The 107,549-nt window shown below is 34.6% G+C and overlaps 6 protein-coding genes and 1 long non-coding RNA gene across 16 annotated transcripts; 3 read left to right on the top strand and 4 right to left on the bottom strand.

Moving 5' to 3' along the window:
* Nucleotides 1-5,453: 5,453 nt before the first annotated feature.
* LOC110101954 (crooked neck-like protein 1) lies at nt 5,454-17,118 on the top strand. Of its 2 annotated transcripts, none has more exons than XM_020830065.2 (8): nt 5,454-6,819; nt 6,937-7,002; nt 7,294-7,438; nt 7,535-7,753; nt 11,683-11,905; nt 11,982-12,180; nt 12,311-12,435; nt 16,785-17,118. In XM_020830065.2, the coding sequence occupies exons 1-7, from the start codon at nt 5,657-5,659 to the stop codon at nt 12,426-12,428; spliced, it is 2,133 nt and encodes a 710-aa protein (XP_020685724.1). In that variant the 5' UTR covers nt 5,454-5,656; the 3' UTR covers nt 12,429-12,435; nt 16,785-17,118. The 2 variants fall into 2 exon arrangements, with proteins under 2 accessions (XP_020685724.1, XP_020685725.1); XM_020830066.2 differs by having other exon boundaries at nt 16,788-17,118.
* Nucleotides 17,119-19,138: 2,020 nt separating this feature from the next.
* On the bottom strand, nt 19,139-32,069 carry LOC110101956 (agmatine deiminase). Of its 5 annotated transcripts, none has more exons than XM_020830068.2 (10): nt 31,888-32,027; nt 29,362-29,475; nt 29,150-29,245; nt 28,981-29,048; nt 27,423-27,475; nt 27,270-27,348; nt 23,441-23,575; nt 22,777-23,012; nt 20,429-20,587; nt 19,139-19,503 (listed from the first exon to the last, which is right to left on the bottom strand). In XM_020830068.2, exons 3-10 carry the CDS (start codon nt 29,179-29,181, stop codon nt 19,402-19,404), a joined length of 864 nt encoding a protein of 287 aa, XP_020685727.1. In that variant the 5' UTR covers nt 29,182-29,245; nt 29,362-29,475; nt 31,888-32,027; the 3' UTR covers nt 19,139-19,401. The 5 variants fall into 5 exon arrangements, with proteins under 5 accessions (XP_020685727.1, XP_020685726.1, XP_028549185.1 ...); XM_020830067.2 differs by having other exon boundaries at nt 19,206-19,503; nt 28,981-29,065; nt 31,901-32,069; XM_028693352.1 differs by having other exon boundaries at nt 19,206-19,503; nt 28,981-29,065.
* A 21,243-nt stretch (nt 32,070-53,312) lies between these two features.
* On the top strand, nt 53,313-56,945 carry LOC110101959 (peroxidase 11). The gene is made up of 4 exons (XM_020830072.2): nt 53,313-53,718; nt 55,552-55,743; nt 56,023-56,188; nt 56,404-56,945. The coding sequence occupies exons 1-4, from the start codon at nt 53,476-53,478 to the stop codon at nt 56,814-56,816; spliced, it is 1,014 nt and encodes a 337-aa protein (XP_020685731.1). The 5' UTR covers nt 53,313-53,475; the 3' UTR covers nt 56,817-56,945.
* An 852-nt stretch (nt 56,946-57,797) lies between these two features.
* Nucleotides 57,798-60,888, bottom strand: LOC110101958 (H/ACA ribonucleoprotein complex subunit 2-like protein). Its single transcript, XM_020830071.2, has 4 exons — nt 60,671-60,888; nt 60,348-60,417; nt 58,495-58,600; nt 57,798-58,279 (listed from the first exon to the last, which is right to left on the bottom strand). The coding sequence occupies exons 1-4, from the start codon at nt 60,795-60,797 to the stop codon at nt 58,118-58,120; spliced, it is 465 nt and encodes a 154-aa protein (XP_020685730.1). The 5' UTR covers nt 60,798-60,888; the 3' UTR covers nt 57,798-58,117.
* Nucleotides 60,889-64,347: 3,459 nt separating this feature from the next.
* On the bottom strand, nt 64,348-67,577 carry LOC110101945. Of its 2 annotated transcripts, none has more exons than XR_003700202.1 (4): nt 67,026-67,577; nt 66,314-66,407; nt 65,343-65,578; nt 64,348-64,919 (listed from the first exon to the last, which is right to left on the bottom strand). It is a non-coding gene; the product is annotated as an uncharacterized LOC110101945 (long non-coding RNA). The 2 variants fall into 2 exon arrangements; XR_003700201.1 differs by having other exon boundaries at nt 66,314-66,411.
* A 1,392-nt stretch (nt 67,578-68,969) lies between these two features.
* Nucleotides 68,970-96,048, top strand: LOC110101953. Of its 3 annotated transcripts, none has more exons than XM_020830062.2 (10): nt 68,970-69,097; nt 71,986-72,114; nt 72,201-72,329; nt 72,413-72,544; nt 73,909-74,025; nt 74,119-74,265; nt 93,207-93,304; nt 93,502-93,712; nt 94,077-94,200; nt 95,766-96,048. In XM_020830062.2, the coding sequence occupies exons 1-9, from the start codon at nt 69,034-69,036 to the stop codon at nt 94,160-94,162; spliced, it is 1,113 nt and encodes a 370-aa protein (XP_020685721.1). In that variant the 5' UTR covers nt 68,970-69,033; the 3' UTR covers nt 94,163-94,200; nt 95,766-96,048. The 3 variants fall into 3 exon arrangements, with proteins under 3 accessions (XP_020685721.1, XP_020685722.1, XP_028549187.1); XM_020830063.2 differs by having other exon boundaries at nt 72,416-72,544; XM_028693354.1 differs by lacking the exon at nt 68,970-69,097 and adding an exon at nt 71,793-71,816.
* A 1,759-nt stretch (nt 96,049-97,807) lies between these two features.
* LOC110101957 (probable endo-1,3(4)-beta-glucanase ARB_01444) lies at nt 97,808-100,733 on the bottom strand. Of its 2 annotated transcripts, none has more exons than XM_028693355.1 (2): nt 100,457-100,733; nt 97,808-100,264 (listed from the first exon to the last, which is right to left on the bottom strand). In XM_028693355.1, the coding sequence occupies exons 1-2, from the start codon at nt 100,529-100,531 to the stop codon at nt 98,042-98,044; spliced, it is 2,298 nt and encodes a 765-aa protein (XP_028549188.1). In that variant the 5' UTR covers nt 100,532-100,733; the 3' UTR covers nt 97,808-98,041. The 2 variants fall into 2 exon arrangements, with proteins under 2 accessions (XP_028549188.1, XP_020685728.1); XM_020830069.2 differs by having other exon boundaries at nt 100,452-100,733.
* Nucleotides 100,734-107,549: the final 6,816 nt, after the last annotated feature.

Raw genomic sequence — 107,549 nt, forward strand, 5'->3', positions numbered from 1 at the left:
ATTTACTGTATTGTACGATTTCATCGATTTCATTGATTGATCGTTGAGCATTGAAACTATTGAGCATTGATATGGACATGGATGGATATAGATATTGTATAGATGCATTGATATGGACATGGATGGATATAGATATTGTATATATGCATTGATATGGACATGGATATTATAGATTTATTGATTGTATTGCATAGACTCATTGATACTATTTCTTCTGCACCATATTAGCCTGCTGCATTTGATTCATTGCTAGTATAGATTGAGCTTTATTGTACTGCTTTTCTAATCAATTTCATCGACTATTGATTTCCGTACTGCATTGACTACTGATTTGATTTCCGCTGCATAGACTCATTGACCATTGACTGTTATGGATTTGATTGACTGACATGCATATTGATAGCAGTACCGTGCTTTGATTTCAGTTGTAGGCTTTGGTGACCTGCTCGGCTATTTAAGCTCATTATATGTGGTTGACAATTTCAAGTCCGAGCAAGACAACTGGAATGGAGTTCGATCAGAATGTCAGACGAATCCTTTCACTATGGATGCCTGGGGCGTCACAGTTTCTATGGACACTCTCTCATTATGAACCCATTATACAAAGGAAAGCATCTATTCCAATTAGCTTAAGGAAATTGACTTGTCAGATGGATGGGATTGAGGCTTCGTTTGGGATGGCTTTTTTACTGCTTCTTAAAACGGAGTTCTATTACAAAAATTTAAATTTTTATACTAGAACTCCGTTTTAAGAAGCAATAAAAAATCCTTCATAAACGAAGCCTGAAGCTACTTGGGTATAATATATAGTGAGGGAATGGTGTGCTTAAGAAAATTATTCTTAACCAACTTGGATTAAGTGAGTCAATTAGGGTTGGTTTGGTTTAGGTTGTGTTAATAAGCTTCCTATGGATAAGATAAAGTCTAGGAAACCTAATGTAACCATTGGTAGTAGGTCCAATTAAGCTTCAAATTGGCTTTAGGCTCACCTAAACCAATTTGGGTCAAATTGAGTTTATTTGGGTTCAATGATAAGCTAGTTTGGCTAATATATTTGTTATTTTGGATCAATTAAAATGTCATAAACCCTTAGAGCTGAAATTTGACTGATCGTGCTCCTAATTATACTATTGGCACAATTTAGAATAGCTTAGGCTTTGGTTGGGTTCAATTGGAGATTGTATTGATCCAATGTGCCTTAGCTCATATTATATTGTTCTAAAGATCCTAAATATAATTTGGCTTAACTATTAATTGAATTATTTTTTCAATGAATACACTTATTGTAGAAGGTATAACTAATAAATGCAAGTGTACTTGAGAATTAAATGAAAATGTTTTGGTACGAACTTGGAACTACTATGACATACGTAAGGTTGTTGATCAAGATATTGATACCAAAACTCAAACATTAAGAGTCAAGCATCAAGACAAAATATGGATGATCTAAATAACAAGGAAATATAAGTCGAGTAAATAATTACACTTTTCATTTTTTTGTGAGTGCTCAATTTAATTTTCCAGTAAATAAACTTGTGAAAAATTAGCACACATGCATGCACACACACATAGACAAAAGTAAGCGACAAAAATAATCTCAAAAAATTAAAAATAAGCTTGTGCATCAATTGGTTATTTTCATATCTCTTCTACCTTATTCCTTTTATGTTTTATAGTTGAGTGCAAACGAATATTACTTAATTGAGTTTGTAAGAGATCGATGAGATCTTGAAGCCTTTGTATTGTAAGTGAGGACTTATTGGTGGCCTAAAGCAGTTGTCTTCTATGAAGTAGAAGAAGAGTGTGTAAGGTTCTCCATTATCAATCAAGGTTGGGTCTTCTCAACTCGGTTGTGGTCGAATAAGAGAGTAGTGAATCTTTGAGTTGGATGGTTGAAGGTGTGGATAGAAGTGATAGTGTCAAACCGCATAAAAATTAATTGGCACACCCTTTTTCTCGATCTTGCTTTGTATTTTAACATTAATATTTTTCCACTAGTGTATTTCTTACGCTATGGTTGAAAATGTCGATGATTATGACGCTATTACTTGATTATAGATCTCTATGTTTTATTTCACTCTTATTGTTTAACAAATGATCCATTCAACAACATTAATGGTTATCATATGTATTTTTATTTCTCTAATAAATTTTGCTTTTGAATTAAAAAATCATCTTGTTGATTTTTGTATTTTAGTATATTATTTTAAATAAAAAATATTTAAAAATTAGCAATACTAATTCACCCCTCCTAGGTGCTGTCATTCATTTTCGGTCGGTATCAAGATGATTTAGCACAATTAAATTTAAAACATTTAAATTATTTATTTATTGCCCTTAATTTTGAAGACTATATACGTGTATACACTTGCTAGATGAATAAGGAGATTTGAGATAAATTGTGCATTACGTATAAGACAACGAACAATTTGCTCATGCATGCTTATGAACTGTTTTTTATGCAACATAATGCATGAAAAAAAAAATTACTTAGTAGATTTATTAAAGTCATTATTACTTTATTGTGTGATTTGTTTAAATAGTATTCCAATACCGAGTTGGTGAAAAAGATTTGACTTAGAAGATCCTACTTCTATACTTTTCTACTCTGTTGGGCCTTTCTCTTTTCCTAAAATATTAAAAAAATTCATAGAATGAGCACCACTAGCTTGGTAGAATTCCTTCCAAAACCTATCACAAACATTAATATCCCATTAAAATATTATATAGAAGTTAAGTGATTGCAAAATTCATTTAATAGTGCATGAATTACCCATATTTCAATGTCACTTAATTTCACAGTTCGTGCTTATAACTTTAGTAATACTTTCATAGAGATATCAGAGACACCACAAAACACTTGTTGCTAGAGTCTTGATTGCACTTGCCTTTCACATTTTAGTAGGTTTCATATAGAAAATTAGAAACTACTAACATTCACTATAACATATTACATATACTTGATTCAATGAACTATTAACATATGTAATACAATAATTATAATGGATATGTACCAATGGCTGGTTATAACTTTACTTCCACTTATGTCTCGTTATCTCCCATAGCTAAATATAATAAGTGGGGCCAAAATAAGAACAAAATAGTGTCACATAATCTCCAACACTCACTTTCAACAAGTGGGGCCAGAATCACTTCCACATCCTCACTAAATATATGGGGTCATAAAATAATATACACGGCCCTCATAACATATCAATGAGTGCACTTCTCCACATATTATAACATCTCCATTGCTATACTATGAACAATATAATGCAAATATAATAGTAACTAAATTATAATTTTAACACAATGCTCAGATGATGCATGAATTACCAATAAACAATCACATCATATGTATAATATAATACCCACAAAACTTTACCTATTAAATTTCCATCTTTAGAGGAACATTCAAATTAATATTTTAAAACTTTTATATAACTATTGTAATTTTCAAAAAATCCTCAATCAAATCAAATACCCAAAAATTTGTATAGGAAAAACCAGTTGGAAAAAAATTGATTTTTTATAACCAAAATATTTAGAATAGAAAGTATGACAACATATTAAAAGTTATACGTTGAAAATACAGTAAATCCAAGAAAAATATATTTTTATCCACATCCTTTTTTAAATTAATGGAATTAAAATCAGATATATGAGTTCAGAGGTCTACCTCATACTCTATAAAATCCCTAATTAGCCTAACAGACGAAACCTAAGCTTTGGCTGCCAAAACCTCTCCCTTTCATTCTCTCTTTTTCTTCTCCTTTATTACCATCCTCTCATCTCTCGTAAATGGCTAGCACAAGGGGGAGATTAATAGTGATTTTAAGTATTTTATTATTTAAAAAATCACTAATTTATTCTAGCACCATAGTTCTAGTGCCACAGTGCTGAGCTGAATCTTTTGGATTCACCTATAATCTTTTAAAATATATAACACGACATCATGACAGCACTACCCAATACCGCAGTGCATGTTCAAAACTACTCTCTCACCAGAGAGCTCAACACCACAACCCTGTCATACAAGTGTTGTGGCGCTCCTAGAGGAAAAATTAAATGAATAAAAATTTGCTTCACAGTCCAACTCTTGGTTCACTTAAGGCCTTCGTAAACACTCTATGACATATACTTATCATGTGAATCAAAATTAGACAAGCATCAATGATAAAAATTAAAGATAGATATTTATTTATTTTCAAATCTCTTTAACACTAGTCATTAGTTTTAAATTATATGACCATATTCTCTATTACATCCCCAATCATGCATGAAACTCAAGTATCATAATAATTCCAAGCTAGCACCGATCAAATCATATTTAACAAGACAACTAGAATCGATTTGAAGGATTGAACAATAATTTGAACATATATTGAATAATCCTAAAGATTCTTCAAAGAAGTTCAAATACTCTATGTATAACATTATTAACCTTCACAGATAATAAATGGAGATATTTCGTCATCATGCAAAATTTTTGCACTATGTTGGAAACAAAGAATGAACTTGAGAGATGACGTTGTAGAGCTTATATAATGGAAAGTCGCATAATACTACTGAGCGAGTGTTCCATCTATTTGTTAAAAAATAGAATATATTAATCTAAATAAAATAATTGAACATATTTCTCATAGTAGATATGTTTTTTAAATATAAGATATTATAGAGCATATTAATTTTTTTTTAATATTGAGTGTAATTCCCCTTGTTTTTGTTATTTTCGCGCTGCACAGCCTAAAAAAATCTTTAGGGGCTATTTGACAAAAGTAGGACATAACTTTAGTAGGATTTAGTAAATCCTAAAGACAGTTTCGCAAAATAGTTGTTAAATCCTATTAAATCCTATGAAACAGTTTGGCAACGTAATTCAAGATTTGTGACGGTTGGTTCGTTTAAAAATTAAATTTAATGTGTTATGAATTTAATTACATATTTAATACAAGTTACTTATTAATTTTAATTTTAATTATAGTTAAAAATTATAATAATAAATAATTTAATTAGAAATTAACTAAATTGTTGAATAATTTAATTACTAATTATAGTATTATTTATTAAATTACTTGCTTAGGTGTTAATTTAATAAATATATAATATCTAATTATATTAATAATTATATGATTGATTAGTTATTTTTTTAATAATTAATTATTTAACTAAAACTTTACTAATTATTTCTTTAATAGACTAAATGTCCAAAAAAAAAAACTTAATAATTCTACTACTCAATAACTTTTTAATTATTATTTATATTATTAATTATGTATTTAATAATTTTTATTTTAAATTATATTAATTAAGCTAATTATATTAATTTTAATGACTATTTATATTATTAATTATATAATTAAGTTAAATTAGAAAATTAATTTATGCTCTAATTATACTATTAATTAATTAACTAATTTGCTTACGGCGTCTAGGGTTTGCTTTTTATCTTCTGTATTTAGTCGTTGCCGTTCGTCTTCGTTGCTCCGGAGGAGGTGTAGTGCTTGCACGAGTCGCTTCTTCGGCTCTTTCGTGGCAGTTCGACTTCGCTCCTCCGACGACGCTTCCTTCCTGTCGGATCGGAAGTTGGATCTATCTTCCTAGCCACCGCTCCATCTCCCATCCCCCGCGGGCTGCCTCCGGTGATTCTCCAACCATGGCTTCGTCTGCTAAAGACGCTGACCCCAACCTTGGCTTTCTGACGAAGCGTGACACCGAGGTGAAGCTGCCCCGCCCCACCCGCGTGAAGAACAAAACCCCCGCTCCAATTCAGATCACTGCCGAGCAAATCCTCCGAGAGGCCCGCGAGCGCCAGGAACCAGAGATCCGCCCGCCCAAGCAAAAGATTACTGATCCCACCGAACTCGGTGATTACCGCCTCCGTCGCCGGAAGGAATTTGAGGACAAAATCCGTCGTGCACGATGGAATACCCGCGTCTGGGTCAAATACGCCGAATGGGAGGAGAACCAGAAGGATTTCGCCCGCGCTCGCTCCGTTTGGGAGCGATCTCTTGAGGTCGACTACCGGGAGCGCACTATCTGGCTCAAGTATGCGGAGTTCGAGATGCGGAATCGCTTCGTCAACCACGCGCGCAATGTCTGGGATCGCGCCGTTTCCCTGCTTCCTCGAGTGGACCAGCTCTGGTACAAGTACATCCACATGGAGGAGATGCTCGGTAATGTTGCCGGCGCCCGCCAAGTGTTTGAGAGGTGGATGGACTGGCAGCCAGACCGGGAGGGATGGCTTTCTTACATCAAATTTGAGCTCAGGTATGGAGAGATAGATCGTGCTCGCCAGGTTTTTGAGAGATTTGTTATGTGCCATCCTCGTGCTACTGCATGGATTCGGTATGCTAAGTTCGAGATGAAGAACGGTGAAATTGCCCGAGCACGTGCTGTCTATGAGCGTGCAGTTGATCTGCTTTCAGGCGAGGAGGATGAGGCAGAGGAGCTTTTTGTGGCCTTCGCAGAGTTTGAGGAGAAGTGCAAGGAGATTGACAGGGCAAGGTGCATTTATAAGTTTGCACTGGATCATATTCCCAAGGGAAGGGCCGAGGAGCTGTATAAAAAGTATGTGGCGTTTGAGAAGCAGTATGGAGACCGGGAGGGGATAGAGGATGCCATTGTGGGTAAAAGAAGATTCCAGTATGAGGATGAGGTTAGGAAGAATCCATTGAACTACGATTCATGGTTTGATTATATTAGGTTGGAAGAGAATGTTGGCAATAAGGACATGATCAGGGAAGTTTATGAAAGGGCAATTTCTAATGTGCCTCCTGCTGAGGAGAAGAGATATTGGCAGCGTTATATCTATTTATGGTAAAAATCAAAACACGGCCCTTAGTTTAACTTTTGTTTCCTCAATCCCATCCCCCGCCGAAGGAAATAAACCGCAGCCATGCATTAAGACTTCGTTAATTTGTGTTTCACTTGTAGGATTAATTATGCTTTGTTTGAGGAACTTGGTGCTGAGGACATGGACAGGACTAGGGACGTTTACAGGTAGTGTATGTCATGTTCAATGTAAATTCTTTTGTTTATTTTCAATATGAGTTGAATTCATATCATGATGTTTTATTACCATCTAGCACCATCTGGCATGTGTATATTTGCTTTATGTTCTTTACAATAGCTGCATTTAGGCAGCTAAATGCAGCTATTGGGCAACATGTTGCATCTTTTTCATATCCTTAAAGCTTGTTATTTTTCTAAGTCATAAGAAATTAAATTTTGGTTGTTATTGGGCTTTTATGACCTAAAATAACTTATTTTTCCTTGAATTTGTTGATGCAGGGAATGCATTAAATTGATTCCCCACAAGAAGTTTTCATTTGCTAAAATTTGGCTTCTAGCGGGCCAATTTGAGATACGACAGAAAAGTCTCAAGGCTGCACGACAGATGTTGGGCAATGCTATTGGAATGGCTCCTAAGGATAAGGTTAAATTCTTATTCTTTAGCATTCCATGATGCACCTCTTGAAAGAATGTATGTTCATGTTATACTTAAGTGGTTGTTTAAAATTTACTATGGCAGATATTTAAGAAATACATAGAGATAGAGTTGCAACTTGGTAATATAGATCGTTGCAGAACACTCTATGAGAAATATCTTGAGTGGGCTCCTGCAAATTGTTATGCTTGGAGCAAATATGCTGAGCTAGAGAGGTCCTTAAGTGAAACAGAGCGTGCTCGTGGTATATTTGAACTAGCTATTGCCCAACCGACACTTGACATGCCTGAGTTGTTATGGAAGGTATTTTTTATACCACATGTTTTTTCTTCTTGTCTTTTATGCTGCTTGTATTTTATCCTTATAAAAAAGACTATCCTTTCATTTTGATTGTGGAAGATAGTTGTAACAAGTTATATGGGAATGCAAAATTTTTTTTTTTTTGTATTTTAGAACAAGATTGAGTATTTGAAATTTGAACATTGCGAAATAGCTATGTGAACCTTTTGAAATTCCTTTTTTTTCAGCAGTCCATGTAAAATAAGCGAAAATTAACAATGGATATCTCAGTCAGATGCAACTGAAATTGATAACAAAATATCAATATTTTGGATGCAAATTTTATATGATGAGAAGAAATCATTGTTTCCATAAATTTTAAGTTTTTTGACATGTCATATGTCATCCATCATAATACCTTTTTTGTCAGAGAAAGCTAGTATTAGAGCAATTTGTTTCCTTGTGAAAACTTGTGTTGATTTTTCATATTGTACTTTATTGGTCACCCTGTTGTTTAAATTTTTAAAAATGCCAAATGAATTAACTTTACTTCAATTCTACTTTGCTTTATAGCTAGCCCTCTCCATCCATCATCATAATGAACCCATGATTTATCTTGCATCATATTTGATATCTAAGCCAATTTTTTTCTTAGGAAACTTCTTGTGTAGTAGTTTTCTATATTGCATTTTCTGTGTCACCTTACAATTTGAATTTTTAAAAATACTAATAAATTTAATTTTGCTTGAAACTTTATGGATGTGATCTTAAGCATATGTGAAGTCACTTTAAATTATTTCAAGTTAATCAAAATTTGATGGATGCCCAAAACAGTTGTATACTTTTTCTAATTCTTGCATATTTTTGGCATTTTCTGGCGATATTGTTACTATCTACATCTAAATTTTATGTTTATGTAGTTGACTTTTATTAGCTTGATGTCCTGGACATATTTGCTTAGAATAAATTTTTAAATTCCTGTAGTTGATACAATATTTGCAAACACTAATCACTATCACAAATGCTACACCAAAAATTTTAATCTCCACTTATCTTTAAAGGCTACTCATAGTTGTTGCCCCCACCATGGCTAAGCGCATGATCACAGATGCGAGGAGATTCTCCTTTGTCTATAAGAACAATTATAGGATCTTACCCTCTTCCATTAACGAGACAGCTTATTAGCCCAAACTGAGTTTAGATGCTAAGCCTTCCAAAGGAGTGATATCCTTGTCACTATGAGAAACCTTCCCCAAAGGTTTTGACCAATTGTTTATTGCCTTAAGGCACTTGAGTGCATCAAGCTCAACTGTCATGTTATGACTAATTATGTAAGGGTTTTATTCATAAGAATTTGTTCCCTTGTGTTGTTCTGCTCTTCTTACTTCTAAGAAGCATGGAATCTGATGCATGTGCATTGAAATGTGTCATGAGATGTATTTTGGCTCTTCATTGGTGTTTCTTTAGTTGTCTTTTTTTTTTAGGATATGTTATTTTTTAGTAAGACTCATGTTGATAACATCGATCACTTAAGACAAGCTTTTGAGTTCTTTTTGCCATAAAAATTACATATCTTTGTAAAGGGGTGCACCATCATGACTTCTTCAATGGTCTTCTTAGTTTTTTTTTTTGGTTTCTAACACAAGCGTCTCAGCTAATCCTGAGGAGGTCTGCGCTATTAAGGATTGGCCTATGCTAGTTCTATTCATGATGCATTGATGTATTGACTTTATCCTTGTACTATGGGTAGGTAAGATTCGATATTTGAGTGGATTGCTTTTTAAAAATGACACAGTGCCTAATATAAAACATTTGATGAATTTCACATTCTATTCCTTAGTAAAGTTATGGGACTATACTGTCGGGCCAAGGCTATAACCTTTTAAGATGTTTTGTTCATGAACTATTTAAGGAAGATGGCACATAACTCATTTTCTCTATTGCTTATCACCATCAAACCAATGATTAAAAGAAAGTTGTCAATAGAAGCTCAAGTGATCTGTCTAGGTGTCAAGTGAGATACCACTTATTGGTTGGGATATGGTTTTGTGCTTTCACTGTGTTTGCATATAATAATTTTATAAACATTTAAACTCATATAAGACCTTTCCTCATCATTACTAGATATGAACCTATGAAGCTTATAGATTTAGTAGATTTACCCACATCATATAGGGTTAGTAAATTTGCATCATAATGTGTCCAAAACATGTATGATCTTCAAAAATAAAAAAATAAAAAATCAAGAAAAAATGGCAATAACTTATGGAAATTATAAATATAATGTTGATGATTCGCATGTGAAGCTTATTAAATTTGTTGTGGGAGATAAAACGTCTTAATTTGTATTCTATCAAACAATTTTCTTACAAGACATCCTAGGACTTAGGAAGTCATCTACATAAAATTCTTGACCGTATAAGATTGCATGATAATAAGTGTGATAACACTTACGACTTACATCTACCTTTAGATATTGCCATGTCACTAGTATTTAACATAGCCAACTTGACTTTATTTCGAGAGTCGATTAGTGACGCTTTACCTCTTTGCCCTTCAACTTTTTCTTCTCTTAAGATATTAGTGACTGCTGTTACATTTGTTCTTACACCGATATTGTTTTGACTTGCTATGCTCTCACATTCTAGATTAGATCCTTGATGATTTGATTATTTTCACTATTGGTGGTGGAATTGGATGCCCACCTACTCGGATGAAAATGTCTCTCAGCTCCCTAGGACTCTTGATTGACAATTAAGGTATTGCAATTTTTTGGTTCATGCTACTTGAAGAGTTTTAGGATCTTCATTTGTCGTAGTTGAACTCTTTGAAGCTAGGTCGTGTTGATGTAGAGCATTGTCGTTGTCATTACCATCACAAAGTTTAAATATTGTGCACCTAGGACATTCTAGTTACACGTTTTTATTCTACTTATGTTTTCATTTTGTTGGACCCTTGCATTTTTTGTCATTGTCATGATGTATTTTGAGCCTTGTGTGCTATCGAGCCATTTTAGTGTTTTGTGACTTGTATTGTGAGCCATACGATGTATTGTGTCGTGCATTTATATTATTGTTTTGACAAGTTTTTACTAATCCACTATGCTTTAGAATGATGATAGATGGTAGTTTTGTGTGAAACTTTTACCATCTTTTGGCCTTTTTAATGGCTTCATCACCATCATTGTGTCTTCTTTGTTACTTTTCTGTGACTTCATCTTCTCTGCTTTAAATGTGCTTGTTTTTTGTGTTAGTTAGCTATATATATGAGTCCCTTGTACCTCTGTAAGTAATGAATAAATAAATGATGACATGAAAGTTTTAGTTTTCTTACCTATTCTTGAGTTTGTGTGCTTTCTTTGTTGAAGTGAAGGACTTCCTAGCAAAGGTGGTGCTTATACTTGGTGAAGGTCTAACAAGGATTAGGAGATTGCTAGTAGACTAAGGATTGCTTGTTATAACAATCATACAGTTGTTTGAATATCATTCTTATTTTCATATTCTTTCTTCTCTTTATGTCGCCTCATTTATATTTCATCAATATTGCCCTCTCAGTGGTTGGCTTAGATTTAAATCCAAATCAATAAGCATTAATATCTCTATTTATAAGCAACTCTAATTTTCATTGTGATTTGCTTGGTGTAGTCTTCTAGATATGTATTGAATCTAACTTAAATTTTAAGTCTTCCGTTCTGTAATTCTGTTTCTTCCAATATTAGTTTTTTGCTTTTCCCCAATTGTTTATGCTTTAATTAAATTTTCTTATGAAGATCTAAAGTGAGCCCCCTTCATTATTATAATGTACTCATAATTTGTTTTGCATCAATATCGGATATATCCTGATCTTTATACCGGAATGCTAAATTTTGCTTCAAAACTTCAAAAGCATGTTTAAGCTTTAAGTAGGGGGATTTTCATTATATCACGGTGTTGCTAACTTGCCATACATCTCAGGCATACATAGACTTTGAAATATCAGAGAGTGAGTTTGAGAGGACGAGACAACTCTATGAAAGGCTTCTTGATAGAACAAAGCACTTGAAGGTATGGATAAGTTATGCCAAATTTGAGGCCTCTGCTGGCTTAGATGGTTCGGATAGAGATGGCAAGGAAGAACTTGAGAATGGTGATATATCATATCAGGAACAGCAAATAGAGCGGATTCAAAGATGCCGAAGTAAATTAAGAGCTTTTTGTTTTCCTTGTTAAAAAATTAGTGTTTTACCTTGGTCATAACATTTCCTTTTTGCCAGGTGTTTTTGAAAGGGCATTTGATTACTTCCGCACATCTGCACCTGAATTGAAGGAGGAAAGAGCGATGCTTTTGGAGGAATGGTTGAATACGGAAACTGGTTTTGCAGATCTTGGTGACGTATCTTTGGTTCAAAAGAAATTGCCCAGGAAAGTAAAGAGAAAGCGAGCCATTTCATTGGAAGATGGAGCTCCTGCTGGGTAGGTTTATTTGCCTTTTCTAAATAATTTGGTTTTTGATGGTTGATTGATTTGCTTAGCTTGGTATTTTTCTTTACAGAAAATGGGCTGCTTGATATTAGAAATTGCGCTAACATTATTATTTGTGCAGATATGAAGAATACATTGATTACATTTTCCCTGATGAGGTGGCGATGGCACCTAATCTTAAGATACTCGAAGCTGCCTACAAATGGAAGAAGCAGAAAACCGGATCAGATGAGGACTGACGTAATGGTATTCCCCTTTACCAAAGTATCAAATAGTGTTTTTAAACGTTATTCATCATCTAGAATGACATAAGCAGGGCTGATAATTATATCCAAAAATCGAAGCATGCTTGAATTTTAATCGACTTGAAATTGTAATTGATTTGCTACGATTCAAAGTTGCTTACTTGAAATTAGTTTGTTCAACTCAAAATTAATGCGATTAATACACAAGTGTGTCCTCCCACATATATTTATATGCATATGCATTTATTTTTATATAAATAAACACATTATATTTATACATATATAAATACACTTCAATATTGTATTACTTTAAAAAAAATAATAAAGAGAAGTATTTAATTAAGAAAATATTTTAAAAATTAATTGGCCACTTGAATTCAATATCTTCAATTTTGAGTCAAAGTCAACTGGCTCAAATTTGACTCAATTACCCATAAAAATTATTTACTTGAATAATTTGGGGTATTATACAACAACAACAACATCCTGCCTTTATCCTACTATGTGGGGTCGGCTGAATCAAGGTTTAAAATTGCGTAAATAAGCCTCGAGGTGTTTTTCGTCCGTGAGGCGAGGCGTAAGCCTCGAGGCGGTGTGAGATTAAGAGTCAAATTCTCATTAAATCTAATTGAAAAGGATTATTTTTAATACTCTCTAACCAAAATTTTTTAGGTTTACCATTACCTTTCTTAACATAGGTAAGAGCTAAAATCTTACTCTCCTAATTAGGTCATCGGAAGGCTTATGTTTTATGTGAACAAACCATCTAAGGCGACTCTCCATAATCATACTTTACATTGGAGGCGGAGCTACTCCAACTTTTTCATGTACATATTTGTTCCGCATTCTGTCTCTAAGAGTAAAGCCACTCATCCGCCTGAGTATACTCATCTCTGCAACTCTTAACTAATTTTATGCTTCTCTTTTAATGACTATTATTATGAGCCATAAAGCACTGCAGGTTTCACCAACATTTTATATAATTTTTCCTTAAGTTTGAGGGTGTGTTTCTATCACACAACAGACCCGATGCATTTCTACACTTCAACCATCCAACTTGATTTCTACTAATAATATCCCCATCTATTTCACCATCACTTTGAACAATAAACATAAATGTGTACTCTTTTTAATGACTTAATTGCCCAAAGTCATAATCCCTCTACTAGATTTATTACTACTGAAATTACACTCGATGTATTCGATTTTAGATCTACTCAAGTGAAAACTTTTAGACTTTAAGGTTGACCTCCAAAATTCAAGTTTTCTTTCAACTCCCTCTCTAGTCTTATCAACAAGAAGAATATCATGAGGAAAAATCATACATCAGGGTGCGTTCTCTTGCAAAATGTCTAGTAAGAACATGTATGACTAAAGCAAAAAGATATGGGTTTAAACCTGATCCCTGATGTAATTCAATTGAAGTAGGAAAATACTTGGTCAAACCACCTCGTGTTTGAACACAAGTAAGAACTCCTACATACATATCCTTAATGACTTGAATGTAAGCATTATTAACTACTTCCAAAACTCTTTTGAGCACTTCTCTTAAGACTTTATCATATGTTTCCTCTAGATTAGTAAATTTCATGTCTTCTCCCTATACTTCTCTATCAAATCTCTCAATAAATGTATAGCTTCCATAGTAGACCTATCCGGCATGAATTCAAATTGATTTTGAGAAATATTAGTATCACGTCATATCCTATGCTCAATTATTCTCTCCCATAGTTTTAATGTATGACACATTAATTTAATTTCTCTATAATTCACATACTCTTGTGTATTACCTTTATTCTTAAAATAGGAATCAACACACACATTATCCACTCATCTGACATCTTTTTATTCTTCAAAATAATATTAAAAAGTTTAGCAAGTTAAATAAATTCTTTAATCTCCTAAGCATTTTCATACATTTACTGGATTATCAATAGGTCCAACTGCTTTTCACACCTCATTTTCTTTTAAAATTCTCTAACTTCAATTTTACTAATATGATAATAAAAATAAAAATTTTTATTTTTATTTAGTGTGCTTAGGTCACTAAAGTCATATTCTCACAATTTTGAAAAGTTTATCAAAATATCTTATCCACCTATATTGAATATCCTCTTTTAATAAAAATGCTTTTTGATCTCCATCTATAATACATTTCATTTGAACTGTATCCTTATTTCTCCTATCTTTTTGCTTGACTAACTTATAGATACATCTTTCGCATTTCTTAATATCTAATATATTATATAAATTATTAAAAGCTAAAATTTTTGCATCATATATTGCTTTATACTCTGATAGAAAATATCCGCCAAACAGAGGAAAAATTGCTGAATTTCAGAGAAATTCAGCAAGCAACGTGCAGATTTTGAAAACCCGAAGAAAAATAATGAAGAAGAACACTTGAAATTCACTAATAGGAAGAAAAGAACAACCCGATATAATGAATCTTAAATTGAGAGGAAAATTCAGCTCTCCAAATCTCTAGCCAAAATTTAAAGCACAAAACCCAAGCCAAGATTTCAAATTCAGTTTTTAAATTCAAGATAACCCTAACCCTAGCAAGAAGAGAATAATTAAAGCAAATGGACAAATAGTTAATCCCTAAACAACCCCTAATTTGAATTTTCCCTCCAACTCAAAACTTAATTAGTGCGTGGGCCCCATCTCCAAATATAAAGTCATGGGTAATTACAAAATCAATTATATATATTCTTCCATTGAATTTCTATCCCCAACTCTATTCCCACCATGAATCCTCTCTTAATGCATTCTATTAGAAACATGTCTATTTAAGTCATCTTCTAGTAAATACTCTCTCTTTGTCATGCATACATTGTAATGGTTCATTCATTATTTTTTAAAACTATATTCTAATGCAAATTGAGGGGTAGAAGCACTGATCACATTTCTATGCCATCATTAATTTATTTAATAGCAATCACCCTATCATTAAACTTACCTCAATAATTTTATCTTTCAACTCTCTATCCATTATTATTCCAACCTTATTATTATTCATAACCATTCAAACATACAATAGCATTTAACATATCCAAGGTTTCTTTGTTTTTCACCTTTCACGTAAAACAACGGACTCCCAAGGACCCAGTTAGTAAAGTAGAGGTATTAGATTTGACTTATGTTAAGAATGTTAGATGTAGGCCTAAAAAGGCTTAGTTAGAAAAATATTAGAAATGACATTTCTTTATTAGATTTAAATGAGAATTTGACTCTTAATAGGACACAATGGAGAAAAAAGATTCATGTAGCCGACTCCACGTAGTGGGATAAAGGCTTGTTATTGGTGGTGTATCTTAAAACCAGTGTGTTGTTAAATTATTGTCTTCTCATTTAAAGTTCCTTAATTTCATGTGGTAAATCTAAACGTAGTTTTAGACCTACTTAATATTCTCTTTTCACCATATTGGACAATGTTTTATATGCCACTTGTAAGTGTTCTAGCCTACCATTTCTTAATTTTATCACAATCGGGCTTAAGTTGTGACAAGTTGCTTTTGTGGGTTGCCTATTTTTCATCATGGTCAGATTAAGTTCTGGCACATCAGTTGTGGTTGCCTTCCTAGCAAATCTTCAAATATGTTTTTACTCTTTAGGAGGAGATTTATTATTATTCTTTCAAGCAAGGTAATTTGAATACTTGAAACAAGTCAAATGGCTGTACATTGTTTTTTTTATTAGATCTTATTTGGTTTCCTTTCGTAATCTCATAAATATGCATTCTTTTAGTAAAATTTTAGGTATTTTCTCATTGCTTGGGGCACGCAATGAAAGAGTAATCAAATTGCTTGTTTCTTTATTATTGTTGGCAATCGTCCTTGCTTGTTCTGCAAGAAGTGTCTTGGTAACCTTCTTGTTTTAATTTGTTTAGGCTCTCATTTTTTAGATACAATAGTGAAGTAGTCTAGTTCTGAAGAAATTTTTAGTACAAAAATACAATTTTTTAGATACAATAGTGAAGTAGACAGTTCTGAAGAAATAATTTTTTTTTTCAGAGAAATAAAACCTTAGTGGCTTTGGAAGTTCTTTCCATGATGATCAGCTAACCCTTCCCATACTTGAACCTAAATTTGTTGTTCCTTTGTTATATACCATTCAACTGTGGTGCATTTGCATTTTTTTTTGTTAATTCAAACCTTATATTAAGGTTTCATTTGGGACGGCTTTCTTACAGCTTCTTAAAATAACTTTTTAATACAAAAGTAAAAAAATTTTAACTAAAAAATTGCTTTAAAAAACAGTAAGAAAGCCGTCCCAAACAAAGCCTAAATGACTTGTATATGCTATGTAGTTATTACAATTGATCTAATTAAATATGCTCTTTGCCAGCAGGTTTTTGGTTTTGGTCAGTGTGGAACTTGTGCCGAGCATATCAGTTGCCTTTGGCCAACCTTTTCTTTTGTATTTATAGTGTACATATAAAGCTTGTTGGTCCCGATTCTGATCAAAGTGATCAAGCAAATGTCACGAATTGCTCAATGGAGATTTCTATCATGCACAGTGTTATCCATTGATGATTGGAAAAACGGATTCTTCAAATGTAAGATGTGTACACTAAGGCGTTAATCAGTAATGAAGAATCACTATTTTTGTGATGGAACGCTATAGGGAAGAGCATATGAATCCATACTTCATTAGAAAATGAAAACCTTGGACATGGAAATCAGAATTTGTTAGCTATTGCTTCGGAACGGCGATTACTGTGAGAAATTATTCTGTGAGTTCGAATATAATTTTTCGTCCGAACTTCAATAAAGTATTGGCACGTATGGACCGACGACCCGATGATCTAGAGGTGAAGTTTTAACTCTGTTCGTAAAAATTTTAAAATCGCGGCAAACTAAAATTTTAACATAATTGCAAGAAAAATAATATAAATATTAAAAGTTCATGTGTCATATTTCATTGGAGTATGGAGGCAAACTAAAATTTTAACATAATTGTAAGAAAAATAATATAAATATTAAAATTCATGTGTCATACTTTCATTGGAGTCTGGACGTTATTACACGGAATAATTTTTCGATTATTTGATTTATGATTCTTGTTGTATGCGTATTAATGCGGTTCAAGGGGTTTGGAACTATGTTTCATTCTACTTCTACAAGGTCGAAACTATGAGAAGGGAAATAGAGGAAGGTGATGAAGTTAGCAAATAAATAAAGGTATCTTTATTTAATTTTAACATAATTGTAAGAAAAATAATATAAATATTAAAATTCATGTGTCATACTTTCATTGGAGTCTGGATGTTATTACACGTAATAATTTTTCCATTATTTGATTTATGATTCTTGTTGTATGCGTATTAATGCGGTTCAAGGGGTTTGGAACTATGTTTCATTCTACTTCTACAAGGTCTAAACGATGAGAAGAGAAATAGATGAAGGTGATGAAGTTAGCAAATAAAGAAAGGTATCTTTATGGCTCGACATAATTTAGTGGACATAATTGAAGAAATCCTACCTAAAGAAAAGCAAAGTGAAAAAAATAGAAAGAAATCTTTTTAACAAAAAGTTTTTACCTTATATTGTATTAGCTACGTGAATTTTATTTAAATCTAATAATTTTATTTGGAAAAATTTGTATCAAAATTATTTTGATTAAATTTTTTTATCAAAATGTGTCAAAATAATTTTGTATTTATTTAAAAGTGTAATATATAAATAATTGATTTTATATTAAATTTAAAGCAGAATAAAAAAAATTTAAGATCCTTTTTAATCATTAGAATATGTTTATGCAGTTTTTTTTTTCAATTTATTTGTAGTAGTCAAGGCAACATAATGGCCTAATTACGAAATATGGTTAATTGGTTAAAGGTGAAAATCTTCCCGTAAACCTGCGCTTGAAATGCTCAGACACTCCAATTAAAAGAACAAAAAAGAAAGAGGCCTCAAAGCGTCAGCTATGGATTTGTGGTATGGGTAGCCCATTAGGTCGGCTGGAGTTTACGGACCGTCAAGCGCACTTAACGAAGTCGGGTGTGACAGCATACGGTTCCTAGTCATAAAAAAAAAGAACAAAAAAGAAAACACATAGTGACAAAAGAAATCGACGGCTGTTTTTTTATTCCCTGTGCATACCAAGCACAATCTTCAAAAAGGACCTCGGAGCAAGTAATCTAAGAGTTCGTTTGTTTTTTTGGTGCTTTTGTAAAAGACAGTTTTAAAAAACATTAATTCAGAAAATGAAGTTTTCTAACGGAGAAGCATATATAAAAAGCTTTCTCAAAACAGCAGAAAAATGAAAAAAAGAAGTTATTAGGAACGTGATTTGAAGAACCAAACAACACAAAAAAAAAATTCCTCCGCTTCAAAAAATGGAAAAGGCAAAAAAATGCTAAAACAAACAAAGCCTAAGAAATGCTCAAATTCTTCTGGATTTTTTTACTGTTTTTTAATATAATTTTTTTTTTTAAATTGAAAGATGTTTTAGAAAATAGTGAAAAAATTATCCCAGACAAACCTTAATCTCATGATCCATTTTGGCAAATTTACCTACTCTCCAAACCAATCAGAGATCTTGCATGCAAATTTTATTCACCATTTATGAAAAACAATAACATCATTAAAAAAAGAGGACTCCTTTGCTTGCATTGTAAGCATGAAATAAACTTAAATTGCAAACCCACTCATAAAATTTTCAAAGTTTCTTGGCTCATTGCTTCTATGTAGATGAACTTTGGAGGAAATATAACTGTTGATCTTTCTCAAATTTCTATCTTAGGGTTACTGATCATGTGTAGAATTGATGTATCAAATAAAATTTAATTATTTTTGAAACTGATAAAATGAAAATGGAATCATTGATGCAGTACCAGATCACCTAAAAATACATAAGCCACATAATTATATATCAAATATCCCAAAATAAGAATTTGACTGATAGAATAATAATAATAATAATAATAATAATAATAAGTTATTAGGCAGCTTCAGGCATCCTAATTATTATTGATTTGTGGAATTGCTGGTTGGTGTTGAGTGATGCAGTGTATGTTTCCACCAGCAAGACAAATTTCCCTTGCACCTTGGATCATTACTACCTGATAAAAACATCAAGTGTACTCAACTTCACTTGAGAACAGGACTTGGGATGAAAATTAAATTTATGCTTGATTTGGGACGGCTTTCTTATTGCTTCTTAAAGTAGCTTTTAAATACAAAAATTTTAATTTTTTACTAAAAAGCTGTATTAAGTAGTAAGAAAGTCGTTCCAAATGAAGCCTTAATCTACAAATAAAATAGAAAACCAAATCATACATGGAGGGTTGTTTCATCTATTAGAAGGATGTAACATCAGCATGTAAAGCAATTTTTTTGTGTTTGAATTTAAGTTGTTTTTGTTCAAAGATCTTATGTCGAATAAATGTAATGAATACAAACCAGGCCATTTTGGAGGGTTACATCATCATCATCACCAACACCATTATTAGCCTAATCCCAATTAATTGGAGAGTTTGATTTTATGAATCCTCATTAGTCAATTATTTTCACTTGGTGTTGCATTAATCTTAAATTTTATTTTTTGCAAAATTTGTTACACAATTTTTGTCTATGTACCTTGGATTTATTCATGTTCTTTCCTGATCCTCCAACACTAACTATCTTATCTATTTATATTATACTATTATTTGTTATGCTCGAAGTCTATTTTTACTATCTTCAATAAAATCTACAATCATGTTCATCTATGATATAGTTATTTCTCAACCTATCCTTGTCAATTTTACCACAAATCAATCTTAATATTTTAATTGCTGTTATTCTCAGATTAATCATTAATAAATTTTTTATCACCCGAAACTTAGATCTATAGAACGTAACCCATTTGATTGCAATCGTATAAAGTATATATTAAAAACATCTACATATATTTGGGTTTAAATTTGACATCCACAAAACAACCTTCGCAAGCAAGAAGAGATAGGAAGAAGAAAAAAATGTGATGAAAACATGTAAGTGGCGCACCTTATGATCCGGAAATACCGACGAAAGTATGTGAAAAGCTTCTTTATCCCATTTCTCATCACCAAATGCTGGTGCAATTATTCCTCCATTTGCAATGTAGAAGTTGATATAAGAAGCAGCGAGCCTTGTACCTGCTAGTCTTGGTTTGGCATTTTCATCCTGAGAACAACAACAATAACAACAACAAACCTTTATCTAAAAAAAAAAAAAACAACAACAACCACAAACCTTTATCCCACTTCGTCCAGTGAACATCGAGGAAATATTAAGCATAATCATTATATATATATAAAAGAGAGCGATGCCTAAGGAATCACATATAAGTTTGAAAAGATCCAAAAAAATTATTAGTAACAGGGATGAAATAGCATGTAATGAATGTTGAGTTAAACGTGCATTTAAGAAGCCAACAAAATGTTGAGTTAAAAGACCATGGTTTAAAAGCATTTGTCACACCAACAATTTGTGAAAAAGATCAGTTGGATCATATTATAGTAGCAGATCATGTCAAGTGGGTGAGCAAGAGGACTTAAGGATCAATATATGATGAATATGAGGGATGACAAGGATGATGGTACAAGAGTCGCTCATCAGAAGTCTCCTCAAAATGCAAGAGAGGTTCGCAAGCTTGTATGTATGGATATTGAAATATTCACTTATGAAAATGCTATTCCATTTAAAATTGCAACCTCAACATGATCCCTTTTATAGATTCCCATGGTTGAGGACTATGTATGAGCTCAAGACTTGGATACTAAAGGAGAAATTGAAAAGCACTGATAAAGTTGTCAATGAGGAGATTAGAACTTAGAAACATAGTGGAGTTACTATCATTTATGATGTTTGATTTGATATTAAGAATATAAACTTGATTAATATTTTGATTAACAATTCTACAATATTTTTTTTTAAACCAGTTGAAGCAACAGATCAGGCAAAGGATTCAGAGCAGATTTTTGGGCTTCTTAGTGGAGTCATAGAGGAGATTGTGTAGAATTTAATGGTGCAAGTTGTCAATGACAATATCAGTGCTTATATAGTGGCAAGCAATAAATTAATGGAGGAAAAAAAGCATATAAAAGCACACGTACTATGTCCCTGGAGTGAGATTTTTTGAGAGTTATCATACAGGCATTTATGCATTATCATTTTATTTATATTGTCTATATTATTTCATATTGATGTGTAGCAATCATCTGACATGATGTTGACCTCTACAGCAAATCCAAAAAAAAAAAAATCAAATAAAAAATCTCTGCCAACTAGTCGAACTCAACCTTGCTCTTGCCGCAATCTTACCTGAATCCAACCTGTACCCAATGCCTCTTCCGACCCAATCCACCACCTCATCCAGCCGATTCCTACAGTGACCCATGACAAAAAGCCCATAGCCGAACCTACTCTTCCTCCTCAAGCCGCTCCCCATCCGAGAAAAACCCGACATTGCCTCCTTTCTCTCCCTTGTCCGACCACAGCTCCAGGCCGAACCCAATGAGAGCCGCATACCCTCCGACCTTTCTCTCAAGCCTTGATCACTGTCTGATAGCTCAAACTAGTTGTATCACGTTGCATTGGGAAGAGAACTGAAATAGTGGATTTGAGGTTGGAGTAAGAGGGAACCTGATGGCAGCAACTCTACTTTAAGAAGAGTGGGTTGAAATAGCAATGGAGGTCAATGAAGGGCATGAAAAGAGCAGATGTACGAGGAAGGTGATCAATGATAGAGTTAGCCTATGGAGATGGTGATGGTACTATTGGAGGAAGAATTTAATCAGAGACGAAACAAGTGAAAAGATGGTGGCAGTGGAAATGGAGGAAAATAACAGAATGATAGATGCAGAAGAAGTTGGAGGGGAGACGATGGTGGTGGCCCCTATGGAAGCTGGTGGGATTTTAGTGGCGGAAAAAGGGGAATATCATATGGAACTAGACGATTGTGCAGTGTAGCGCTGATGGAGATTGCAAGATCACAGCAATTGCTGAAGTAGGAACAGGAAATGATTGAGGCATTTACAAGGAATTCATCGGGATGGCAGAGAGTAGTGGAGTTGTTGAATGTAAATATGTAATGTGAAGAAGAGGAGAGTATTAAGTTAAGGACCTAAATATCTTTTTTTTTAACAAAAAGGACAGAATTGATATTTTTAGGAATAACATATTTTTTTAATATTAGCTACTTACAGACACAATTTAAATGTCTTTTGGAAATCAGCAAATTCCATATATCATCTTTAGAATGTGAAGGAAAAAGTTGCAACATAAAGAAATGTGCCAGAGCAAAATTCAAAACGACCTATTGATATTGAAGAAGTGTACCAGCATAGATTAATAAAAGCTATTGCACTAACCAAATTTCGAATGCCATTTGCTTCTTCTTCTGTCATATAAAGTGGGCCAGGTACATGAAGCTTAATTACATCTATTTTCCTATTATTGGCATCTTTAGTGTTTGAGAGAATTGACAAAGCCTCAATTGACCGTTCATATTGAGGATCCTTTTCATCATCTGTCCATGCTAAAAGCACCAAGCCTGGCTTAACAAAGCAACACATGTTGTCAATATGACCATTGGTGTCATCATCACCTACAAAAAAAGACAACTAGCTTGAAGAACAGAAGAAAATTGGCAATAGGAGGGAAAAATAAATAAAGGGGGATTTATAAAGCTGATCCCAAAATGTTGGGAAAAGGATAATGAAGATCACGACAAAGTGCGAAAAGCATGATGATAACCGAGAAGAAAAAAAAAATAGAAATCTATTAATATATAAGGCCTCATTCGATTAATTGTAAACAGAACATATTATCGAAAACGAAATCTTGTTTTTCTTCATTTTGAGTTTGAAAATGAAAATATCATTTGCGAGAGAGTTCTGAGAAGATTAATAGAGTTTGAGATCATTGTTGGTGTCCAACTATATCCCAAACAATTGATGGATTTAAAAAACTCAATTATTTTTTTCTAAAATGATTTCTAATTTCAAGCAAATAAATGAGCCCTAAGATACTTACAATAGAGTCCCCTAGGCAACCAAATGACCTTCTTGACACCAAGATACATCTTGAGTTCATTCTCAATTTCTTCCTTGGTCATTTTAGGATTCCTATTTGGGTTAAGTAAACATTCTTCAGTTGTAATGCAAGAACCTGAGAAAATAATCAAGACATCAGAAATATAAAAAACCAGCTCAAAATTTACGTATCTAATATGGATATTGTCTTTTGTAAACTGGCACTACTGAGACTTAATATTTTAGGGTTTAGGGAATGTGATTTTGGTAGTTGGGTATGCATGAATTGGCCAAAAATGGCATCCTGATCCTTAGAGACATTTTGGAAAGCACCTTGTGTGCATTTGTCTGCTTCCTCATCATCATTAATGATTATATCCATGAAATTTACCCACCTGCTTGTTGTCCTTCCATTAACATTCACATCCATCACAAAATTCTCTTCCAAACCAATACAATCATTCAAAGACATTTTTTTTCCGCCATGATATTCATTCAAATTTCAAAGACATATTAGTGTCCACACTCGGGACGTTCAACTTTGGTTCATGCACTTGCTTGTGGACTTCCCTAGTTAATTCTTGCACGAATTCATTAGCGTCCTCCAGCTCCTGGTCATAGCTAGCTGCATCACTCTCAGACATGTCCTCACTGTCATTGCTAGCAACGTTGCTAGCCATCATTTAATCACTTAAGCTGCTATGTTCAAGTTCCTATGCATTCCGATCACAAGCATTCAAATAGAAGTGTCCGTTTCGGGCTATGATTTTCACCCAGTTGTATATATGTCAGCCTCGTCTCGCAACATAACCGTCGACGCATGAAGAATGAAGGCTTGATCAACAATTCTTTGGGGTGATAAGTGGCCACCATTGTTCCTATTCATGGTAAGAGGATTTCATTTTGCTTGTTCTAAGCTCAATGACGAGGAGGGGGAGAGGTATTTGTCTACCAATGAGCTTACCCACTAAAGCTTTCTCCAACCTAGAGATGTTCTCATGGACAACTTCAAATTTGGGTTTCATAGAAATACCATCTTCTAAAATGATCTCATCAAGTGATACATATTGTAGCTTACTCTATGCATAAGGTCTACTAGGCAGGCCACTTTGTAGTTGAGAATAAGCTTGAGAATAATTGTGACAGTTTGGTGTGCATGAATTGGCCAAAAACTACATCTTGATCCTTAGAGGCATTTTGGAAAGCACCTTGTGTGCACTTGGTTGCTTCCTCATCATCATTATTGGCTATATCCATAGAATTTTCACACCTGCTTGCCCTCCTTCCATTAACATTCACATCCATCACAATTCTCTTCCAAACCAACACAATTGTTCAAAGACATATCAACGTCCACACTCGGGAAATTCAAGTTCGATTCACGCACCTGCTCATGGACTTCCATGGTCGATTCTTGCATGAATTGGTGAGCGTCCTCCAGTTGTTGGTTATCTCTAGCTGCATCACTCTCTAACATGTCATCTTTGTCTTTGCTAGCTGCATCGTTAGTCGATATTTCATCACTTGAGTTGTTATGTTTGAGTTCCTGTGCATTCTGATCACAGGCAATTCGAAAAGAAGTGTTTGATTCAGCTATGATTCATACCTAGCTATATCTTAGCAGCCTCATCTTGAGAAAGAGCTACTGATGCATGAAGAATGGAGGCTTGAACGACGTTTCTTTGGAGTGCTAAGCGGCCTCCATCATTCCTCTCCATGGGAAGAGGATTTTGTTTCTCTCGTTCTAAGCTCATTAAGGAGGGGGTGAGGTACTGTCAATGAGCTTACCCACTAAAGCTTTCTCCAACCTAGAGATGTTATCATAGAATGCTTTTAATTGGATTTCATAGAAATATCGTCTTCTGCAATGACCTCATCCTTGCTTATTTTCTCAAGTGATACACTTTGTAGCTTACTTCAAGCGAAAGGTTCACAAGACAGACCACTTTGCGGCTGAGAATGAGCTTGGGAATGCAATTGTGGCAGCCGGGTGTGCATGAATCGGGGAAAAAATGCATCTTGATCCTTAGATGCATTTTGGCAAGCACCTCATGGGATTTGGCTGCTTCCTCATCATCATTAATGGCTATATCAATGGAATTTACACATCTAATTGTTGTCCTTCCATCAACATTCACATCCATCATAAAATTCTCTACCAAACCAGCACTAACCTTCAAAGGCATATTAGCGCCCACACTTGAGTCCTTCAGGTTCGGTTCATGCACCTACTCGCGGACTTCCATGGCCGATTCCTGCACAAATTCGTGAGCGTCCTCTAGTTCATGATCGTTGCTAGCTGTATCACTCTCTAACATGTCCTCATTGTCTTCGCTAACAGCGTCGCTAGTGAACATTTCATCACTCAAGCTGCTATGTTTGAGTTCCTGTGCATTTCAATCGCAGGCCATTCGAACAGAAGTGTCTAATTCAAGTTGTGATTTGAGCCCAACTATATCTATGGCAATCTTTTCTTGTGACATAGCCGCCGACACATGAAGAATGGAGGCTTGATTGACATTTCTTTGGGGTGATAAGCGGCCACCATCGTTCCTCTTCATGGGAAGAGAATTTCATTTCTCTCGTTCAGCTTTGACAGAGTCAAACATACCTGCTATGCTGGTAGCAGGAGCATCACCCAATCTAGGAATGCAAGCTGCATTCAAAACATATCCATGTGATCCAAAGACAGGCCAAGAATCCTTTGATTTATCTCGTGAAGTTCCAGTCATCGCGGACGGAGCACGAATTAATCATCCTTGCTCATTGTGACTACAACCACTATCAAGCTCCTCAAGTACAGAGCAACCAACTTCGAGCACCTTCCAATAGTTACCAGAAGGTGTATTCCTTCTACCCTACCAATGGAGTAGGAAGGAGGTGACCTAGGGCCACCTCCCACAATTGGGAGTTCCTCACACTAGAAATCAAGAGAGAGAAGGAAGAAGAAATAAATGAGAGCTCCCCATTGCAGTTTGGTCCTCATAACAGTGAGTAGATGATGGTGATTGTCAAAAAATTAATACACGGCAATACCGAGTAGGAAGAGGAAGAAAATTGTTGTGGAAGTATTTGATGAGGATGATAGGTGCATTGATTTATCTTATGGACTAGGTGGAAGTAGATATGGTAGGGTAAAGAGATGAACAGTGATCACACTATGGAGAAGGGATTTATTAACAGTAATGGAATAGGCAAAGAACTATCACAATGGAAGCAATAAATACTATGGAACATGTTGACCCCATAAGCCAATGTGGCTCATATGGAAGTATTAGTGATTTGATGATAGCAAACTTTGCGTGGTGTTATCTAATGGGTTTTTCAAATGCTCTATAAGTTATTCAGTTACTAGCTAAATCATGATGACTGTTTTCAATAGGCCTGCTTGGATTTGGCATTTTAAAGATGAGCTCAAGTTGGTGAATCAAAATGTTTTGAGCCTTTGAAGTTTAAAGATAAGTTCAAGATGGTGAAAAATCCACAATCGCTTTTTCATCCACTCAATGGTTCTCAATAAGAGCATCAAAGAGCTGTGAATAGTCAAAAGTTGTCCAACAAGCGGAGGTAGATGTTATTGGCTTAACTTAGACATCCCTGATACAATTCCATGCCAAACAATGTTATAAATGTATTTATATGAATTTATATTAATAATTGGTCTATCTTAGATATTCTAAATGCATACAAAACAACAAAATCTTTTAAAAGGATACAAACATCACCAAATCCTTTAAAGATACACTTAAGATGATTAAAAAAAAGATAAGCAATAATAATTTGAAGTGTAGTTTAACAGGCATTAGGGTAGCAAGTATGAAAAAAAAAACCTTCTCCATCCACATGAATGCTTCCACCTTCAAGAATCATCTGATGTGAAAATCTGGGAAGCCTCTCCAAGGATAGAATCTATAAAAAAACTATAAAGCATATCATATTACAAGAATGCAGACTAGAAATAACTAAAACAGTGCTTTACTGACCTTGCGTGCAACAAGAATATCAAGACTCCAGTCACTATAACAACCATCAGATCCTATAAAACAAGAATGAGGTCAGTAAAACCTTCAAATAATTAGCACGCGTGCACTGAAAATTTTGAGTATAAAGGCTGCCTTGACAATCATCCTGTGGAGATTAGAATATGCGAGAAGGGAAATTAGACACCAGAAGAAAACCAGACACATAAAATAGCTCCGAAAACAAATGATACTTGAAACAGTAGCTTCTCCCGCATCAAAGGTTTACTAAGAACAAAAGTGAGACTGGTATTCCTTCAAACATGTAGTTAACTTCAATCTATCACTGAATTCTTAACTAACTCTTTAAAAGAATCAATCACAAATGATAAAATAATGCAAGAATTTTTTATCATCTTAGAGTAAAACATAAGAGTTCAAATAAGATATAAGAGAGGTACTAGTGGGTCAGAAAAGAAAGAAAAAAACAGCAATGAAATTGCAAACTATGACGTTACATCCCTTATCTTTTTCTTTTTCCCTTTATTTTAATGATACAATAGATTTTTAACATCCTTATTATGAAATTTGACGAGATTTCTCCAAGCTGCAACTTAGAAGCTCAACATGGTATCACAAACTTCCAGGCAACATGACCACTAAGCTTTAATATAGTGTCACATCCAAGGGTTTCCAATTTTAATCTCTTTGATACCAATAAATAAAAGGATAACTGCGGGACATATGTAGAACTCATGAATGATAATATTGGAACTGAGACCATAAGGATCAAGTTTATAAACAATCCTAAAAAGCAAATCCGCAGGAAGATTAATTATGTACTGCTAGTTATGAACTTGAGCTTGCTTTGAAAACCACAACCACCAGCATCCCCCTATGTAGTTAGTCACAAGAATTCCAGCACCATAGTTCCAAACCTGTGATAAGCATGTGAGCTTTCAACCCTTCAACAAACACTCTAAAAGTATTCTTCTGCTGAAACAACATAATAGAAGATCCAACTTAGATAATGAACACTGAATTTATATACACTTCAACTGCAAGAACGGGAATTTAGATCATCTGTCGATACATTATGTGACTAGAGAAGATGGCAAAGAAATGTGTGGAAGAGTATAGAGTGATCAACTAAATATAATAAAGTGGGAAATAAAATTGATTTATATGAAAGCCTAAAGGAGACATACATGCTTAAATCAAAGCATAAGAATAGGCTTTGTATGGTGTTATGAGGAAAGTTTTTAGCTGTAAGGATTTCAAGCATTCAGATTAGTTGAACCGAGAATAAGATTTACATCAAAACATAAGAAACAAAGTTTGTACCAAGAAAATTCAACGAGTTTAATATTCAATTGAGTTGTATTTACTAAGATACTTGCTGCCAGGGACATACATGGCATCCTTTCACACAATAAGATGCTCGCTCTATAGACACCATATGAAAAATCATTTAGAGCATCTGTATTTTCTTTCAAATGACATAATTCTTTTTCAGTCATATTATTCCATATTCATATAAGACATAAGATAAAACAAATTTTGTGCAATATTTAGTACATACCACCCCAGGAATTGAAGTTCCAATCTATGCCAGCAACTTGATATTTTGGGTGCCCTGACTGCGTGTGGCTGTCAGAAATAACAAACTATTCTACAGAATTGTCAAATTAAAATTCCTACAAAAGAAGTTTTGAACAAAGTTAGTAAACAAGAGGAATGAAGAATCTCACAGTTGGTCCAATATCTCGAAACCAGGCATCATTCATGCTCATTTCTACAACTCGAACATTAGGTTTGTCCTTGTGCAAATCAGCAGCCTTGGTGTACTGAATCATGAACAGGTGTGGAAGACAGTGAAAGGATTATAGAGGGTGGAACTGACAAGATACCCAATATTTAACCATGAAACAACTTTAATAACTAAAATGTGGAGTGCTCTAACCTGAGAAGCACTCACACACAGTGTAACAGGCTCAAACTCCGAAATTGTGCTTGCAACATTAGCATACAAACGTTGACCATAATAAGCATCCTCCCTCCAGTTATCTGGTCTTTCCTGAAATAGGATGAATACTAACCAATAAAATTTGAAGTTTTTCCATTCCATGTTACAAAATTTTGTTAAATAAATTACTTTAGAAGAGTAGAAAAAAGTAGTGCTTAAATAAGTTAAACAATATATTGTCTAACTTTGCATGCATGGCCTAGCAGTAATCTAATCTTCTCAGCTATCTCCTCCGTCTTCATCATCATTCAAGCTATCTTCTCCATCATTATATTTTCAGCCATCCATCTCATCCTCTTTTTAATTCATGCTCTTCTTCCTCAAGATTTACAACATGATAACTTGAATCTCTTGCAACTATACTTGATCTATCGTGTCTTCTAATGTATATCCATGTTTCTCCAATGACTATTGTTCCTCATATTTATTTCTAAGTATCATCATGAAAAATTAAACAATCTGAAATGAGCATTAGTAACTACCTTTCCACTCAAGTAAAACATAATTTCTTAATGCTTTGAAGAAGGGAGCTGGCACGATCATTACTGTAGCATGTTCATTCCCTCATCATTGTCTAGCGCTTTAACTTGAGGGTCATCTTATGAAAAAAAAAAATGTCGCATGCCCTCATTATTGGCATTCTATTTCATGTTTAAACAAAATATAGGAGGGAAATGAGAAATAAAAACCTTCATATATGAACGAAAAGTTTTGTTAATTCTTAGGCGAATCATCCAATTCCGCTTAAATCATAGAAGGAATACATCTTTCAAAAAACTGACATAATAAATCTTTGAGAAGGGTTAACACTATCACAATTTCTAATGATGTTCACTGCAGTTCAGCATACTTGTCCTTCCTCCACCCTTTTCCAATAACCCTTCTCCAAAAAACCGAAAGCAACTTGTACTACTCAAATATTTTTTATGTTTGGTAGTTCTTCCTCCCAAATTTCCTTATATTTCAATCATGCCCAAACTCTATAGAGTTAGACTTCATTTGGGACAGTTTTCTTACTGCTTCTTACAGCAGCTTCCTAATACAAATATTTTAATTTTTATACTAGAAAGCTACTTTAAAAAGTAGTAAGAAAACCATCCCAAACGAAACCTTAATCTCAAAAGCTTCAAGTATATAATACAACATACAGCTGCAATACAAACCTTCTACCCAGCAAAACTAGCAGAATGAAACTAAAAATTAAAGAATTGGGAAATTTTAAGAGATGTCGGCCCCCAATAATACTCCAGCGAAATTCAATTTCACAGGCTCATCATAACCGGAGGTAACTCCAAATATCATCCCAAGGGGAAAATAATATGAATTAAGAGCTTCCACATCCTAGATTCAATTTTTCATTCTTTGCTTTATACTTTCAAGGTAGGAGGCTTAAATTTGAAGATACACTGCTGAGGTAAACATCGGTGTTCCATTAACATCAGTACATCAGAGCCATTCCTAAGCACGGCTTACACTCTTATTAGGAGATAGAATTTGGTAAAAGAAAAAATTAAAATAAATAAATAAATACTTTCTTTTGACTGAGAATTTTAAAAGAAAAGAAATTCTTCTTCTATTTGGAGGATCCCAAAACGAGTAAAAAGTGGAATTCGCTTAAATAAAATTTTAACAATGACTAATCATTTCTTTTCCTCTCTTAATTCCTGATCAGAGTGTAAGAATATTCTCCAGACAACAGCTCCCTTCCCATCCATGACAAGCAAGAAAAATTAAAGAGCATCTTGTCAAATCCCTTACCTTGCAGTGAATAGAGTCGAACTAAAATAAGAAGCAAAACAATTATTAGATTGATCACTTCAGCCATTGAATCTAGATAACAAAACCGTAGGGGTTGTAACTACAGAAAATTCTCCCTCCCTTTTTCCGTAAAGCGTTAACAACGAATCTCACCCTAGCATAAGAAAAGGAAAAAAAAGAGTATTAAATTACTTCAGCTAGAACCACCCACTTCATCTCCAACCGAAAATGTCATTTTTCACTCCAAAATGCAGGGAAATCAAAAAATGCCGTGTTTCATCTCCAATCCAACGCCATTTTGCCATCGTTTTCGTTCGCGCCTTTCTTCCCAAGCTGTTCGGTAGAGAGAAAAAAATGCCGCAGATGAACAGTGCAACGCCAATATTGGCGTCGCACTGTTCATCCGCGATCAAATGGCGTCAAAAATGGAGATCGGTTGGAGCAAAGCAAGAACGGCAAACAAGTGTTTGCCGTTCAGGAAGCATCTCCAAGCTAGCCCGAATAAAACCTATTATTCCGGTTCAAATAGAGAACAGAAAAAAGCCCATGATGCTTAAAAAAGAGGCTGAAATCGTCAAAACAGGATCAGTTCGAATAAAGCAATGAACCAGAATCAGAATAGCATCAGAGAATTTCAAAGTACATCAAGTTGATAGAACAACTTTTTTGCTTTTACTTTGCTTTGAAAGATAGAACAAGGGATACTGGGAAAACTCACAGGCCAGCCGATCCAGCATTGCTGATGTGGTTCCCACTCCGCCGGCATACGATAGCCGAAGAAGGCTGGCTTCCCTTTGAAATCTAGCACCATCTCGACTCTGCCTTTCTCCGATGATTCAGATTTCTTTTTAAAGAACTTCCGTCGATACGAGTTCCATCAGAACTACATGCATATTTAGAATTTCACGGGAAATTGGGCGACTAGAAGAGTAAAAAAATAAAAAAAAAAAACATTGGCCCATCTTAGCCCCCCTTTACCGAGCTGCGTAGACGACTTCGCCGGAAGTCACAGCCTCGCTTCGTCGATGATCTTCGCCTGCCAGCGGCGCTTTACCTGCTTGCTAACTTCGCGATCAAAATATATATTTTTAAAAAATAATTCGAAATTTTATATTTTGCACAATTTTAATAAAATTTGTGGAGCTCCGTTGCATCCGGAATAAAGAAATGTCATATAATATATATTATATATATTTATATATATATATATATATATAGTTATATATTAATATATATATATATATATATATAACACAAATTTTAATCAAATATAAATATTAAGAAATATTAATTTTTTTCGAAATAAAATATACATTTGCATATGATTGAGACACTAAAATATCAAAGTCTAGGCGTTGGACATATAAATACATGAAAATTTTGGGGTATATATGTAAATTTTTCTTTATATTTTATTTAAAGAAATAAGAAATATACATGAAAGTTTATATTTGATCAAGTTATTCTTCCTATTATAGGAATATTACTCAAAATAATCGCTCAAAAGTTAAGTGGATTTTTGCATAATGAGTTGCACAATGTTCCTTTTTACCAAAACCTCCTTTCTCTAATAATCTCTAAGCATGTGCGTTTAATCTGAGATAAAGTTTTTATAATGATCAAAATTTTAATTAATTAATGAACTTCTAATTACCTTATTTAAAAATTGATTGTAAATCTTACATAGATGAAATTTTGGATGAGAGCACAGCAACGCTGGCCTCTATCTTGTGAGTTTTGGATTGAACGATGCAGCAGCCTTGGACTTTGGCATTGTAAGGCCGTCTTTTTTATTTTACAACAATCAAAGTTAGTGTTGTGGTGCTGAGGTTTGAAGCGCTGTGACATAAGGTCAATGTAAATGTTTTTTTTTAATAATATATAAATGCGCTATCTAAACGGCGGCCTTGCGATGACCCGGTTAGGAGAGTAGAGGTATTAGATTTGACTTATGTTAAGAAAGGCCAGGTAGGGGTAGACCTAAAAAGACTTGGTTAGAAAATATTAGGAATGACATTTCTTTATTATATTTAAACGAGAATTTGACTTTTAATAGGACACAATGGAGAAAAAGGATTCATGTAGCCGACCCCACGTAGTGGGATAAAGGCTTGATGTTATTGTTGTTGTATAAATGCGCTATCTCATTTTAATACCCAAACTCCATTCCCCTTAGAGACACATTTTGGGATTCATAGTTGGGGTAGAGAAGGAGAGAAGGGAGAGAGAGTTCATGTAACGGTAGAATTTTTGATTTTCATCCTTTTTAACGAAGTTATTATAATCGTGGTAGAAGATATTAACCTTACTTCTATTTTCAATAATTTTAATTTTTTATTTTTATCTCTCCAAAATTTAATAAAAATGCATTATCTCCTGATCTAGCAAACTTTTATCATATAGCTTTTAAAATGTTGTAAATATTTTTACTCTAAGTGTTTTGATATAATATTAAGATTTCAATGGGTAGTTTGCATATAGAACATTTTATTTTAAATGATCATAATAAAGAAATATAAGAAATGGTTTCTAATAATTACATATGTTTCATCTAATATGATATAACATGCATTTGTTGTAGTTCATCTAACATGGCTTATATTTTGACATGAGTATACATACTACATTTCACAATATTAAAATGATCCACATGTTAACATCACTGGATACACAAGATACATGATACATGTTATTATAAATGATAAATGCATGATAAGGCTTATGTAATACTTGCAAACCAGTACACTGTTATGATCCATTTCGGTCTGATTCGATTCGAGGTAATATGTTAAATTTATGCATTTAAACCCTTCAAATGTCTAGGAATATTCTATGTGCATGTGTTCAGAAGTGGGTTTCATGGTTCAGTATGCATTTTGGACAAATAAATTATACCGATAGATTTGCAGTTTATTGTTTCTTTAATCAAATATGTATAGCTAACATCATACTATCTCAAAAGCCATACTAATATTTCACAAACGATTCAATAATATAAACAAGATTTATTTTCATAATCAAACTTAGCATAAGGAATATAATATTCATCTCAAAAGATAAAGGGACATGCACTTATCTTTTTGAAAATGGAACCAACCATGGATTAAAACTAATTTTATCATAATTTTCTAAATAAATTGAACTATTTTATAAATATTTTTATATAATTTTAATGCCCCAAAAGAATTTATATAAATTTTATACTAACAGTTGATTATATTTATACTATATTACTTTTTTATTATAAATATATTATTCCATTTTTATTCATTTAAAAGCTTTTTTTCTCATTTCCTAATTTCCGCTAACATAAAATTGAAAATGAATTTGAGAAAAATTTTGAGACAGAAAATAAAAGTCTAGATTTGGAGAACGTGGATCGATTTTTTGCCAGTCATCCCTATTGTAAAATTTACTCTTCTCGCTATAAGGAGCATTTTTTTTTTAACCAATAACTTTCATTAATCAAAATAAAACGGTTACATCAACGTAAAAAGGAACAAATAAGCTAATAAAAATGAGAATCAAAGAAAGATCCAGGCACAAGAATGACTCAGTTAACTGCCGAGGCTTCCAGCGACCTTGAAGCCAAACACGGATCGTCCAATAAAAGGTTGCCACCAGTAAAACGACAGGGCCGCGAGCACCGACCACATCATTGCCCATAGCCAAGGTCTCTTAGAAGGAAAAAATCCTACTAAAGAAAATTGAAATGGAATAGCAAGTTCAGAAATTTCCAAATCTAAGATCTAAAGAGAAGGTAAACCACGGAAAGTAGAGTGTCGAAGATCCGGAAAAACCGGCTTAACGCCATCAAGAGCCTCACGAAAGGAACGAGCATGCGAAACCCCACCAAACAAACCAGGGTCCTTAAGCTTAGAAGGAGCCATGCCGGAACTCCCGGCGAAACCCTAGAAAAACACTCCAGAACAAAAACCGAGAGCAGGAAAATAAAAACACTTCCCTGAACCTCGGCGGACGCCGGCGAGAGCAGCCCCCCCCAACGGCCGGGGACACCGCGGAGCCAAAACCCCCAAAATCGCAAACCCTAGCAGAAAGCAAAAAGCGAGATAACAAAAAGCTCGCTATAAGGAGCATAATCCTACTTCTAATTTCATTAATAATTTGATATTTTTGGAATTTTTTCAATCAAATTTGTATTTTCGTTATTGAAAAATGATGATAATTTTTTATTTGTAAGACTTTCACCATGTTTTATATACTATAAATATTAAGAATATAAATATTTTGAATATTTATTTAAAAATATTTTACCATATGATTTTGAAAAAAATAGTAATTTTTTTTTTCAATTCATAATATTATTTTGATATCTAAAAATAGTGTTATAGTTCAATTAAAGCTTTAAAATATTATTATATAAGATCTATGATAATTTAGTTAATTTCTAAAAAGTAAAAATTTCTGCTGAGTAGAATTTTTTGTTGTCTATCGTTAGAATATTTTGACACTTTCTAAATTTAGTTCAATTATTCTTTATTTACTATAATGTATTGGAAATAAATATTTGCACATGATTGAGATAGCTGGTCGTTATTAATGTTATAATAATATGTGTATTAGAGAAAGACAAGTAAATACTAGTTGATCCATCGGTTGAAGATTGAGTAACATGTACAGGATGGTGGACCGATGAGCTTTTTTTAAAATATGATGGTTTAGTGTTATTTCTGATACAATGATTCAACAATTGGAAGTTATAATGAGTTATTATTATGCCAACGGGCAAATTGTGATGATTCTGTTTACTGAGCTAACATTTTACTGATACTAATATAATACTGAAAAAATATCAATTAAGACAGGACTTCTTACTTATTTAATATGATTACTGAAATTCATGTTATTGATTTATTATTATTGTATGACTTTAAGATTTATTGTGCGAATTTACTATTATTCTCACAGATTTTAGTGATATTAATATGAACACCATTATTGTTACCCATCGACCATATTACTGATACATTTAATGATGTTACTACTTGTATATTGTTACTACATCACCACTATTATTGATTCACTACATTGTTTACTAGTTAATTCATATTGAACATGTTATTATGATACTATAATGATACTAAAATCGAATGGTTGAGCAGTATGTGTTTACTCTTATACAATTATAATTCTGATAGTCTTTATGGATGCTTTGGTTTTACCACTTTACACAAATCTCAGCTGATGATAGTCCTTATACGATGACTCATTATAGATTTGACAACTGGATTGATTTATTGGCTTCTTTACTGTATTATATTATTGGCTTTCGTACTGCACTATTTTACTGCTTTATAGACTTTCCTTCTACTGTGTGTGAGTTTTATTTTTCTGCAGTGATTCAATAATTATATGAATGATAATGCTATGATTTGATCACTGACATGCATTCATATTACTCATTTACTATGCATATTGATTTAATGATCATTTGGATCGTAGTCAAGCAGCAGATCATATTTTGGGTATAATGGTCATAAGACCATAATTTGGTGACGGACGTAAGAGAATTGTGGTTGGGTAACGATTGTTAGGAGACCATAGTAGGTGGTTGGAGGATGGAGGTCCGACAATGATGTTTGAGCATTGGTTCATCGATAGAAGTTGGACAATGGTCTAATGGAGCATCGAGATTCTTCGAGCCTCTAAGCTCTATCAAAACTCAAAGTTCTCAATTCATGTAGAGAGTGTGTTTATAAATTTTTTAGAATAGCATGCGCCTCAAATATAGTCAAAATCATGAATGCTCAATCAAAGAATCCATATTGATTCTTTTAATCATATATCATTCTTTCATCAATTAAGTGCATTAATGATGTCAGAATTGAGCGATGTTAAGTTCGTTGGATTTGTGTTGTTAAAATGCTCGATCTGATTATAAACAAGTGAGATTAGAATTTGGAGTCGGATCGTGCCACTTTGGCATAAAAAAGTTTGTCACGTCAAGACTATAAACTTGTTGAAATCGAAGCTCGATAGATCATACATTTGATTTCAAAATATTTCAATGCAAATATTCATCAAAATCAATGCTCGATTATATCAATTTTGGATGACTTATGAATAAATAATATCAAATCTTATCGAGATTATCTTTTTTTAACAACATTTGAGTTAGCAAAAGCCAAATAAAATTGACCAATTTTTTAAATTTATTAAGATCTGAGTATTTACATCCAATAAATCTTCTTAAAAAAAAAAATCAAATTGATAACGAAGAACAACAATTTCGAATATGCTTTAACTAACGGTTCAAATTTGATGCCAAACGTGTTGAAACTGCACCTGATTCGAACCTGATTCACGTTTTCGAATTCAAACTGAACGATGCCTGCTCATTGCATTAGTAACCTGAGGAGAATATCATTATATAACAGATAACGCCGTCTCAAATCTAACGTTTATCTAGTCAAGTTGAGTAGGTAACACTGTCGATTCCCTTGACCGGATGAACGCTGATGAAGGCTTCGTTTTTTTTACTGCTTCTTAAAACGATTTTTTAGTACATAATTAAAATTTTTGTACAAAAAAGTCGTTTTAAGCAGTAGTCGAAAAGCCGTTCCAAATGAAATCGAATGCTTCGTTTGGGACTGTTTTTTTACTATTTTTTTAAATAATTTTTTTGAACAAAATAATATATATATATATATATATATAAGTCGTTTTAAGCAGTAGTAGAAAAGCCGTTCCAAACGAAATCGAATGCTTCGTTTGGGACTGTTTTTTTACTATTTTTTTAAATAATTTTTTTGAACTATATATATATATATATATATATATTGAAAAAATGTTTTAAAAAGCAATAAGAAAACCGTCCCAAATGAAGTCGAAATTGAACTCATCTTGAACAACTATCAATTAAAAGGTTTTAGGTACGAATCTTATGTATACCTTTCTCGGCCTTTTGGCTAAGATCAAGTGTAGGTTCGAATCTTATGTATGTGATGTTTGTATAAATTTACCCTAATTGATCTAAATATATAAAAAAGATGCTGATGAGAGACCATCTCATGCGAAATTCTATATTGAATTTATTGCCTGATTTGAACACCGATTTAAGCTAAGTTTTTTTTATACGTCATTTCATCTTGATATGTTGGTTGACAGCTTTGACTACCAATATAAAAGCCTTGAGTTTGAATCTTCCGTAAGTGTTGTGTGCGTGAGTTTATCTTAATTGGCTTAAACGTCCCTAAAAAAAAGACGGTTTTTTTAGCTGAGAGCTACGACGATTAATTAAGAGATCTTATATTTGAATCGTATGTATGTGATGTATGTACGAATTTGTCTTAATTGATCTAATGTCCAAAAAAAATGCTAATGAAATGATCTTGAGTTTGAATTCATGGCTTGATTTGAACACTGATGTAAGCAAAGGTTTTTTTTAGGCAGCTCATTTTGGTCTGTTGGTTGGGAGCTTTGACTATCAATCAAGAGATCTTGAATTTGAGACTTATATTTGTGTTGCGTGTATGAAATTGACTTAATTGACCTAAAATGTCTCTAAAAAATATTTTTTTTTATAATTATATTAAGCAAATTTATCTCAATTTTAGATAAGAACTGGTACGTCGAACGCGTTGCCTATTTACGTTTTTGTTTCACATTCGAGCACAACAATATTTTCAAATTATATTATACACAATTTTAATAAAATTTATCAATAACAAAACGGGAAATCCAAAATTCAAATGTTTCTATGTTGTCTAAGTATTATCATTAGTGAAACTTTTTTAGCACAATATTATAATGCATTTATAGATGAAATTTGATATGTGATCGAAAATCATCTTGATCGAACATAAATCTAGATGCATATTTGAATTAGAAGCTTCAAAATTAAAATCAGAACCATTGGAAGATTGTGAACTGAACGTCTTGATGAGACGAACTTAACAATACCCAAAGTGGTTCGAGACTCCATGGTCCCAAATTGAGTCTTTGAAATATAATTGAAAATTTCAGGGCATTAATTATGGTTTGTTGATCACTATTTCAAATCTCACATGATTAGTATAATCGAGCATCTCAAAGAGATGAATCCAATGAGCCATGGATCATTTATTCACAACATCATTAAGGCATTTAAATAATAAAAAAATAATCTATAATAGAGGGAACAAATATGAGCTGTCTCATGGAGTGTTCTAAATTTTTGGTATATTTATGTGGTATACCACCCCTCAATAATATATAAATACTCGTTCCACTCTCTACATAAAGGGGGAGCTCAAGCTTGAAGCTTGGTATGAGATTCAAGAGAGCTCCACTCAAGCACAACCATTGAGCCACTATCTGACCATCTCGTTGGACTGCTACCCATTAGCCATTGTCGAAACATCAACTACAATCATTGTAGGACTACCACTAGACTGTTGTTGTCAAAACACCGCCTAATTATTGCTATCTAAACAATGTTTCACTGCCAACATCAATTCATCACTCGACTATGGGTCTACAACATTATTATTCAACTACAAGTCTCTGGCCAACATTGCCCAACTACGCTCTTTCTGAACACCATTATCTGGCTAAGCTTTTCCAACCTATGTCACTTCATTGTGGTCATTTGACCATGTTGTCCAACTGGTCATTCTAACCACCTTCACACAACAACAATCTGTCTACCTCCATTGTCTAACTACTGTCCTTTAGCTAATGTCCACCATTGGCCAACTTTGGGTTTCTAACCACTATCATTAGATTATAGGCCTTTAACGACTATTACCCGACTACAATTTTCTCGCTCCTATGAAGCGAATACCGTCCTCAGACTATCGTCGCTAGGGTATGGGACTTCAACCACCATCTCTCGACTACACTCCTTTCAACTTCTGTTGCCAACTATAGTCCTCTAACACCATTGCTCAACTATGGTTTGTTGATCACTATCAATTATGGTCGCACACTAAGCTCCTTATAGCCACTATCACCTGAATATGCTCCTCAAACCCCCATTGCTCGATTACGACCTTCAATCACCATTGTTTGACTATGGGTCATCTACCTCCCTCGACTGGCTATGATTTTCTAACCACCATCACCCAAAACCATCATTGTCAAACTATACTCCTCCAATCTTCATCGTCCAACTACAGTCGTTCAACCTTCATCAACCAAGTACAATCCTCTAACCATTGTCACCCAACTACAATCTTCTAATTAAAATCCCATGGATATCCTAATGCCCACTAAATTCATCACTTATCATTCTCAAATAATGTCAACACATGTATTTTTATAAGATTGATGTATATCATCAGTATAGACTCTAACTCCCAACAACAACATTAGAATTTTTATTAAATTTCTTGATCTTCAGTCTACTTTTCTTAATGGAGTATGACCAAATAAATAAACAAATGATCTCTTAAAGATAGCTCTCATGCCATAGAGCTCTTCCAACTTTAACCATTTAATATGTTCTTCACATTGTATCATTGCCTTCCCCTAAGGAAATGAGTCATTTATAATTGATTTCAAATACTAGTTGAATATTTTTAATTGACCAAGTCCCCTTGAGTTTTTCTACCAACCATTGTTGCCAAGCCATCACCCGATTGTCTCTGTCTGACATGAGTCGCAGCAACAACTATGATCTCTCTGACCACCGTCGCCCGACTACAATCCCTCTGACATCTATCATTTGACTATTATCCCTTTGATTACTATTGTCGACTATGCCCCCTCCATCCTCAAGTCATCCAACTATTGTCCCTTTGATGAGCATCTCCTAACTACTGTCATACGACCACATCCACTCGATTATTATCCTTTCGACCTCCATCGCACTTTGACTATGATCCTTCTGATCTACATCGCCCAACTACAGTCCAACCAACTTGTGTCGCCCAACTATGATCCTACCGACCTCTTATGCCTAACTAGATCCCTCGGACCACAATCGCCAAGCCATTGTCCTTTTAACCTCCTTCATTGTTGATTACGATCCTTGAATCACCGTCATCCAACTATAATCCTCATACCCCCCATCACTCAACTATGGTCATTCCAAACTTTGTTACGTGTCTATTATGGTTCCACCGACCAATCGCACGACTACAATCCTTTAGACCATCATCACCTGACTACAATCCCTACGACCTCCATTGATTGCCTATTACGGTTCGTTCGATCTTTGTCTCTCTCCAACTATGGTCCCTTAAACTTTCATCACCCAACTATAGTACCTCCAACCTCAGTCACCGGACTACGATCCCTCCAACCACTATTCCCTAACTATGGCCCCTTGACCTCAGTCTCTCGATTATGGTTTCCCCAACCTCCATCGCATGACTACGGGTGTAAACTACAATCCTACAACCATAGTCGCTCAACGTTGTCCTTTTGACCTCAGTCGCCCAACCATGATCCTTCAAACTTCCATCTCCTATCAACTATGGTCCTTAGGCCACCATAGCTCGATTATGATCCTCAAACCACTGTCACCCGAATACACTCCTTCCAACTGTGCTGCATGTCATCTACGATCCCACCGAACACCATCGTACAACTATGGTCCCTCCGACTATCATCGCCCAACAACTGTCCCCCTGACCTTTGTCGCTCGCCATTTACAATCCCTACGACCTCCGTTACTCGACAACGATCCCTCTGACCTCCATTGCCTAATCATGGTCCATCTAACCTCAATCGCCCACCAACTACAGTCCATCTGACCACTTTTACCTGACTACGATCCTCCGACCATTGTCGCCCAGCTACAGTCCTGCAGACCAAACGAAGTGGTCAAAGAGTTTTTACGAATATCTCTCATTGCATTGAAATCTTCCAACATCAACCATGTAATGTGCTATATACGATATATATTTGCTATATTGTGCCAACATCTTCCTCAGGGGAAGGGCATCATTTGTAACCAACGATAAACTAGTGAAAATATTTCAACTCGGCGAGATCCAGTGATTTTTTTCTCTTTTTAGGATTTTCCTTGTAAAAATGTAAGCATCTCTTATGACTCTTGCATCCTTCGTTTTTATCTATGCGTGTACTAGATCTTCGTACAAAACTAAAATATTAAACTTGCTATCTCTCTACCGCCATGAATGTTCTGGCACGCAACAATGTTTAACAAATATTGTGATGCAAGTGACAATATCATTTCTTATATCCTATATGATGATAGCAAATGTCTTTTTAAAATTTTTTTCTAAAATTATACTAAGAATATAACTTCATTTTTTAATAAATGGTTTGATGAATAGTACCTAAACTAAAATGAGAATTTATAAAGATAAATATCATCAATGTTATAATACATTGAGAGCGTGTCTAAGTTCTAACACACTGCACATTTTAATATTGTAAATATCATACTTACTCCTAATCGTACTCAGGAATTTTCTCGAATAGCATAGAATAGAATGGAATGAGATCTTCAAAATTCAACAAAGTTGTTAATCATCAAGGTTATACTTTTAACGAAGCTTAAAATGGTTTAAAGTTGTTGCAATTAGGTGAAGAAAATAAAAAGCACTCTAATGAAAAAGCTCCTTTGTGATAAGCCTACGAAACTGTCAAAAGAATCCAGTTAAGCTACATTTTCTACTAGCATTGACATATGCACATAAAAATCATGTATATTTATTTGTCTTTGGGAGTCGCTACAAAAAAATTCATCTAATACAGGCGGAATTTCCACCGGTTACAAAACCGCCAGAAATTTCGGCCGTTAAACTTGCGGAGTGACCGCCGAAAATTCTGGGGGTTTTATAATTGTTGGTAATTCTGTCGGTATGTGATAAGTTCGACATCATTATTGGCAGAATGATTGTCGGCTTTAAGTGAATTTTTCTGGCAGCTAAAATCCGCCGGTATGAGACCTATTTTCCCTTACCCGCTCCTTCCTCATTTCAACGCATCTTCATTTCCTTCCGTCTCAGAGAACACCGATACTCCGTCTTGTCACCATAGCTCCAGTTGACCTTCCGTCATATCCGACACCGGCCTTAATCCTAATCCCCCCAGCCGCAGAAACATCGCCCATTTCCGTTAAAAAAATTCATCGATAATAGACGATTTTTCTGTATTGAGTTAATATCAACACAACCCTTATTTCTACTGTATACAGTTATGATGGGTTATGAAATATATTGAGATGGAAAAAAAAAAATAATTTCTAATCTACAGCATATATAGACATAAATACGCTGCATTTATGTCTATTCATCCAACTCCAAGCCGACTCTGTCAAAACATAATAATAATCTATATATCTCAGCCAAGCAAAATTCTAATCTACTTCATCTTCCACTAAATAAAAAATTAAAAAAGAAAAGGTCGGCAGATCTACTAAGTCAATTCCAGACCTCTCATTGCACAATAAGCTCTCACTTCTATGGCTATGTCAATCGCTTTAAAATAAACTAAAAATAGACCATCATTTTTCATATAAAAATGAGCATTAAATTTAACTTGACTTTGGATAGTGCTTACAAATACAAAAAAATCTAAAGCTATGTCCAAAGATCGACGTCCATGACCACTGCCAACAACTGCCTTGCCCAATTACCACTACATAACCACTATCGTCTGACCTTTGTTGTCCAGTTGACATGGCCCAACTCTCATCGCTCAACCCCTATCAGCCAACTGTCATGCTTAACCATGATATCTACTGTGGGCATTCAACCGTAGTTATCCTATTTTCATTACCCTCCACTACTCCAACAATCTCTAATATAAGCATAAGAGACAAAGATAGTGTTCTCAACTTTTTAATCTCGTCTTCTCCAACTAAGCAAAGAGCAAACTTCTGTAATAATAATTAAATTGTGAATTCTTTTAGCTGATGTACTATATCTTCGTATAAAGCTAAGACCTATCTACCGTCACAAATATTCTAACACGCAATAAGAGAACAAAGCAGAGAACATGCACCGACCAAGCTGAATTAGTCTACTCTATGAATTTATATAGATAGATAGATATTCATAAATTAAAAGATTGTATTCTCTAAAAAAAATAAACTTTATAAAAAGGCAATGCAAAGAAATTTTTCTTTAAAGATATATTGAAAAGCTATCTTTCAAAATTAAAATTCAATTACTAACTTTCATACGTTATGTGCGCAATACACACGACATCCATTATTTATTTATTTGTTAGGTATATCATGTAATACAAAAGAATCTGCATATTTTAATGATATAATTTACAGTGCACCATAACTTTAAGAGAATAAACTAATTGCCAAACTTCACCAATTTCCTACCTGTCAACATAAAACGGCTAAGTTAAAAACCTTCAATGCTTGATTGATCCTTGCTCTTGAGACCAGTCTACAGTGCAAAGTTTCCTAATAAAAATTAAAGCAAATGCTTTTGGTCATTGCTTTTTTGCCGCTTTCCTTGAATTTTTGTGATAGAAAGTTAGTTTTAAAAGCAGCAAGAAAACCGTCCCAAACAAAGCCTTAGCCGTTTATTATGAAGGCGCATAAGTGGTTGCAGTTGGGTGAAGGAAAAGAATTGTGATTAAAAAGCTCCTTCATGGTTAACCAATGAGAGTCAAAAGAATCCTTACAGCAACCTTTCCAAATGGGATGCATGAGCATTTGAGTTTTTGACAAAAAATTATTGGCCCGTCATGTTGTTTTTATATGGAAATTTGGCTTTATTTTGTTTATGATTTTGCTTGGGATGACTTTCTTACTGTTTTTTTAAAGAAGCTTTCTTTTACAAAAATTTATAGTTCTAAAAATTTTTATACTAGAAAGCTGCTTTAAAAAGCAACACGAAAGCCATCCCAAACCAAACCTATATCCTTGTAGTTAATCAAAATTTGCTTTCTAATAAAAAATATTTTGCTTTATAATAGATATAAGTAACTCTTAACTCAAAAGATATACAAGAACAGCATAAATGTTTGAATGATCTTATATTTTCTTATACTTGTTTTAAAAATATTCATTGCATGCAATTGTACGTTAGAATAGGAGAGATGATGAAAGAGAACCATAGGTTTAAAACAAGAACAACGAATTAACTTACATTCAAAGTTTCGGATCTTGATCAAATCTTAATAACAAATTAAAACTTAAACCTTAAAAAACATTAGGCATCATATTAATTGTTGCGGCCGTATATGAATCTCATTCTAACCATATTCAAGCATTCATTAAAACTTTGTAAACCTTAAACAAGATTCAAATATGGTTCCAATGTTGTTGGAACATAGTTTGAACACGGTTGAATTTATCATGCTCCAAAATCTAATGGAAAATTTGTACTTAACTTAGTTAACTCATTAGCAATATTTATATGTACCTGAGCCGCTAAAAATTCAAAACATAGAAATCATATACTGATAATATATATATATATATATATAATTTCATCCCAAATTATGATGTACAATTATCCAATATAATTAGAAAACATAAATGGATTACCAAAAGAACACCTATATTGCTCAAAATCCAAATTGAACTTCTACCTCGAACCTTTTTCCTATCCCTGAAAACACATAAATTCATAGAGTGACAAACTTGTTATTCAGTGGGGGTAAATTCTATTATAGAATGCAAAGTTCATATTTATCTTAATGTTAAAACACAAAATAATTTCATAATTTGAGTTAAGTAACATCTACATTATAAGGGAAACATTTGATAACTATAGAACATAAACATGAACTTGACTTATATTTATATAGTTTTAAGTTTATCAAAAAGGTAACATCTACATCACTTAGAATTTAAACATCAAATGTATTAACTTGGAACATGTCTTAAACTTGGACATTATTTGAATTTTAACATTTGCCTCGCAATAACTTGAACACTAACTTGAGCATGGCTTAAATGTTATTTGAACTTGAGAATTATCACAAAAAATGTTAACTTAGAACATGAATTGACTTGAAATATAATTATCAATTCACATTACTTAGTAAATCTGTAATGCAACATATGAAATATGACATGCACGTGCTCTGATGTCTGCTTATAATTTCACTTCCACTTATACATTCACTTGAGCTCACACTTGTATGATATAGGCGGAGGCATACCATATTTCTTTTATAACCCCACTTACACTTATAGCTCAACTTGAGCATCACATTTTTGTTCATGAGAGGCAGAGGAATACATAAACATGAACACGTAAGGGCCCTTAAATCATTACTTGTACTTAAACTTGATCATCTCCCATATTTCACATCTACCATATGAACATGAAAACTTCAACATTTTGACATGTTTACTTGGCATTTAGCATGAAACATGAATGCATGAAAGTAACATATATACGATTGTTCTAGTAGTACCTATAAGGTAAAACATATACACATTCAACTAAAGCATTTTAGAAAATCATTCATAGGGATCATTTATAACATCATTTTAGGTCTTTTATCATTCTATGACAGTTTTTTATTAAAACCAGTATAAGCAGTAAAATATATAAAAAGTCATACATTAAAAACCAATCAATGAAAATGTGAGTTTTACCAACCAAAATGCTTAGAATTACTCATTCTACAACATATCAAAAGTTATATTATGAAAATTTTCTCAAAATTCATAATATCTTTGAAAACCCAAAAATTACTAATGCAAATGTCAAAGTGAAGCCATCCCAAACTGAACAATTTCCTCAACAGGCCTAACATATGAATTTTGCACTGCGCCCTCCAAAACCTAGCTTCACTTATTTCTCCTCTTCTCACTTTCTCTCCTTCCTCTCTTTCTTCTCCAATAGATGAGGGTAAGGTATGGGTTTTAGAAAAATTTTTTAGATAGTTATATTTAAAAATAACATTTTTGATACAGTGCCACAATGCTCCTCTTCACAGAGTCGCATCACCCATCAAATGATTTAGATGCTTCTCTACATAGAGCACAGTGCCAAAGCACTCTAAAAAATATTACCCTAATACGGATATGGAAGCACCGCAGTGCTACTGTGCTCCCAATGAATTCTCCTCCCCAATAGAGAGGGAGGCGCCATTGCGCTCCCAAGCCGCAACTCTCCTAGGGTATTTTTCTCAACTTATAATTTTAACTTTTTTTATTTAAATCTAAACTCTTTTATACTTTAAATTATCATTAAATAACTTAAATTTCACAAAAAGTAATCATTTACACAAGCAAATATAAAATCTTATCGAGTTGGTTTGGATAAACTTATTCATGTAGCAGCAAAAATTACAAAAAAATATATTCTAACCAAACCACGCCATTTTAATCTATGCTTTCTATCTTTTATGGAATTAATTCATTTGAATTATTTTAATTTGTATGTAGATGTTCACTCAAATCATCTCTATAGAGAGGCATTATAGTACTAAGTTCACACATAGAGATGGGTATATGATAGATAAAGTTGCTAGACAATTTGATACCTTTGATCTCTTTAGAAGGGTTATTGAAATCTAGTCATAATGAAGAGGAGTATACAAGTTCATGATTATACAACTTTCAATATATGATGATAGATTCCGGCACTTTATAATTATATGTAAGAGTATTTTAATTAGTATGCGCAATGAGAAGAGACTGGCTTCATTAGTATAAAGTGTTTTGAACTCTCATTTAAAACAAAGGAGGGAAAATTCATTTCTACTATTTTATAGCTATTAAGATTGTTCTTTATTACGTCAAAGTTATAACTTATTGTGTTATAACTGTTGAGATTATAATATGGTCTAGTAAAGATATATTATATTATAACTATTGTGATTGCACTTAGGTGTGTTATAACCTATTGTTATAACTTGTATGAAATATGTTCGAATCTTTTTTAACAAGGTTCAAACAAAACTTGAATATGGATTTAAAAAAGGTCAAATATTATTCGATTAAGAGCCTCATACTTTAATCTTTTAAAGTTTTACAAATATAACAAATCTTCACAATGAAAATATTACTGCATAAAATAAATCTAAATAATATTTATAAATAGTTAAACACATCAATGAACACTCTAGCTACCATAACACATGAAATAGAAGCAAACAATAATATGTATAAATACTTAAATACATCATAACAATTGTTACTTGATAGATTGTTACAAATTGAAAGTCAATCATTTACACTAAATACAACAAATACAGCATTGTTAAAATTACGAGAAAGCAGTGGTTGGACATGGTGGAACATTTGTGTTATTATTTAATTCTATAAGTTTGAAAGTAATGATTGCCCCTTGTAATAGAAGCCTTAGGTATTATATGAAGGTGATGAAATGAGAATTTATGTTCAAAATAAACTATTTTCAATCATAGTTGGAAGTAGTTCCTTTGTAGTTTTAACATCTTGAACACATAAATATGCATGTATACATGGGTGGTTAAAGTTATAAGAGATTGATACAAAGGCAATGATAGAGATCCTTGAGGAGAAAAAAGAAGAAAAAATATTCATGTAGTAATTAATCAATGGGCATATGATCCATTAATTTTCTTTCTTCCTTAAGTATCTTTATTATTGCCTTAAGACTAGCCTTCTCTATTATCGACTCGATCATCTACGTGAGTATGTTTATGTATGCAGGAAGGTAACATGGCAAAGAAACTAGTTTGAATAATCGTCAAACAAAGTTTAAACCTTGTTCCAACAAGATTCAAATTGTCATATCCTAGAATCTAAATGGGAAGAATTTCTTTTTTTAATATAACAACAGCATAGCTATCTATTTTCTTTTATCAATAATAATATAAGAAAAAACAAATCTAGTAATCAAAACATCAATATGCATATGTCTTTATTGCTCCAAAAATCATATACAATACGTAAGAATCATATCAATATAACACATCATCTAGTCCTTAGTACCAAAAAAATAACTAAAATAAAAGAAGCAAAATATGATAAATTCTAATCAATCTTATACTCCTGATCTTCTGCCCTAATTTAAAATCATTTAAATCTCATATAATAATTAAGCTAGAAAGCCTAGTAGGTCACTAAATCCTACAACTAAACTCAAATTATAATAAAAAAATAATATGCATATTGTTAATCAATTCATAATAGTAGCAGACATACGATCATGAACCTGTGTAGAAATAGTAAACACATGCAGTAACAGTAAAATCTTAAAAATTGTATAACGGTATGTTAAAGAAGCTAGTAAAATAACACAATGCAAAAAATCAATAAACCAATACGGGAGTCAAATCAATGAAGCAACCGTCATAGTAGTACTTATTTAACCCAATAAGAAAATCATATAAAAATTGGTAAAACCAAAACCTCGATGAAGACCATTGAAACCATATCAATAAAATAAAATTATATAATATTACACACATGCTATCCAACCATTTTATATTAGTATCAGATCATTATTATAATCACATATTCAATATATTATATTATTGATAATAGTGAATCAGCAAATAGTAATAATATAATGAATCAATATATCAATATCAATGAATAAATAACAATATCATCGATGGCAGTAGCATTAGAGTAGTACAGTAATAGTAATAGTATATCCGTACATTAACTGTAAATCAGTGTAATAACGGTAAGATTGTACAATAACAATGAATCAGTAACATTCATTCAAGTAATCACATTAAATCAATAACATGCATTGTAGTAATCACATTAAACTGTCAATTAATGTATTATCGATGGCAGTAGCATTAGAGGAGTTCTTGCAAAGCAATGTTTTTCTAGTAGTCGGTAATTAGGAATCAGTAACTATTGGATTAGTAAATAAAGTCGTCACTCCTTGCCCATTGGCATAGTAATAACTCATTAAAACTCTCAATTAATGTATCATATGAATTAGTCGAGGATAACAACAAACTTTAAAATTTAAAGGAAAATTTGTCGGCCCACCATCTTGTACACGTTAGTCAGTCTTCAGCCAACATCAGTAGTTCACCCTCCTTTGCTTGTTTTCATGTATTATTATTATCATAGTATTATAACAGTAATAACGATTATATATTACTCAACCACATGATCATATTCATTCATAATGATTGTATTAACAATATGCCTATAATAAAATATCAAAATTCATATTCTTGTAAATCATTTAAAATATAAAAACTTTTATTTTACACAGTACAAATGTAAAATCATCCAATCAAAATGTCTATAATAATCAGTGTTATAACATATAAAAAGTTGTATGATTGAAGTTCATTAAATTTGAGGAAAATTTAATAAATTCAATTTCAAAGAAACCAAGTGGTCAAAATCAAAATCTTTGAAAATAAAAGTAGGGAATAAGCCACCTACTTAAATCTAAGCAATTCATAAAAGTAACAAAGCAAATTGGCAACCAAAATGCAACTTTCTCTTTCCTCTCTCCTCTTTTCCTCTCCCTTCTATATATATATATAACAATTTTTAGTGTGTAGCACTGTAGTGCACCACATAGTGGCGTAGCGTTGCGTGACTAATTTAGAATTACTTTAGAATAAAGGCTTTAATGCCAAAGTGGTGATTTCTGACACCGCTATGCTCATAACCAAGCACCGTAACACTAAAAGGAATAGTGTCACTGTGCTATAGTTCAAATAAAAATTTAGGTTTGCATTTTAAATTTATTTTATTCTATGATCACATTACATTCTTTAAAAATTGATTATTTTCTCTACTAATGTCGAGTCACTACTAGAAATCTCTGTCTTTATGGAACATTTCATATGAAGAATCTTGGAGTCCTCATATACTTCTTAGGTTTGGAAGTAAAGACAAATTCCTCTCATACATTTCTATAACAACATAAGTATACACATGATCCAATTACTTTAGCAGGTCTTCAAAATATTTCCCCTATGAATACTACATCAAAAATAAATACAAAGCATCATAGTGAGGAAGAAGGTGACTTCTCTTTGATCCCACCATCTATAAATAATTGGTCATTGTGAGGAAGGTGACTTCTTCTCTTTGATCCGACCATGCATATAAAGATAATTGTAAAGTAGTTTAACCAATTTGACCATTAATCGACTAGATATTACCTTTGAAATTCCAAAAGTAAGTCAATTTATGCAAATTCTTCATCACTTACATATGGTTGTCTTTCATCAAATCATTTGATATTTTATCAAGACATTAATTCATTGTTTATGGTTCTCATCTTCATTTGATACATAGTGATGTATATTGAGCTGAATATCTTGACACTCATCAATTATATATCTCATTGAAGAGTAAGAATCAAGCTTTTCTATCTAAATAAACTATGGAGGTTTGAATATAGTGCTATGTTTGTAACATAGTGATGTAAGAAATTTGTTAATTATAAAGCAAAATTTTAGTTAAACATTCATTATACTTTCGATTTTGTAACTCCTCTAGGATTTTAAAAGTATGGGTTAAATGATGGAATAAAACTCAAGTAGTTTGTGCACTACTTTCATCTCAGGCGTAATTTTGTCAAAAGCAACTTCGAGGCATATTTTCACAAAAAAAAAAAAAACCAAACAAACAATGTATATTGGTCTATTACTAAGCATTATGTGGCAAAGAAAGTAAAATTTTTCTTTTTATAAGATTATAAATCCAAGTCATATTTTAAAATTTATCATTCAATCATTTCCATGGCCATAAGATCAAATTTTCCCTTTTATAAGATAAAAAAATTAATTTATTTATTTATTTTAGAGATGTCGACTATATTCAAATATAATTATTAAAGATTAATAGTTAATTTGCTCAAATTCTCACATTAATTGTAGGTTTCATTTAGGACGGCTTTCTTACTGTTTCTTAAAGCAACTTTCTGCTTTATGAATCAGTAAAAAGTCGTCCCAAACGAAACATGAGCCTTTTGGGATCCAAAGCTCCACTCACTAGCTAGGCTAAAAGGCACTAATCACTATTTTTATTCTGGCACTAGTTTAAGCATTTTCAAACCCCATAATCTAGTCTTCCTCCCATGCACTGTACATGAAATTCTAACGCCCTAACAATAGGAATCCCCTCCTCAAGTGCAACATTTGTCACTAATGCAACCCACTAGCTCTTCCATTTGTGGCTTGGCACTTTCCAAAATTAAGCAAGACTCCTTACTCTCCACCAAAGGAGAAATTATTATGTGCGGTCACCGGATGCCGCCCGGAGGCGTATCTGGATGCGCCGAGTGCCATGGCGCATTTTGATTCACTTCCAGACGATCTAGTGACCGCACAGAATAGTTTCCTCCTCCAAAGAGCTTCATGCTTCTCAACCTCCACCTTTATTATATGCATTATTATGAGTCATGAAGATAATTCATTATTAATTGATATTTGTGTCATATATTTATCAATAATAGATATATAAAATACACATGAGAAATATTCATACATCATAACTCCAATCCCACCCACTAAAAACAATAATAATCTATCTATTTCAACCAAGCAAAATTCTAATCTAACCCATCTTCCACTCCAATAAAAGATAATTAGAATAACCAAATCAGCACAGCCATGACCGAACAACTCAAGTCAAACTCAATAGCTCTTATTCCACAATAAACTATAACACTTTGTATCACTATGCTAACCACTCAAGAGAACAAACCAACAGAAATGTAGAAAAGCAAACGCTAAAAGCTGCTGACAGCAATCCTGGAATCAATACCCATCTCATACAGCTATTACTTCGTTTGAGACGGCTTTCTTACTGCTTCTTAAAGCAGTTTTTTAATATAAAAATTATTTTTTTCTAATAGATTAGATTAGAGAGAGTCGCCTTAGATGGTTTGGTAACATAAAACGGCAGCCTTCCGATGACCCGGTTAGGAAAGTAGAGGTATTAGATTTGACTTATGTTAAGAAAGATAGAGGCAGACCTAAAAAGGCTTGGTTAGAAAATATTAGAAATTATCTTTCTCTATTAGATTTAAACAAGAATTTGACTTTTAATAGGACACAATGGAGAAAAGGATCCATGTAGCCGAGCCCATGTAGTGGGATAAAGGCTTTAAGAAGCAGTAAGAAAGCCGTCCCAAACGAAGTATATGTAAGAGAGCTCTACTCGTTCTTCCATGATTGGTGAGCTTAAAATACCAAATAGAAAAACAAGAAATAATATAAAAGAACTCAAAAAAAGTTAAATTCTAGAGAGTTAAAATCTGATGGCAATTAGCTTTGCTACTCCACACCAAACCCACCAACTTTAGTTGATCTCCACCTTGACTATCACATTCCCACTAATTTGAAGCACGAGCTCGTCTCTTCGCCATGACCATTTCCATCCTTGAACAAATATATAAAGTTGAGTAAGCTTTAACCTTCTTCTCCCACTCGAGAGTAGCTAAGAACTGTCAAGAAAAGAAGAGAAAAATGGAAGCTGCGAGTTTCTCGAAGTCAGTATTTCTCGACTTGGCTGTGATGATTTGTATTCTGGGAGCTCTGGGGAGATTGGTAATGGCGCAAGATCAATCGAAGCTGACGTTGAGCTACTATGATAAATCTTGCCCAGCTGCGCAGCAGATTGTGCGCAAGGAGATGGATTGTGCTGTGCGTCAGAATCCGCGCAATGCAGCTGCAATCCTTCGACTTCACTTCCATGACTGCTTTGTTCAGGTCAGTGGGACTGGTTTTTAATAACCGTAAAAACGCAGCAAAATAGTTTTCGTTTAGTTAGCTAACGTGAATTCGACATGTTTCTGGCTTCGTTTGGACAAATTTTTATTGTTTTAAAACAATTATTTAAGTATAATTTTTTTAACTAAAAAATGTTTCAGAAAATAGTCAAAAAAATTTATCCCGAATGAAATCTTAGGCTTCATTTTGGGACAAATTTTTTACTGCTTTCTAAAATAACTTTCTATTACAAAAATTTCTATTTAAAAAAAAAAATTATTTTAAAAAATAATAAGAAAACGATCATAAACAAAAACTTAATTAGTTAATTTATTTAACAAGCTTAACAATAATAAAACGTTAATCTATTCGACTTGATAGTAACTTCTAATATATATATATATATATATATATACTTACATGCTTATAGATTTTGAATATTTTTATTCATGTATTTATATTTATATGAATATATGAACACATATATTTGGTCGTATATATTCTATAATTTAGGTTTTATGTTCACGAGCAACTCATGTTTTACTTGTGGGTTCAATCCCAAACATATCTACACATATTATCACGAATGAATTAAAATATTCATGAAAGCTTTAAGTGAAAATTCACGAGAGATAAAAATACACCAATCAAAAGCCAATTATACTTAATAATACTCTTTAAAAATATAAATATCATTTTTTTTTTAAATATCACAAAAGAAACTTTATTTTTTCAAGGATTAAATCATAGAATATATTTCAATTCAAAGGTGGTCTACAATAAGAAGAGTCAGCATACTAAAACAAAGATCCAACACATGCTAGAAAATAGATAAACAAAAGGAAAAAAAATAAATTTATAGCACTATTAAGAGATGGAAACAACTCCAGGTATGCTCGCAAGATGAATAGGCTAAGTTTTGCGTGAAGAATCTCTGGTTATTTTTATATTTTAGGGGTGACAAAAATTGATCATATCCAAGCCCAACCAGAAAATTATGGATTCAAGTTGACCCATTAAACAAAATGGTTAAATTCGGATCTAACAATTGAACCCATTTAAAAAAGGGTTGGGTTCAATTCAACAACCTGACAATCCGAAATTAACTCGATCTTCACCCAAATTGTACGGATTTAGAGGGATTTTGCGGAAGAAGCGGGAGCACGGCGGGCGAAATCTGAAATTAGAGTGGGAGCTATGGTACGAGCGAGATTTTGTAATCCGAAATGGGAGCGGCATATCAGGACAAGGACGGGCGAAATTCAAAATGGGAGCAAGATGGTTGGGATTTTGTAACTTTTATTTTGTTTGGCAAAAGAGTGTACAGACTGGTGGAGATTTATGATTTGGCCAAAAAGCATGCGGAATACAAAAAAGACAACGCTGTTCGCTCGAGTCAACGCACAAAAGGATCCAAGAGCATATTTACTAGATTTGGCGAAATGGTTTTAGTTAAAAATTTTTTAAAAATAAACAAGTTGGTTAGTCATGTCAGGTCAATTCGGACCCGAACCTAGTTTGATTCTAGTGTATGCATGTGACCCTTTTAATATCTCTAATCAGGTCATGTGTGGGTTTAGTCAAATGATAACGGGTCATTTTCGAGTTGAACCCAAACCGGAGCCAAAAACACATTTTGACACCCCTACTATATTTATTTCCATGTATTTATATTTGTCAGGTAACTTCTCTATAGAAAGTCATAAATGCATTGTTTAAGATTTTGGAAGTGAACATGAACTGATGTACTTAAAGGCTCCACTTTTACATATCTTGAGTTCCCTTTTATACTTATCACAACAACCGCAATATAAAATGTTCAAATGATTACAGGGATGTGATGGATCTGTACTACTGGATGACACAGCGACACTGTTAGGAGAGAAGACCGCCTCTCAAAATGTGAACTCTCTGATCGGTTTCGATCTTGTAGATCGCATCAAGAACCAGCTCGAAGGAGAGTGTCCTGGAGTTGTATCATGTGCTGATTTGCTTGCTATAGCAGCAAGAGATGCAGTCCTTTTGGTAACAAACAAATTCAAAAAGATCTAAGATTTATAATAACAAAAAGCTCAAAAGACAACTTACTCATAGCTGAAAATCTAATACTCTAATATCGAGAACCATCCGGTTCCGTGCTCGGTACCGAGCGGTGCCGAGTGCTCGATACCGAGTGCGACATATTTTTTGAGGCAACGTGATGCATTTTTATTAGTGTCACAAAGAATCTGAACCCACAAGTAATAATTTTTCAATAGCGATAATGATATGATGGCTCACATTCAAACTGTGTGCACCGCACAGGTTGGGGGACCTTATTGGGATGTTCCGGTCGGACGGCAGGACGCAAAGACTGCAAGCCTGGAGCTAGCAAATACTGATATCCCCACCCCAAACCAGAACCTTGTCACCCTCATAGCCAAGTTCATTGGTAAAGGTCTGTCAACACAAGATCTGGTGGCTCTAATAGGTATACTTTAAGAGCTCATGAATCATTTATAATATAATTTTGAGTATACGATCAGCTTCTTTTGATCAATTAAAGTTTTATTTGTGATAGTTTTTTTATTGCTTCTTAGTACAAAAAATTAAAAATTTTGTACTAGAAAGCTGCTTTAAGAAGCAGTAAGAAAGTCTTCTCATACGAAACCTAAGTTATTAAACATCTCTACTATGATCTTGCAGGGTCGCACACCATTGGAATGGCAAGGTGTGTGAATTTCAGAGATAGGATCTACGGAGACTTTGTAGCTACATCACAATTTGACCTGGGCTCCAAAATCTATCTAAGTAAGCTGCAATCAATCTGCCCTGAGATTGGACATGACAGCAAGATCTCCCCAATGGACTATGTCAGTCCGAACGTTTTCGACAACATTTTCTACCAATCTTTACTAAAAGGCGAGGGGCTACTTAATTCAGACCAGGAAATGTACACGAGCCTTGTCGGGTTCGAGACCGCCGATCTCGTAAAGACCTACGCTGTGGACCCTATAATCTTCTTCAAGCACTTCTCTGATGCAATGGTGAAGATGGGAAACATTACCAATCCACTAGGAGGTGAAGTAAGAAAGAACTGCAGATTTGTCAACACATAAGGAGATTGGGAGGAAGACAATTGGGGCACTGAGTTGTTCATCTAGTAAATTGTATTCCAACATAATGTGACAATAAACATGTATTGGAGGTTTGTATGAGAACATAGAAATATCTTGACGGATATTCTTCTATTTATTGAATCAGATTTATATATCAAACGTCTAGCATTAGAAAATTATGTTTCCCATGAAAATGTTTAAGCTTTGCATTCAAGTGCAAAGTTTGGAGACTAGTAACAGATAATTTGCTACACCCTTTGAGAAGCAGGAATGAATGCAAGCTTAGGCATACAGCAGGCAGCCACACTTAATTAGTTGGTGAATATATTAATGTGTTCGGTATAAGTAATCTCCCTGGAAAAAGGGATTGATTACCTTGCCAAGTGATAGGAAATACTTGAGTTCGCAAGCAAACCTATCTCCAAATGGTGAAAAACAGCGAGAATAATGCAAAATCTGGGTGAAATCAGCCCCAAAACGATATATTGCTGTAGGAAAATCGAAGCCAAACAAAAATGAAAACAAGATACAAGAGATCCTCAATTCGAGCGGAGGATCGTCTCTCCCAAATCTCTAGGCAAGAGTCTAGAGCCCAAGTTGCCAAAAAAACCGTAATAGAGAACAAATCAAAACACAAACTCACCCTAAAACATCTCATGCTCTTTAATATATAAAATTTCTTAATCTAATTTCCCTCCCAAGCCCTAGCCGCCCCCTCCTTTGCAATTTGAATTCAATTTGGACTAGTGCGGCCCACTATTGTAGGCGGCAAGAAGGAAGGGAGGCGGACAAGTGCCACCACCTGTAGAGGGCCGGCTGGGCTGGCTCAGGGTGAACCGACCTAACACAAATCTTTCACCAACAGCTTATTCAGAGACAAAGTATCATCATAGCATCCTTAGACAGATTACCATGACTGCAAATTCCATATAAAATCAAAATAGAATATATACTAGAGAGAAAATTTTAGCCTACAGATCATACAGAAATTGCACTCATGTACCCATAGTACTAGTTGATCTATTTTTCCATTACAAAAAAAAAAAAAAAAGATGCATTATTAAATACGCACATTGTTAGTGGTCCTCAAAATTCATATAAAATTAACATCAATAAAAATTACAACTACGAAATACAAGCTTTCCTTCCATCGATTATGCCACTAAATTGCTAGTAGAGAAATAGCATCAACTCACTTTGACGCAGCCTGATCATATTCTACTCTCACCATTTCAGCTTCTCTGCATGCTACAACTAGGCACCGTAAGATAAGTTTGGCTCAACTCCATTCTGCTCAGAATTTAGTAAAGAGACGATGCCAATTGTTTCACCTCAGAAACAACCTGTTCATATTCAGTTCTAAGCTTCTCCTGCACCTCTTGGTCCAGCTCCCCCTTGACTGGCTTTGTCAGCACCAGTATGCAGCATGTTGGCCTCTTAGTTTCTCCGGCGGTGGCGAGATCCTAGGAAGATAAAATCAACGAAAAAGTATGCCAGAATGGATTATTTGGCAAGAAAACAAATGCAGCTTCAATAGAGGTGGATGAGAATATTTTATAGCTATCAATGGTGGAAAACATTTAAATCGGGAGAGTTTAATTAACACTTCAATGGACATCTTCATTTTTATTTTAAATTACTAAACATTAGAAGGACAATAGAAAGAGTTCCAACTGACCTCCTTTGAAGGCACATAAATATATGGAATATCGGCTTCCTCGCACAATATGGGGACATGTGTGATTACATCAATAGGTGAAATATTTCCAGCAATTACACACAACCTGCATCGTTAAGAAATACAATATATGACAATGTAACAAACAAGTATCATAAAATATAAAAATAGAAAAATATACACTAAGAACATATTTGTTAGTGTGTTTTTGCTTTTGTTTTCTTTCTTTTCTAAAAAATTTGCCCTCCATACCAATTAGCATGACAATTTTAAAATCAAACCAATCTAGGTGACCTAATACGAGACCTCAATAGGCTCACATATATGTTGTTGTATTGCTCATCCTCCCTATTCATCTGCAAGTTCTCCATTTGAGAGCCATCACCATCAACAACAAAAAAGGAGGGGAGGGGTTCAAAACAATGGAGGCTATTGTAGTCAAACAAATGGGCGGTAGCACGGAGAAGATCATTGGGGTTTGGTTGTCAAAGTGGTTAGGCTTGGAGGTTGGGGTAGAAAAAAGAGGAGTCGTGGGAGAAATAAATTGATAAAGTGGAAGCCTATGGAGAACAATCTGGTAGTGGTGAACTGGGAGGTGTGCGAGATATAGATCGTATTCAGGGTATCAGCTCGCCTTATGGGGCACACAGGGATAGTATAAGCTCTCCTTCACTATCACACTTGATCCAAAACTATTGTGATGTGATTGGAATCCGAAACCTTCTAAGTGGATTGTAGGGACTGCTTGGGTGAATATTTAAGGTATTTTAAAGGTAACTGAGAAAAAAAATGACCAAAACTAAGCCAAAAGAATCACTAGCTTAGCTAACAGCTTCAAGAGGGGGTTTTGAATTTTTTTAGGAATTTAAGGTTTTTTGAGGAAATACCGAAATATTGTAGGATAATACTAGCAAGATGAGAGAATATGTTACGAGAGATTGGGAGAGAGATAATCAAATAGAATAAAGATACCAATATATTCCACTAAGAAGAACCTGAAGAGAAAGATTAGGCCACCAAGCTCTAAAGCCTAGAGATTTTACTTCTAATTTTTGTCAAAATATTTAAAATATATCATTCATTTCCAACAATATTTAAAAAATTACATTAGATTCAACAATTAAAAATTGAAAAAGGAAGAGGAAAAAATCAAATTTAGGAAAGAAAATAAGGAAGTTGAGTGAAACTACTCCAATTACACTCTAAGATTCTATCCTCATATCAAGTGGTTAACCTTACTGCTTCCTAATCAATCCTAAGGCTAACTGAAATAAAGAAAATATAATTCCAAAATGTTTCATATTAAATTTAAAAAGAAATTACTACAATTTTAAATTTCAAGCTATATTTTTTTAAAGTTCAATATCAAGGCTCTTTATTGATACTTTCTTGATGATGATATCTTAGCCCTTGATCTCATGCTAAGAATTTGATATTGATCATATAGTGAGGCATTCCACTGTAGTTTGATGTTCTACATCAAAGTTTCATCAACCTAAAACTAGCCCAAATAATATAATTAAATCGCACAAGCCATCCAAAGAGTTTAGAGTACTCTACTAGGTGGATCCACTATTTAAAATGAGTGCTCAGCATAAGTGGCCGGTATGCCAACTATTATATTTTTATTTTCTAAATTCTTACTATTCGTATACTAAAACAAAATGTAGTTTAGAAATATCTTAGACTATTTAAAGCTTTGTCATGTTGTAAACTCTTCTTCATGATTCATGAATGAAAAATAGATTCTCTACACGTAAAAGCACTTATTCGTGGATTACCAAAGTTCTCGATAAAGTTACTGCTGTGAAGATTTACCAAATAATATAAATCAGAGGACATAAAATACCCACCCTTTATGACCACGGCGGATGCTTTTAACCACTTCCTTCACTCCTCTCCTCACGCATTTGGCTTTAGTAGCTGAGAATTAGAAGCTTCAAATTAAGTAAATTCATTCAAACCAAATCAGAAAGAGGTATGAAAGACAACATATGACGACTAAACCAGAACCTGACGCAAAGCAAGAAGACACAGAAAGAAGAAACATTCTACGTAAAAAACGGGCCTTTCGAATAACGCCCCAATATGAAAAGTCCATCCTCAAAATTTTAAAATAAACGATGGAAGCTCTGTAGAATTTTAGATTGAAGGGAACGGAAAAAACGTGAAATACCACTGCGTACAAGCTTGTGGGTTCGTTTACAGAGTTTCTTTCCAGCGATGGGTTTGGCTATCGGCGCGAGCAAGATCAGCTTCTTCTTCTCCTTTGTTGTCTTCTCCGTCTCGCTATCGCTGCCCATATCTTCCTTCGCTTTCGGAGGGTCGGCTAGGGTTTTAGGAGAGATGGCCTCCCAATAGGAAAAATTTTTAGAAGGGCGGATGAAATAATTAAAAGAAGGAACGAAGCAAATATATGAAAAATTATTTTACTCTTTAGGGTGAAATCGGGAGATGGAATTATTAAATGCCCGTTCAATAAAATTTTTTATTTCATGCTCATGGAATTTGACAGAAAAGTAGTAATTAGGCGTTAAATCAAAATTTTATCTAACTAAATTTATTTAAATAACTTATGTTATATATTTATATATACATAACTAACTTATCTTATTATAAAATATATGTAATATATATTTTACATATTATATTTTTAAATAAATAGAAAAGTATTAATTAAGGAAATTAGTAGATATTTATTCAAATATTATAATTAAATATTTAAATTTAGATGATTGTTGCGGACTCGATCATTGGCAACGATAGAGAGATAAAAAGTTTAACGTCTTAGCATTGTATGAAGATCCACCACATAGACATATGAGAGAGGTGCAAGTCATAAAAATACCAAGGTTTTTAATTTTTTATGTGGAAAACTCTATAAAGGGGAAAAGCCATTAGGCCTGGCCCAGCATAATGTTTCTACTAGTGTTTGTGGTTTATTACAAATGATGTTCTTTTTAAAGCTCAATATAGCAAATATACATCATATAAATTACATAACATGGTTGGAGTTGGAAGAACCATTGATAAGAAAGTTATTTTCAAGAGAAAGTTGGCATATTCATTTGGTCGGAGAGATCGTAGTCGGCAAACGATGGTAGTCGAAGAGATCGTAGTAAGCGGGCAACTGAGATCAAAGCGAATATAGTCAACGGGAAACAGAGGTTAGAGGGCTCGTAGTCGATGTGCGATAGTTGTGGAAGGAAATCTAGTCGACATGCGACGGTGGTCAAAGGGACCGTAGTCCGCGGGTGACGAAGGTTTAAGGGATAGTAGTCGGTGGACGACGATAGTCGAAGGGACTGTAGTTGGCACGTGACATATGTTGAAGGGATCATATTTGGTTGACGATGGTGATCAGAGGGACTGTAGTCGACATATGATAGAGGTCAAAGGAACTGTAGTCGGCGGGTGACAATAGTCGAACAAAGTCCCGGTGATGGCTAATTAGTTGTCGGACAAAGGACCGATGATGTTGGTCAGGCATAGTTCCAGAAGCGACGCCATGGTGGCTAGGGTTCAGTTGTAGTGGTGTCGGGGTGGAGCTCGATGATACTTCAAACATCATAGCTCTCTAGGGTCAAAGCCTCTAAAAGTCTAAGCCTTCTCGAAAAGTTTCAGCCCCCTCCTCATGTGGGAAGAGGATAATCTATTTATAAAATTTGAAAGTGACATATCTTGTAAATATAGAGAAGATCCAGGATAAATTTGGAGTGCTTTATAGCCTAATGAGATGAACATGTGAAAAATGAGAGTATCACCTTGATGTACTTAGGTTGTTGGGGCACATGGCACTATTATGCCCGACAACATTACAACATTACAAATTTATTTATTTGTTAAGTATTATTATTTAAATCAGGGAATAATTGTTATGCATTTATTACATCTCTCAATATAATGATTTATTTAAACTCTATTTAACCAATTTTAAATATTTAGTAAAATATTGATAAAAAAATATTTAAAATTTTAGATTTGGTTGTATGGCCTGCTGAGCTGTTGTAGCTCACTATGATTTTTTTCTAGTTTCAGGATCCGAGAAGGGTAAGGAGAATATGGACTAGAAATTTAGGATCAGATTTGAGGTTATATGTATTTTGCTATTTTTATTTTTATACAATCATGACTTGATAAATTTTCAGCTCTATAGCTATTGCCTTTAGCATGTACGTAGTGTACGTTCGATTGATGCACTTGAAACTCGCTTCCGAAATTAGGAAATTTTCGAAATTAGGAAATTTTCGATACAGATTCAGAGCCCGATCAGCGGTTATGTCAGATCATAAAGTCCTCGCAAAATGAATATTGGTCTATTTTTTCTTGTTCCTTTTCATCGTAATCAAAGATGTTTTTTTTTTCTTCAATTTGATACGTCTGCAACAGTTACAATAGTCTTGTTGACGACTTTCACTTCCTAAATAGAAAGGCATTAGGTATTGCCTTTAGCATGTACTGTATTGTACATTTTTTTTTTTTGATGAAATGAAAGAAACCTTATGGATGAGTTATTTTCAGTATTTGGATATTTTAGTAGCTCTATAATCAATAATTTATTTCGATGAATATTAGTAGAAAATCTGAAATAATTTCAGAACTAGATATTTAGATTTGTTTGTCAGAACTTAGCACGATAGGATTTCTCATGGTTGGGTTGGGGTGTGATAGCAATAACAAAGTAAAGCATTTGAAGCTCACTTGACCATATATTTCTTGTGTATTTGAAACCCGCTAAAATATAGTGAGTTCCAAATACATTGCTTTTCTCTTGCATGAAATGTAATGGAATACCAACTGTATGGCTCCTGCAACTTTCGAAGGCGCCCTTTCTTCTTCCTTCCTTCGCTCTTGCATCCCACCTTGGGGTGTTAATTTCGGGTCACGGGTTGGGTTCGAGTCGAACCCAAAACTGATTTGGCACTATCCGGGTCAAACTGAATCCGGCTCGTAACGACATTCGACTTCACTCATTGGACGACGTTCGCTTCTAGTCAGATTGGAAGTCACAACCTTCTAATCAGAAGCAACAACGGGAGTTCGCTCGCTGGCTGGCTCCCTGCTTCTTCATTGTTATTCGATTTCGCTCCTTGGATGACGTTCCTTCTGATCTGATTGGAAGTTACAGCCTTTTGATTGAAAGCAATGACGAGAGTTCGCTTGCTGTGAAGCTCCTTCATTGCCGTTCGACTTCGCTCCTTGGATGACGTTCCCTCCCGATCGGATTAGAAGTTACAATATTTTGATAGGAAACAACAACAGAAGTTCACTCATTGTTAAGCTAACTTTCTCCCTTTCGTGCGCTTCTTCAGGTCAAAACTAGGTCATTGTCAGGTTTCCGGGTCAATCCGAACTCAACCCGAAATTTGAAACATGTCGAAAATTAGGACCTAAACCCTAACCATTTTGAGTTCGGGTTGACCCGAACCTAAAATTTTGTGTCGGGTTCAAGTCGGATTTTTGTGTCGTGTCAATTTTTGACACCTCTAATCCCGCCTGTGACCTTTAAATATATTATGGAATAATTAAATATTAATATTTTATGTTGAGTGTCTCTACTGTTAATTTTAATATGTATATGATTATTCATTTTAATGATTAAAGTAGTAAAAATAAGTGGTTGTTTTGTATGTTTAGTTTCTAATTTTACACGCTCTAATATGTATATATTTCACATTGTTTAAATAATAAGTATCATTTGTTCAAACATTGAAAGGTATTGATGTCATTAAAATACAATGATATAGCATTTGATGTAGGACACCATATTAAACAACATAAAAATATTCAAAATACATTATGTTTATCTTATTCTGCATATATCTAATCAAATAAAAAATAATAATTCTCCTATACTTACTTTGTAGATAATCAGACGTTCCTAAAATATTCTAAATACATTGGATTTATTTTATATTATATTCAGAATACATGGTATATAGTACATATAACAATTTTTACTCGTGTAACTCCTTTTCATGTTAATGAAGTTGTGCTTTTGCCCTTAATTTTTCAGAAATAAAAAAGCTGCTTTCTTTTTCCAACCCAACAGCCTGCGCTCTTCCTGAAGCATTAGGCCTGTTTGTGTAGGGTTTGCGTTTCCTCAACGCTGCTTTAGAATTGGAATATTTCTATATCTCCCAGCTTCACTATGTACCACGCTCATGTTCTGCATGAGGATCTCCAAATACTGTAGAAAGAGTTACATGAATTTCTTGGTATACTCCGCCCCATGAACTTGAAGTGAACTTGCAAAGGGAGATTCTAATCTCGCTTCATGTTTGTTTAATGGCAAACGACAGATAGGACATGTTGAGTGCTGCTGCATCCATAAATCTATACGAATAAGATGGAACTTATGATGACAAGAAGGCATTACTCAAAGCACCTCTTTGTCTTGGAATTCCCCCAAGCAAATCGAACATCTAATTGAGAAAAAAAGAGAGTAAATCAGTTTAAACATTCATATTCTGAAAAACTTATCCAAGTTTTTTCTTTTCTGCTGATTTTAGAATTGGAAATCAATCCAAGCATCACTAAAGATGAGCCTTGAGCTGCAACATTTACATGCTAGAATCATGCCATTTAGGTTTTGTTTGGGACGACTTTCTTACTGCTTCTTAAATCAACTTTCTAGTATAAGAAATTTAATTTTTGTACTAAAAAACTGCTTTAAGAAGCAATAAAAAAGCCGTCCCAAACAAAACTTTAGTCAATGATCTTTCCACTAGAAAATGAATATTACATAGATTTGGATACGTTAATTTAGTTCCAGATGATAGTTTTGCTTGAATTAAATAATGTTTAAGGGTTTTAGGAGCAACAATTATGCAATATGGATATCTTACATGAGATTTGACGAGTGATTGCAACTTGCAGTAACCAATAATCAGTCAGATACAATAACAGGGTTATGGTCTGGGTAGAGATTCAAACCAGGACATCAAATAATAAGCCATTTCCCATTTGTTAACAGTTTCCCCAAGAATTTTTCATTTGATGTTTACACAGCTCAAAACTTCTTCACAGGCGCATATAACAAGAAAAACCTGCACCTCTCATTTCCTCCACAGATGTGCTGAAGCTTCAGACGTCAAGAAGGTGGATGTTACAAAGGAATCACCAATTTCTCATCATAAAATGACAGTAAGTTTGCATCAGGGCCAATCAAACCAAGTAGCTCTGTAGCTATAGAAGTAAAATGATAGTAATTTTGCTAATCTACTCAAATCAGCACTTGATTCAAAAAATTATGGAGAAATGTAGATGCTTTCTTATTCAAGAATTCTGTCTAATGTCTAATCATGCAGGTGAACAAATCTACTGATAATTTTAGAATCAAACAATCAATTAAATTATTTTTCAAATTATTCCAAACAGTCACCTACAACTTATATTGTTCAGAGTGATGGAGAAATAGATAGGAATATTATCAAAATAATTCAAGTTGGATGGTTAAAGTGGAGGAATGCATCGGACTTGTTGTGTGATATAAAAGTCCTACATAGTAGGACTAAGGCTTGATGTTGAAGTTGTTGTACCCTGCACCTTACTATGGTCAGGGCACTTGACACCCATCCTGATCAATGAGCTGAGCAAATAAACAACCAAAAAATGTAACTGAACACTAACACCACTGATAAATTTTCTTAACAGAAAATTTAAGTTTACAACATTTATACATTTATGCATTTTCTGTCATGTCTTGACACATACATGATACATTTTTTCCCCAAAGTTAAGTAACTTAAAGAAAATTCCTTGAGTAGAAAGTGCACATCACAATAAGAACATAGAACACCAAAGAGGTTGCACTTACTGGGTATCTTCCTTTTAGTGGAAAGCCTCACGGCAATACTTCATCGTAGAAATTGCAGCCACGACAACTGGTTCTAGACCATGAATCACATGCTCTGGCTGCCAAATAATATGGTTAGCACAAAAGGATCATGTATTATTGCATAGGTCCAGTAAAAAAACTTCTAATTACTTTTGGGATGACATTCTTACTGCTTCTTAAAGCTGAATTTTTGTACTAGAAAAACAAAAACAAGCATTCAAATATCCCTCTCTGAGAGAATCAAAAGCAAAGAAGCAGATTTCTGGTTTATTTTTGTATTTATTATAGCCTTTAAAATATAATGAACAACTTCTTCAATTTTCGTTTTTGTCATAAACTTAAAAATCATAAATATAGTATAGGGGATGAGTTTTAAGTTGAGTTTTGATAGTTTCTGTTGAGTTTAGGAGCCAGAAGTTTTGAAAAAATTTTGGTAGTTTTGATTGGCTTCAACGTTTTCAATTGTTTCCACGGCTTAAGCCGAGTTTCAACAACTCCGAACCAAATCTGGTAGAAAAAAAAAATCATATTCCTGATACCTCTCGACCAAATCTATCAGTTTAATCCGCTCCAAAGCAGAACCATGGAAAAGCAACATAAACCATCACAAAGACAAGCTAAGGCACCGATCAAAACAGCAACTTCAACATTAAAGTAAACCAAACAAACAGATTTCCGTCTCTTAACCGACCTGAACACAATAATCCTAATGAACACCACCGCATCCAACCCAGCAACATCAAGTATCTCTTCCTCCTTGTACCACCACGCTGTCACTATCCACCTCGGCGACGGCACCAACCGCTCCAAAATAAATGAATTCAGCCGGCGACATTTCTCCTCCGTTAGCCGCCGCCCAAAGTAAACCAATTCAGCATTGCAGTTGGAGGAAAGCAGAATGATGGGCTCGCGGTTGAATGTTGTCACCACGGTGATAGGGTTCGGGATGAGCGCTGCCTTCGTTGTCTTCATCTGCGCACGTCTGATCTGCAGTCAGAATCGCTCTTCCGACTCTCAGTCTGCCGTTTTTTAGATCCAGTTCCGCTCTGATCATGGCCTCGTTCGCCTTTTCCTTTGAGATCCAGTTCCGCTCTGATCCAGTTCCGCTGCTGTACCTCGTCGGATCAGAGACCGCGATCGGAGGACTTCGGACTAGAGAGCCGGAGAGAGTGTGGGAAGAACGGAGAAGAAGAAGAGAGAACTTATAAGCTTTGCTTCCGCGAAACCATTAGGTTAGAATGACTTTCTTTGTTCAGCTCAAAATTAACCAAATAATTTAATTTAAAAAATGCATGTAATTGCATTACTTTATAGAAAAAATTATATACATACCACTATATACTTAATATTTTACATATCTAACATCTCATACATTAATATTACATATATACCACTCAAATCCCAACTTTATTTCGTTTCTACCACTCCATCTAACACATCCTCACGACGTTTCTCTGTGTCCGCCCCTTAACTGTGATGGACGGACGGAAGTATTGCTTCCCGCCGAAATTCCCCGTCCGTACATAATGGTCTTTTATTATCTGACTATTCATTACATTTATTTTTCATTGGCCATATTTTCGCTGTATATTTTCTATTAGGTTAAGGGCGCTTGTTGAACTTTTGTTTATCAAACACACTCCCCAAACCCTCGCGCATCTTGTACTCCTATCCAAAATTCCAAAAACCTTGATGACACCAAGGCTTTATTTGGGACGAGCTACTATTATGTACGGACGCCAGACGGGAGAACCGTCCAGTTAAGCGCTCGGTACTGAGCGCGGTTCATTTTTAGGGTGTCATGACGCATTTTTAATAGTCTCCGGACGCCCTCCGTACTCCGCACAAAATAATAAATCATTTGAGACAGCGTTCTTATTGCTTTCTAAAACAATTTTCTAGTACAAAATATTTTTGAATTAATAATTTTTGTATTAATAAGCTGCTTTAAAAAACAATAAAAAAACTGTCTCAAACGAAGCCTAAGTGAGGAAGCCACGACGGGAACTCTATAGAGAAGGCTTAGACGGGCTAACGTGTGAAGGAGAAGAGGGGTCGCGATACTTGGGACTGTTTGGCAACAAGTGGCAATTAATTTTAGTGGGGTTTAGTAAATTCTGTAAAATTGAATTTAAAAAATTCAAGAGGGTGTTAAATCCTAAAAATTATTTAGTATGATTTGTTAAATCCTGTTAAATATCCTGAGAAACTGTTTGTAATATATTGCATGATTTTTGATATTTAGAAATTTAAAAGTGAAGAAGATAATTATAAATTAAAAATTAAATTTATATTAAAAAATAAAAAATTAATATGTTATAAATTTAATAATATGTTAAGCAGAAGTAACTTATTAATTATTATTTACACTATTAATTATATATTTTTTAAGTTATATTAATTGAGCTTATTATATTAATATTAATTACTACTTATTCAATTAAGTTAAATTAGATAATTAGTTTATGCACTAATTATACTATTAATTTGCTTAATTATTAATAAGTAGTAATTATTTTAAATTATATTAATTAAGTTAATGAATAATAACTTGGAGGCGTCTAGGGTTTGCCTTCCATCTTCTCTTTTCGTCGTTGCTGTTCGGCTTCGTTGCTTCGCAGGAGGTGTAGAGATTGCACGCGTGGCTTCTTCGGCTGCTTCGTGGCTGTTCGACTTCGCTCCTTCGACGGCTTTCCTTCATGTCGGATCCGAAGTTACGACATTTTGATCGGAAGCAAAAACGGGAGCTCGCTGGCTGTGAAGGTAACTTTCTCCCTTTCGCGCGCTTCTTCGGCCAAATCGCATAAATCGGCCGAACCGAGGGATTTAGTAAATGTGGGATTTAGGCCGTAAATCCTTAAATCTGGGATCTACCCATCGCTGGGATTTAACGCGCGCACAAAAATCGTTTGGCTGGATTTAGCGTAAATCCGATTTAAATCCCGCTGCAGGGAAAGAAAATCCTGCATTTAAGGCAAAATAATGAAGAAACGTGTTTTAGAATTCTGCAGGGTTCTTTTTTTTTTTTTTTTTTAATTGTTTGGTAGGATTTAAGTTAAATCTTGTGCTTAAATCCTGTTAAAACCCTTGCAAAACCTTGGAGAGTGAAGGCAAAGATTGACATATATTGGAAGACGGAAAAGGCCTTGTTTACTCTGATTGTCAACACCTTGCGAGCAAGAAGTTGGGTGAGGTACATGGCATTTTCTCCCTCCTTTCATCAGAAATTATGGGGTGGAATTTCTCTCCTTAATCTCTTGCAATTGATTACAAACACTCAACAGAATTTGAGATTTGCTTGAAAGTTGTCTCCTTTCTTTTGCATCCCTCTCTCTATAATGGTGCTTATCTTTGAGAACTTTGTTCTATAAATGAAGCTAATATATTTTGTTATTTTAGTAATCATAATAGAAATATCTGTTGATGTTAGAAACATCTTCTCTTTCTATGTGTTTCTTGCTTGGAAGTACAACTATTTGAGTTTTTTCTATGTCCTACAGTCCTACCGTATATTTTTATGTAAGTAAAATATTATGTGTGCAAGAAATACACAACAATATCAAGAATACATAAACAAAGCACTCATAGTCTACTTTCATGTTGCATAAGGAATAATTTTGCAACTTTGTACCTGTTGCTGCGCAGGAGAAATGCGAAGTGGTTGCCTCACATTTTTTGGGAGGTTAAAGCTTTAAATCCGACAAGAGATGCATCGAAGTCTCATTGAGAAGTGAAAACCTCCGGATTTGTTTTCCATATGTAAACTAGCTAATGACATGGGAGTGAAAATTGATTTAAGAGACTTGAAAATGACTCCTTGAAATCAACTTTATAGACAATCCATTTTTTTTCTATTAGACATCTTAAAATAAATTTAAAATTTTGGTTGGAACAGTTATTTACATTTTCCAATATTGAAGGTTTAGGAATCTCCAGCTCGCTTTGTATTTGAATAGAGGAGAAAGAAGGTGATGAAGCTTCCCCCCTTTGGTGTTTCTCTGTTTGTATTTTTGAGCAAAACCATTGCTTTTTTCACATTCAATTTTGTTAGGAAAAGCAATTGAGGCGAAGGTTTGAGAGTTAGGGCCATTTGGGAGACCGAAAGGGATTTCATGGTGCATGCCTCGACTTCCAAGTTCCCATTATTTCATATATTGATGCTATTTGAGAGTTCTTGGCTTTAACATTATAGAGGTTGAATGAATTTAAACTGAGTTCTTATTTCTTTATACTACATCATGTTTTGGATAATCTCATAATTTCACTATTTATAGATATAATGTTATTTAAAAACTTATGTTATGTTTATATGGAATGATTTGAAAAGAGTTATTTTTTTATTAAGTGACTTGTTAATGACATTTAGGGGCTGTTTGGCAACAAGTGAGATTTATTTAGTTGGATTTAGTAAATCTAGGAAATCCGGATTTAGTAAATCTTGAGGGTGTTAAATATTGAAAACTATTTGGTATGACAAATGATAAAGCCTTTTAAATCTTGAGAAGCTATTTGGTAACATATTTCATGATTGATGACAGTTAGGGATTTAAATGTGAAGAAGATATTTATAAATTAAAAAATAAAATTATACTTAAAAAATTAATATGTTATGAATTTAATAATATGTTAAGTATAAGTTACTCATCAATTATTATTTATATTATTAATTATATATTTGATAATATATATTTTAAGTTATATTAATTAAGCTAATTATATTAATATTTAATTGCTAATTATATTACTAATTATTCAATTAAATTAAATTATAAAATTAATGTATGTACTAATTATACTATTAATTATTTAATGATTTACTTAATTATTAATATTTTAAATTATATTAATTAAGTAATCAATAATAACTTAGAAGTGTCTAGGGTTTGCCTTTCATCTTCTCTTTTTGTCGTTGCTATTCCACTTCGTTGCTTCGCAGGAGGTTTTCGGCTCCTTCGTGGCTGTTCGACTTCGCTCCTTCGATGACTTTCCCTTCCTGCCGGATCGGAAGTTACGACATTTTGATCGGAAGCAACAACAGGAGCTCGTTGGCTGTGAAGGTAACTTTCTACCTTTCGCGTGCTTCTTCGGCCAAATACCATAAATCCGCCGAGACGAGGGATTTTGTAATTCCGGGATTTAAGTCTTAAATCCTTAAATTCGGGATTTAGCCATCGCCGGGATTTAACGCGCGCACAAAAACCGTATGGCTGGATTTAGCGTAAATCTGACTTAAATCCCGCTGTAAATCCGATACCAAACAGCCCCTTAGTTCATTGTTTGTTGTTTAATGATGATTTGGCCTTTGATGAACCAAACTTATTATTATTACATTTCTTTTTGGTGTATGAAAGTTTCACATTTTTTTCTTCTCAGTTACCTGTTAAATAGTGCAATTTTCACAGAAAGGGAAGTTCTTGCAACATTGCTATCTAATAGAATAATTTTCTTACAACACCCAGCTTCTGTGCTATATTAATGTCGGGTGAGAATCTCCTTGGTTAGATTTTAGCTTTAGTCTTGTCATAATAGTTTGTGTACTAGTTTTCTCATTTCATTATGTGTGCATACTATATGTTTTTATGAATTTTATTTTGCTATATCTAAATTGCTACTTAGTTATGTTTTTCATGTTTTTTTATTGATGCGAGTAGCAAAGGATAGTGAGAGACTACTGGGCAAGACCAAAAAAAGGAAGATAAAAGAGAATGCAGCTCTTGGTGAATCCGTTGATGCCCATAAATCTATTTCTGAAATTGAAAAGCGACCTTCAACTCGAAAAGGTATGGACTTCCCTTGCTGCTCATCTTTTGACTTTTGTTGTTTGCCTGGATTGGAGCCTATTGAGATTTTTTATTGATGCAAGCAGGAAAAGATGTTGAGAGAATATTGTTCAAGAACAAAAAGAGGAAGAAAAAAATGACTAGAGCTTCTGATGAATCAACTGAAGTCTTTGAATCTCCTTCTGAATTTGAAAAGGGATGTAAAATCCAGAAAGGTATGGACTTTCCGGGTTGCTCATCTATTGAATTCTCTGGTTTGTCTAGGCTTGGCGCCCATCGAGATTTTTATTGATTCAAGTAGGAATGGATGGTGAGTGGCTATCAGTCAAGACTAAAAAGAGGAGGATAAAAGAGCATAAAACTTCAGATCCATCAATTGGAGCCTGTGAATCTCCTTCTGAATTTGAAAAGGGATCTAAAACCCTGAAAGGTATGGATTTTCCTAGTTTTTCTTGTCTTGAATTTTGTTGTTTATCAAGGCTGGATCCCATAGCCATTTTCATTTATTAAACTATTTCATTTATGAATGTTGGAATAGGCTTTTTGTTTTGAAAGAACCAAAATAATTTCTTCATACAATATACTTCAAAGCGAGAAATATTTATGGAATATTCCTTGACATGCTGATGTTGGCGCTAAAGCTATTGTCCAAGATAAATGACTTTCTTCTGCAGGTTGTTGGTTTTGCAAAAGTTTATAGTTTCCATAATTTGAGCACTTTGGAAACAATTAAGATGTAGTTTATTCATGTTGGATAGGCTGCCATGAATAAACCCTCAGAAAAATCTACCTCAATCCTAGACTTGTTGCTTGAAATGTTGCGTTGGATTTATGATTCAGATTTGAATTTGTTTCTTGTATGTTGTTTTGAATTTGTCGCATTAATAGAAAATAAGGATTCACAAGTCACGCCCAATTAGTTTTTTTTTTTTTTTTTTTTGAAAGTTGCACTTGCATTAAGATAACAATAAGGACACGCCCAATTAGTTGGGATAGGTTGATACTTGATGCTGATGCTGCTGTTGGTATATTGACTGTACATGATAGGTGAACATAATCACTTATTGCAATATTTTCTTTATTGTAACTCAATTTGAAGCTGTGGATGAATTTTATGTTGTTGTACCTTGCTGAGTAGCATGGTTAGTAAATAATTAAGCAGATAATCCCTTTTGTTTGATCACTGATGTATAGTAATATCATTTAATGCATAATGGTAGCAATTTCAAAATGCAGGTCTTATGAAATACTTCAAAACTGTTATAAAAAGTAGACGTGTTGGTAGATGAATAATCCAATTCACTTATATATTGTTATGGATGTGGGAGGAGTATCTTTGATTGTTTCAGTTTATTTGAGGGTTGAGCTGCTAAGTCTGAAAAATATTATGTAGATTAGAATATGGGTATTCAAAACCTGTTGTCATTCCTTCAAATCCTACAAGTGATGCTTCTCTTATGTTATGTTGAACTACAATGAAATAACTTAACATAAAATAAAGTAGAATTGAAGATAACTACAAAGAGTCAATCAAAATTGAAATGTTAATCAAAGTACTAAGAAAATATTGGTTGTCTTACTTTTATGATAGTTTAATGACCTGGGACGTGCTAAAGTTATCCTCCTATAGCTTAAGAAAAGAAAAATTTACCATGTGAAGATGAACAAAAAGGTTTCTATAAAGAAGAAACTAAAAATTAAGGGTATGGTTGATTGACAAAAGAATAATAACATGTTCCTATTTTTCTTTCTACATGTTTTTTTTTATATTAATTTTAGACTCTTGCTTTTAAGGTCGAAGATCAGAAAAGATTTGTAGTTTGGAAAGCTCCATCCACTCAGAAACATTGAATGAGACTGACAGCTTTAGAGAGCCTGAGGTCACCTCAAATGAATTGAAGACCAAAGCTAGTGAATTTTCTATATTCATAATCACTGATATGTCTAGCTTTACTGGTTGTTTAAGCAATGAATGTTTAATTTTGTTTCATCTATTGATGACAGGAAAGTTCAAGAAGAATTGTAAACATAAAAAAAAACAACTCACAAAAGTCCAAGAAATTAACATTGAAGAGATTCAAAGAGTAGTTGATGCAGAAAAGGTTGATGAAATCTCCTTAGTTGGTGATGATTGTACAAGAGGAATGAAAAGTAAGCTGCACTCCATTTCATGAAGAATTCTCGTTTATTTGCCTGTTATCTTTATTATCTTTTTGCTCATTTAGCAGATCTATCTTCACATAATTATACCATATATGTGTATTTATGGATGGTTAAAGGTTTATTCATTTTGATAAGAACATTTTGATGGTGTAAAATAAATTTTTTTTATGTCACATGTGGAATCCCCCCTAAAAAAAGGTTTATTTTGGTAAAGGTTTTACATTTTTCTATAACTATTGAAGTGTTTTTGCGTTGATGGTCATATGTGTATATAGCCTGAGCGAAGGCCATTAACTGTTATTATGGTATCACTTAGTACACTACACCACACCTGTGGTTTTTCAGAACTATAGGTGTTCTGCATCCTATACGCAACCTAAGTTCTTAAGCTGGTGCTAGTTGTAATATAGATTTAGGCATTGCATTTGGGAAAAAAAATTTTAATCTTTTCACCTATTGTTTTACAATCAAGTTGCCTTTTTAGGAACAATGGTTAGCATTGGGATTGGTCTTTTATGCATTAAACATGTCCCCGAGCTTCATATTTTATACCTTTTCATTTTTTGGTATCAAGTGCTTGAGGTATATTTATCATGGAAGGAACTTAAGCAGACCCATGCTATTATAGAAGCTGTTAAATACTAAGTGTAAACCTTGAGTAGATCTGAACAATGGATGTGTAGGATTTTTGTGTTCCACGTTAATCTTATTATGATCAATTAAATCATTTATGATCTTGATTTGGGCATCAGATTGTGAAAACCGAAGAGATTTTGGTTGTTGAACGTTTGACTATTCAATTTTATAGATTTGGGCATCAAATTGTGAAAAAATTGAAGAACTTTTGACTATTCTTTTTTATATAAAAAATATTGACGGTGGTGATTCTTAGATCACACTGCATTGAATTGGATTGTCAATCAAGCACCATATGAGGGAGATCAGAGCACAATAAATGTACTGTTGAATTAAATTTCATATTACAACAAAGATAAGGATGAGCTTAATTTTTAAAGTGGTTTGGATAAATTTACTTTGAATTTATGATTTAGCATTAAGATAAATTCTATTGGAATTATTTTATTGGTTTCAATTTATCTATTTTGCTATTGATGACAGAGTTCTCTCTTTCTATGGAGTTTGTTTAGCAATGGATTGTATCATATTTCTGTTGTAAATGCCGGTTCACAGGCCATTTTATTGAAATAGAAGGCAAAAAAGAAAAGATCTATGAGGCCTAATAAGCTTAACTCTCCATTATTTGTTATCACATCTGCTAAAGCCAATTGCCCTACCTGCTGTCATGCGTGGAAGCACTAGGCTCATTGCTTTTACCTGGCCACCCAAATCTGCTATAGGAACAAAACTGTGAAAAATCTGCTATTTTAGTTATAAAAAAATCAGAGAACTATTGGTTGATTAGGTGAAAGCCAAGAAAGAGACAAAGAACAAGAAGAAAGCTAATCAATGGCTTACAATGATTCAATTCCAATTATAACTTTGGTTAGATTGACATACCAAATGAGCATTATAATGAAGTGGATAAGGATACAAACAGTCACTGTTGCAACTAATGGGTTAAGTCATACTCTTATTTCCTTTCCAAATGCAAACAAGAATGGAGGAGATGAAGATGAGAATATCATTCATGGTAGTAACCATAGTGGAGATTCTTACATATGAGGATATCACACTTATCAAAAGGTTGGCATCATGCCTTGCTGTGGTGGAACACCCTTATAAATATAAATATTCATCAAGAGGATACTTGTTGATGTTGAAGCAGCTGATATGTCAAGAGTTTTATCCTATGGCCATGTATAAGATTGATGGAATTACTGGTATAATTTGAGGCAACTTCAAGGATAATTTCTATAGGAATTCACCACTTAGTTTTGTTGTTTGGCAGATTTATTAAGAATTAATCTGGGGAATGCACAAATAATGTTGAAGTATATTTTAAGATTTTATTTTCATTTTGCAAAATAATTTATCCTATTCTCATTTGTTGCTACCAATTAGGCTTGTATGATAATGATAGTCGTAGATCGCATGACCAAAATAAAAAAGTGAGTACTCAAGAATTACCTGAAAGGTGTATTTTTTTTGATAAGAAAGAACAATGTTTGGGAAATTCTGTGATAATTGTCAAATTGCTGATTTCAATAAATCATTTCAATAAAGAAGAATGTTGGAAATTGAAAGGAAAAAAAAGAGAAGAGAATAAGGTTTCATGGAGAGAGTTGTTTAATACTTCGTTCATATGTAGGCCAAAATTTTTCCTTATAAATAAAGGTTTATAAAGGAGAAAATAGGGAAGCAATAAACATATGCTAGTAACAAAACAAATCTAAATAGTACAATAGATTTTTCATTTAAAAACTACTAAAGTTAATGTATAGAACCCATTGAAATCAACCAAAAATTTGCACCAAATTAATCGCCTTCCTTACATGCCCAAATGTCAAGGTGGTAAGGGGTGAAGATTGGTAAGAATTACTATCCAGGGATCATCCCATGCTCAAGCTAAAAAGAATTCCTCCTTGTGAGAGAAATCACTGCTCCTATCATTAAGGAATTGCCATCTGAGTTTAGCCTATTGTTTGAGCACATTTTAGTAGTAATTCTTTGCTTGGGGCTGCTCTAAACGTCGTAGATGATAAAAAAAACTTTCTTCTTTTTCATATTTGAATAGAAACTGCACGTTGATCTCTTCTCTGAAAATGAAAGAAAGAATGGAAAGAAAAAACTTGCTATTGTGGTGGACAACATGGTCCAAAGTACATTGGATAAAGTGGAACCATTAGTTTTTTCTCTATTGGCGTTACTAGAAGATATATTACTCCGGTCGTGCTTCAGTTAGGTCACAAGAAAGTTCTTCACCTTGAGAATCCAGATCAAACAAGAGGTGAACAATGCCATCAGTGACATTGAACGCTAGAAAAATCTCAATTTTATCAATTTGGTGTTGAAATTAGGGTTGGGTTTTTAATACATCTCAATCATTATACTTTCTGTTGGATTCAACAAGCGCCTTTACTGATGATTGATCGCAGATGCCACATGAAAATTGTAATTAACAAAGACTATCGATGAGATGGTATGTGAGGTATGTCCATTTGACAACTTATACCTTCCTAATTGGTATGACACTGCATCAATGGCCTTATTAGTGTTGGCTCACAATGGAAGAGAAGATTTTTTTTTGCATTAAAAAATACTATGACATGTCAATGGGAGATATAGTTACATCAAGGCAAACAGATAGACTTATCAATGCAGACCATAAATTCCCGTGAATACAGGTCCGCTTAAGTGAAGAAGAATGGAAAATCATGCCTTCTTTGCCTACGGTAAAAAGGTGGCATGCAGATGTCAAAGGAGTGAGAAATTCAACACCCAACACCCCTTGCTAAAGTTGTCGATGCATGGAAAATCGATCATCAAGATTGACTCTACCAAAGTTAAGGTGATCAATGAGTGGTTGGGGCTGCATTTAGTTGCACTTTAGAGCTACCCAAAGGCATCTTAAAGGAAGAAATTTTGGCTTCTAAAAAAGCAATGGAGCAAGAGCCTACCAAATATTTATGAAGGAGCACCATGTTAATGGAGCTTGAAGGACCATCCTCCAACCTATTAGAATAGGAAAATGATATGAAAAACTCAGCGACTCTTTAGTTTTGACAAACTCAAAAGAAATACATTACCATTAAAACAAAGTAAACCATGTAAGACACTCAAAATGTGATGTTGAATAGTTATGGTAGGCTCCTAAAGATGAAATATTATCCAATCTCCACAAATAAGGAAACTTTAAAAATTCAAGTTTTCAAAATAAGTTGTCAAGTTCTAAAAGTTTCTTAAAAGATTAATTATCAAGCAAAGCAAATGTACACCAGTGAAGCTTGACATACATCTTTCCTCCATTTAGAGTTTTAATTTAGGAGTAAGATCCTTTAAAATGAGGGACCTCTGATATTGGGATTAGATCTAGTAGTTGATCAATCATAGTGCTTATGATCTTGATTTGATCATCAAATAATGGAATATTAGATTGATCATTTTTCTTGATGTTTATAATAGTTTGATAATTTTTATGGAATTTTTCAATGGTGGTGTTTCTCAGATCACATTAGGGCAATCCAGGAGGTTGTTGCTTTGAGTCCATAAGTATGATTGGATCGTCAACTAGTCACCATACGAGGGAGATCAAGGCTCCTAAAGTTTGGACTATTTGATTAAAATTCGGATTGCTGAATACTTAGTTGAATTTTTAATTTATCTCAAAATTTTAATTCAGTATTATGGTAATTCATATGCTAAAAATCTCTTTTAGTTTGAACTTTTCTAGTTTATTTCTGTAGACACTGTTCCCACTTTAAGACGTGTAGTCTTTTTCCTGCAATAGGAAAAAAAGCTTCAAAAATTAGTTTTCTCTCTTTTCCTTTTTATAATATATCCTTGTAGTCATTCCGTCGGTATTCCCTTTTACCTGTAGGTTTATGTTGTGGAAAAATAGAAAAACCTAAGGCTCTACAAGCAAAACTCTCCTTTGTTGGTTATCACAACTGCTAAGCCAATTGCCCTCCCTATCGCTATGCACGAAGACCCCAGCTTTGCTACATCAACAGGCCATCAAAATCTGTTATAGAAAAACTTTGAAATTTTGTTGTTTTAATAATAAAAAAGATCAGAGAACTGTTGGTGGTTTTGGCAAGAAATCAAAGCCAAATCTGTTGTGAATATAAGATGAGGAAGGAAAAAAAAAAAAAAACAGCTAGTGCTTGCCCAGGGCATCATTTGAGACAACTTGACTGTTTTTGCGGTAGGTAAAGCAGCTGATAAAAATAGTATAGGTTTGAATGGCAGTTTTTTGATAGGTTTTCCAAAATATTTACAAAAGAATTGCTTTTTTGAAAACTTATTTTTAACTTTTGTTGGAAAACAACATCTTGTATTGGAGGTTTTATTTGTGTTCAAACACAAGGAGGTTGGATAAAGTATTTTTCTATTTCAGTTGGATTACATGAAGGATCAGTTTTAAGCCCATAACTTTTTGCTTTAGTCATGGATGTTCTTACTAGACATTTGCAAGAGGATGTACCCTCCTGTATGCTTTTTGCTGATGATATTCTTTTTGCTGATAAGACTAGAGAGGGAGTTGAAGGTAGTCTTGAATTATGGAGGTCAATCTTAGAGCCTAAAGGTTTTGTTTGAGTAGATCTAAAACCGAATACATGGAGTATAATTTGTTGACGTATTTTTTGTGTCAACTCTACTCAAATCAAGTCAAATAAGACTTGATCAGGTTCGATTGAACCCGATCTACTCAATTCAGCCCTGTCGAACTCAAATCGGCGTCAATTTAAGTTCAATTGCATCAAATTGACTTGATCAGACCAAATCGAGCTCAAATCGACTCGAATTGATTCAAATCGAGTTTGATTCGGGCTCAATCCAAGTCCAATTGATCAAATCTGAGCCCAATTTGACTTTCCAAATCAGCTTTACATCCAATAGTGTTAGGAAATAGCCACCAATTCAGAGAAAAACTGTTAAATTTCAGGGAAATTCAGCATACACAGTGCAGATTTTACAAAATCTGCAGAAGAAATAGGAAGAAAAGCACTTGAAATTAGGTAATAGAAGAAAAATAACAAACCGATATAATGAATCTTCAATTAGAGAGTAAGATTTAGCACTCTAAATATCCAGCCAAAGTCTGGAGTCCAAAACCCAAGCAAAGATCTCTAATTTAGATTTCAAATTCAAGATAGCCCTAACCCTAGCAAGAAGAAAGATACTTAAGCAAAAGGATAATTAATTAATCCCTAAACATTCCCTAATTTGAATTTTTCCTCCAACCCAAAGCTTAATTAGGGCATGGACCCCACCCAATCAGCCGCCCCCTCTCCCTTTGTCCACCTCTTGTAAATAAGAACTGGTCCAAGAGGGACCAGTTAACCGGCCTAAGTATCGGTCTAACATTACCCCCTCCCAACCTTGTCCTCAAGGTGAAATGAAGGAAATTGATGCTTCACCTTCTCATATGGTTCTCATGTGGCATCGAAATCAGGTAGGCCCCTCCATCAAATCAACACTTCTTTTTTATCCCCTTTACCTAATCTCACCCTTTTTAGCTCCAATGGTTCCAACACCACTTCCAACTCCATCAGTGTTGCTGGTAACTCCGCACTAACTGCATGCTCCCCCATAGCTCTCGTCAACTTTGACATATTGAATATTGAGTGTATGGTAGCGGTTGGAGGTAATTTCAAATAGTAAGCTGCTGCTCTAATATTCTTTGCTATCTTGTGGGGGTCGAAATACCACGAGGCCAATTTCTCGTTCCTCCAGTGGGCCACCGTCCTTTGTCTGTAGGGTCGTAGTTTTAAGAACACATTCTCCCCAACTTCAAACTGGATGTCTCTCCTATGTGCATCTGCCTGCTTCTTCTTGATTTGCTGGACCCTCAATTGGTGTCTCTTCAATTCGTCTTAATGCCCTATCACTTTCCTCCAAGTACTGCTCCACTGAAGAGACTGGTGTTCTTCCTTGCCCAAAATGTACCAAGTGTGGGGGTCCCTTCCATACAACACTTAAAAAGGGGTCATCTGGGAAGCTGAATGCTGCGAGGTTTTGAACCAATATTTGGCTCATGCTAATCACTTGGCCCACATCCGTGGTGTTTCAAACGCAAAACACCTCAAGTAAGTCTCCAAGCTCCTGTTGACTACCTCCGTTTATCCCTTTGCTTAGGGTGTTAGGCGGTGCTTCCTTTGAGAAATGTACTATGTAACCTGCATAGCTCCTTCCAAAATTGACTGAGAAACACCTTATCTCAGTCAGAGACTATCGACTCTAGAATCCCGTGAAGTCTAACAACCTCCCTCATGAATGTTGTAGCTACTAAAACTGTGCATATTTACTTAGCCTGTCAACCACCACCAGAATCACCATGAACCCCTCAGATCGTGGTAGCCCATCTATGAAATCCATTGTAACCTCCTCCCATACTTTGTCTAGAAGAGCTAAAGGTTGAAGTAATTCCCCTGGAGCCATAGTCATATACTTGTTTCTTTGACAAACCTCACATCTAGATGTCATCTCCTCCACATCCTTTTGCATTCCTTTCCAATACAATTATGCTGCCAACCTTTTATATATTTTTTGCACCCCAGAATGGCCTCCGTCTGCGCTCCCATGGAATTCCTGCAACAAATGAGGAATATGAACTAATGTTCGTGGCATCAGAGACCTCCCCCCCTCCCCCCGAATAGAGTAACCTGGATGGCTGCTCTCATCTTTCAACAAATTCTTCCTAATCCTCCTCAACTCCTTGTGTATACTCTCTTTCTTGATAGCCCCCCAATCCACCATCAGTGGTACTGAAATGGCAATCCCCTAGAACCCTACACCTGGATAAGGCATCAGCCACCTTATTCTCTAATCCTGGTCTATACTGGATCTCAAAATGGTGTACCAAAAATTTGGATAGCCAACTCTAGTGTTCCTAAGTCACCATTCTTTGCTCCAGCAGATATTTCAAGCTCCTCTGGTGTGTCGACCCATCAGGTATGGATGCCATTTCTGAATGGCTAACACGATAGCCATCAATTCCCTTTCGTAAACAGACTTCAGCCTAGCTCTAGTTGATTACACTTGATTGAAGTAGGCTATGGGTCTATGGTTCTTCATAAGCACTACCCCCAACCCATATCCTAATGCATTTTTCTCCACCATAAAGGTCTGACTGAAATATGGTAGAGCCAAAACAATCACTGTGTTCATGGCCTTTTCAGTCTCTCAAAAGCCTGGGTCGCTGTCTTTCCCTACAAGAAACAGTCATTCTTTAACTGCTCTGTCAAAGGCCAGACTATGTTGCTGTAACCCTTCATGAACTTGCGGTAACAACCCGTTAACCCTAGGAAGCCCCTGAACTCTCTCAAGTTCCTAGGTAGGGGACACTTCTGCATTGCTTCAATTTTGGTCTGGTCGGCTGCCACACCCTCCTAAGATATCACATGCCCCAAGTACTCTATACTAGTCTATACGAAGTTGATCTTCTTCAGGTTGGCCCTTAGTTTTATGCTCATGTAGAACTCCAAAGACCACCCTCAAATGCTCCAGATGCTCCTCTTTGGTCCTGCTATACACAAGTATGTCATCAAAGAGAACTAAGATAAACCTCCGGAGGTATGGCCGGAACACCCTATTCATAAGGGATTAGAAAGTAGCAGGGGCGTTAGTAAGCCCAAACGACATCACTAAGTATTCGTAGTGCCCCTCGTGTGTCCTGAAAGCCGTCTTCTGAATATCCTCTTTTATTCTGATTTGATGATAGCCCGACTTCAAATCCATCTTAAAGAATACCAATGTTCCATGCAGCTCGTCCAGAAGCTCATCGATCATCGGAATGGGGAACTTATCCGACACCATCTCCTTATTCAAGGTCCGGTAATCCACACAAAATCTCTAGCTCCCATCCTTCTTCTTAACCAGTAAGACTTGACTAGAGAAAGGACTCACACTTTGCCTGATGATCTCTACCTCTAACATCTCCCAGATCAACTTCTCAATTTCATCCTTCTAAATTTGGGGGTAGCGGTATGGTCGTACACTAATCGGTGACACCCTCTCCTTAAAGTTTATTGAATGCTCCTGCTCTCTGGGTGCTGGTAAACTTTGAGGTGATGAAAAACCTCACTGAACTGCTATATGCACGGTTGTACTGACATAGGAATGTCTCCCTCTTCCCCCAGTCTGACCCCCTCCAAACATTGCAGTTCCACAAAAAATTCTCCTCTCACCTCCTGTATGATCCTGATAATAAATTTGAGAGATACCACGGCCCTGGACAGCCTGCATCACCCTGGATCACTATCCTCCTTTCCCCATCACCAGTTGCATCCTCAACGTTCCCCAATTGACCTTGGTGTCTCCCAAGGTCTGCAACCACTTCATTCCACAATGACATTAGTGCTTTCCAACTATTATGAGAGAAAATGCTCCCTCACTTGAATCCCCTAAATTATCAGCACTACTCTCCTACACACTCCTCTATCCATTTCTACCTTCCTTGTGCCCATTATCACCCCATACCCTCCAGTGTCCCTAATTTCACCCCCAAAGGATCTACGATCTGATTGGAGATTATGGGTATCCTCACTGTCGATTAGCACCACCACCTCTCTGTCATCTATCTCTCCCTTCACTTTCATGGTGTGATTCGGAGTGAATCCCATAACTGAGTTCAGAGAGATCTCTGCCATATCTAGGTGCAACTTCTCCTTTTCCTCCTCCACGAGCTCGCTCTCACCTCCCTCCTCAGCTTCATCGTCATCACAGACAGTGAGAATTTGAAGAGCTCGGTCCTTACACATGTGCCTTAATGTATATTTCTCATCACATCTGAAGCACAACCCCCTTGCTCGTTTTTCTTGTAACTCCTCAGTGAGCTTCTTGAAGCTTCCCCCAACCCCCCCTCCCTCCTCCAGACTTCTCCTTTGAGGCTTCATGTAGACCTCCAGGTGTGGGCCCCTTAGGAGCTAGAAAAGTGGTGGTCATCCTGTATGATCTCCTCGAGCTACTGCCTCTAGCCCCCCTCTACAGATGTTTTAGGTCCTCGACCAACTGTGTCAGCTCCATGGCCTCCCCTAAGTCTCGCGATCTCATCACTCTAACAACTGCTCTGATATCTGGTTTGAAGCCCCTTCATGAAGTTGCTTTCTAGCACGGTCTCAGAAAGCCGGTCTAGCCTACTAGCTAGATACATTGTCCCCTTCTGCGTCAGGGCGAATAATTGCTCATAGAAGTCCCCTCCCCTACTGGTTTGGAAACATTCTAGTAAGCAGTCCTTGAACTCTCTTCAACTTTGAATGGGTTGTCTCACGCCCCTCCACTGATACCTAGCTAGTGCTTTCTTTTCCAAACACAATACAACAGCTGTCAATTTCTCCTATGTTAGTCCATTGACCGCAAAATACCGTTCTACCTTGTAGTTCCATCCATGTGAGTCATTGCCCTCAAAGATGGGCATCTTCAACTTCCTTACCCTTGGGTCACCTCCATTTCCCCTGAATCCACCGTAGCCACCCATTCCTCAAAGAAGAGGTGCTCCCCAAGTGTCATGCTCTTCCCTTCGGCGCTCAAACCCAAATCATTCTTCAAAATTTCCTCTCCTCTCAAAATCAGCACCCTGGTGATTATAATCATACATTCTTCTTGCAAAATCAGCACCCCTTCGTTTGTACCCTACACTTATCTCCTCTCTAGAAAGCGACTCTAGTGGAGGCATTTCATCTTCCTTCTCCAAAATCTCTACTTCCGGATTTTCCTTTCCCCTAAACGGTTAGGGTTTCCATGTCCCCCATGGCCGCCAATGGTTTCCTTTGCTTCAGATGTCGCAGGATTAAGTTTGGCTAAAAGCAACTTCTTCAACATGTCTGCCACTACGACGAACCTTCCATCCATCTTTTCAAGGACGGATGCGAATTGGTTCTGAAAATCAGAAATTTTTTCTTTAAAATCAGATTTTAGCTAACCTAATTCTCCCTCCAAAACTTTCACTTTTCTTTCGGTCATTGATACCCCTTAGATCGACATGTTCTGCTACCAATTCGATAGGAAATAGCCACAAATTCAGAGAAAAACTGAGAAATTCAGTAAGTGTGCATATTTTACAAAATATGTAGAAGAAATTGTAAGAAAAGCACTTGAAATTAAGTAATAGAAGAAAAAGAACAACCCGATACAATGAATCTTCAATTCGAGAGGAAGATTCAGCTTTCCGAATCTCTAGCCAAAGTCTCGAGCCCAAAACCCAAGCAAAGATCTCAAATTCAGATTTCATATTTAAAATAACTTAACCCTAGCAAGAAGAAAGATACTTAAAGCAAAAGGACAATTAATTAGTCCCTAGCAACTACTAATTTGAATTTTTCCTCCAAACTAAAGCTTAATTTGGGCATGGGTCCCACCCAATCAGCCACCCCCTTCCTTTGTCCACCTCCTGTAAATAAGAACCAGTCCAGGAGAGACCAGACTAGTTCAACCGACCCAAGGGCCGGTTTAACAAACGGCTGAAATTTCCTAAAAAATAAAAAATTGACCAGTTATCTCAAGGTCCCCTCGCGTGATCTCCTCTATTCGGAGTGGATATGGGCAGCTTTAGCAGGGATCAAGCGAGCAGATCTCGTGTTGTGTATAGAGAAAGCGGGAGAGGTCTCCCTTCTGTCTCCCTTCGACATCTTCTGTTTTGTGTCTCCCTTCTGTTTTGTGCGTCCCCAAGTGAACAAGAGAGAGCATAGAGCGAGAGACCCTTCCAGTCTCATTTTCGCTTCTTTTGTGCTTCCCTTTGTGCGTTCAGAGATAGAGAGAGAGCAAAGAGGGTTTCTGGTTCCATTCGACATCTTCTTCCTTGGTTCGCACATCCATCCGAGATAGATCGAGCAAGGCCTGGTTCCCACATTCAGGTCTTTGGTGCGTCGGTCTGATCCACAGGAGGCGAGTGACTAGAAGAGTTCTCACTCTGTGCGTGACTTCCTACTGTGTGCGGTCCGTCTAGAAGAGGGAGACGGGAGAGAGGCCAGGGAGATCAAGTGGAAGCCTCATGCGGGTGCATTTGAGCCGACCGAGCATAAGATCTTTGTGTGGTTCCCTATTGTCAAGCCGAGCGCAGAAGCTCGCTCTCTGTGCATGCTGGTATTTCCTCTGACGTGCGATTATAAGTGAGACAGGAGGGAGCTCGAGTGGACGAATCTCGGCCGAATTGAGCTGCTTTGCCCTATTGTGTTCATTCCTTTCTAAGGGGTTAAAAACACAAGGGCAGAGGCTACTGGGTTTCTGATGCAACCAAATTTTTTGAGAAAAACTAAGATTGCATATAAACTATTCGTCTACCTTTTAAAATAACTTTAACAAACACAAACTCAACTAAAATTAAATAAGACAAATCGACACCTTCAACTTTTATATTAGAACGGACAACACATACAACTCACACGACAAACAAAATCTTAGAACATAAAAACACTTAAAAACTTTTCATTGATTGAGAAGAAAGATACAAATGGAGTGGAAACTTGCGGAGAGAAGTAGATAAGAAGCCCGAGATGAAGTTATAGAGAGGAGAAGATAAATGGGGAAGTTATAGAGAGGAGAAGATAAATGGGGACGTAGCTCGCAAGCTATCAAAGAAGAACCCTCAGGTTTTTATGCTAAAAAAATCATCCATAATCCATCCTAAAACTTGCCCAAAACTCCCTTTTTAATAGGATAGAAGTAGCCCAAAGGACACCCAATCAGCCGCCCAAAACATCCAACAAAAGGAGAGAAAAAAGAAGCATTAAAGGCACTTTTGGACCCTCACCCGAACAACCACAACAAGGGAGCAGGAACCGAACAACCACAAGGGGAATCGGGACGACCAAGAGCAGAACCGAACGGCCATAAGGGGAATCGGGACAACCAAGTGCATAACCGAACAACCACAAGGGGAACCAGGAATGCAGGGAACCGAACAGTCCAACAGGCAGGGAACCGGGAAAGCCATGCAGGAACCGAACAACCAGCAAGGGGAACCGGGAATGCAGGGAATCAAATAGTCCATCAGGCAAAGTACCGGGATAGCCTTGCTTGCATCAAATCTCCCCTGGTTGAGAGTTCTCATCTCCTGATGAGATGACTTCAAAATTTTCAAGATCTGGCATTTCTGATTCTGAATTAATATGTCATACTTTTGTTTGAGAATTCCTTTTCTCGTTCAAATTCAGACAGGTGTTGAAGTTTCTTAGCTTCAAATCTTTCAACACTTAAATGTAATTGTTCTTGAATCTTGACAAGCTTGATTTGTATCAGATTGGTAGAACTTTCTTGCGGCGGGATCCATCGGCTCTTAGGAATAGATTCTTCAAGATAAATTGGCTTACTTTCTTTACTACCTTCAACTTGATGTTTATCCATTTTTCTAAAGACTTAAAAAGAAAGGAAGACACAAAGACCTAGGCTCTGATACCAAAATGATGCAACCAAAATTTTTGAGAAAAACTAAGATTGCATATAAACTATTCGTCTTCCTTTCAAAATAACTTTAACAAACACATACTCAACTAAAATTAAATAAGACAAAATGACACCTTACAACTTTTATATTAGAACGGACAACACATACAACTCACACGACAAACACATTCTTAGAACATAAAAACACTTTAAACTTTTCATTGATTGAGAAGAAAGATATAAATGGGGTGAAAACTTGCGGAGAGAAGAAGTGGATACGAAACCCGAGATGAAGTTATAGAGAGGAGAAGAGAAAGGGGGACATTGCTCGCAAGCTATCAAAGAAGAACCCTCAGGTTTTCATGCTCCAAAAATCATCCACAATCCATCCTAAAACTTGCCCAAAACTCCCTTTTAAATATGATAGAAGCAGCTCAAAGGACACCCAATCAGCCGCCCAAAACAACCAACAAAAGGAGAGAAAAAAAGAAGCATTAAAGACATGCTTGGACCCCCAGCCGAACAACCACAACAAAGGAGAAGGAACCAAAAAGCTACAAGGGGAACCAGGATAGCGAAGAGCAGGACCGAAAAACCACAAGGGGAACCGGGACAGCCAAGAGCAGAACCAAACAGCCACAATGTGAACCGGGACAACCAAGAGCATAATTGAACAGCCACAAGGGGAACCGAGAATGCAGGGAACCGAACAGTCCAACAGGCAGGGAACCGGGAAAGCCATACAGGAACCGAACAACCAGCAAGGGGAACCGGGAATGTAGGGAACTGAACAGTCAAGTAGGCAAAGAACCAGGACAACCTTGCTTGCTTCAGTTTTGTGGTTGCGACCAATAGAGAGCAGGTGAAGACTTCTTCTTGCGTGCGACTAAGGGAGTAAGGAAATTCTTTTGGTTGTGAAGAGTGTACGGACTGTTGTATTCTCACATCCCCAAGAAGAACCGAAGTCCTTGTTGCTTTCAAATTCAAGGTACATTTGCTTCACACTTCCCCAAGAAGGACCAAAGTCCTTGTTGCTGTCAAGTTCAAGGTACATTAGCTCCGGTGAGGTGGCAGCAGAGGCGACATCCAAAGCAACTTGGATAGCTGACCTTTTTCCTTTCAATCACCTTTGTCTCCTCAAGACAAGGGTGCTATAGTCGAAATCCATTGGATGTTGCCTCCGATGAGGTATACTTTTAAAACTTAGATAGCCCTAGGTTTCTAAGCCTTTGTGGATGTATGTGTGATGATCCCAAGCCCATTAGGTCCTTAAAAGCTTCATTTTATGCTCTCCCAAACCATCATGCCTGTTGTTCTCTCTGAAAACCCATGAAAATTTGACGATATCCAGTGGTTGCTTTCATTTGAGAGCCTAAGGAGGATGGTAATAGGTGTCGGGTCGTTGTACTTGTGTCCAACAACCCCTAAAAGCATGAAGTCGCATTAATATTTATTCCAAGCCTTTGCCTACAATCAACCTTAAGGTTGGCGTTGCCATTCAATCCGACATGTAGGTCCTAGCCATTGCCACTTGCATGCGTCTCTCATCACACTGAAGGTCCTGACAAAATTGACTTGTAGGTATAGTAGCTCTCATATAATGGGATGTCAAATCTTTTCCCCAAGTTTTGTTGAATGCTCAAAGGTGAATTCGATCAATTCAGAAAACTCCTAAATTGTTGGGGATTTCTCATGACCTTTTAAAGGTCTATGTTGTAAATACCACAATAGCTGTAGTTAGTTAAATCTATCTTTGGGGATTCACAAAGCCTTGAGCGCTTAAATAATAATAATTGACTGCTCGAAAAAAAAAATGTCTAAGCTCCTAAAATAAAATAAAAAATTTAATGCACACCTAAGCCTTTAAATCATGGAAAAATTGGTTTAGCACTCTTCCAAAGCCGTAGAGATGATGTTGCTATTTAAATAAATCCAGAATGTACTTTAAAAAAATATGAACATTCCTTTAGGAGTTCGCTTTCATTTCGTGCACTTTGCCTTAAAGCTCACTAAAACTTCAAGCATCCTGCTGCATGATCCCCTAGGATGTCTTAGGAACTACCACAGCCTTATAGATGGATCCCAGGCCTGCCTTGATTCGAGTTGGACCAACTCAAGCTAAATCACCTAGCTCACTTCCCCTTTGCTTGGTGCCTTCTTGAACTCGTAAAGAGGTTCCTAAATGATCTCTGAAGAATTTAAGAAAAGCATTGATGACCCCTAGGAACAAAATCTAAATCCCATTGATTCACCTATTGAGCAAAAATAACCAGATGTTTCTTCCAGATTAGGATCAAAGTTTTGGTTCCTTTCATTTTCTTAGCCCATATTAAGTAAATAATATTCATCTTTGAACACGGAAGTTCAAAGAGCTTTTGTGATTTATAACCCAAAACTACATCTTCATATTCTGATCGTCAATTGCATTTGCTTTACCCAAATTATACAAATCAAGCGTTCATTCCTAAATATAAAATTCAAAAACCCATCATTGATTTGTGACATCGAAGTTATGAATATTCTATCTTTTTCTTGGCGCCGAAGCTAAAAGAAATTCTCCAACCCATAGCACAAGAATTTTACGTTGAACATCTTCCTTCCCTTAGCCTCAAAGCTATAGCAACTCAACATCACCTTAGCTCCAAAGCTTTTGGTCTCTCATCACCTTCATTTTCTTAATCCCAAATTAAGCAAATGATTCCCTAGCTCTAGGTCTCTTGGCCTTTGCTTTTCGTATTAGACCCACGTCAAATTGAAGTCTTTCTTTCTTTGGCCTCAAATCCAAAGTCTATCTGCTTGGCCTAATCAAGTAGGTAATCTTTCTATCTAAACCCAAACTCTAGAACTTCATCATTTAGCCAAAACAAGTGATTCCCTCCTATCATGATATTAAAAAATCTTTGCTTTTAGGTGTTTTTTAGAAGCATCTTTCTCTTGAAATTAATCATACTTAATTAGGTAAATTTCACCAATTCCTAAGTAAAACCCTTGCACAAGTTTGTTTTACCCTATTAAGCAAACACTCTCTTATCCAAACATTAAGAGAATTTTAAAAAATTGCCTAAAATTTAGGTTTCTTTTGATGCAATGAATATGACATTCTACTTTAAAAGGTGGAATGTCTACTTCACTGAAATTTATGATACTATGAATAACATACTCCAAAGCAAGCAGATGTCATTTTATGAGTTCTTTATAACCCTTTAAAAATATGAAACACTTTAAAAATCAAATAAAAACTTTTAAGTCACATACAACTTAAATTGAAACACTCATGGGTTAAAAAGTTAAATATCTTTCTATCCCACAACTAAAACTAAACACCCTATCATAGTGTAACAAACTACACAAGCTAACACACACTTAGATGCACGACTCCTAGGCATCCTAGAGTTAATATTTTTCCTTTTTGTATATGTGGTTGATTGTTTATTGTGAGGAATACTGAATTATCTGTGTTGTCCGAACATGCTCTTGAATGCTAGGATAGATGTATACTTTTTTTTTAAATGCAGGTGGCCATATCCAAAAGGGGGAGAATAGTTAAGTTATTATTATCTAATGATGTATGCTTGCAAGTTCTGTTTAGAAGCCTCAAAGAGGCATGAACAATAGAGTAGAAACTCGCTTGGCACTACAACTGCTAGACAAATTTATGTGGTGATGCTTTTTATACATTATCTGCATTCTAATCTTTGAATTATAGGTTTGAGTCTTTTTTTGCTTTTCAAATGTAATTAATAGACTTAGGAAGCCGTGTGGGCTAATATTTTGAGTTGATCTTATCCCCTTTGAAATTCTCCAAAGATCAAATCTTTAACAAGAATTTATAAGACTAATTATGTAAAATGTTAGTCAAATTTTGATGAAATAATATAAATTATTATTTTAATCAAAAGTTTTTTCAAAGGACAAATACCAAGCCCTTATGGAGAACTTGTACCCCAGACTAAAATAAACTCTGCTCGATCACTCCGTTAATATAAAAAAATGCAAGTTTTGTTATTGAGTTTATAGCAAAATAATATTTTATCCTTCGAGATAATATATTATTTTCTATGCCGTACTCGATCACAAAATATTTTAATCTGTTCAAGATAACAAAATTCCATGGACACTCAACCAAAGTCAAAGGAAAGAGTAGTACTAAATCAGTGAAGGTTATGGCTGTCCAAAACAGCAAAAAACAACATTCTTTCCAGTGGAGAAAACCTAAAACCAGAGGAAGAACTTTCTTTATAAGGTAGGGGGAGAATACAATGAATGGAAGTCATCTACCATGTGAAATGGTTCTCAAGACACTTTAATTGATTGATAAATCAATAGGAGGCCTCCTAACAAAAATAAAATCCAAAAAACCTTTCTGAGTATATTCTAGCCTCTACTTGTGGGCTTATGTAGTAAAATTTAGAGGTTGTCTACGGAATAATTTATAATACCTTTTTTTTGTCTAATCTTATATCCACTCGTGTATCTGGCCTATGCCTTCACCTTATATTTACCATGCTGAGGCTTTGTCCGTGGATCTTTAGCTTCATGTTCGAGTAATTTTAAATACTAAAGCACATCAATATTTTTTTATAAAAGCTAGCACATAAACTTCACGGCACAATTTTAGATAGAGAAAGAACTAATGGATGATTATATCATTAGGGCACTCCATCCCCTCTAAGTTATCCAATAATTGGCAAACTAGTAGGGTAAACATTCTCAAAAGAATTAAATTTTGACATATAAGAAGGAAAAGCAAAGAAGACAGGGCAATTGAGTGTGGCAGAGAACCTAGAAGCATCAAGAAGACTTAGTAACTTTTTGAAAGGTTAAGGACTGCTGTATTAGCTGCTATTTTGAATGAACTTATAAGATGTGGGCTTTGGACAACTCACTTGGACAGTCCATTAAAGGTTGCTAGGAAGATTCAGTGTGCCCATGAAATTTTGAGTCTGATGCGCTTCAGCCACCAAAGATGACCATATGGGAGAGTTGGTGGTCAGCCTTAGTGCTAAGGACTCTGGCTAGATTTGTCAAAGAGGTGAGAAGTTTAAATTGAATCTGCTCATACATCCAGGAAAAAGAGAGAGAATAATGAGATTAGACAATTGCCTGCTGAAGTCTAGCGCTAGTAGCACTTGGAGATTGCGGAGAGCTGTAGGAGATTGTTGTTGTGCCAAGAAGATAATTGGAACTTTAGACTACTGAAGTTGGCAAGGGGGTTGGTCGGAATTTTGTTATCTGTAGCTACAGGCTCGAGACATGAGGGTGAATTGGGTAAGATGTTTTAGATACCTGGTACATAATGAATCTTATTTTGTATGATAAGTGGTCTGTGCTGGGGTGTAATTCCAATGTGATGTTCATGTACAGCCTATGAATTTGTTGTGCTTGCTCTTTTAGGAAACCAGACCTGCTTCTTCTCTTACCAAACCTGAGTAGAGATTTGGTTGGGTTAGCTTGTCAATTGAAATGCCCATTTATTGGGTTTACTCTTCCTTTTTATTGTGTTAAGACAAATAGGTGCTGTTGTTCTTTGGGTATGAATGGAAGCAAGATTGGGTACGCCTGTTTTTTCCTTTCTGTTGATAGTTTTGATATTTTGTTTCTATTCAGAACTCAAACATGAATGCAACTGATTATTGTCCCTGCACTGTGATGAGGTTTTCATTTTTCCATAGATAAGTCTTACTTGTTTTTTCCAGTGATAAATGATTAAACGGATTGATGTAGTGGGATAAATGTTTGTTGTTGATAAATGATGATTGTACTTTTGCTGTAATATTTTGATTTTCTTGGTGGGCCTGTATTTTTTGGTTATGCTGGATTTGATAATATAGCAATTATTATATTTTAATGGTATCTTTGCTAAACAAAGATGCTGGCGCATTCTTTCAGAACTTGAATTTGTAAATTGAGCATTTCTTTTGTCGCAGAATGGCTTATACAATACAAAGAAAGCAGACCAGGATTAAAAGTACTTCAGAAAAGAATTGATGAATTTGTGACAGCTCATGAGGAGCGGCAGGAGCAGGTTTCTATTGTTCTATTTCTTTTAGTTCCTTTTGAGAATATTGCCTTCTGTTTTGCAAATACATTAATTTTTCTTTTAACAGCCTAGAAGTAGCAACAATTGTTTTTACATCAATACAATGTAACTATATGTCTTTCTTATTCTGCAATGTAACTGAATGCTTTATCTACAATTTCATTCTCGCTTGGAATTTTCAGGAGAGGAAGGAAAGAGAAGCTCGTGCTGCTGAAGATGGATGGACAGTTGTGGTGCATCAGAAGGGCAGAAAAAAAACAACTGATGCTGAAACTGGTACGGTTATGGGATCAGTGGCCTCTGCTGCTGTTATGGATAAGATGTCAAAAAAGAAAAGTAAAGAAATTGCCCTAGATTTCTACAGATTTCAAAAACGGGAAGCTAAGAGGAATGGTATGTGAATTCCTTCCAGATACAACCTGCTTCGAGTACATGCTGTAATTATCTCAATATTTTTTAAGCTGTAGTTTTAATGTATGATTTCCATCCCATGCCCACTTCCTTCCATCATGTGGTTGTGCAATAAGTTTTCTTCCTGGATTTGCCATTCTCAGAATTGACATTTTACATTAGCTTTTGACGGCATCTCATGTATGTTTATAATTTTACATTGCAAATTGCTGATTGCTTTATTGACTTTATTCTACTTTAAGATTGCAGTGCTTGAAATGATCTTTGGATGAGCTAGCATATTTAATCTGTTAGTCAACTCTGTTTGATCTGTATTGATGGTTACCTAACATCATTTTCCTTCCAGAGGTTATGATGCTGCAGAGAAAATTTGAACAAGACAAGAAACGTATACAGCAATTGAGAGCTGCAAGGAAGTTCAGACCCTCCTGAAGGCTCTCCTCTTGAGGATTTCAGTTAGTTCTTCCCAGGTAAGGAACTTCTGAACTTGAACAGGACGTTTAATGTTGAACAGAAGTTTCTATTTTTATACATTTGAAATGATGTCTGCAACGGCCTTTAATTCTTATCATTCTCCACTTTAACTTTTCGAATTATCTTAAGATATCATTTATAATTTATCTTGAAGCTACAATGGCTCCAAGTGACTTGTGGAATATGTCATTATGTTCATGATTTAGCAGCTAGAAATACTCTTGCAAACCATTAGATGACACAATACACATATTTGTTATCATCAAATCACTAATGATTCACACATGATTCATATTGGCTCATATTGAAACCATGAGTTTAGAGCACAATTATAGTATTTTTTTAATGATCACAAATATAATTTGTTTGACTTGTTTTTTGGCTTTCATATTCCTTTACAGATGTTTTTAGTATTAACATTGTAAGTACACATTGAAAGAGAATTTGTAATGTTAGAGGAGACATTTCAAGAAAGACACAAAACTAAGAGATTATTCGTAGCTGAAGACAAACAAAACATGCCGTCAATCAAAGTAGCTACAGTTTAGTTTGCTGATTATTATATATTAATATGTTAATATTAAAATGTGCTTTAATATGTTGATTGTATTGGTATATTATTAACCAAAAAGTATTTATAGAATAACATTTAAATTCTTACGATTTGAATAGAGCATGTGAATATAGTATGATTTTAGAGTCAACTTAGAATTCTAATTCTAGCTTACAAGTTTTAGAGCTTGTTTAGAGCACATGAATCCAATGCATAATAATTGACTTGTCATCTTTCTAACCGTTCAATAAAAAGATATTACCTATGTGTGCAGCTATTCAGCTTTAAGTCTTGTCATTCTTAAAATTATAAATTTCTTTTTTCAGATCATAGTATGGTTTTCTATTGGATCTGTTTGTCGTCGTCTAGGTTGATGGTGTGTTCGCCTATAAATCTTGTTGAATGTAAAAACTGTCAGAAAAATGTTATAATTCAAAAAAAGAAAAAGAAAAAAAGAACGGTCATATTGGTCTTCTTCTCAAATTGATCATATTATGCACGGTCATATTGGTCTTCTTCTCAAATTGATCATATTCTACATGGTCGTATTGATCTTCTTCTCAAATTGGGTGGGGAGAAGCTCTAAGATACCGCTTCTTTGGTCAAATTAGCCATTCTGATCTCTCATGAATACCTTCACCTGACACTTCAACTTAAATGTTATATTCTTATGCAGGTTTTTTCTTTCTTGTGCCACCGGCCATTCTAATAATTCAAAAAATAAACAATTGACAATAAGTAAAAATGCAATATCAACATGTAAATAAAGAACCTTGGTCACTGACTAGCATTAGGCAATGATAATGACAAGCATTAATTATCATTGATTGATGACATATATCAACATAGATTGATGGCATATACCAACACCAATCAACAAACAATGCAAAGTTTTGATAAGGAAACATTTAGAATTCGCATGTCCTACAATTCCATTTATTCTTTCAATGGTGCATAAACAATCAAATTTTATGAGAAGCACTTCTTATTTGTCCTCTTTATTTGCAGAGCTCAGAGAGAAGTGGCAAAAGCAAGATAAAAAAAGCTGAGATTCATGTTTGATTCCCATTTCCTCAGTCTTTATGTTTTAATTGCTAAATTGCAGTTGAGAATGAAAAGGAAGATCTTGGATTAGAGGATACATGTAATCATTAAATCATTAACCTTTTTGTTAATAGCTCAGGTTAATTTTTATTGCTTAATTTATGTATGGAACAATGAACTAATGTGAATCATTATTAATCTAGCTCTAATTTGAACTACTGACTATTTATAAGAAGCATTTTTTAGAAATTTTGATTTCGTTTGAGATGACTTTTGTATTGATTCTTAAAGCTGTTTTTTAAAAATAGAAAAGTTTTAATTTAATACCCCCATTTAATAAAATGATGTTATCCTTAGAAATTATCCACCAAGCTAGTATGATCACATGTATGGCTTTTAAAGGTTAAAGAGATTGTCTCTGCTAATGTATCCTTTTTTTTTGAAATGATTCAAAATGGTGGCTGACATTTTGCAATTCTTTGTTTAAAATGATTTAGAATGCTGTATTACTGTGAGAAATCGCATAAGAATTGCTTTTTATTTAGGCTTCGTTTGGGACTGTTTTATTTTTGTTTTTTAAAGAAGTTTTCTAGTACAATAATTAAAATTTTTATACTAGGAAGCTGCTTTAAGAAGCAATAAGAAAAATGTTTCAGACGAAGCCTTAATTTTGCTATAAGTTTGTAGCATAACATTGACGAGAAAAGTCAGAAGCAAAACTACGAAGCCATAATAGGAAGAAATAAGGATGTGAGATTAGAATTTTTACAAGCTTTTATATATCTTTTTCAATCATTAGAATTTTTAGAGCTTAAATTAATTTTTATAATAAATTTTCTTTTTTTTTTGTCTTTTCTTGCTCATTTTGATTCAACTACTAACTATTTTTACTATTAGTAATTTTTTCCTTCAATATTATAAACATCTCTTGCAATATTCTCAATATCAATAGTTATTTTTTGTCGCATAACATTAACTTCATCATAAAAAAAAAAAAACATTAGCTTCATCATACACAGATAAAATCTCAAAGCCTAGAATATTGCTCTCAAAAATATTTTTGTTAATATTTTTTAAATGTATCCCATTTATACTAGAACAATGATTTATTTTATTTTTTATTTTCTGCCTCTTGATCTTAAAATTCAAATTAATAAACGATATTGGGTACATAAATTTTCACTCAGAATAACTTTACAATCTAAAAAATGTATTTTCTCAAAATAAAATAATTAATCTAGTTTTACTATATCCATTCTTATAATTGATGAGATCTTCATATTTTTTCTTAAATAAAATATTAGCAATTATCAAATTATAAGCTAAAGAAAAATCTAATATGATCTTAGGAAACTATCTAATTGGATAATGAACAAACAAAAATCATAAAACAAACAGCTAAGCTTTGAACCAAATATAAGATACAGTTAAAAAGCTAAATGAGTAGAAATAAATTAAATCCATTTCAATTATAATTACAAAGTAGGCAAAGCACCACTAATGAGAAACAACATGACATACAATCAGATGTAATTGATAAAGGTAATCAACTTAATTACAAGCATATTTCATTTAGTTAACAACAACAACATCATCAAACTTTTATCTCACTACATGGAATCGGTTATATGAATTCTTTTTTTTTTTTCCAATATGTCCTATTAAAAGTCAAATTCTCATTTAAACCTGTCATTTTTAATATTTTATAACCAAGTCTTTTTAAGTCTACCTCTAGATCAAATGTAATACATCTACTCTCCTAACCGGGTCATCAAAAAGTTGACGTTATATTTGACCAAACTATCAAAGATAACTCACCCTAAATCTTATCTGCTACTGAAGTTACTCCATCTTAACACTGCCATTATCAGGTCTCAAGTTCTGAATGAGAAAAGTTGAGAGTTGTGTTAGATAGTTGACAGCTAGCATAAAATTTGTCAAATAATTATTACGTGAATTCTTTTCATTCGGTTAACATCATCATAAAATATAAGAAATCCAAACAATAAGAAAACACTTCCAGTTTTTCTGTCACAACTAAAAGAGATTAACTGAGCATTAATACAATTCATAGCACAAGCCACAGATTAACATAAAAGCAATAAGAAAACAAGCAAATATAATCTACATGAAATATTTATTTCAGTTTCTTTCTTGCAGTTCCAAACCTTTTTCTCATAAGCAATCATCACTCACGAGAATGTATCATTTAACCACAATAAGAGCAAAAGCCTAATCAATCAGTGACAGTAATGGCCAAACCAACCACCTCTCAGTCCTCCCTCATCCTCTTCTGCTCTGCTATAAACCCACCACAGCAAATTTGACAGTGAGTTCCCATCATCAAACCCATTCAAACTCCTAATCTTCAACAAAGCATCCTCCTTATCATAAACTCCCTCCATTGCATACACAAATCCTTTCCAACCATCAGTAACTCCCTCCCTTGTCAATGCAGGCAATGTCCAGTTCACCAGATCCTTTACAAACCCAACATCCCTAAAGAGATCTTCCGTTATCGGCAACAATGGCAGAACTTGAATCCCCAACCTACACTCTTTCCATTCAGCCGGAGCAAACCAGAGCCCACTGTCTCTTTTATTTGCCCACAGAACCCCCACCACTCTATTCTCCCTACTAAAATCCTCCTCATATATACCCTCTCCCTCTCTCACTTGCCACCATGTCTCTGCTGCGGCAATCTCAAAGGCGGCAATCGTAGACCCGATCGCCACCAGATGGGTATCGCCATAGCTCAGCCCCATGAGCGCCGCAGAGTAATAAGCATTCACTGCCTCGCTCGTGCTCTCCTGATTGCGTCCATCGGCAAACTCTGTAAGCCCCCCAGCCCAAGAATGCAGCTTCCAGAGATCAAAACATCGTAATCTCGCATAATTTGATCCAGACAAGTTCATGAAATCTGCCATTATTGAGTATGCCTGAGATTTAAACTTCCTCCCCCATGATGGATCAAACTTGACAAGCACAGCAATTGCATAAAGGAAGTAGCCAAGGTGGTAATGGTGGTCATTGAAGATACCAAAGCCAAAATCGGCACCAGAATCTGTGGACCCCTGCTTGGTTAGAAGACCACCCCATTTGGGATCATAGAGAAATCCATTTCCATTAAAGCTTCCATCAAGCCATGGGGTTATAGATCTTCTAAGGAGGTTCAGAACCGTGGGAATTACATCTGGGAAGCCAACTTCCTCTGCAATAAGAGCCAATCTTGCCGCCCTGGCAATCGCCTTACCATAAAAATAAGATGAAGTAGTTTGAATCGGCGAAGTATCCAAAGCATTCACGTCTTTAGTTAAAGCAGTAACGATCTCTTGTAAACCATCTTCGCTGACCCCTCTTGTCGAATTCCATGTGGTCGACACCGGATCCGTTTTCAACAACCAAGAATCGCCGACAATACCCACCAAATCACCGTCGATACTCCGATATTTGAACTCCGCCATCACGTCGGCGGCGGAGGATCCGCTGCTGTCGAGGAGTCGGAGATGAAGAGGATGAGCGAGCAAAAGAAGATCACCCCACCCCTTCTTCTCCCACCTGTACTCAAGGTACCCCGGCCTACTGAAAACAGCCTTACCCGTGACAGGGTAACACGATGAGTACTGATCAAGAATTGTCTCATAGCTTTGATCGGGGAGGAAGGCGAGCCTTACAACGCCGGAAAAGCCGGCGGCGGTGAGCTGTGTAGTGCCTGATTGCTGGAATTTGATCGGGGAGGAGGAGTAGCAGAGAAAAGTCTGTCCGCTGTTGAGTTGAAAGGTGTGTTTAGTGAAGGAGGAGTTGGGAACGACGGAGAGGAAGGCATGGATGGAGGAGATAGAGAGATCAGTGGCGGCAGCAAGGGTGGAGAAAGTTATGAAAGGGCTTCCGCGGACAAGGAAGAAGCGCAGAGAAGGAGGGAGGTCTAGGGTTACACTGAGGTCGTCGAAGGAGGAGATGATGTGGTTAGACTGGGAAGAAGGAGAGGAGACGGTAAGGTCAGCGACAAAGGTTTGGTAGATGAACGAGGAAGTGGCAAAGCGTGATGGAAAGGAGATGGAGAGGGAGGAGGAGGAGGATTTTATGAGATAAGGATGAATATATTCAGGCTGGTCGCCATTTTTTAATACAAAATTTTGGAAGAACGAGTTGGTGGGGAGAGGGGAAGAGAGGAGGTGAGGGGAGAAGAAGGTGGATGGGTCAGGAAGGATTGGTGAGTTAGTTTGGGGAAAAAGATAGGGTCTGCGATGGGACGATGGCATCTTAGCGAAAGATGAAGAAGGTTGATGCGGAAGAACAGGAAGAGGAAGAGGAACAGGAAGCGGAGCAGGAGAAGGTAGAGGAGGCCTCTTCTTCTTCTTGATGGCTTTATTTATAATTTTGGTGACAGATCTTTGAAGCCTCTTCATCTTCTTCAACATTTCCTCCCTTGATTTATTGAAGGGGGAGCTGAAATTTGACACCTGGATAGCGTTTGTTGGTTTAGGTTTTTTGGATTATTTGGAGTTGACTTGAAAGAAAACTCGGGGGAAATTTCCTCAGCATCTCCATTAAATTAGGTGTAAAAATGAGCTACCAATCTGAACTTCTGTTCTTCTTATAGCTTCGTGGCTAAGTCTTTGATTCAATCACAGAGATGGAAGAAATTACCTTACCGCGTCGAAGTAGGTTCTTTCAAGTTGATGAAGTTCGTCTTCTTTGCCTTTGGGATTAAGTCTCTGAATGGGCATTATTGGTGAGATTTCTTCTCGATGAAGAAGGTTGGGGGAATTAGGGTTTTGAAGAGGAATGTGAATGTAGAGGATGAGAAGATGATTGGTTCCAATTTGAAGGTGAGTGGTTTGTTCATGGAGGAAAGAGTAGATGCTTCTTCCATTAGGTTTTATTGGCTTTGCTTAGTTTTGAAGTGATGCAATGAAATGGCAATGGAATTAGAAGACTTGCCTTGCCTATGTATTCTTCTCTAGAACATTAGTATGGAATGGAATATAATCCAAGAATACTATTTGGATTAGAATATTTTGATTCAATTTTAAATTTATGTTAGGAATAATATGATATAAAATTTATTTAATTAATTATATATTATATTTATTTTAAATTAAATTGAGAGTCTTTTTGAGACAGTTTTTTCTTATTGTTTTATTTTTCAGACGATAATAATAATTTCATTTAACTGCTATTATTTATTATTATTTTGTTATTTTTCAAAATTTTTATAGTAAAAATATGTTTTCTACACAACAATTTCACAACAAATTTTATAAAACATTGCTATTGTCCTAAACAGACCTTTAATATTATACAAATCATCTTAATTATTGTAATCTTATACTAAATTTCTATTAGCTTCAAGCTAACTTTATAAGACAAGTAGATATCAAAATGTAAAATAAAATCAAACATTTTGCTTCTCTTGATTTAATTGTTTGTTGTAGGAAAACAATTATGTTAAGAATATTCTGATGTGTTGCATTGAGATTAGTACTGTTACGTCCTAAAATTTTTGCGGCGATAGAAATATATAAACTTTAATGTCTTAGCTTTGTACGAAAGATCTAACATACAATCAGATAAAAGAGAGGGTATAACGTTCATAAGAGACGCCAAAAATTTTACATGGAAATCCCTGAAAGGGGAAAAAATCATGGGATCTGGCCTAGTTTGAATGAATCCACTAGTGTTTGCAGTCAATTACAAATGAGACCCTTCCTTAAGGGGAAGACATTTGTTTGATGTAGCAAATATACATCATATAGAGTGCATTACATGGTAGGAAGGAGAAGAATCAATATTGACATGTTTGTTTGGCCGGCAAGATCATAGTTGGCTTGCAACGGAGGTCGGAAGAACCATAGTCGGCGAGCAACGGAGGTCAGAAAGACCGTAGTTTACGGGCGACAGTAGTAAAAAAGATCGTTGTTTGACGAAAGAGGTCAAAATGATCATAGTCGGGTGACGGCGGTCGGAAAGACCGTTGCTAGACGATGGAGATCAGGAAGACCATAATCGACGATCAACGAAGGCCAGATAAACCGTTATCAAGAGATAAAGGTCAGAAAGATTATAGTATGGAGAAGGAGGTCAGAAGGACCATAGTTGTCAGATGATGGTGGTCAGAAAGATCGTAGTATGAGGACGGAGGTCGGAAGATCCATAGTTTGTGGGCGATTGTGGTCAGAAAGATCATAGTATGTGAACAAAGGTCGGAAGAACCGTTGTCAGCAGGCGATAGTGGTCACAAAGATCGTTATAAGGCGACGTAGGTCGAAAAGACTGTAGTCGACGGGCAACAGATGTTGGAAGGACCTTAGTAGACACACATGTGATAGTGGTCAGAAAGGCTGTTGTTTGGGGATGGAGGTCGAAATTATCATAATTAGCGGGCGACAGTGGTTAGAAAGATCATTATCAGATGACAAAGAACAGAAGGATTGTAGTTGGTGGTCAGTGGTCGCGTGTAAATTCGATGTTAGTTGGTGGCCCGATGTAAGTCTGATAACAGTTGGTGGCTGGGCAGAAGTCATAAACAGTCGATAGCAGGGCTATGGTTCAGCATCAGTTTGTGGTCTACCGGAAGTCTGGTGTCAGTCAGTGGCCAGGCGAAAGCACGACATCAATTGGTGGCCGGGTAGAAGTCAGGCCATAATTCGGCAATGGTCGGTGGCCGATTAGAAGTCCAACGACGATCGGTTGTTCGACAATGGTAGAGGAGTAGTGGCAAGAGATTTTTAGTTTCTCTCTCTTCCTTCATTTCTTCCCCCCTCTTTCCACGAGGAATGAAAGATCTATTTATAATTTTATGAGAGTGATATGACTAGTAAATAGGAGGGAGATCAAGGGTATGTTGGAGTGGTTTGAATGAACGACCGATAATGATCCCCTTAATCGTGGATCGTTTACTAGCTAGGCATTTGGATGCCTTAGTGATATCAGAATTTGGCAATCTTGGGATAATTGGATTTGTTTCGTCGAGTCGCTCGATTTGACTATAAACATGTCACATTTGGCCATCCAACTTATGGTTTGAACTTTCCAAAGGAGCTTCGGGTCTTCGATTTGGATCCATTTGGGCTCGAATTATCGTTGGGTTCGTCTTTTCGAGATGTTCAGTTTGGTTCTTAGTTTGTTGAAATCATAGTTTATATGGTCCCAAATTTAATTTCGGAAGTTTCTAACTTGATTTTGCCTTGGGATTCATATCCGATCAAGATTTTTTTTAATGATATATCAAGTACAATATTTGGATATCAAATGCTATTAATCATATAAAAAAAATGTAGCACACATCTTATTGTAAATAAAAAAATTGAAAGATCATCTTAAAATAAAACATGTTTAGAATATTTTTATATAATATATTCTACTAATTTGCAAAAGTGTGAAGATCGCAAACGGCTTACCGTCAATAAGCCTCATGGTCTTCGTGCGAGAAAAAGCTGAACAAACGTGGGCTTTATGATCTATGAAATTAAATTAATTTTGTTTTGTAGATATTATAAGGAGCTCTATATGTTTGCTTTTATTGCTAAAGCATAGATGCACAAATATTATAAATTTTCTCTTATTATTCTTATGGTGATAAGAAATTCATAGAATTTTTTAGAAGGCATTTTTCTATTTTTATATTTACAAAACTATCACCCTGTTATTATTTCTCCAAATAATTAGTTTTAGATGGTAGATATGCAAATTGTTTAGTTTTAAGTGTTATAGATTTAAATTCCTCTTTTAACTTAAAAAAACTTAAAAAAAAAAAAATTCACTTTCGAAATAAGTAGCTCTTTGAGACAAATTAAAGGACTTCAAAAACATTTGAGTTCAAGTATGAAAGCCACCAATCTTATTGAACAATAACATAATAAATTAAGCTTCGTTTGAGACGATTTTCTTACTGTTTTATGAAGCAACTTTTTAGTATGTAGATATGCAAATTGTTTAGTTTTAAGTGTTATAGATTTAAATTCCTCTTTTAACTTAAAAAAACTTAAAAAAAAAAAAAATTCACTTTCGAAATAAGTAGCTCTTTGAGACAAATTAAAGGACTTCAAAAACATTTGAGTTCAAGTATGAAAGCCACCAATCTTATTGAACAATAACATAATAAATTAAGCTTCGTTTGAGACGATTTTCTTACTGTTTTATGAAGCAACTTTTTAGTACAAATTTTTTAATTTTTGAACTAAAAAATTACTTTAAGAAGCAGTAAGAAAGCCACCCCAAACAAAACCTTAATCTAAATTAAACCAAACAATTAACAGCCCCTCCTTCCTTTTTGTGCCACCAAATTTGTCAATTACTTTTCTTACTTTCCAAAATTCTTGAGGCCTCTGCATATCTCCATTTTGTGAACCAATTATGATAAATAATTGTTCTAAAAAAAGATGAATTTTCAATATAAAATGGTTGCTTAGTTATGCCATTTTAATGGTCACAAATTTAAACTATATTCCTTGTTGAAATTGTTCTCATTAATCAACCTACTGAAGTTTCACAAATTTAAACTATAGATCAAACCACACTCAAAATCTAAAAAAAAAAACCAAATCTACATATTTGGGATATAATGAGCTCTATGATCGTACGATAATTTTGAAGTCCAAACTGTCCAGTCGTCACCTAAAGTTTTTTTTTTTTTTTGACAGCTAGGGGATTCGAGCCCGAGTGAGATGGGAGGAATTTCTTCCATCGACCACTCGGCCACAGACCCGATCTACACCTAAAGTTCATTTCCACCACTTGTTTGTCCCAAATTAAAACTTTATTCATTGCCAAAAGAAGTACTATGGCGACTATCCCCACTCACCTCCATGACCTTATTATACATCTTATACATCACCTTTAAGTTATGACATCTTCGCCATGAAGAGTATTGTCCCGACTATCTTCCATGGCATCTCCAATCTTCTTATGCCATTTTTCTCATGACCTTCAAGACATGTCTTCTCGTCACTCATCAAGGACCCTAATGTATCAAGATGCCCATGCTAGTTTATTATTTCCATTCCCAACTTTAGTTTAGGACATCCACATCATTAAGTTCCTACATAATCATTCCACATCATATGGCTTATCCAAAGCTTTAAATTCAAGACTCACACATACACCAATTTAAGAAATGCCCATCACCCCCACTTAAAGGTGTCACAAGAGCTTCTTGTCACCATTGTCTTAGCTCCACTAGGCATAATCATCGGTAAGCTACAAGCTAATGCACTTGAAATAACTATAAATACCTCAACAATGAAAATGATTAAGTATAATAAAATTGGATTGCTTGCCTATCCATCTACTTAAGTTAGTACTTTTAATCGCCTACTAGATTCTATATAGGAAACAATCTATCTTGTTGCAACTTTTGCAACCTTGTTTAAGGATTCAATTTTTCACTTCACCTCACACCTTCAAAATAATTTTTTTTGCATCCTTTACTTGCCCTTTTTAAAATTTAATTTTTCTTCACCCTTCTCCTCTAAGGGTTGTTTCTTTAGGTTTTGGGCAAACAGACCTTAAGTGTCATGATTTTCTGCACTCAAAACAAATAACGTTAATTGGGATTTTATGAAATTTTCTTTGTTTACATTTACCTTTCTCAAAATGATGCCTTTGTTTCTGCTTTAAAAGCTTTTGAGTTTTCTCATCATAAAGGCTACTTCATCATCATCATTTCATCCAGAATTGTTGCATCTCAGTCACTGACCTTTAGTGCCAGGATTTTCTCTTCTCATTTGTCACCATCATCTTATAATCTTTGACTCACATTTTGCTCGTAGGCAATAAGTGAAGACTTTTCCCTTGATCCTTCTCTCAAGATCATTGAAAACACGGAGGAACTTAGGTAGAAACTTGCTTGGAGCAACTGCATGAAATCCCCTTACACTACTCTCTCTCTCACATAAACCTTCTCCCCTTTTTCCTCTCAAAACTCCATGATCTCTCAAGAAGAAAAATCTCTCATAAAGATTTCCCATAGAATTCTCTCAACAACCTAAGACTCTTCCAAAGTCATATGAGAAAGTTTAAATACTTCAAAAAATCCTAAATTTTTAAGTCATCCAAAACTGTTTTTATAGTACAATTGTATATCATGCAATATGATTATTTCAAAAATCTCTATCCGTCTTGTACAATGAACATGCTCCAATATGATCAATTTAGGAAACCTAAATAAATTGTACAATACAATTATTATATAGTGCTTCAATTCATCCAGGATGATCTCTGGTATGGTTGAAAATCATCTTTATCGATCATCTAGTATGATTCATAACATACTACATGATTAATTCAATAAATAAAGGTTCATCCAGGTTGATTCCTGGGATGATAAAAATTCATATTGTACAGTACGTTATGGATGATATAGTATTTTAAATTCATGTTTTTACTGCCCCTTGTATATGTGCATGGTCGCTATGCTAGCATCACAATTATATGATTTTTTACTCAAGAAATAAAGATAAACAAAGAAAAAATATAAACTCTTACAAATATCACCCTATTCGACCCAATCTTGAGTCGATCCTTTATTGTATAATGTATATAAAATTTTAATATACACATAAACAAATATATAAATGATATTAGGAAAAATAAAGTAACAAGCAATAATAATTGTAATTATCAAAATCATAAGATCGAGTTCTCGAATTGTAACATCAAAATCTCAAAAGGCTAAAAGCATCAGAAAATAAACATTAATAGGACTATAATAAAATCTTAGAAAACTAAAGCTACAAAAGGGATAAATTCCTTTAATCTAGTTGTTCTAACTAGGGGAAATATATTAAAACATATCTCGAAGATGCATAAAGGTCTTAGTTTTTTTTTTGGAGAAAATTCACAAACAAAAAATATTTTTTACAAGAATATGGAGCATTTTTTTGTGTTACTAGTTTTCTTGCACGTGCATTAAATGCACGTGATTAAAAATTTAAAAAAAAAATTTCATGTAATGAAAATTTAATAACATTATCATTTTTAAAAAATAAATTAAATTTATTTTCATAGGTAATTATAATTACTACTTACTTTAATCAAGAATTAGATATTTTTGTTAAAATTATAGTAGAGAAAAAATATAATTTTGTTTTACAATTCAATATTGAAAAATACATTGTTTATCTTTATAGAACTAATTATACAATAAAATCAATCATTTAATATTTAGAAGGGAAGTTCAAATTTTTATTATAAATATGATATTATAACATTGTATTGATATATTAAATTAAAATGATAAAAGAGATGAGATTTCATCTTAATGTGATTCAAAAAGCACAATTTCACAAAATTAAATGTATTTGAAGAAATCGTTTATTTTTAAGAATCATGTGGGTGTTATGATGAGCACACGTGAGTTATAATTGATAGTTAATAAAAGTATGAATTGAAAACATATAATCACAACCTGAACTTTATTAATATAACAGTACACAACCCATACAGACAAGAATTGTATTAAATTTTTATTCGATAGGAGCCATGAGTTGATAAAAGGATGAGCTGGGAATATATCAACACAACCAAAACTTCATTAATATAGTAATAAATAACTCAAACAAACAAGAGTTGAATTCAATTTCTTAAATTTTAATTTGATTCATAGACTTTACATTTGATGCTTCTCAAACTTCTAACCTTCTTAGATAAACACATAAACATCATAGTGAAGATATTACAATATGCTCGATGATAGAAATCCATAGCCAATATCGAAGCTCTATTATTTCCAATTCAAGGAACATC

The sequence above is a fragment of the Dendrobium catenatum genome, unplaced genomic scaffold, assembly GCF_001605985.2.
Source record: "Dendrobium catenatum unplaced genomic scaffold, ASM160598v2 fragScaff_scaffold_264, whole genome shotgun sequence".
Classification (NCBI taxonomy): domain Eukaryota; kingdom Viridiplantae; phylum Streptophyta; class Magnoliopsida; order Asparagales; family Orchidaceae; genus Dendrobium; species Dendrobium catenatum.

Coding starts and splice junctions, on each gene's coding strand:
- LOC110101956 (XM_020830067.2), bottom strand. CDS start 31,993: ATGGTGCTAGATTTCAAAGGGAAGCCAGCCTTCTTCGGCTATCGTATG. Junction 23,013..23,440: donor GTTGCCTAGGGGACTCTATT/GTAAGTATCTTA, acceptor CTTTTTTTGTAG/GTGATGATGACACCAATGGT. Junction 20,588..22,776: donor CAAATGGCATTCGAAATTTG/GTTAGTGCAATA, acceptor TGTTGTTCTCAG/GATGAAAATGCCAAACCAAG.
- LOC110101958 (XM_020830071.2), bottom strand. CDS start 60,797: ATGGGCAGCGATAGCGAGACGGAGAAGACAACAAAGGAGAAGAAGAAG. Junction 60,418..60,670: donor CCACAAGCTTGTACGCAGTG/GTATTTCACGTT, acceptor TCTAATTCTCAG/CTACTAAAGCCAAATGCGTG. Junction 58,280..58,494: donor TTTATGTGCCTTCAAAGGAG/GTCAGTTGGAAC, acceptor TTATCTTCCTAG/GATCTCGCCACCGCCGGAGA.
- LOC110101959 (XM_020830072.2), top strand. CDS start 53,476: ATGGAAGCTGCGAGTTTCTCGAAGTCAGTATTTCTCGACTTGGCTGTG. Junction 53,719..55,551: donor TCCATGACTGCTTTGTTCAG/GTCAGTGGGACT, acceptor AAATGATTACAG/GGATGTGATGGATCTGTACT. Junction 55,744..56,022: donor CAAGAGATGCAGTCCTTTTG/GTAACAAACAAA, acceptor TGCACCGCACAG/GTTGGGGGACCTTATTGGGA.
- LOC110101953 (XM_020830062.2), top strand. CDS start 69,034: ATGTCGGATCCGAAGTTACGACATTTTGATCGGAAGCAAAAACGGGAG. Junction 72,115..72,200: donor GCGACCTTCAACTCGAAAAG/GTATGGACTTCC, acceptor TGATGCAAGCAG/GAAAAGATGTTGAGAGAATA. Junction 72,330..72,412: donor GGGATGTAAAATCCAGAAAG/GTATGGACTTTC, acceptor TATTGATTCAAG/TAGGAATGGATGGTGAGTGG.
- LOC110101957 (XM_028693355.1), bottom strand. CDS start 100,531: ATGCCCATTCAGAGACTTAATCCCAAAGGCAAAGAAGACGAACTTCAT. Junction 100,265..100,456: donor AAAGAACCTACTTCGACGCG/GTAAGGTAATTT, acceptor AACGCTATCCAG/GTGTCAAATTTCAGCTCCCC.
- LOC110101954 (XM_020830065.2), top strand. CDS start 5,657: ATGGCTTCGTCTGCTAAAGACGCTGACCCCAACCTTGGCTTTCTGACG. Junction 11,906..11,981: donor GCGGATTCAAAGATGCCGAA/GTAAATTAAGAG, acceptor CCTTTTTGCCAG/GTGTTTTTGAAAGGGCATTT. Junction 12,181..12,310: donor GAAGATGGAGCTCCTGCTGG/GTAGGTTTATTT, acceptor TTATTTGTGCAG/ATATGAAGAATACATTGATT.